This window comes from Aotus nancymaae, unplaced genomic scaffold (genome assembly GCF_030222135.1).
Source record: "Aotus nancymaae isolate 86718 unplaced genomic scaffold, 86718_ANA_hifiasm-v0.15.2.pri h1tg000028l, whole genome shotgun sequence".
Lineage (NCBI taxonomy): Eukaryota > Metazoa > Chordata > Mammalia > Primates > Aotidae > Aotus > Aotus nancymaae.
The window spans coordinates 5,166,509-5,300,191 of NW_026988441.1; the positions used below are offsets into that span (position 1 = coordinate 5,166,509).

The window sequence follows — 133,683 nt, forward strand, 5'->3', positions numbered from 1 at the left end:
GATGGGGGGCGTCACTGAGCACGATTCTCGATGCAACGATTCCTATGCAAGGGGCATTTTGAGTCCCCCCCATCCTTCCCTCGGACCCTAAACCCTGGTGAATCAGGGGTGAGGGGTGGGGCGGGTTTTGGTGGGGGCGGGGCAAAGGGCTAGGGGCTCCAGACACCAGGGTACGGGGTGGGGACTGATTATATTGCCAAAGGGTTCAACTTCTTTAACAAGCCCCCCCCCGTTTCCCCTGACCTTCATGAAAGCCGAAGGGGGCGGGGAAAGGGGGTGAGGGTCTTTTCCAAAGGGTACTGACCTCTTCCCAGCGTCTCCCCCTGCTCGCCAATCCGCCACACGTACCCAGCTTTTTAGTTCAGCTTTTCGAAATAACCACAATCATGATAAACTACAAAACGTGATTCTCCTCCCCTCCCACCCCATCCCCCAAGACAACAGTGTGGGATTCGGGGAGGGAGAGCGAGCGAGCTAAAGGGACTCTTTCCAAGTCCGGCTCCCCCTTTTCCCCCCGGCCGCCAGGGTGCCTGCACCTACACGCATGCGCTGCATGACGCGCCCCCCACACGCATGTCGCACCCCTCCTGCGCTCCGGGAACGCACGGACACGGGCCAGGGGGCGGGGCGATTGGGGAGGAATGAATGGCGGGGGGGTCTTCCTGAGCTCCGAGCTCCGCGGCTCACCCTCCCCAACACACACACACAGCAATAAGTTTCTCTCACTCAAATGTGGGCGGGGCGGGCCTAGCCTGTCGCTGGGTGGGGGGAGTGGCGAGGGGGCGCTCTCAGGGATGGGGGCGGGGTTCGGAGTCAGTGTGGGGAGGGGAGGTCTGCAAAACGTCCAACTTTGGTGCTAATGGCGGGTCTTCTCAGCCCACCTGCAGGGCAGGGAGGGAGGGGTCGGCACGGCCCCTTCCCCAAGCCTCCCCCACGCCCACCCTGGGTGCATGAACCGCCCAATGCAGAAGCTGCCGCATGTCACCCCCCTCTCCCCAAAGAAAAAGTGTCATGCCCCCTTCCCACCCACCCTCATTCCCCACCAAAATAAAAGTTCCTTTTCATTTAAAAATTGCCTCCCGTGTGCCTGCTGGGAAAGTGTCCTGATTGCGGCTGGGGCGCACAGAGGGATTGGGACTTAGAGTGTGGCCCTATTGATGGGCACGGTGGCTCAGGCCAGTAGTCCCAGCATTTTGGGAGGCCAAGGATGCAGGAAGATTGCTTGAGGCCAGGAGTTCAAGACCAGCCTGGGAAACAGAGAGAGACCCTGTCTTTACAAAAAATAAGATAAAATTAGCCAGGTGTGGTGGCATCTGTAGTCCCAGCTGCTCAGGAGGCTGAGGTGAGAGAATCGCTTGAGCCTGGGAGGTTGAGGGGTGAACCATGACTGTGCCACTGCACTACAGTCTGGATGACAGAGTGAGACCCTATCTCAGTTTTTTTAAAAAGGGGAGGATGGGCTTTGGTGGTCCTGATATCCTCTCAATGACTTGCACCTTTTTTAGGGCAAGCACCTGCTTCAGTTTCCCTGATGGTAAAAATGGAGATCAACACCTCTAACTGAAAAGTCACTGAGGGCTGGGCATGGTGGCTCAAGCCTGTAATCCCAGCACTCTGGGAGGCTGAGGAGGGCAGATCACCTGAGGTCAGGAGTTCGAGACCAACCTGGCCAACACGGTGAAACCCTGACTCCACTAAAAATACAGAAATTAGCTGGACGCGGTGGCAGGTGCCTGTAATCCCAGCTATTTGGGAGGCTGAGGCAGGAGAATCACCTGAATCCAGGAAGCAGAGGTTGCAGTGAGCCGAGATGGTGCCACTGCACTCCAGCCTGGGGACAGAGTGAGACTCCGTCTCAAAAAATAAAAGTCACTGAGGACTCAGTCTGAGTAACACAAGCCCCTACACGAGGGTGCCTAGTTCCTAGTGGGGGTGGGGACAGACCTGGGTCTCCACGGTGGGGTCAGGGGCTGAGGGCTCAGGCTCCATATGTGCTAACTCTGAGGCCAGACTGTCCAGGTTCAAACTGTTTCAACTTCTTAGTAGCTGTGTGTCCCTGGGCAAGTCACTCAGCCTCTCTGAGCCTGTTTCCACCACTCTAAAAGAGTGGGAGGGGCGTCACTTAGTCATTCAGCAAATATTGAATGAATGCCTGCTGCGTGCCAGGCACTGTTCTAGGCACCAGAGTGCAATGAAATCTCGACCTGCAGTGCTGTGCTAAGGGTTACGACAAACATTGCGGGCTCAGCACAGCACCCAGCACAAAACGACCATGGTTGTCCTTTCGTTTGGTTTTGCTTTTGAGACGGGATCTCACTGTCACCCATGCTACAGTGCGGTGGTGCAATCACAGCTCACCGCAGCCTCCACCCCTGGGCTCAGGTGATCCTCCCACCTCAGCCTCCCAAAGCACCGGGATCGCAGGTGTGAGCCACTGCAGCAAGCCTGTCACTTATTCTGCAAACACTTGAGAGCTGGCCCAAGTTCAACAGTGCTTCTGGCAGTCCCTGAGGCGTGGCATGTGGGCTGCACTCAGACTGTTCCCTCATCTGTACAGTGGAGGGAATGTTTCCATTGTACATCGGGGTGAGGAGGAAAGGAGTTATGAAGTGCCTGGTCCCCAGGAGGCCCCTGTACACCCACGCACTGTGATTGAAACCAGCAGGCTGCCTGACCTGCTGCCCCAGCAGTCTGAAGCAGCGCGTGCCCATCCTGCCCCATCAGAGGCCCCCTGCAGGAACACACACAGCCACACAGATGGTCCAGTCGGAGGTTGGAGTTTATTTCCGCCAGAGCCTGGAGGCTGGGAGGGTAAAGGACACTCCTTCAGCCCCGGAGGGAAGCTCCAAACCGTCAGAGCAACCAGAAGGGAGGGCAGAGCATGGGCCGCAGCAGAAGTGAGAGGGGTCCCCTCGTCCTGTCCCTTTGCGAGGGTTCAAGGCTGGTGGAGGCCTGGGGCTTCTGACACTCAGGAGTTCAGGGGTGGAGGCAGGAATGGGGGAAGGAGAGTGGCCACACAGAGAGAAAGTGAGAGTGAGACTCCTAGAAAGATGCACAGAGAGACCCTCAGAGAGGCCAAGAAAGATGGTGAGAGAGGAGGGAGGGAGAGGGAGAGGGAGAGGAGCAGAGGGAACGGGGAGCACTGGCCGAGGACGGTGGAGGAGCCGCCTCGCTCCCTCCCTAACACCTATAGATCAATAACGAGGGAAGCAGGGAGGACAGGGAGCTGATGGGAACCAGCCTGCCCACTGCACCCGGTCTCCTCCCAAGCAAGAGAGCTCCAGTCCTTGCCGCCCGCCTGCCCCGCTCCTCTGTGTTTAGGGGTCATCCTTTGATAGAGGTTGCAGGGGGCCCAGGTGGGGGTGACAAATGCCAGAGTGTGGCACTGTTTCCAAAGGACAGGAAGACAGAGGGCAGGGTTCCTGGGACAGGGGCCCGTGGGGGCCGGGGAGGAAGGGGGCTGTGCCCCATCTGTTAGTGCATCTGGGGACAGGGTAGGGTCACTGGGGGTGGGCTGATGGGGACCCCTCAGGCTCCGGGGATGGCCCAGACCCAGGCTCTGCTTCCTCCGCCTCCTCATCGGATGCCACGCCCTCCTCTAGTCGGAACACTTGCCGAACCGTGCGGGTGGTGAAGGTGAGGGGGCCGCGTCTGTGGAGGGGAGAGACCGGACAGGAATTGAAATGAGAGGGGAGAGAGAGGTGAGATCAGGAGAAATGGAGGGAGACAGGCAGAAGCGATGGGGGGCAGAGAGAGGTGAGGGACACAGAGAGAGGAGGAATGGACAGAAAGATGGTGGTGCATGGTGGGAAAGGAGGGCACGGAGGTGAGACAGGGAGAAACGGGTGTGGGAAGAAAGAAGTTCCCTGGATGTGGCTCTCCCCCAACACAGCCCCTGTTCCCGCAGCCCCACACCCCCACGGATCCCATGGCCCCGTCTTGCCGCCCCTGGCAAGGATTGCATCCCTGGGGTTTATGGAGTGCGGGTGCTGCCCACCCGTCAGGCTGCATCTGGGATGGCCGTACCGGAGCCGGTTCCTCAGTGTGGTCACTTCACGGTTCATGGACTCGGCTGACTCTGTGACATCTTCCAGCTCACGCTGCAGCCTCCGGCGGCCGGCCTGAGCCCGGGACGCCTCCTCCTCGGCCTCCTCCAGCTGCCGCTTCAGCTGCTTCACTCGAAGGTTTCCCTTCTCCAGCTTGGCGAGAGCAGGGGACCAGGTTCTATCTCCAGGTCCTGTCATCACTCACTGCCCCCAACAGCCACACTGCCCCATCGCTACTGCCCCGTCCCTACTGCCCCATCGCTACTGCCCCGTCCCTACTGCCCCGTCCCTACTGCCCCGTCGCTACTGCCCCATCCCTACTGCCCCATCGCTACTGCCCTGTCCCTACTGCCCCGTCGCTACTGCCCCGTCCCCACTGCCCCATCCCTACTGCCCCGTCCCTACTGCCCCATCTCTACTGCCCCGTCCCTACTGCCCCATCTCTACTGCCCCGTCCCTACTGCCCCATCTCTACTGCCCCGTCCTTACTGCCCCCTGACTCTCTCTGCCCCATGCCCTGCTCCCTCTGTGTTAGGCCTTATTCTTTTCCCCGAGAGCCCTCACACCAGCCTCCACCTGACCTCCGGGCTCTCCCCTCCAGGTTGTCTTCTACGTGGCCTCAGAGAGGTCTTTCTATACCCAGAGCTGACCCAGCCCCTCCTGCTCACAATCCTTTCATGACTCCCGAGCACCCTGGGACAAAATTCCGGCCCCTCAGCCCGGCGTTCCAGGCCCTGCAGGGTCTGTTTCTAGTCCATTTCTCCCTTCCCATAAACCCACCGACCAGGGATCCTTCACTGGGACCCTCCTCAGACCCCACCACCTCTCTCTTCAGGGAGACAGCATACATGATCTGACTTTATTTCTTATCATTCAGCCCCCTACCCAAATTTTCTGGAGTCGATGAGCTCCCATCACAAGAAGCAACCTGCAGGTGCTGGACTGGAAGTGAGTGCAAACACCATCCTGGCACTTGGCACATCAGCAGAGGGTTGGAATCAATGACTTTGCAATTAATAAATTCTGGCATCTAGGAAGGGCCCTCATAGGGAGCTGAGGCAGCCAAGGTGAGGGAAGAAGTTAAACGCTTTTTTTTTTTTTTAAATGGGGTTTTACCATGATGGCCAGGCTGGTCTTGAACTCCTGACCTCAGGTGATCCACCCACGTCGGCCTCCCAAAGTGCTAGGATTACAGGCGTGAGCCACCGCACCCAGCCAGAAGTTAAACTCTACCCAGAAGCTAGACCAGGACTAAAATAACAGCAGATGTTTATTTAGACCATAGGGGTCTACTTTTTGTTCTGAACTCACCAAGCTCATTTCTGTACTTCGGGCCTTTAGACTTGCTGCTCCCTCTGACTGGCTCTTCTTCACCCTTCAGATATCATTTTTTTTTTTTTTTTTAGATGGAGTCTTGCTCTGTCGCCCAGGCTAGAGTACAGTGGCAGGATCTCAGCTCACTGCAACCTCTGCCTCCCAGGTTCAAGTGATTCTTCTGCCTCAGCCTCCCAAGTAGCTGGGATTACAGGTGCCCGCCACTGTGCCTGTCTAATTTTTGTATTTTTAGTAGAGATGGGATTTCACCATGTTGACCAGGCTGGTCTCAAACTCCTGACCTTGTGATCCACCCACCTCAGCCTCCCAAAGTGCTGGGATTATAGCCATGAGCCACTGTGCCTGGCCCCTTCAGGTAAAAATTTAAATGTCACCTTCTCAGAGTTCTTCCTGATCCCCCGAGCTAAAGAAGATTCCCCATCCTCTGTGTCTTCCTCTCTCTTCACTTTTTTCTTGTCACAATCTGTAATTATCTGCTTGTTTACAGGTTGTTTTTTTTTTTTTTTTTTTTTTTTTTGAGACGGAGTTTCACTCTTGATACCCAGGCTGGAGTGCAATGGCGCGATCTCGGCTCACCGCAATCTCCGCCTCCTGGGTTCAGGCAATTCTCCTGCCTCAGCCTCCTGAGTAGCTGGGATTACAGGCACGCGCCACCGTGCCCAGCTAATTTTTTGTATTAGTAGAGACGGGGTTTCACCATGTTGACCAGGATGGTCTCGATCTCTTGACCTCGTGATCCACCCGCCTCGGCCTCCCAAAGTGCTGGGATTACAGGCTTGAGCCACCGCGCCCGGCCTGTTTACAGGTTTATTATGTCTCTTCCTATGCTGAAAACGTGAGCTCCATGAGGGCAGGGACTTCCTCGGTTTCATTCACATCCGTACCCCTAACAACTACCACAGTATCTGACACATAGCAGTGCTCAATAATTGTTTGTGGAATGAATGGTGAATGAAGCACAGCTGAGCTTTTAAGGGCCCTCTGTCCAGACAGACAGACCTGGGATCTGATCCAGGCTCTATCTCTGTGACTCTGAAGCAAAATATAACCTCTTAAAGTTTCAGTTTCCTCATCTGTGAAATGGGACTGCAAATGTGGGTTTTTTTAAAAGCAGTTGCTTGTGACACAGTAACTGCTTAGTAAGTAATCAAGAGCACTGGGGCTAGAGTGCTGAGCTTTGAATACTGACCCCACCTCTATTACTAGCTAAATAATTTTGAGCAAGTTACTTCACCTTTCTGTGCCTGTTTCCTCATCTAAACAAGATGGTAAGTAACGGTGCCTTCCTCCTATCATTCTGATAGAAATTAAACATACTAAACCTTATGCCTTTAGCACAGTGCCTGGTACACAGAAAGCACTCCATAAACATTATCTTCTGGAATTTTAGTCCTGCTCTAGCTCTGGGTAGGGTTTAACTTCTTCCATTGCCCTGGCTGCCTCAGCTCCCTACAGGGCCTTTTCTAGATGCCAGCATTTATGAATTGCAGACTCACTGATTCCAACCCTCTGCTGATGTGCCAGATACCAAGATGGTATCCGCACTCAGTTCTGTCCAGCACCTGCGAGTTGCTTCTTGTGATGGGAGCTCATTGCCTCCAGAGATGGCCTGTGCAATTTCTGAGTCAGTGGTCCCGCTCCCCGCTGCTTTCTAACGACGGCAGCTGCTCACCTGGTCCCGGAGCTGGTCAGCCCCCCTCCGCTCCTCCTCCACCTGGAGCACCACTTCTTTAAGCCGCTTCTCAGCTCTGCGCACCAGCTTCCCCGAGAGGATGCGCTCTCTGCAGACAGGGAGAAGGAGGAGTCGTAGTGGAGGGGTTCCACCTAGGATTCTGTCCCCATAGACTCAGCAGTGGCTGTCATCTTCTCGGATTGGCTTCTTCCCTCTTTCCTACCCCCTAACTGGTTCCCATTGTTTACCATGGCCAGACACTGACGCCCAGGATCCCTTCTCCCAGGAGTCCATGTCTTTGGCTTCTACGAGGGTACCTGGCATACCTGGCTCCTGTGATATTGTGACTTATAATAAGTATACGTTTGGTCCCATTCTGTTTCCAAAGAGAATCATTTACAAACTACAGTCTACTCTTTGGGCCCATTCATTTCCCCCTGAAAATCATTTCCTATTTCTCACAATTCAAAACATCCTTGGTGTCCCTCTCCCCTATGAAGAGGATGTTTAAGCCTCAACCATCTGGCCCTGTATAAAAAGTCTTACATTTTTTTTTTTTTTTTTTTTTTTTTGAGACAGAGTTTCGCTCTTGATACCCAGGCTGGAGCGCAATGGCGCGATCTCGGCTCACCGCAATCTCCGCCTCCTGGGTTCAGGCAATTCTCCTGCCTCAGCCTCCTAAGTCTTACATTTTATCTGGCTCCTGTGTTCAGGCACATTAATGCATTTGTATGCCTTTTATTTTGTTAATCTATTTCCTGTCAGTTTATTTCAGCAGGCTCAAATCCTCAGAGCGGGAGGGAACACTCTCTTTGCTCCTACCCCTGTCCTCCCCTGGATGTCCATAATATCTGGGGTGAAGTCCATGTGATAGGATGCCTAGCGATTGGTATTGCGTGACAGCCACACTGGATACAACAGCCCCAGATGTGCTCAGCACATGAGATAATGTACAGATGATGAATAGCAAGTCAGGCATCCTACATTAAATCCAATCCAATCTCAGCCTCGGTTTTTCTACATGTAAAACAGGATAACAATAGTTCTTCTCTCACAAGGATTATGTGACGTCATGCAGGTATACACAGGTAGTCCAGCACCTGACATACAGTAATCCTCAGTAAGTGGGAACTAGTAGTATTGTTGTAATTATTGTTGCTGAATAGTATTGAACAACAGGAAAATCTATCGTATTAGAAAAGTAAAAGGTATTAGGCTTAGTAATAAATATTGTCTTAGTTTTATTAGCACAGCAGTTCTCAACTAGGAACGTTATGGGGTGTTCTTGGTTGTTCCAGCAACTGGAGATGGAAACTCTTTCAGCTCCATACTACTGCTGCTTCCTGTCTCTGAACATGGATGTCTGTGGGTGTGGCACTTGGTGCAACTGCAGCCATTTTGTGACCATGAGGAAAGACTAAAAAAGCAACACAGATGTTGATCCAGAGCCCTACCATCTTTTGGCTGCCTAGCTCTAGACTTCTTATCACGTGAAGAAAAGACATTCCTTTTTGTGCTAGACTGATACAACAGATGGTACTAGTTCTCACCCCTTCCTGTATCAATATCCTTGGGAATATGACTTTGCAACTACTCCTATCAAACAGTCATATCTAGTTCCCCATTCTTTTGAATCTGAGCTGGCCGAGTGACCTGCTTTGGTTAATAGGATGTGGCAGAAGTCACATAGTACCAGCTCCAAGTGCAGGCCTCGAGGAGTCTTTAGCACTTTTCCTCGCTCTTAGAACCTTGACTCTGCCATATGAACAATCCTGGGCTAGCCTCCCGGAGGATGAGAGGCCACGTACGGCGGAGACACGTTAGCTTAGTTGTCCTAGGCAAGGTCTTAGACTTATGCAAGCCCAGCCATCACCATTCATGCTGTTCTTGACAATAAAAAAGTAAAAAAAAAAAAATGAAAGCCCAGTCAAGATTAGGAAATCCATCTAGCTGACCCTCAACTGAGCAAAGATGCATGAGTGAAGCCCACCAAGCCCAGGTCAGCAGAACTTACTTGCCAAAGACTCACAGGCAACAAGAAGTGGTTGTTGTTTTAAGCCACTAAGTTTTAGTGGTTTGTTATTTAGCTACAGCTAACTGACACATTATTATGTAAATCATCCTCTTACTGAGACTGCAGCTACTCGCAGCCCAAAGCACCCTAAAAGATATAGAAAATCGACAATCATTTAAATATTCACATACATTTACACACATTTTTGTTTTTGCTTTTTCTTTTTGTCTTATTTAGATGGAGTCTCACACTGTCACCTAGGATGGAGTGCAATGGTGTGATCTCAGCTCACTGCAACCTCCATCTCCCGAGTTCAAGCAATCCTCCCACCTCAGCCTCCCCAGTACCTGGGACTACAGGCACAAGCCACCACACCTGGCTAATTTTGGTATTTTTTGGTAGAGACAGGATTTCACCATGTTGGCCAGGCTGGTCTCAAACTCCTGCCTTCAAGTGATCTGCCTGTCTCAGCCTCCCAAAGTGTTGGGGTTATAGGTGTGAGCCACTGTGCCTGGCTGTTTTTTTTTTTTTCTTTTTTGAGACAAGGTCTTGCACTGCCACTCAGGCTGGAGTGCGGTGGTGTGATCACAGCTCACTATAGCCTTGAACTACTGGGCTTAAGCCATCCTCTCACCTCAGACTCTTGAGCAGCTGGGACTATGGGCACATGCTAAAACACCTAGATTTTGTGTGTGTGTGTGTGTGTGTGTGTGTATGTGTGTGTATGTGTGTGTTTTGAGATGAGGTCTTGTTATGTTGCCCAGACTAGATTTTTTTTCGTTTTTTGAGACAGAGTCTCACTCTGTCACCAGGCTGGAGTGCAGTGGTGCGATCTCGGCTCATGGCAACCTCCAAATCCCTGGTTCAAGCAATTCTCCTGCCTCAGCCTCTGGAGTAGCTGAGATTACAGGCACACAACACCATGCCGAGCTAATTTTTGTATTTTTAGAAGAGACAGGGTTTCACCATGTTGGCCAGGATGGTCTCGATCCCCTGACCTCATGATCCGCTCGCCTCGGCCTCCCAAAGTGCTGGGATTACAGGCATAAGCCACCGCGCCCGGCCAGCAGTCATTAATATTATGATGTCTTTTCAATGTTTCCAAAACAGGTGTTTGTAACACAGCCTCCTTCCTCTCACTGACCAGGATGTGGAGGTCGCCTTGCTCCTGTGGCCTCCGCTCCCACCTACCTGCTCTCTTGCTCTAGCTGCTCCTCAGCCTGGGCCAACTTAGACTCAAGGGCAGCAATGGTCATCTTCTGGCGGGCCCGGGCCCCAGCATCCTCCTCACCCAGGCGTCCCCGGAGCTCCTGGATCTGCCGTTCCAGCTGCTGCCGCCCGCTCTCTGCCTTGGCTGAGAAACTGCGCTCGGCTGACAGCTCTGAGGTCAGTGACTCTACCTGTAGCAGGTGGGGAAGGAAGGATGACATGGTGGAGTCTCAGAGGGAAGGTGGTAGGTAAATCCAGGCACCTCCACGAATTAAGCATGCTGACGATTGTCACACACACAGCACAGAGCCTGAGACATACTAAATACTCAACAAACGTTAGCTAGTATTTTTATTACTAGTTTATTGACTTATCACCGACAGCACTGCCAGCCCTGGGTTTTAACATTTTTGATAGCTTTCTGCTTATTTTAATAAGTTGATCGCAAACTTCTTTAAAGGTTATAAATTCTACTTCTGACTGTGAATGAGTCTATTCCAAGGGTTATCACACTTTTGTTTGCACCAGGATCATCTGGGGGAGCTTGTGAAAAAAATGCAGATGTCTGGGTCTCACCCTTCAGAGATTCTGACTCAGCAGGACCAAAGCGGAGTCTGGGAATCTGCATTTATAACAAGCGTCTCATGTGATTCAGATGGGAGTGATTAGCAGGAGCGTTTGGAGAAACACGGCCTCAATAAACAGTAGCTGCCACGTGGAAACTGTGTGAACACACCGCTAATAATAGTTCCCGTTTATTTATTCAGCTCGTACTCCGAGCGAGGCCTTCTTCTGGGGACATGGAAATGAGTCAGACCCAGTGTGATTCATACGTTATGTGACCCTCACAGGGACACAATGACTGGGTAATTTGAATATTCTCCTTTATGTGTTTAACTTAAAAAACATTTTTTTGAGACAGAGTTTTGCTCTGTTGCCCAGGCTGGAGCACAGCTGTTGCCCAGCTGGTGAAATCTGAGCTCACTGCAGCCTCAGCCTCCCAAGCGTAAGTGATCCTTCCACCTCAGCCTCCTGAGTCGCTGAGGTCACAGGCATGCACCATCACCCCTGCTAATTTTATTTTTATTTTACTTTATTTATTTATTTTGAGACCATGTCTTGCTCTGCCACCCAGGCTGGAGTGTAGTGGCATGATCTTGGCTCACTGCAACCTCCGCTTCCTGGGTTCAAGCGATTCTCTTGCCTCAGTCTCTCGAGTAGCTGGGATTATAGGCACCTGCCACCACACCTGGCTAATTTTTGTATTTTTTGTAGAGACTGCGTTTCACCATGTTGGCCAAGCTGCTCTCAAACTCCTGACCTCAGGTGATCTGCCTGCCTCAGCCTCCCAAAGTGCTGGGATTACAGGTGTGAGCCACCACACCTGGCCTCAGACTTTTTATTGTGAAATAAAATGGTGATAGAGAGAGCCAAACATTCATCAAATAAAGTCAGTAATAAATATTCTGCTAGTTTTATTAGCACAGTAATTATCAACGAAGAACATTATGGGGGTGTTCCTGATTATTCCAGCAGCTGGAGATGGGAACCCTTCCAGTCCCATGCTCCTGCGGCTTCTGTCTCTGAACGTGGATGTGTGTGGCTGTCATACCGCACAGGCATCATGAGTTAACAAAAGGCAAACATCACTGTCAGTAGCACCTTGGTCAAGAAATAGAACTCTGCCCTTCCAGAAGCCCTTTCACGTGCTCATCCTAATGCCAGCCCCTTCCTTCTCCCCAAATATAGCACGTTATCCTGACTTCTCAGGTTCTCACTTTATTTTTTTTTTTTTTGAGACGGAGTTTCGCTCTTGTTACCCAGGCTGGAGTGCAATGGCGCGATCTCGGCTCACCGCAACCTCCGCCTCCTGGGTTCAGGCAATTCTCCTGCCTCAGCCTCCCGAGTAGCTGGGACTACAGGCACGCACCACCGTGCCCAGCTAATTTTTGTATTTTTAGTAGAGACGGGGTTTCACCTTGTTGACCAGGATGGTCTCGATCTCTTGACCTCGTGATCCACCCACCTCGGCCTCCCAAAGTGCTGGGATTATAGGCGTGAGCCACCGCGTCCGGCGGAATCCTGCCCGTTTAAAAATGTAGATGCAAGTTTGTTTGTTTGTTTTCGAGACAGTGTCCCACTCTGTCACCCAGGGTGGAGTGCAGCCGTGCAATCTCAGCTCACTGCAAGTTCCGCCTCCTGGGTTTAAGCGATTCCCCTGCCTCAGCCTTCCAAGCAGCTGGGATTACAGGTGTCCACTATCACGCCCAACTATTTTTTTGTATTTTTAGTAGAGACGGGTTTCACCATGTTGGCTTGGCTGGTCTCGAACTCCTGACCTCAAGTGATCTACCTGCCTCGGTCTTCCAAATTGCTAGCATTCCAGGCATGAGCCACCACACCTGGCCAGATACATGTCTTTTAAGTCTCTCTATCTCTTTTTTTTCTTCATATGAGCTGTGGCTTTGTTGTAAGGTCTCTTCTAACCTATAGTTTCCTCCTCCATCCCTTTTATTTCTTTACAATACTTTTTTTTTTTTTTAGATGGAGTCTCGCTCTGACACGAGGCTGGAGTGCAGTGGCTCAATCTTGGCTCACTGTACCCTCTGCCTCCCGGTTGAAGTGATTCTTCCGCTTCAGTCTCCCGAGTAGCTGGGGCTACAAGCGCACACCGCTACTCCCGGCTAATGTTTTTTGTATTGTTAGTAGAGACGGGGTTTCACCATGTTGACCAGGATGGTCTCGATCTCTTGACCTCATGATCTGCCGGCCTCGGCCTCCCAAATGCTGGGATTACAGGTGTGAGCCACTGCGCCCGGCCCTTTTGTATTTTCTTGTAGAGATGGAGTTTCATGATGTGGCCAGAATGGTCTCAAACTCCTGACCTCAGGAGATCCACCCATCTCAGCCTCCCAAAGTGCTAGAATCACAGATGTGAGTCACTGCACCCAGCCTGTTTCTTACAATTTATCTGTTGAAGAATCTAGGCTGTTAGACTCGTAGAGTTCTGATCACACACTTATGGTCTAATTCAGCATTCATTTCTCTCTCCTCTATGTTTCCTGGAAACTGGCAGCTGGGTCCAGGGGTTTATTCTTTCTTTTTTGTTTGTTTTTTGTTTTCTTGAGACAGAGTCTTCTTGTCCAAACTGGAGTGCAGTGGCACAGTCACAGCTCACTGCAGCATCAGACTCCCAGGCTCAAGCGATTCTCCTGCCTCAGCCTCCTGGAACTACAGGTGCACACCATCATGCCCTGATAATTTTGTTGTTATTGTTTTCGGTGGGGACAGGGTCTCACTTTGTTGTCCTGGCTGGTCTTGAACTCTCGGTCTCAAGCAATCTACCTGCCTCAGCTTCCCGAAGTGCTGGGATTACAGGCATGAGCCACTGCACCTGATCTTTCTCTCTTACTTGTGAATTTTCAAGGGAATCTGTACCTGTGATATTGCTCTGTGTGTGTGTGTGTATGTGTGTGTAGGTGTGTGTATGTGTGTATAGGTGTGTATGTGTGTTTGTGTGTACGTGTGTATGTGTGTGTCTGTGTATGTGTGTGTATGTGTCTGTGTATGTGTGTGTATGTGTGTGTGATGTATGTGTATGAGTGTGTATGTGTATGTATATGTGTATGTGTGTGTATGTGTGTGTCTGTGTGTGTCTGTGTGTGTATATGTATATGTTGTGTGTTGGGTTTTGTCCATGGTTCCTTGCTCATGATTTTCATAGCCTTTGTTAGTGTAAACAGAACCTCTCTGTCTAATCTCCTCCTGCCCCCTCTTTCACCTGGGCAAGGCAGAAACTCTGATCTGACTGTGGATCACAGAACCCTCATTTCAGAGGGGAAGGAATACTGCATAGAGGAGCCAGGAAGAATCTGAACAGACAGGCCTTGCTGGGTTTAGACCATACCCTTTTTGTCCAATCACAATTCTACACAGTCGTTAATCATGCCCATCCAGTGACGCCTCCATAAAAGGCCCAAGAGGACAGGGTTTAAGAGCTTCTGGAAGGCTGAACACGTGTGGTGCCTGAAGGGCGGAACCCCCAGGAGGCACGGAAGATGCACGACCCCGCCCCCGTACCTTGCCCCAAGCATCTTTTCATCTGTATCCTCTGTAATATCCTTTATAATAAACCAGAAAAGTAAGTATTTTCCCTGAGTTCTGTGAGCTGCAAATTAATCCAAAGAGGGGGTTGTGGGAACTCCAACTTGAAGCTGGTTGGTCAGCAGTTCTGGTGGCCTGGGCCAAGTGCAGGGGTTTACACCTGTAATCCCAGCACTCTGGGAGGCCAAGGCAGACGGATGGCTTGAGGTCGGAAGTTCGAGACCAGCCTGACCAATATGGTGAAACCTTGTCCCTACTAAAAATCCAAAAAAAATTATCCGAGTATGGTGGCACACCCTGCAACCCCAGCTACTTGGGAGGCTGAAGCAGGAGAATCACTTGAACCTGGGAGGCAGAGGTTGCAGTGAGCTGAGATCGTGCCACTGCACTCCAGCCTGGGCTGTCACAGAGCAAGACTTCATCTCAAAAAAGGAAAAGACAAGACAAGACGTTCTGGTGGCCTGGACTTCGGACTGGTGCCCGGGGGCCGGCGGGGAGACGGTCCGCAGTCTGTGAGGTCTGACACTGCCTCCAGGTACACGCTGCTGGAGGTGAACTGGAGGACACCCTGCCGGCGTCGGCGGCAGATCCAACTGCCCACCTGGTGATGGGGAGAACCCCACTCCCTACATTTGGTCACCAGCGTCTTCTTCTGTGTTGATGAGTGTTGTGGCGTGAGAGCAGAAGAAAAATGGTTCAAGTATTTTCCAAATGGCGCCCTAAGCATCGTCCAAGGGTGTCTGCACTAGAGTGAACAGACTCCCATGCAAAATCCACGTCCACCCAGAACCTCGGAACGTGACCTTCATTGGAAATACGATCTTTGCAGTTGTAATTGATTAACATGAGGTCACACTGGATCAGGGTGGATCCCACCTCTGATATGGCTGGTGTCCTTTCAAGAGGAGATGAGGGCCAAGCACGGTCGCTCACGCCTGTAATCTCAGCACTTTGGGAGGCCGAGGCGTGCAGATTACCTGAGGTCACGAGTTTGAGACCACCCTGGTGAACATGGTGAAACCTTGTCTTTACTAAAAATACAAAAAAAATTAGCCAGATGTGGTGGCAGGCACCTGTAATCCCAGCTACTCAGGAGGTTGAGGCAGGAGAATCACTTGAACCCAGAGGTGGAGGCTGCAGTGAGCTGAGATCTGGCCATTGCACTCCAGCCTGCTCAGTCTCAAAAAAAAAAAAGAGGAGATGAGACAGAGATGCAAAGATGGGAAAATGCCTTGTAAAGTTGAAGGCAGAGATTGCAATGATGCACCTACAGGTGAAGAAACACCAGGGACTGCCAGCACCCACCGGAAGCTGGGGAGAGGCACGAACAAGAGGAATCAACCCGCCCACACCCTGATTTCAGACCTCTGGCCTCCAGGACCGCGAGAGAATACATTCCTGGCCGGGTGTGGTGACTCACACGTCATCTCAGCACTCTGGGAGGCCGAGGCGGCAAATCACCTGAGGTCAGGAGTTCGAGACCTACCTGGCCAACATGGTGAAACCCCGACTCTCTGAAAATACAAAAATTAGCCAGGCATGGTGGCGCATGCTTGTATTGGTGGCTGGTGCCTGTAGTCCCAGCTACTTGGGAGGTTGAGGCAGGAGAACCGCTTAAACCCGGGAGGCAGAGGTTACAGTCAGCCAAGATCGCGCCACTGCATTCCAGTCTGGGCAACAAAGAGAGACTCCATCTCAAAACAAAAAAAAGAGGAAAAGAAAAAGACAAAAAAAAAAGAGAGAGAGAGAGAGAGAGAGAATACATTCCTGTTGTTTTAGGTCACTGTTTGTGGGAACTCGTTATGGTGGCCCTAGGGAACTAACACAGCAACTAATTAATATTATTTAAAACGTCACTGTGAACTCATGAATTTAAACAGATTTCATGGGATTAAATCAGTTGCAATTTTCCTCGTTGAGGCTCAAGCTGTCCCACTCTGGGTCAGCAGGAGGCTCCTACACTGACTCCTAAGTGCTCTTGCCATGACTGCACCAGCTTTCCCGCTAATGGAGATCGCGAAATGCTCCGGGTTACTCTAGTTCACTGCCTGCTCCAGATCTGGAATCAGCGGTTTTGGAAGAAGCCCCAGTTTCTTTTCTTTTCTTTTTTTTTTTTTTGAGACAGGGTCTCACTCTGTTGCCCAGGCTGGAGTGGAGTGGTGCAATCTCAGCTCACTGCAGCCTCTGCCTCCTGGGCCCAGGCAATCCTCCTGCCTCAACCCTCAGAGTAGCTGGGGCCGCAGGCATGCGCCATCACACCCGGCTTATTTTATTTTCTGTAGAGACAAGTTCTTACTATGTTGCTCAGGCTGGTCTCAAACTCCTGGGCTCAAGCAATCCTCCCACCTCAGCCTCCCGAAGAGCTGGGATTACAGGTGTGAGCCACTGTGCCTGGCCAGCCCCAGTTTCTTTTAGAGGGAAACAGCATTTCCAAATCATAACGTGGACATAGGGATACTCATTGCTACTGGGTTGGCTGTTTCTAGGCCTTTTGGGTGGTCAGAGAGACTAGATCCTGTATAAACTACTCCCTCCTCTAGAGCATGTATTGGCCCATTCATTTGATTTATAATGAACACCAGCACTACTGTGTACCCAGCACCGTTTTAAGCACTGGGGATACAGCAGGGAACAAAACTAAGACACAACCATCTTGTTCTCAAGGCGCTCACAGTCTGTTCGGGAGACAGACGACAGACGAACAAGCAAATGCATGATATAATCTCTGATAACGGTCAGTGATGCAAAGGCAGTTAACGCGGAGAGAGTGGAAGGGATCTACGGGAGGGAGGCGGCTGCTTTACGCTGGTCGCCAGAGCTTTCCAGGAAGAGACAGCAAGTGCAAAGGCGATAAGGTGGGAGTACGCTCGGCATAGTCCAGCAAAGGTGAGGGAGCTGCTGTGGCGAGAGCAGCGAGCTAGGGTGGAGGGACTGGGGAGGTCTGAGTCAGCCGGGGACCAGGCTGTGTGGGACCTTGAGTAAGATTTTATTCTGAGTGAGATGGGAGCTGCCGCATCCTAGAATATGACTGTCTCTCCACTGGCCTGGGGTTTCCCCAAGGGCTAGGGTCTTAACTCTTCTCTGAGTCTCCAGCAATGCCAGGGTATGACCCAGGAGAGGCCTCAAGACATGACTTTAAACATTAATGAAGTAAACATCTCACATACCCCGTAAATATATACATCTATGTACCCACAGAAACTAAAAATAAAAAACTCCTGGCCAGGTGTGGTGGCTCACGCCTGTAATCACAGCACTTTGGGAGGCCTAGGTGGGCAGATCACTTGAGGTTGGGAGTTCGAGACCATCCTGACCAACATGGTGAAACCCCGTCTCTACTAAAAATACAAAAATTAGCCGGGGGTGGTGGCACACGCCTGTAGTCTCAGCTACTCGGGGGGCTGAGGCAGGAGAGTCACTTGAACCTGGGAGGCAGAGGTTGCAGTGAGCCGAGATCACGCCATTGCACTCCGGCCTGGGCAACAGTGAGACTGCCTCAAAAATAAAAAAATTACAAAAAAATTAATGAAAAACGCAGACATTGGCCTGTCCTTGGAAGCCCCATCCCTCTGTTGTCTTCTTGGCAAACTCCTATACTTCCCTTAAGATCTCTCAAGGCATCACCTCCACCAGGAAGCCTTCTCTGATGGCCTCTATCCTCCAGGCTAGGTGGGTGGTCCCTTCTAGCTTCCCACAGTGTCTGGGCTTCTCCATTTTCACTTGTATCTCTGTAGTGGGATGCCCTGTTTCCTCCATTAGACTAGGAGGTGTTAGAGGGCAGACTTAGCACTGTCCAGCTCCAGATCTCCAGCATAACCCAGAATACGATCTGGACCTCCAGAATCCTCAGAAAATATTTGTAAATAAATATGCAAATGAAAGCATGCTTTTCTCCCTCTGCTGAACTCTATGCTTCAAAACCCCAGCCAAAATGTCTCTTTTTCCAAATGTTTTCTTATGGCTCCTACAGAAAATCATTTCTCTCTCTCTACTGGGCTTAGGAGACTTCCATGATCACACCTGCTGCCCTATAATGTGACAGCAAAGTCCTGTGTCTGTTTCCTCCAGGGAACTTCATAGGACAGAGACCCCACATAATTCATCTTTGGATCCAGCCCTGGAGAAACTCCTCAGAAATACAAGTGAATCAATGCATCAGGCCTTTCCACCCTTTTAACAACTGCTGTTCAACCTTCAAAACCCAACTCAAACATCCCTTTCTATATTTGTTGAATAAGAGGACTGAAGGTTATGGTCCCAGTGAGTGGGGACTGAGGCTGGTGGGGGTGGTCAAGCCGTGCTCACCTGCAGGAGCAGCTTGCGGTAGCGGTCATTGAGCAGCTCGGAGTTACTCTGCTCCTCCTCCAGCTCTTCCTCCAACTGCCCGAGGCGCCCCTCCAGCTGACGCTTCTCCTCCAGAATGGCTGCCCTAGGGAGACAGGAAGGGGTGGGGATGAGAGGACCAGATGCCAGAGGAGGGTGCCTTGCCTCACACTACAAGGCCCTGTGGTTAGCCCCGCCCACCTCCCCAGCCTCACACCCTAGGGGCCCCCAAGTCGGCCCCGCCCACCAACCTGTCCCACAGCCCAGCCAGCTCCACCTCTTGCAGGCACAGCGCCTCCACCTCCAAACCCTTGGGCCACTTACTTGCTAAGGTTGCCATTGGCCACCTCATCCGCCATCTCATCCCGGTCCTGCTGGGCCTGCCGCCGAGCACGGTCAGAGGCGGCCAGTTCCTGGGATGGCAGAGAGAGAGGGGCGGCCGGTGGGGGTGAGGAGAAGCAATCTGGGCACGGGTCTCACCTGTTCTCTGTCCATCACACCCCAAGTCTCTTGGCTTTTTTCTCATGCTGTCCCTGGGTAACCCTGGAATGAGCTTCAATCTACAGATGTCTCCTAAATCTGTCTCCTGAGCCCCTGACATATGCCCACCTCCTGCAGCCCAAACCCCAGGACCCTCACCCTCTCCACCTTTTACTGCACACAGGTTCTCCACTCAAACCTGCCTCTCCTCCAGGGTCCTCCGGTCACTGGGCCAGACCCCAGTGTTCTCCTCCCCTCCTCTGCCCCCCTCACCACGGTCTCCTCCCTCCTGCCCTCTGACTGCTTTCTCCATCCTCTGCATCCCCTTGGCCCTGGCTCAGGGCTCTCTCTCTCCCCCACCCCACCAGGCTTTGTGCCTCCAGTCTCCCCACTCCAGTTCAACTGCTACAGAGCTGACCCTTCCCATCCTCTGTTCTGGATCTTTCCATGGCTCCCTAGTGCCCCAGGACATAATCTCTGCCCTTAGTCCAGGATTGGAGGCCACATAGTAAGCCCCACCCACCTCCCAGGGGCCCTCTGGTTAGCCCCACCCACCTCTCCAGCCTCACATCCAGGGGTCCTGTGGTTAGCCCCACCCACCTCTCCAGCCTCACACCCAGGGGTCCTGTGGTTAGCCCCACCCACTTCCCAGCCTCACACCCAGGGGCTCTGTGGTTAGCCCCGCCCACTTCCCAGCCTCACACCCAGGGGTTCTGTGGTTAGCCCCACCCACCTCCCCAGCCTCACACCCAGGGGTCCTGTGGTTAGCCCCGCCCACTTCCCAGCCTCACACCCAGGGGCTCTGTGGTTAGCCCCGCCCACCTCCCCAGCCTCACATTCAGGGACCTTGTAGTTAGACCTCCCCAGCCTCATACCCCAGGGGCCCTGAGGTTAGCCCTGCCCACCACCCAGCTTCCTGTCCCAGGACCCAGCCCACCCCAGTCCACCCCAGCGTACTCCAGCCTCACCTCCTGCAGCCGCAGCACCTCAGCCTCCAGCCCCTTGAGGCGCTTGTCACTTTCCCGATTCTGGGCGAAGATCTCCTCCCGGGAGCTGCGTGACTCCTCCACCTCCCGCCATAGTTCCTTCATCTGGGCCTGGATGGAATGGAAAAGGTAGACGGGCTTAGCCTGGCCACACAGCACAGGGAACCCTTCCAACCCCTTGCCAAAGCAGTGGGGGCTCCTCAGCTCCATCAGCAAGCAGGGAGTTCTCCCAACCCTGCAGACCTGGGCTCCTGTGTATAAAGCCACTTGCTGTGTGACCTTGGGCCAGCCTCCCCTCTCTGGTCCTCAAGGGAGGAGGTTGACCTGGCTGAGCCTAGGAGGCAGCTTGAAGCCTGGTGGAGCCTGGCTTCAAGTTAGATAGACCTGGGTTTGAATTACAACTTGGCCATATTCTTGCTGTGTGACGGTGAGCCAGCCACTGCTCCTCTCTGAACCTCAGTTTGCCTCCTGTTTATTTTATTTCTATTTTTATTTTTTTTTTGAGACAGAGTCTTGCTCTGTCACCCAGGCTGGAGTGCAGTGGTGGGACCTCAGCTCACTGCAACCTCTGCCTCCTAGGTTCAAGTGATTCTCCTACCTCAGCCTCCCGAGTAGCTGGGATTACACATGCCCGCCACCACGCCTGGCTAATTTTTGTATTTTTAGTACAGACGGGGTTTCACCATGTTGGCCAGGCTGGTCTTGAACTCCTGACCTCAGGTGAGATCTGCCCTCCCCGGCCTCTCAAAGTGCTGGGATTACAGGCGGGAGCCACTGTGCCTGGCCAAAACAGCATATGGTATTTTCACTTCAAAAACAAAACCACAGAGGCAGGTGGATCACTTGAGGCCAGGGCTTTGAGACCAGCCTGGCCAGCATGGCGAAACCCCATCTCTACTAAAAATACAAAAATTGGAGGGGCACGGTGGCTCACGCCTGTAATCCCAGCACTTTGGGAGGTCGAGATGGGCAGAGCACGAGGTCAGGAGATTGAGACCATCCTGGGCAACATGGTGAAACCCCATCTCTACTAAAAATGCAAAAATTAGCTGGGCATGGTGGCGCGTGCCTGTAATCCCAGCTACTCTGGAGGCTGAGGCAGGAGAATTGCTTGAACCAGGGAGTCGGAGGTTGCAGTGAGCCGAGATCATGCCATTACACTCCAGCCTGGCGACAGAGTGAGACTCTGTCTCAAAAACATAAAAATAAAAAACAAAACTTAGCTGGGTGTGGTGATGTGCACCTGTAATACCAGCTACTAGGGAGGCTGAGGCGGGAGAATGGCTTGAACCCGAGGGGCGGAGGTTGCAGCAAGCTGAGATCTTGTCACTGCACTCCAGCTTGGTTGACAGAGTGAGACTCGGTCTCAAAAAAAAAACAACTGAACAAAACAAAGAAAAAAAGGAAATTTGACTTAAAAATGCAGCATTTTAAATACAAGAAATATAAAATAAAAGAAGAAGGAAACCAGCCTCTGGGGCATGGATGTTCATACAGGCGCTGACCCACATGGATGCCGCCTGTGGGTTGAGAGGGAGGGGTCCGAGCTGGCTTCAGCCCCTGGAGTGATGGCTGCGGCTTGAAGACGCCAAGGCCTCCCCTCCCTGGCACGGCTCACGCCCTGCCCTTACCTGCATCTTTCGAAGCTGCTTCACCGCCTCCTCCTTGCCCTGCCCGGAGGAGACCAACTGAGCCTTCAGCTCCTCCAGCTCTCCCTCCAGCTTCTTCCGGGCAGCCACGGCCAGAGTGCGCTGCTTCCGCTCCTCATCCCGCTCCACCTCTGCGTCTCTCAGCTGGAGAGGAAGTCAGGAGGGACTGGGTCAGGGACAGGAAACCCGGGCTCCCTCTGTGTGCGAGGGACGTGGATGTCTACCCCGGAGCCCCTACCCAGGCCGCAAGCCACGTTCATCTCACCCCTGACTCTCCTGACATGGTCCCCTCTCTATTCCCCTACCCCAGCTCAGTCCTCCTGCCCCCATCTCACCTAGGCCTCCTTTCTAGCTTCTCATCTCTCCCTGCCAGCGCATTCCAACACATCTCCGGAGCTGACCCTGCTCATACACCTCCCATGGTTCCCCAGTGCCCCCAGGGAACGTCTTGGACACTCACCATGTCTAAGTCAAAGGGGCTAGTTGAGGCAGAAACCCGCAGAGACCCCTGGCCTTAGGTCACCTGTTCAGCCCTCTTCCCTGCCTCCCCAGCTTCTAGCACCCCCACCCCAAGTCTGTTGTCCACATGCTCTAGAGGGGTCTTTCTGACACCCAGAGCTGCCCCTGCGCCTCACCACCTAGTAGAGGGAAGACATGAGAAGTTCCTGGATTGAACGAGTAATGAATGAACAGTGCAGGGAGGGAGGGTGATGAAACAGACAAGGAAGCGAGGAGCAATGACTGACCGGACTGGGGAAGGATGTGGATGGAGGAAGGGTGGATGAACAGTCAGCGAGGCAGCGACGGAGTGCAGGAGTCCGCAGGGGGTGCTGAGGGGCGGGGTTGGATAAATGGGGGAGGGGTTGGGTTGGGGAGAGGAGATGGGTCAGAAGAGGGTAACTGGGTGGATGGAGCAGTAGTTGGACACAGCGTTGGTTGAGTATCAGTGTTGGTTGGGGGAGCAGCTGTATGTGGGTGATTGGTGTGGTTGAATAGATGGGGTGGCAGAGGGATGGATGAACAGTTTGGTGGTCGGAGGATGTATGATTGGGTAAAACAGCAGGCCGATGGGATATGTGTGTGGGTTAATGGGTCATGGCAGGCTAACGGGTTGGATAGGAAGATGGTTTTGTGGGAGGAAGATGGTTGGCTGCCAGGAGAGACTGGTAGAAATATTGAGTGGCAGGTGGATGGGGGAGATGCTGAGTGGAGGGTGGGGGGGACACTGAGTGGAGGGACGGTGGGGAGACGCTGAGTGGCAGGACGGTGGGGAGATGCTGAGTGGAGGGTGGGGGGGATGCTGAGTGGCGGGAGGGTGGGGGGGATGCTGAGTGGAGGGAGGGTGGGGGGACGCTGAGTGGTGGGAGGGTGGGGGGACGCTGAGTGGAGGGAGGGTGGGGGGACACTGTGTGGAGGGATGGTGGGGGGACGCTGAGTGGCGGGAGGGTGGAGGAGACAGAGAGGTGGGTGGGCCAGGGAGACCCCTTGCTGCCTGAACACACCATGGCATACCCCAGCTGGACCAGCACCCTGTGGCCTTCTGCGTGACAATACCTGCTTGGCCAGCTGCCTCCGCCTCTCTTCACCAGCCTCATCACGGCCCTGCAGGTCACGCTCGTGCTGAGTCTTGAGAGCCTGCACAGTCACCTCCAGACGCAGCTTGGCATCCTCGGCTGCCGTCAGCTCATCCTCCAATTCCGTCACCTGTGCTCGCAGATCGTTGGCTGCCTGTTCTGCTACCCGGCAGGCGCGCTCCAGCTCATGCACCTGGTGGGAAGGGAGAGTGGGTGCTGCACACCTGGGTCACTGAGGTGGGGGAGGTTAGGAGCCTAGGTAGGGTAGGGAAGCTCTGATGGCAGACGGGGAGGCAGCAAGTCCGTGTGCCCATCCTAGTTTGTTCATTCATCCATTCGAAATCTACTGAGTGCCTCCCTCTTGGGTGTCTCACTCAGCATCATCCCCAAATGTATTTCATGCATAACCAAGGCTTCATAATTCTATTATCTTAAGCTCTTGAGAGTCCAATACAAGCATCCGTTAAGTCAGCTGACTCTTACTCATGGTGGATTATTCCCTCTGAGTTTTGTGATTTTGCATTGTGAGCTCACTCACTGGGAATTCATCTTCGGGAATTCTGTGTGAAGGCAGGTAGCTCCAGGGTCATCAGTGCTGGCGTCTGCCAGACTCCACAGGGTGCCACCAACCCACTACCTACTTCTATACTTCTATTGGTTTTTCTGTTTGGGAGGGTCCCAGATCTTTCAGGGAGGTGTGAATTAAAACCCCAAACGCTGTGAAAATAGAGCTGGGCTTATGAATTTTCAGAGACTTCCCCTTCGCTCCTCTCCTTACTTAACCGTCTCCTCCTCAGGGAAGCCTCTCTGGACCCATCAGAGCCTCTCCGCTACCCATGCTCCTGGCACTGTGCCCCCTCTTCTACCCAGCCCTAGTCACAGTGGTCATCTGACATTTGCTTAGATGGCTTTTTGTGCAACACCCGCCTCCCTCACTGGACTGTGAGTTCCATAGAGCAGGGCCTATGTCTGTGGATCACCACTGCCCACATGATGGCCATTAAAATTCTGACCACTGACAGTATCTACTTTCAGTACTTGGAATGGGCCCTCTAGCCTCCCTTTCTATTTGGCACCTGCCAATTTATTTTGTTTACTTGAAGGGATCAAACTTTCTCCCATCAACATCCTGTTTCCCACAAGGGCCTTCGAAGTCACTACAAACAACTTGACATTTTCCCAAGGGACAGACTTTATTGGCTCAAGTATGAGCCAGCTTTTAGCTCCAGTATCCCTAGGGCTGCAGGCCAGGTCTGTGTCGGGGGAGGGGGGATTCTCTCCAAGACTGGCTAAAAGCAAAATCAGTAAGTGTGTGGAGAAGATAAAGCCCTCATCCATTGCACTCCTAGAAGCATATTGCTGGGAAAATAAAGAAATAAGGATGTCGAGAGGGCATCTATTCAGGAGCTCAACAAATTCTGCCAGTGCCTCCCATCATCAGTGAGGGTGGCCTGTGTCCCTGGGCATGATACATAAATGTATTTGGAGGATGAATGAAGGAAGGATGAAATGGAGGGTGTGGGGAGCATTCTGATCATTCAGAAGGCTGGGACACTTGCTGGGTGAGGGGATCCTGAGAGCAGCCTTGGGGTGCCACCCTACAGGCCCGGGAGGGATATATGAGTTGGGGGACGACAGAGGCTTGGTGGGAGAGTCTGTGTGTTCTCAGTGGGGTTGCTGGCAGGCAAAGTGGGAGTCCTCACACTGTGTGTGTGTGTGCATGTATGTGTGTGTGTGTGTGTGTATTATGTATGTAGGTGCGCACATACTCATGTCTGGCGAGTGGTTCTCAGGATGTATTTTATAGTAAATTCTCTTCATGTTCTCTCTCTGAGCATTCACACATAACATGTAGTGAGTAGTTTTCTCATGCACTATGTGTACATACGCACGTGAATATGTGTTTTTAATGAAAAATTCTCGGCGAGGTGCAATGGCTCATGGCTGTAATCCTGACGCTTTGGGAAGCTGAGGTGGGAGGACTGTTTGAGCCTAGGAGTTCAAGACCAGCCTGGGCAACATAGCAAGACCCCATCTCCACAAAAAATTAAAAAAACAGCCAGTTGTGGTGGCATGCACCTGCAGTCACTGCTACTCAGGAGGCTGAGGCAGGAGGATTGCTTGAGCCCAGGAGATGGAGGTTGCAATGTGCCATGATTGCAACACTGCCCTCGAGCCTGGGCAACAGAAAAAGACCCTATCTCAAAAACAAAACAAAAACAAATAATAGAAGATTCTTCTCACATCCCATATACAGAAATGTGAGCATGTGTGCTTTGTGAGTAGCTCGTGTTCTGTGTGTGAGCACACATGCTGAATGGAAGATTCTCCTCACATTCTGTGAATGTCTACATGAAGACCTACCTCTGATAGATGGCTTTCCTTACTTTCTATGCACGTGCATGAGCACATGTACTTGGTAGGAGATTCTCCTCACTCTATGTGTGTGTATATGAATGCAAATGTTTGGTGAGCAGTCCTCCTCTCGTTCTCTTTTTAAATTTGAGACAGAGTCTCACTCTGTCATCCAAGCTGGAATGCAGTGGAATGATCTCGGCTCACTGCAACCTTTGCCTCCTAGATTCAAGCAATTCTCCTGTCTCAGCCTCCCAAGTAGCTGGGATTACAGCCACATGCCACCACGCCTGGATAAGTTTTGTATTTTTAGTAAAGATGGGGTTTCACCATGTTGGCCAGGCTGGTCTTGAACTACTGACCTCAAGTGATCCACCCACCATGGCCTCCCAAAGTGCTGGGATTACAGGTGTGAGTCACCATGGCCGGCCCTCTTGTACTCTTTGTGCATGAATATATGACTTTGATGGCTGGTTGTTTTCCTGTTCTATGTGTGAAAGCATATGTGCATGTAGGTGTCTCCCTCACCCAGCGTGTCTCAGGGAGTGGGGCCCCTGCTCACACTCTTGCCGACGTCATCCTTGCTGCTCAGCAGTGCCTCCAGCTCAGCCCGCAGGGCCCGGTTCTGCCGCTCCAGCTCCTCACGTGCCTCCTGCTCCTCCTCCAGTGCCCGTGTCAGTGACAGGGCCCGAGCCTCACGCTCCCGGCCCTCTGCCTCGGCCCGCTCACGTTCCTCCACTGCTCGAAGTACAGCTGCCTTCTCCTCTGCCAGAAGCTTCCAGTTTGAGGGAGACGGGATGGGGGGAAATAGATTAGCTGAAAGGAGTGTACAAGGGAACGGGGAAGAGGGAGCAGCCAGGAACAGAGTAAGAGAGAGAGAAAGAGAGACAGACAAAGGCAGAGACACAAGAGGGAGGTAGAGGGATTAAAGTTGCAACCATGTCCCAAACCAGCTCAACTCTTGAATGGATCAAACTGATCAGTCCCTAACTCTACATTCTCAACAGAAGAAAGGGTATTTCTTCCTCTTAAGAGTGGCAGCAGAAAAACATATATATATATATATATATATATATATATATATATTTAAATGAACTTCAACCTTTACTGTTTTTTAAGACACGGTAATTGGCAAATTTATAAGACACGCAAAGAAGAAAAGAGAACAGGACTCGTAGTTAACAGAAAAATCAGTCCATACAAACAGACCCACAGATGACCTACATATTATAATGCACACACAAGGACTTCGTGATAAGTTTCAGAACAAGATGGATATAATGGATGAAGGAGCAGAGTTATTTCAGGAGGGATTTGAAACTGTAAAACAGAACCATATAGAAATGCCAGAACTGAAAAATGAAATATCTGAAATAAAAAAGTCAATGGATAAAATTAGTAGCAGACTGGACATATCAGAAGAATCAGTAAACTTGAAAACAGGTCAACAGAAATTATCCAAACAGAGCAAAGAAAGAAAGAAGATTGTACCAAAATTAATGGAAATTTAACAACCTGAAAAAAGTACCAAGCACTCATATATAAATGCATTTGGAGTCCTAGAAGGGTAAAGAAAGAGTAAAGAAAGAAGTAAAACTGCCTTTGTTCATAGAAAAAAATGATCTATGTAGAAAATCCAACAAAATATATAAAAACTCTATTAGCACTAATAAGTTTAGCCAAGATTGTAGGATATAAGATCAATATACAAAAATCTATTGTGTTTCTACATACTAGCAATCAAAAATGGAAATGAAAGCAACATCACTTAAAATAGCTGTAAAACCACAAAATACTTAGAAATACATCTGGCAAGAGATGTGAAAGATGTACATTGATAGTTAAAAAACGTTTCTGAGGTATTTCAATGGACATATATACCACATTCCTCAGTGAGAAAACTCAAAATTGTTAGGATGTCAGTTCTTCCCAAACGGATGTATAGATTCAACACAGTTCCAAATCAGAAGGCTTTTTGTTTTGGGGTAGAAATTCACAGCTGATTCTAAAATACATACGGAAATGCAAAGGAACTAGAAGAGGCAAAACAACTTCAAATAAGAAAAAAAGGCCAGTGAGTGGCTCATGCTTGTAATCCCAGCACTCTGGGAGGCTAAGGCAGGCAAATCACCTGAGGTCAGGAGTTTGAGACCAGCCTGGCCAACATGGTGAAACCTCATCTAAAACACAAAAATTAGCCAGGCACGATGATGCACGTCTGTAATCCCAGTTACTCAGAAGGCTGAGGCACAAGAATCCCTTGAACTCAGGAGGTGGAGGTTGCAGTGAGCTGAGATCATGCCATTGCACTCCAGCCTTGGTGACAGTGTGGTTCTATCTCAAAAAAAAAAATAAAGTATTTTGAGTAAAATAAGCCCATACCAAAAGAGATTTATGTGAAAATAATTTATATAAAATTCTAGAAGATGCAAAAATTAATAAAGCCTCAATGACCTGGGGAACAGTATTATAATCAAATTTTATGTACTTGGAGTCCAAGAAGAAGGGGAAAGAGAGAGAGTGGGAGATAAAACAATTTGAAGAAATAATGGCTGAAATTTTCCACATTTGATTAAAAAAAAAAAAAACACACATCAACCCATAGCTACAGGAAGCACAAAGAATCTGAAGCAGGATAAATACAAAACACCACAGCTGGGCATATCACAGTCACACTGCTAAAAACCAATCATAAAGAGAGAAATCGTGAGTCAGCTAGAAAGACATATCTCACCACCTACAAGGAAACGACAATTTAAATGACGGCTGACTTTCCATCTGAAACAATGGAGGCCAGAGATAATGGAATGACATCTTTAAAGTGCTGAAGAAATGAAACTGTTGACCTCGAATTCTATATCCAGTGAAAATATCCTCCAAAACTGAAGGCAAAATGACACCCCCACCTGCATTTTTCCTTTTTTTTTTTCTGAGATAGGGTCTTTCTCTGTCACCAGGCTAGCATGCAGTGGTGCAATCTCGGCTCACTGCAACCTCTGCCTCTTGGGTTGAAGTGACTCTCAGGCCTCTGCCTCCCAAGTAGCTGGGATTATAGGCATGCACCACAACACACAGCTAATTTCTGTATTTTTCAGTATAAAAGGGGTTCCACCATGTTGGCCAGGCTACTCTCAAATTCCTGACCTCGAGTGATCCTCCTGCCTCAGCCTCCCAAAATTCTGGGATTATAGGCACGAGTCACCGTGCCCAGGCTCACACTGTGTTTTCTAAATGAATAAAATGAGGCACAGAGAGATTGAGCAATTTGCCTAAGCCACACAGCCAGAAAGAGGCCGAGTTGGAATTTGAACCCTCAGGATTGCCCTGATCTTAACTCTCTAAGGTTTTGTGATTTTTATTTCATCCACAGGCTGCCAGATGCTTGGCATTATTCCGTTTTCTAGATGGGTGAACTGAAGCTGAGATGGAAAAAGCAACTTGCCTGAGTTACCCAGTGAATCAGCAGGGGAAGTGAGATGAGTTATTTCATTTAATTCTCATAAGCAATCTCTGGGGTACTGAAGGTATTTGTATATTTTATCATCAAAAAACTAGAGCAGCTTTGAAAGTAAAAGTGTCAGCCGGGCACGGTGGCTCATGCCTGTAATCCCAGCCCTTTGGGAGGCCAAGACAGGTGGATCACGAGGTCAAGAGTTCGAGACCAGCCTGACCAACATGGTCAAACCCCGTAGCTAGTAAAACTACAAAAATTAGCTGGGCGTGGTGGCGCACACCTGTAATTCCAGCTACTTGGGAGGCTGAGGCAGGAGAATCACTTGAACCTGGGAGGCAGAGGTTGCAGTGAGCCGAGATCACATTATAGTACTCCAGCCTGGGTGACAGAGCAAGACTCCATCTAAAAAAAAAAAAAAAGGGCCGAGCGCTGTGGCTCACATCTGTAATCCTAGCACTTTGGGAGGCCGAGGTGAGTGGATCACCTGAGGTCAGGAGTTCAAGACCAGCCTGGCCATCATGGTGAAACTCCATCTTAAAAAAAAAAAAAATGTAAAAGTGGGTGCTACAAGGAATTATGCTGTGACAAAGGCATGAATCAGGACAGATGGATGTCCTATTTTACAGAGGCCCAGATTGAAGAAGGGTCCTGCTTCCCAGTCCACTACAACTGCCTAGTTGAGCCGTGACAGCACGGATTACGTTCCTCACAACGACCACGGGAAGCACAGACGGACTTGCTGGTTCCGCAGCTGGGTGAACCGAGGGGCCCACCTGGTCAAACTTGCGCTGCTTCTTCTCCAGGGTGCTCACGAGTTGCCGCTGCTGCTCCAGGTCCACGGTGGCGTCATCCAGCTCCTGCTGCAGCCGGCGGCGGCCCCGCTCCAGCCGATCCACTGTCTCTGTCTTTTCTGCCAGGCGCTGGGTCAGGGCCTCGGCCTCGCGGGCTGCCCGGCGCCGTGCCTCCTCCCCCGCCTCCAGTGCTCCTGCCTCCTCCTCCTGGCGCCGCCGCCACTCTGAGAGCTGAGGGGAGGAGAGAGAGGGTGGTTGGTGGTCAGGGCTGTGAATGACCCCGGTGTGAGCTGGTGGCGCTCCATTTCCAGGATGAAGAGACTGAGGCCTGAAGAGGAAAAGGGGTCACTCTGCTGAGCTCTTCTGCCTCTGAGTGGTGTGAGGTTGTGAGTACCATGAGCCCTAGTTCTTCCAAGGGATTCAAATTACTCCCTCCAAGGACGCAGAGATAAATGAGACCTGGAATCTTTCCTGGAGACCCCCTTGTCTGCTGGCGGTGACACAGTGTCACAGCCAGGGTGACAGAGGTTAAGACAGAAGTATGGGAGCTATGCAAGCCCACAGGAAGAGCTCAGAATCTGTTTAGAACATTCAGGAGAGACTCCCTGAAGGAGGAGCATTTGAGGTGGGTCTTGAAGTATGCATAGGAGTTTGCGTTGAAGGATATCTGCAGGCATGTACCATCACTCATTCATTCAACAGGCATTTCTGAAAGCCTACAATATATCAGGCTCTATATTGGGCTGTGCTACAGACTTGAATCTAACTCTTACGGGATTCTAGTTTGAAGGGGCTCTTAGTCTGGTGGGGAAACTCCTGGGCAGAGAGAGTCCCAGCCCAAGGTGACTGGAGTTGGGACAGAGGAGAAAGAGAAGAGACGTCAGGAAACTTCCCACAGGGGAGCCTAATGCTAAGTCTGGGAAAATAACAGAGTTTTTTCAAATGAAATAGGAAAGTAGAGACAGAGATGAATACAGCTAAAGACAGAGGAGGGATCAGAGACGGCAGGGCCTCAAGCGCCCAACTGAGAGGCATGGCCTTCATCCAGGGGTCTGGGGAGGCACGGGAGAGCTGTGAGCAGGCGAGGGCAGGGTCAGCTCTGGTTGTAGAAAGAAGCTTCTGGAGCTGTGTAGGGGATGAGCTATTAGGGAGAGGCTGGAGGCCAAGAGCAGGATCGAGGTGGGGCAGGACAGCACCTGAGCCGGGGCTGAGCTGGAGCTGGGGCAAGGGATGAGGCTGAGAGGCAGGGGCAGGAGGGCCAGGGCTGGGCACAGGCTGTGGGGGGGTGAGGGGGAGTCAGAGATGAGAAAGGCACCCACGGTCTGGCCCGTGAGAAGGTGGGCAGTGTGGCCGTCCCTGAGCTGGGGAACCCAGGAGGAGCAGCGTGGGGGGCTATGCCGCGCTGAGGGTCTTGCGTAGGGCTGCTCACCTGGGCCTGGGCGGTCTGCAGCTCACGGCCCGCCCGCTCCCTGGCCGCTGCCTCCTCCTCCAGCTGCTCCCGAAGCCCGGCTGCCTCAGCCTCCATGGCTCGCACCCGGGACCCCAAGGCCAATTTCGCCCTGGTCTCCTCCTGCAGCAGCTCCTGTAAATGGAGGAGGCGGCGATGTCAGGTGTGGTCCAGAGGACAGGGAGGGGAGGGTGACAGTGGAGCTGGACGGCAGGCGGGGTCACCTGGGCGTCGTGCAGCTGGGCGTCCATGCTGCTCAGCTCCTTGCTAAGCCGGATGGCTTTGGACTCAGCCTCGTTCAGCGCCCCAGACACATTCTCCAGTTCAGCCTGCAGGGTAGGGAGAGGAGAATGAAGTCCTCCGATCTCAGCTTCCACCCAGTGACCCCATCTGCCTCAAACCCTACCACACTGGCAGGAATGCAAAATGGTGCAGCTGCCGTGGAAAACAGTCCGGCAGCTCCTCGGATGCTTAAACACAGGGTTTCCATGTGACTTAACAATTCCACTCCTAGGTGTAGACCCAAGAGAAATGAAGGCTAGGTCTATGCAGAAACTCATACGGGAATGTTCACAGCGGCATGACTTATAATTTCCAAGAGGCGGGAACAGCCCCAATGTTCATCAATAAATGAATGGATAAACAAACGTGGAATATCCATACAACGGACATTATTCAGCAATAGAAAGGTATGTGGATCTATTGCATGGTGGGTTTTTGTTTGTTTTTTTTTTTTTGAGACAAAGTTTCACTCTTGTTGTCTGGGCTGGAGTGCAATGGAGCGATCTTGGCTCACTGTTTAACTTCTGCCTCCTGGGTTCAAACCATTCTCCTGCCTCAGCCTCCCGAGTAGCTGGGATTACAGATGCGCGCCACCACACCTAGGTAATTTTATATTTTTAGTAAAGACGGATCATGTTGGTCAGGCTGGTCTTGAACTCCTGACCTCAGTTGATCCACCCACCTCAGCCTCCGAAAGTGCTGGGATTACAGGTGTGAGCCACTGCGCCCAGCAGTGTTTTAAACATTAAAAAATGAAAAGGAATGATGCCACAAGCTGTAACATAGATGAACTGGAAACCATACGTTAAGTGACAGAAGGCAGCCACAAAGGGCAGCCACATACAGTAGGATTCTGTTTACACAAGATCTCCAGAGTGGGAAATCCGTAGAGACAGAAAGATCAGTGGTTCCCTGGGTGGGGTGGGGAGAAGTGGGGGATGGCAGCTAAAGGGCACAGGGTTTCTTTCTGGGATAATGAAAATGGTCCAGACTTAGATTATGGTGATGGCTGTGCAGCGTTGTGCATATACTAAAATCCATCCAATTGTACACCTTAAATGAATGAACCATTATTATTATTTGAGGCTGAATTTCGCTCTTGTTGCCCAGGCTGGAGTGCAGTGGCGCGATCTCTGCTCACTGCAACCTCCACCTCTTGGGTTCAAGTGATTCTCCTGCCTCAGCCTCCCAACTAGCTGGGATTACAGGCGTGCACCACCACTCCCAGCTAATTTTGTATTTCTTTTCTTTTTTTAGTGGAAACAGGGTTTCTCCATGTTGGCCAGGCTGGTCTCGAACTCCCGACCTCAAACGATCCAACCGCCTTGGCCTCCCAAAGTGCTGGGTATTATTATTATTATTTTGAGATAGGATCTCACTTTGCTGCCCAGGCTGGAGTGCAGTGGCACAATCATAGCTCGTTGTAGGCTTGACCTCCTCGCAGGTTCAAGGGATCCTCCTGCGTCAGTGCCCTGAGGAGCTGGGACTACACAGCAACGTACCTGGCTAATTTTGACATTTTTTCTAAAGATGGGGGTCTCACTATGTTGCCCTGGCTGGTCTCGAACTCCTGGAGTCAAGCAATCCTCCTACCTTGGCCTCCCAAAGTGCTAGAATTACAGACATGAGCCACCGTGCCGTCTTGCGCATGATTATGTTGGAAGACCCAAACAAGATAACAGGCTTGATATGGACCAATCAGAAGCCCAGAGAGGGCAGGCATGTCGCCAAGGTCACACAGCAGAAACCCCCACCCTGGCCATCCCACTCACCTGGGCTCGCTGCAGCTTCTCAGCAGTCTCCGCTCGTGCCCTCTCCCCGTCACCAGCCCGGCCCTGCACCTCCTGCAGCTGTGACTCCAGGCGGCGCCTCCGCTGCTCACCCTCCTGACGCGCAGTCTGCAGGCTGCTCAGTTCCGCCCGCAGCTCGGACACCTCGGCCTCCAGGGCCAGCCGGGTCTTCTCCCATGCACCTTTGCCCTGGTGTGGGAAGGAGGTGAGCACAGGTCTACGAGCCTTTCCTGGACCAGGCCAGGCGTATTCCTCGCACAGGGCCTTTGCACGGGCTGTTCCCTCTGCCTGGAACACACTTCTCCCAATGCCCAGATAGCTCACCCCTCACTCCCTCTTTTTTTTTTTTTGAGATGGTGTCTCGCTCTTGTTGCCTAGGCTGGAGTGCAATGGTGCAATGTCAGCTCACTGCAACCTCCACTTCCTGGGTTCAAGTGATTCTCCTGCCTCAGCCTCCCAAGAAGCCGGAATTACAGGCACCTGTAACATGCCCGGCTAATTTTTTTCTATTTTTAGGAGAAACGGGGTTTTGCCATGTTGGCCAGGCTGGTCTCTAACTCTCGACCTTTGGGCGCCTCCTTGGCCTCCCAAAGCGCTGGGATTATACGCGTGAGCCACTGTGTCTAGCCCAGGTGGGTTGCTTTGTTTTGTTTTTTGAGACAGAGTCTCGCTCTGTTGCCCAGGCTGGAGTGCAGTGGTACAGTCTCAGCTCACTGCAATCTCTGCTTCTTGGATTCAAGTGATTATCCTGCCTCAGCCTCCTGAGTAGCTGGGACTATAGGAGTGTGCCACCACACCCGGTTAATTTTTGTATTTTTTTTTTCAGACGGAGTTTCACTCTTGTCGCCCAGGCTGGAGTGCAGTGGCGTGATCTCGGCTCACCACAACCTCCACCTCCTGGGTTTAAGCGATTCTCCTGCCTCAGCCTCCCCAGTAGCTGGGATTACAGGCAGGTGCCACCATGCCCAGCTAATTTTGTATTTTTAGTAGAGACGGGGTTTCGCCATGTTGGTCAGGCTGGTCTCGAACTCCCGACCTCAGGTGATCCATCTGCCTCAGCCTCCCAAAGTGCTGGGATTCCAGGCGTGAGCCGCCGCACCCAGCTTCCCCCTCAGGTTTTTACCCTGACGTCACCTTCTCATAGAATACCTCCGTGGCCTCTCTGCTGAAAATCTCACCTGCCTTAGAATTCTGATCCCCCATTTCCTGTTCATGCGGCCCCATAGCACTTGTCAACCCAACATAGACTGAAGGTGTGTATACTGTTTACTCTCTGGCTCTCCCACCTGAAGGAAAGCACCACAGGGGAAGGCAGTGCTGGGTGCTGGGTTCGTGGCTGGGTCCCAGCACAGCTCCTGGAAGGGAGTCCACCCTGTGTTAAGGCTTGCTGAATGAAGGATGGACGTGAATGCGTGAGCAAAGATGAGCCGGCCTAGAACAGCCAGCAGTACCTCTGCCAACCCCACGTCCTGCCCTGCCCTCCCCGGGGCCCCCCTGCCCGGTCCCCTTGCCCCAACCCACCCTCCGGGCCTGCTCCAGCTGCTCCGCCAGCTCCCCCAGGGCCTGGCCGTGGCGCTGCCTCAGCTCCTGCACTGCCGCCTCGTGGATGCGAGTCTCCTCCTCCAGAGCCTTCTTCAGCTCTGTCACCTCCTGTTCCCTCTTGGACCTTTATTGGGGGAAGGGAGAGGGGAAGAGAATTTTAGAACACAGGAAGGCAGGGGCTTTGGGAGAGCCGGTTGTGCCTTCTTTTCGTGTTTCCTTAAAAAATGAGGGCCTCACACTACACTCCCCAAGAGATTTGGGTGGTGATGCTGTGGAAGGAGTGTGGCTTTAAGGGTAAACTCCTATTCACCCTTCAAAACCCTTATCCAAAAGCCCCTTCCTCAGGAAAGTCTTCCTGGACCTCCCATAGACTTGGTTTAGGGGTCTTCACTTATCACCCACAATGCCCCGTGTTACTCCACGAAAGCACCCCTTGTTCTGGATGGAGAGTGTCTTTGCTTGAATCTGCCTCCCCTGAGACTGAAGTTCCCAAGAATAACACTTGGGTCTGACCCATCTCTGTCCCCAGCTTGACCCAGGCCAGACCTAGAGCTGGTGGTTCATGAACAACTGTTCGATGATTAAGCCTCTGTATAGAAAGAGAGGTTCCACCTAACTCCTGCCCCTCGCCCTGCACATCCTAGGCTGCGGTAGCAGCCCGCCACCAGGCCTCACCGGAGCTCCTGCTGTGCATTGGTGGAGTCCAGCGTGTCCTCCAGCTCGCCCCGCAGCGCCTCCAGCTCCTCGCCCAGGTCCCGGCGCTGCTTCTCTGCCTTGGTCCTGGCCACGCGCTCAGCCTCCAGGTCCTCCTGGGCCTCGGCCAGGGCTGCCTGCACCTCACGCAGGGATTTTAGCAGCTGGGTCCGGGCCCCACCCTCGTCTTCTGCCCTGGGGGTGACAAGAACCATGGAGTCGGTACAGGGGCAGGTAAGGGCGAGGCGATGATTTCTGGGGACAGAGGGGCTGGATGTGGGCTTTAGGGGTGGCCAGTCCCAGGTTTGAATCCTATCCTGCCATGGGCACTTGACTCCAGTATTAACTTAATTTTTTTTGAGGCAAGGTGTCACTCTGTTGCCCAGGCTGGAGTGCAGTGGTGCAGTCACGGCACTGCAGCCTCAAATTCCTGGGCTCAAGTGATCCTCCCGCCGCAGCTTCCCCCGTAGCCGGGATCACAGGTGCAGGCCACAATGCCTCGCTAAACTTTTTTTTTTTTTTTTTTTTTGAGATGGAGTCTCACTCTGTCACCCAGGCTGGAGTGCAGTGGCATGATCTCAGCTCACTGCAACCTCCACCTCCCAGGTTCAAGCGATTCTCCTGCCTCAGCCTCCTGAGTAGCTGGGATTGCAGGCATGCGCCACCACGCCTGGTTAATTTTCGTATTTTTAGTACAGACAGGGTTTCACCATGTTGGTCGGGCTGGTCTTGAACTCCTGACCTCAGGTGATCCGCCTGCCTCGGCCTCCCAAAGTGCTGGGATTGCAGGAGTGAGCCACTTCGCCCAGCCTGACTCATTTCGAGCCTCAGTTTTCTTAGCTGTAAAGTGGGAACGACACCCACAGGAGTTGTCGGAGACAGTAAATTGCTGCCACACGCCAGTCCTTTACGTGTATCACCTCATTTAATACTCCTGCTAAATGAGGAAACTGAGGCCCAGCACAGAGAAAGCACTTGCCGAGGTCACCCGGCCCGTGAGTGGCTGGGTTGGCCCGGAGTCCCTCCTTATAACCCTGACAGGGATGTGGCTTCCTGTCCCTTCATGTGGTGTCATTGCAAAGAGAAGCTGGATCCAGGGGCAGCGGCTGGGACCTGGGGGCTGATGGCTCAGGGAGCCACACAGGCCTGGCTTCGTGTCCTCTCCTGGCCCCCCACAAGGGACTTAACCTCTCCGAAGGGCAGGGTCCTGGTCTGTGGGAGGACAAGGCAATGAACACTCCCCTTCACCAGGGTTGCTGGGGAGATGGTGATAAAAATAACTGAAGCACGAAAGGCCACATGTTGTATGAAATGTCTAGAATAGGCAAATTCTATTTAGGCAGAAAGTGGATCAGAGGCTGCAGGGTCGGGGAGAAGGAGGGATGGGGAGTGGCTGCCTTTTTTTTTTTTGAGACAGGATCTCGTTCTGTCACCTAGACCAGAGTGCAGTGGCACGATCACAGCTCACTGCAGCCTCGGCTTCTCAGCTTCAAATGATCCTCCAACCTCAGCCCTCTAAGTAGCAGGGACTACAGGCACATGCCACCATGCCTGGCTAAGGTTTTAAATTTTTTGTAGAGACAGGGTCTCACTATATTGCCCAGGCTGGTCTTGAATTCCTGGGTTCAGGCAACCCTCCTGCCTCTTCCTCTCAGAATGCTGGATTACGGGATGAGTCCCTGCACCTGGCCATGATTGCTTAATACATACAGGGTTTCCTTCTGGGGTGATAAAAATGTTCTAGAGGCTGGCGCAGTGGCTCATGCCAGTAATCCCAGCACTTTGGGAGGCTGAGGCGGGCAGGTTACTTGAGGTCAGGAGTTCGAGACCAGCCTGGCCAAAAAAGCAAAACCCCATCTCTACTAAAAATAAAAAATTAACCACGTGTGGTGGTGGGCACCTGTAGTCCCAGCTACTCAGGAGGCTGAGGAAGGAGAATCGCTTGAACCCAGAGGTGGAGGATGCAGTGAGCCAAGATCACGCCACTGCACTCCACCGCACTCCACCCTGGGAGACAGAGCAAGACTCCATCTAAAAAAACAAGAAAATGTTCTAGAATAGAGGTGATGGTTACCCAGCATTGTGAGTGTGCAACATCCACTGAATTGTATGTTTAAAAAATGATTACTTTTATGAACTTCACCTCAGTAAAAAAGAAAAAAATTAACAAGAGTAATAAAAGTAGTAACAGAAACATCCAGCATTTACTGAGGGCTGAGCGTGCCAAGCGCCTGAGGAGCACTTTCTTCTTTAACCCTCATACTCACCCTAGGAGTAGCATCTGTAATTCCCCCATTGTGTAGATTAAAACACTGAGGCTAGGGAGCTGTGTCACCTGGGGGAGGTCACATGACTAGAAAGAGGGGAAGCCAGGATTTGAACCCAGAAGTCAGACTCGAAGATGTGTGTTCATGGCCAGGCGCGGTGGCTCATGCCTATAATCCAAGTACTTTGGGAGGCCGAGGTGAGTGGATCACTTGAGGTCAGGAGTTTGAGACCAGCCAGGGTGAAACCGCGTCTCTACTAAAAATACAAAAATTAGCTGGGCATGCTGGCGGGTGCCTGTAATCCCAGGTACTTGGGAGGCCGAGGCACGAGAATTGCTTGAACCTGGGAGGTAGAGGTTGTAGTCGCACCATTGTACTCCAGCCTGGACAACAAAGCAAGACTCTGTTTCAAAAAAAAAAAACAATGTGTGTTCTTAAACACACACACACCACGTTCCATCAACTCAAAGATGCACAGCTTTTCACATGTTAACATCTCTGAAAGGGAGCTATAGTTGTAATCAGGGGCGCCTGAGATTGCACGAAGCACAGTGCATAAAAAGCATGTGGGATACTAAGCACCACATCCAGCCCAGCACAGTGCATAAAAAGCATGTGGGATACTAAGCACCACATCCAGCGAAGCCCAGTGCATAAAAAGCACATGGGATACTAAGCACCACATCCAGCCCAGCACAGTGCATGAAAAGCATGTGGGATACTAAGCACCACATCCGGCCTAGCACAGTGCATAAAAAGCACATGGGATACTAAGCACCACATCCAGCGAAGCCCAGTGCATAAAAAGCACATGGGATACTAAGCACCACATCCAGCGAAGACCAGTGCATAAAAAGCACATGGGATACTAAGCACCACATCCGGCCTAGGCAGGAGCTCAGTGACTGTGAACGAGTGTATGTATAACTATCAAGCCTCCTAACATAGCCGGGCCACTTGTCGAATCTCGGCTGATTCTGGGCTGTTTGGTGTGGGGAGGCCAAGCAGGGGGAGAGGGAGAAATAGCAGTTTTTTTTAGACACAGTCTTGCTCTGTTGCCCAGGCTGGAGTGCAGTGGTGTGATCCTGGCTCACTGCAACCTCTGCCTCCTGGGTTCAAGCGATTCTCCTGCCTCAGCCCCCCGAGTAGCTTGGATTACCACGCACGCCACCACATCCAGCTAATTTTTTTATTTTTAGTAGAGGCAGGGTTTCACCACGTTGGCCAGGCTGGTCTCGAACTCCTGACCTTAAAGGATCTGCCCGCCGTGGCCCCCTAAAGTGATGGGATTACAGGTGTGAGCCATCTCCCCTGGCCTAGAAATAGCATTTTCTTTTTTTTTTTTTTTTTTGAGACGGAGTTTCGCTCTTGTTACCCAGGCTGGAGTGCAACGGCACGATCTTGGCTCACCGCAACCTCCGCCTCCTGGGTTCAGGCAATTCTCCTGCCTCAGCCTCCTGAGTAGCTGGGATTACAGGCACGCGCCACCACGCCCAGCTAATTTTTTGTATTTTTAGTAGAGACGGGGTTTCACCATGTTGACCAGGATGGTCTCGATCTCTTGACCTCATGATCCACCCGCCTCAGCCTCCCGAAGTGCTGGGATTACAGGCGTGAGCCACCGCGCCCGGCCCGAAATAGCATTTTCTTGTTCTCATTGTGCACTGAGTGTTATGCAAGTTGCCAGACACATAGAGTCTTGTTTCACTTTTCCCTTAACTTAGTGGGCCTGGAACTCTTGCTGTCTTCATTTGACAGAAGGGGACACTAGGGCTCGGAGGGGATGCAGCTTGTCTGTGGCTGGTGAGTGGCTCCACCGGGGTTCAGGAGCATCCGACTTGGGCACCCCACGCTGGCCAGCCGTGCACCCGTGCTGCTTACCCCACCAAGCCCACCCCACCCTGCACCTGGCCAGGGCAGCCTGCAGCTCCTCCTCCTTGCGGCCCAGCTGCGACCGCAGATCCTCTGCCCGCTGTTGCTGCTCCACCATCTGCTCCTGCAGCTCCGAGCTCTCCCCGTCCAGCCTCCGCTTCAGCTTCTCCAGCTCCTGGCGGCTCTTCTCCTCCTTCCGTAGGCGGTCTAGAGGCAGGGGCGGGGCCGTGCATGAGGGCTCCAGGCCTGCGCACCCTGCCACTCCCACAGAGACCACCGACCCCCAGCCGCATATAAGGCTAAGCTCAGCATCTCTCTTAACACCTTCTCCTCCTCCCACCTTCTCCGTCCCTCTCAGGGACTCTCCCACAACGTTGTCCTAGACCCTCGGCCAGACACTGACCTCTCCTCCTCATCCCCACTGACAGCCCATGCCTCCTCCCTCTGACTCTCTCTGCCCTGTGTCCACAGCCCTACCTCCTCCCTGTGCCCCCTCCTTTCTGTTTCTGATTCTAAGTCAACAGCGAGGGACAGGGAGACAAAAAGGTGTCCGAGACAGACAGACAGTGGGGCGGTCAGAGGGAAAGAAAGCAGAGCAACTCAGGACACCGAGCAGAGAAAGCGAGTTGGATTTAGAGACGCGTAAAGAACTCAAGGGGCTGGAGGACACGCGATCCGCCCTGAGCCTTCTTTCCTATCCCATTTAGCAGACACAGCCACGGAGGCCCGTGGCACATGGGGCTTGTGTGGCGCCTCCCATCGGAGCACACACGGACACCTACAGCTCCCCACTGGCTGGGCGGGCGCTCACCCTCCATGTCTGCGATCGTGGCCTCATATTTGAGCCGTAGCTTATTGAGGCTCTTGACCTTCTCCTCCTCCTCCGCCGCCTGGGATGAGAACTCGGCCAGGCGATCTTCCAGCAGCTTCCGCTCCTGAGGGGTGGGGGGCAGTCAGGAGCTGGGCCGGGAGCAGCCCCCACCCGACCTGCAGCTTCTGATGTTGCTCTCCTGTTTCTGCTCCTCTTCCCCCTTCTCTGACCTTCCTCTCCCACCGTCTCCCTCTTCTTCCCATTCCCTGGGGTCTATAGACCCATCCCACCCCCACCAGTGCACACCTGTGAACTGCAACGTGGTAACACCACGGCTTGAAGTTCGCCGTTCATTAAGCCACCAGTGCATCCCCTCCCCGCTTTCCCAGCTGCCCTCAGGCCCCCAACCTTGCTCAGCTTCGAGTTCTGGTCTTCCAGGAGCAGTAGGTCCTCTTCAAATTTCTTCATCTTTGCCTCTGTCGTCACCTTCTCCAGCTGCAGCTTCTGCCGCGCCCCCTCCTCCGCCTCAAGGTGGGCCTCCAGCTCCTGGAGCGGGGAGGCAGGAGGGGTGAGGATACACCAGCCAAGCGACGGAGTGCCAAGGGGAAGGATGGGGGCGGGGAAGTTCCATGGATCCCCAGGGCTTGTGGTTCAGAGCGTCCGCCCTGGGTGAGGCTGGGAAGGATCAAACCCTTACTGGCTGATGGCTCACGCCTGTAATCCAAGCACTCTGGAGGCCAAGGCGGGCGGATCACCTGAGGTCGGGAGTTCAAGATCAGCCTGACCAACATGGTGAAACCCCGTCTTTAAAAAGAAAAAAAAAAAAACCCTTACTGGCTTTGCCATTTCAATCATTAGTTCAACAAGCATTTATTGAGTGCCTAGTATAGGCCAGGCACTGTTCTAGGCGCTGAGGATAGGTAAAAGTGCCTGTGCTTCTGCAGTGAGAGATGACCGTGCCACTGCGCTAAAGTCTGGGTGACAGAGTGAGGTCTCACCTACGAAAAAAAAAAAAAAAAAGGAACACCTATCCTTGTGCACATTACATTCTTGTGTGCGGGGTTGGGGGTACAGATGATAAACACTAAACATAATAAACAAATTATAGAAATGGGTACTGCCAATGTGACAGTCATCAGGCACGTGGGAAATCGATAATTTTATTTTTTGAATTTATTTTATTTTATTCTGTTTAAAAGAAACTTATTTTTAAGACGGAGTTTTGCTCTTGTCGCCCAGGCTGGAGTGCAATGGCTCAATCTTGGCTAGCTGCAGTCACCATCTCCTGGGGTTCAACTGACTCTCCTGCCTCAGCCTCCCAAGTAGCTGGGATTACAGGCACCTGCCACCACACCTGGCTAATTTTTTGTATTTTTAGTAGAGACAGGGTTTCACCATGTTGGCCAGGCTGGTCTCAATCTCCTGACTTCAGGTGATCACCGGCCTTGGCCTCCCAAAGTGTTGGGATTACAGGTGTGAGCTGCTGTGCTCGGCCTATTTTATTGTTTTGAGATGGGCTCTCACTGTTACCCAGGCTGGACTGCGGTGGTGCCATCACGGCTCCCTGCAGCCTTGACCTCCTGGGCTCAGGTGATCCTCCCACGTCACCCTCCTGGGTAGCTGTGACTACACTATAGGTGTGTGACACCATGCCTGGCTAATTTTTGTTTTTGTTTTTGTAGAGAAAGGGTTTCACCACATTGCCTAGGCTGGTCTTGAACCCCTGGGCTTAAGAGATCCTCCCAAAGTCCTGGGAATATAGATTGAACCACTGCGCCCAGCTAAGACTCAATTTTGTGTGCTGCTTTGACATTTGGTAAAAGTGGGAGGGCCTCAAATGGCCTAACCACAGTCCTCCTGCTCCCTCTGCTCCCACAGATAGGGTCCTCCAGCCAATTAACCCTCCTCATCCTGGGGACCAGGCACAGTGCCTGCTTATCCCTGAGAAGCACATTCCAGTTCCCTGCCAGCCCATGGAATTGCTGAAACAAACCAATCCCATTTCCCAAGGCACCCAGGGGTCATCTCCACCTGTTGTTGCTACAAAGCCTGTTTCCCACAGCCCCTGCGTGTTCACTCTGCTCTAGAGGGCACCGCCCATGTGCCCATCTATGGTGTGGTGTTGGCCCCCCTCAGGCTATGAGCATCGTATATTCAAGAAACTGCTGTCAATCAGTCTCACCTGTCTGGTGTCTGGTGCTGTGTGCTCGGCCATCCCCATAAACCTAGGGCAGGGTCCCTCCCTCACCAATGGGGTCAACAGGAGTTAATTAAAACACTACTGGGCCAAGTGTGGTGGCTCACGCCTGTAATCTCAGCAGTGTGGATGGCTGAGGTGAGCAGATCACCAGTCAGGAGTTCGAGATCAGCCTGGCCAACATACTGAAATCCCATCTCTACTAAAAATACAAAAATTAGCTGGGCGTGGTGGCACACACCTGTAGTCTCAGCTACTTGGGAGGCTGAAGCAGGAGAATCGCTTGAACCCAGGCAGCAGAGGTTGCAGTGAGCCGAGATCGTGCCACTGCACTCCAGCTGGGTGACAGAGGGAGACTCTGTCACACACACACGAAAAAATTAGCTGGGCATGGTGGCACATGCCTGTAATCCCAGATACTACTGGAGAGGATGAGGGAGGAGAATTGCTTGAGCCTGGGAGACGGAGGCTGCAGTGAGTCAAGATGGCACTGCCACACTCCAGCCTGGGCAACAGAGCGAGACTTCATCTCAAAAAAACAAAAAAACACAACTGAGCTCTTGAAATGAGGCTGATGTGGACTGATGAACTGAATTTTCTGTTTTATTTACTTTCCTTACTTTAAATTTAAAACAAGACACCCAATCACCGAAAAGCTTTTAAGCATGTTTAGAACAACTTGGGCATGTGAATCTAGTTTTTATAAATTGTAGAAATTATAAAATAGAAATACAGATCAAGTATTTCCGATGAAAATTTAGCAACTGAATTGAGATGTGCTGTAGTGTAAAATACACACTGGATTTTGAAGGGGAACCATGAGGGCAGCCTGCCCATGAATGAAACCAGGAGATGCAGAGAGGGGGAGTACTGAGGACATTGCCTGAATGCCTGGATCCAGCCATGCCTGAAGCTGAGGCTATCACTTGAACGCCTGGAACCAGCCATGCCTGAAGCTGAGAAAATCGCTCGGACACCTGGATCCAGCCATGCCTGAATCCAGCCATACATGAATTTCACACATTCTAGGGTCTCCTGTTATCTGAATAAAAAAATGTATTCTTTTTGTAAATTCACCTAGAACTGAGTTTTCTACAAATTCATGGCCCAAAGACACATGGTTTGGAGAAGCAAAGGTGGGTGGGGGTGGACAGAGGGGTCCGGAGGGTGGCCTGCTGGGCACGCAGGGGGCCAGACCTGAATGTGCTGCTGCAGCCTCCTCTTCTCGGTTTGCAGCTGGCGGCTGCACTCCTCCTCCTCGCCCACGCGTGCCTCCAGCTCTGACACCACCAGCTCCAGCTCCTGCTTCCGGGCCGCCAGCCTCCCCCGCGTCTCCTCGGCCTCTGCACACAGTTCTGCCTCTGCTCGCAATTGCTCTGCCAGGCGGGTGCGCTCCTCTTCCAGCTGGAGAGTGGGTGGGAGGCTAGTGGTCACCAGGCAGTGCTCCCAGGGCGACCCGCATTGGAGCAGCAAACTAAACAGCCCCAAACCCCGCCGTACACCTTAGTTTGCTCCCATCCTCCAGTTAGCCAGCCAGAAGCCCCGCCCCTCACACCTGGCTCCACCCACGGGACACAGCCCCACCCCAAGACACGCCCCCACGCTCTAGCCCCGCCCCCTCACCTCTGCCATGCGGCACCGGAGCTCCCCAACTTCGCGGAGGCTCTGCTGCTGCAGCTCCTGCACTTTCTGCAGCTCCTGGGCCCGGGCCTGCAGCACCTCATCCTGCCGCGTCACCTGCAGCAGTGGCTTCACCTAGGTGGAGGTGAAATGGGGTGGCATGGCTGACTTCCAAGGTGGGAGGCCATCTGACCCAGGGGCTAAGACCTCACACTCTTAGTGGAGTCCGAGTTCGTGGGTTCAAATCCCAACTCCTCCACCTACTAGCTGTGTGTCCCCGCCTTGGCAACAGTCCCTGGTCACAGGCCTAGAACACCACTAAATATACTATTGGTATATACTGGTACAGGCAAGCACCACTAAATATACTATTGATCTATCTAACCTATCTGGCTAAAGGATCCCTGCACACCCAGGAGACACTGTGGACCGCGGCTGCTGCTATATTCTGTGGAACGGTGTTTCCTTCCTTCCTTTCTTTCTTTTTTTTTTTTTTTTGATGGAGTTGCACTCTGTTGCCCAGGCTGGAGTGCTGCAGGGGTGCGAGTGTGCTCACCGCAACCTCTGCCTCCTGGATTCAAGTGATTCTTGTGCCTCAGTCTCCTGAGTAGCTGGGATTACATGCATGTGCCACCATGCCCAGCTAATTTTTGTGTTTTCAGGAGAGAGCGTTTCGCTGTGTTGGCCGGGCTGGTCTCGAACTCCCAGCCTCAAGTAATCTGGCCACGTCAGCCTCCCAAAGCATTGGGATATCAGCATGAGCCACCATGCCTGGTCAAGGGCCAGTGTTTCTTAAGCCTGTTAGTCCCAGGTCCTTAGTGAGAGATGTGCTTTACATGGCATGATTCAGGCTGCAGTGACACCTGTACACACAGAACTAAAACAAAAGGTTTACAACACCTCATCCCCTTGCTAAGTGAGACTCGCTCTGATAACTTCTGTTCTATCCTTTTCTACTTCGTTCTACATAACTCTATTGACTCTTTTCCACTCCACCCAATTTTTTTTTTATTTGTTTGAGATGGAGTTTCGCTCTGTCGCCCAGGCTGGAGTGCAGTGGCACAATCTCGGCTCACCGCAATCTTCACCTCCCCAGTTCAAGCGATTCTTCTGCCTCAGCTTCCCGAGTAGCTCGGATTACAGGCGCTTGCCACCATGCCCAGCTAATTTTCCCGTTTTTTTGAGACAGAGTCTCACTTTATTGCCCAGGCTGGAATGTAGTGGTGTGATCTCAGCTCACTGCAAGCTCCACCTCCAGTGTTCAAGTGATTCTTCTGCCTCAGCCTCCCAAGTAGCTAGGATTACAGATACGTGCCACCACACCCATCTAATTTTTGTGTTTTTAGTAGAGGCAGGGCTTCACCATGGCCAGGCTGACCTCGAACTCCTGCTCTTGTGATCCACCTGCCTCAGCCTCCCAAAGTGCTGGGATTACAGGTGTGAGCCGCCACCCTCAGCTTCTGGCTGTTTATGTACTCCACTCAGTTGCTGTAGCTCAGATGCAGCTGCAGACACCACGCTCTGCTGAAAGGGCTTTTGCAAAAACAGCCATCTGACCCACAGGCCACAGGGCAGCAACTCCTGTCCCAGACTGTGGGCTCCACGGTGGCAGGACCTTGTCTCTTTATTCACCATTTATCCCCAGACCCTTTAAAAGTTCTAGGCACATAGTAGGTGCTCAGTTAACACTGGCCAAGAGAACGCAGGCTGATCTCTCAGACATGGAGTTCAGAATTACATTACTGCCCCCAAACCTCCATCCTCCTCTGTCCTCTCCAATTTTGCACTGGGGGAACACCCAGTCCGCGAGCACCACCGTGCCCGGCGACCTGGCTTTGCGCCCTCTGCTTTGGGTAGGCATGAGATGCCAGCCTCGCTCATGTGATTGGTTCTAACTGGCTCCAGGATGGTCACATGACTCCAGCTGGGCCAATGAGCACGAAACCTGGGAATCTGGCTGGATCTCTGTGATAGGAGAGACCAAGCTGGCCCAGGGGTTTGGGGGCAAGTCTCCATCTGCTGGCGGCCCCTGAGTGGGAAGCCTCAGTTGATGATCACCATGGAGGAGAGCCACGTGAGAGGTGCAGAACGCCGGATACTGACGTCACTGTTGGGACCCTTGTGCAGTAAAGGGTTAACTCAGCACGCCTGGGCTGCCCAAACCCCGCACATTCCTAAGGGAGGTCTGGCCCTTGATGGGCTCCTGGGAGGTCACCTCTGAGTCCTTGGAATGTCCCCTCCGATAAGACTGTGTTTACCTGGGGCCCAGTGGGGTCTGTGGGGGCCCTGGATCCAGGTGCAGACCTCATTGTCTTGTATCTTTGATCCGTGTTGGTTCAAGTCAGATTTTCCTTGTCACTTGCTAACTAAAGAATCCCAGCTAGCAAAGGCTGGGCCGACGGGCCCCATTTTACTGATGCAGACAACTGAGGCCCACATGGAGGAAGTCACGTGTCGAGCAGACCAAGCCCCGAGGGCCCTGTCCTCTGCCTGCTGGGACCACCTCCCCCGGCCACCCTCACCTTGGTAAAGAGCCGCCACCACTGCCAGTGTCTCAGCTTGAGGTAGGCCGCGCAGTTCCGCTGCATCACCCTCAGGGCACTCTGCTGCTGCTGGCGCTTCTGGAAGGCCCTGGGTGGGGAAACGGGTGAGGGGCACAGTGGGGGCTCGGCTCCTCCAGGCGCCGTCCCCTTAGCAAGAGAGCCAAGCTCCTTTTTTTTCATTTCTTCTTTTTGAGACAGAGTCTCGCTCTGTTGCCCAGGCTGGAGTGCAGTAGCAAGATCTCAGCTCACTGCAACCTCCGCCTCCCCGGTTCAAGCCATTCTCCTGCCTCAGCCTCCCGAGTAGCTGGGATTACAGGTGTGTGCCATAACAATCTCGGCTAATTTTTGTATTTTTAGTAGAGATGGGGTTTCGCCATGTTGGCCAGGCTGCTCTCGAACGCCTGACCTCAAGTGATCCACTCGCCTCGGCCTCCCAAAGTGCTGGGATTACAGGCGTGAGCCACTGCGCCTAACCAAGCCAAGCTCCTTTCACTTAGTCAGCCATCATAAAATGCCTACTGTGTGCAGGCGCTGTTATTATTTTTAGATCTCACTGTGTTCTGGTTGTTCGCCCCCCCTTCCCCCAGCTCTCTCTTTGCTGTTCCACAGCCCCAGCCTCCCTTGCCTGGACCCTCTGTCCAGCCTCCTTCTCCAGCCTCTCCTATCAGAGGGTCTTTTTACACCGAGAGCTGACCCACCTCTCCCTGCTCCCAGCCCTCCGTGGCTCCCTAGCTCCTCTGGATGAGGCCCCACTCAGTGTGGTGTTTGCGTGCACCATCTTTTCCTGCCATGCTATTCTTTGAGCCAATTTTTTTTTTTTTTTTTTGAGACAGAGTCTCACTCTGTCGCCCAGGCTGGAATGCAGTGGCACGATCTTGGCTCAGTGCAAACTCTGCCTCCCGGGTTAAGGCATTCCCCTGCCTCAGCCTCCTAAGTAGCTGAGATTAAGGCTAAGTTTTGTATCTTTAGTAGAGACAGGGTTTCACCATGTTGACCAGGCTGGTCTCGAACTCCTGACCTCAAGTGATCTGCCTGCCTCGGCTTCCCAATGTGCTGTGATTACAGGTGTGAGCCCCCATGCCTGGCCTCTCTGGGCCATTTCTAAGGAGGAAGGAGACTCTCCCGCAAACTCCCTCATTCCCGAAGTGTGCCAGGTTGAAGTGTGCCAGGCTGAAGTGTGCCAGGCTGAAGTGTGCCAGGCTCCTGCACTGTTGTGCCTTTGCATACGCTCCCTCCCGCCCTCAGCACCTTTCCCGCTTTCCTTCATCCACCCGGTTGTCCGGTGTGGCCTGGGGAGCCATGGCCTGCAGCAGGGCCTCCTGGCTGCACCTCTATGGACCCTATCAAAGCAGGTCTCGGCTGGGCACGGTGGTTCATGCCTGTCGTCCCAGCACTTTGGGAGGCCAAGGCGAGTGGATCGCCCAAGGTTAGGAGTTCAAGACCAGCCTGACACAACATGGTGAATCCTCGTCTCTGCTAAAAACACAAAAATTAGCCGGGCACGGTGGCGAGTGCCTGTAATCCCAGGTACCCAGGAGGCTGAGGCAGGAGAATGGCTTGAACCCAGGAGGCAGAGGTTGCAGTGAGCTGAGATTGCACCACTGAACTCTAGCCTGAGCAACAGAGCAAGACTCTGTCTCAAAAAAAAAAAAAAAAAAGGCAGGAGAGCAGACAGCTTGACCTGGATTGCCCTGGGCTGTCTCTGGAAGTCCTGCACCCTGGGAAACCCAGTCCCAGGCCCACTAGGACAGCTGGTCACCCGATGGCTGAGTCTAGCCTCTGTGTTGCAATCTTACTCTCTACAGAGCCTGCCCAACCAAGAAGCCTGGGCACCCGGCAGCTCCACCCACCTGCTCTTCAGTCCCGCACCCATCCCAGAGGCCCTGATGCCTGGAGCCATGTGGTCACCCCTCCCTGACCCAGCCTCGGCCAAAGGGATCCCGGGAGAAACGTGGCCCCCACCCCACCTGCGAGCCAGGTAGCCCCGGGCAGCCGCCTGGAAGGACACGATGATGTCGGTGACCTTCAGGTCTCGCTCCTCTTCCAGCTGGGCCAGGACCCCAGCCCGGAAGAAGATCTTGCTCTGTCCCACGCGATAGAGGTTGGGGTCCAGTTCCAGTGCCTGGATCTGTGAGGGGTGGGAGAGGGGTGATGATGGAGAGGGGATTAATGGGGGGTTGATGGGGAAGGGAGAGTGATGGGGGGTGACTGGGGAGGGGGTGGTGATGAGGGAGAGCGGTGGGAAGGGGTGGTGATTGCAGAGAGGGGGTGATGGGGGAAGGGGGTGATGTGAAGGGGTGATGGGGGAGGGGAGTGATAGGGAAGGGAGTGATAGGGAGGGGGTGATGTGGAGGGGGTAATGGGGGAGGGGAGTGATGGGGAGGGAGTGATAGGGAAGGGAGTGATGGGGAGGGGGTGATGTGGAGGGAGTGATAGGGGATTGATAGGGAGGGGAGGGGAGTGATGCGGAAGGTGGTGATGGGGAGTAATGGGGGAGGGGAGTGATGGGGAGGGAGTGATGGGGGAGGGGAGTGATGGAGAGGGAGTGATGGGGGAGGGGAGTGATGGGGAGGGAATGATGGGGAGGGGAGTGATGGGGAGGGAGTGATGGAGGAGGGGAGTGATGGGGAGGGAGTGATGGGGGAGGGGAATGATGGAGAGGGAGTGATGGGGGAGGGGAATGATGGAGAGGGAGTGATGGGGGAGGGGAGTGATGGAGAGGGAGTGATGGGGGAGGGGAGTGATGGGGAGGGAGTGATGGAGGAGGGGAGTGATGGGGAGGGAGTGATGGAGGAGGGGAGTGATGGGGAGGGAGTGATGGGGGAGGGGAATGATGGAGAGGGAGTGATGGGGGAGGGGAGTGATGGAGAGGGAGTGATGGGGGAGGGGAGTGATGGGGAGGGAGTGATGGGGGAGGGGAATGATGGAGAGGGAGTGATGGGGGAGGGGAGTGATGGAGAGGGAGTGATGGGGGAGGGGAGTGATGGAGAGGGAGTGATGGGGGAGGGGAGTGATGGGGAGGGAGTGATGGAGGAGGGGAGTGATGGGGAGGGAGTGATGGAGGAGGGGAGTGATGGGGAGGGAGTGATGGGGGAGGGGAATGATGGAGAGGGAGTGATGGGGGAGGGGAGTGATGGAGAGGGAGTGATGGGGGAGGGGAATGATGGAGAGGGAGTGATGGGGGAGGGGAGTGATGGGGAGGGGAGTGGTGGGGAGGGAGTGATGGAGGAGGGGAGTGATGGGGAGGGAGTGATGGGGGAGGGGAATGATGGAGAGGGAGTGATGGGGGAGGGGAGTGATGGAGAGGGAGTGATGGGGGAGGGGAGTGATGGAGAGGGAGTGATGGAGGAGGGGAGTGATGGGGAGGGGAGTGGTGGGGAGGGAGTGATGGGGGAGGGGAATGATGGAGAGGGAGTGATGGGGGAGGGGAGTGATGGGGAGGGGAGTGGTGGGGAGGGAGTGATGGAGGAGGGGAGTGATGGGGAGGGAGTGATGGAGAGGGAGTGATGGAGGAGGGGAGTGATGGGGAGGGAGTGATGGGGGAGGGGAATGATGGAGAGGGAGTGATGGGGGAGGGGAGTGATGGGGAGGGAGTGATGGGGGAGGGGAATGATGGAGAGGGAGTGATGGGGGAGGGGAGTGATGGAGAGGGAGTGATGGGGAGGGGAATGATGGAGAGGGAGTGATGGGGGAGGGGAGTGATGGGGAGGGGAGTGGTGGGGAGGGAGTGATGGAGGAGGGGAGTGATGGGGAGGGAGTGATGGGGGAGGGGAATGATGGAGAGGGAGTGATGGGGGAGGGGAGTGATGGAGAGGGAGTGATGGGGGAGGGGAGTGATGGAGAGGGAGTGATGGGGGAGGGGAGTGATGGAGAGGGAGTGATGGGGAGGGGAATGATGGAGAGGGAGTGATGGGGGAGGGGAGTGATGGGGAGGGAGTGATGGGGGAGGGGAATGATGGAGAGGGAGTGATGGGGGAGGGGAGTGATGGAGAGGGAGTGATGGGGAGGGGAATGATGGAGAGGGAGTGATGGGGGAGGGGAGTGATGGGGAGGGGAGTGGTGGGGAGGGAGTGATGGAGGAGGGGAGTGATGGGGAGGGAGTGATGGGGGAGGGGAATGATGGAGAGGGAGTGATGGGGGAGGGGAGTGATGGAGAGGGAGTGATGGGGGAGGGGAATGATGGAGAGGGAGTGATGGGGGAGGGGAGTGATGGAGAGGGAGTGATGGGGGAGGGGAGTGATGGGGAGGGAGTGATGGAGGAGGGGAGTGATGGGGAGGGAGTGATGGGGGAGGGGAATGATGGAGAGGGAGTGATGGGGGAGGGGAGTGATGGGGAGGGGAGTGGTGGGGGAGGGGAATGATGGAGAGGGAGTGATGGGGGAGGGGAGTGATGGGGTGGGGGAGTGGTGGGGGAGGGGAATGATGGAGAGGGAGTGATGGGGGAGGGGAGTGATGGGGAGGGGAGTGGTGGGGAGGGAGTGATGGAGGAGGGGAGTGATGGGGAGGGAGTGATGGGGGAGGGGAATGATGGAGAGGGAGTGATGGGGGAGGGGAGTGATGGAGAGGGAGTGATGGAGGAGGGGAGTGATGGGGAGGGGAGTGATGGGGGAGGGGAATGATGGAGAGGGAGTGATGGGGGAGGGGAGTGATGGAGAGGGCGTGATGGGGGAGGGGAGTGATGGGGAGGGTTGATGGGGGAGGTGAGTAATGGGGAGGGTTGATGGGGAAGCGGGGGTAGGGAGTGGGGGTTATAGGGAGAGGTAATGAGGAGGGGCAATGAAGTGGAGATCCCAGCCCCACTCCCCCACCACCTGGGCCCCTGCACACACACACCAGGCTCTGCCCACCCACCATCTTTTCGCAGGCCTGCTTCCCATCCATGAAGCCCTTGGGGATGGCGTTGGGCGTCAGGATCTCATACCTGCAACGAGCAGGGAGGGTGGGGAGGAGAGAGTCACGGGAAACTCCCACCTAGTGCCAGAGTCCCACTCTGAGTCCAGGCTCGGGGCTCAGAGTGACACACAGCAGGAACAGCGGTGACAATGACAAGGACAGTCACAAAACTCACATCTGAGCATTCATGCCACCAACAAGGACAGCAACGTCGCAGACGATCCACTGCTTCCGTGTTTGGTTTTGTTTTGTTCTGAGTGACATGACTTTGCCTCACGGCAACCTCTGCCTCCCGGGTTCAAGCAATCCTTCTGCCTCCCGGGTTCAAGCAATCCTCCTGCCTCATCTTCCCGAGTAGCTGGGATTATAGGAGTGTGCACCACCCAGGCCCGGCTAATTGTTGTATTTTTAGTAGAGACAGGGTTTCACCGTGTTGGCCAGGCTGGTCTCAAGCTCCTGACCTCAGGTGATCCACCTGCCTCGGCCTCCCAAAGTGCTGGGATTACAGGTGTGAGCCACCGCGCCCGGCCAATATTTTGGATGTATTGGCTTTAGTAAAATACCTTGTAAAATTAATTTCACCTTTTTTTCACTTTTAAAAGTGTAGCTATTAGAACGTTTTCAATCGTGTACGAGGCTTCCGTTCTACTTCTAAGGGACAGTGCTGCTCTACACAGCTTGTGCGAAGCCCGTTTTTTACTTGCTGCATTACTTGCTCATTAGGCGCTGGTATCTTCTGCTCTGTCCTATTCTACTTCTACTTTTTTATTTTTATTTTTTGAGACGGAGTCTCACTCTGTTGCCCAGGCTGGAGTGCCATGACTCAGTCTTGGCTCACTGCAACCTCTGCCTCCGGAGTTCAAGTGATTCTTCTGCCTCAGCCTCCCAAGTAGCTGGGATTACAGAAGCCCACCACCACACCCGGCTAATTTTTTATATTTTTAGTAAAGATGAGGGTTCACCATGTTGGTCAGGCTGGTCTCGAACTCGTGACCTCAGGTGATCCACCCGCCTCGGCCTCCCAAAGTGCTGGGATTACAGGCCTGAGCCACCGCGCTGGACTTCTACTTCACGTTTAAAGACGTGCAGATGTGCGACACCATGCAGAGATTTCACATTCACAGTCTGGGGACCACTGCCCTAAATGGCAGCAGCAATGCACCCCAGATACCCATAGAGCTCTGTGTGCTTTGTCTCAGAAATGCATCAAATGGGGTATTGTTCTCCCATACCACAAATGAGTAAACTGAGGCTCAGCAAAGTTAGTAATCTGTCTCAACCTTCCCGGCTCAGAAGGAGCAAGAGAGGTTGCAGACCTGAATGCAGGTGTGTGTTGGCTTCCAAACCCGCTTCCCACCCAGCCCCCCGCTCTGGCTCACCGCTGCCGGAATTCCTGGAAGAGGATGCGGTTGGGGAAGCCCTGGCGACAGATGCGGATGCCCTCCAGGACGCCGTTGCAGCGAAGCTGGTCCAGCACCAGCCGCGGCTCCAGCTTCCCGGCCTGTGGGGAGCGGACGGACACGCAGGGGTCAGCGGCAGCCACACGGGGGCGCCAAACGGCCAAGCTTGGCAATTTCCTATGTTTCTACCTGCAATTTACTGAGCACCTACTGGGTGCCAGACACTGTTCTGGGCCCTGGGAAGACAGCAATGCTCAACCCCTGGGCAACCGGGAGTCCAGTGGGAGAAACTGACAGTGCCGTGGGGGAAGCAGTCTCTAATGAAGAAGAACCACTCAGTGCTAAGGAGAAAAGACCCGCAGGGAGGGAGGTGGGTGGGATCTGCACACTGGAGAGCCGCCAAAAGGCCTCCTGGGAAGCTATGTGCCCAAGGCTGCTAAATCATCACTTTTTTTTTTTCTTTTTCCCTTTGTTTTTTGAGACGGAGTCTCGCTCTTGCCCAGGCTGGAGTGCAGTGGCACAATTTCAGCTTACGGCAACCTCCGCCTCCCGGGTTCAAGCGATTCTCCTGCCTCAGTCTCCTGAGTAGCTGGGATTACAGGCGCCTGCCACCACGCCCGGCTAATTTTTGTATTTTGAGTAGAGACGGGGTTTCGCCATGTTGGCAAAGCTGGTCTCAAGCTCCTGACCTCAGGAGTCCGAGATCTGCCTTGGCCTCCCAAAGTGCTAGAATTACAGGCGTGAGCCACCACGCCCGGCCCATTTTTAGGCTCAGGTGATCCTCCCACCTCAGCTCCCATTTCATTTGGACTACAGGCACACACCACCACGCCCAACTGATTTTTCGTATTTTTTTTTTTTTTTTTGGAGATGGGGTTTCACCATTGCCCAGGCTGGTCTTGAACTCCTGGGCTTGAGCAGTCCTCCCACCTCAGCTTTTCAAAGTGCTGGGATTAGAGGCATGAGCCACCGTGCCAGACCACCTTTTCCCTTTCCCTATTTCCCTGTTTCCCTGTTTCCTTCCCTCCCTCTCTCTTTCTCTTTCTCTCACTTTCTTTCTATCTTTCTTTCTCTTTTATTTTTGATGGAGTTTCACTCTTTGTTGCCCAGGCTGGAGTGCAGTGGCACAATCTCGGCTCACTGCAACCTCTACCTCCTGGGTTCAAGCGATTCTCCTGTCTTAGCCTCCCGAGTAGCTGGGATTACAGGTGCACGCCACCACGTGTGGCCAATTTTTGTATTTTTAGTAGAGATGGGGTTTCACCATCTTGGCCAGGCTGGTCTCAAACTCCTGACTTCAGGTGATCCACCTGCCTTGGCATCCCAAAGTGCTGGGATTACAGGCGTGAGCCACTGTGCCCGGCCTTTCTTTTCAACCGTAATGCCTAAATGGCAAAAATCTGAACAGTACAAAAATTCAAATGGCACACGCTATCATTAAATATGCCAGCAGGAAAGGAAAAAGCTTGTCACTTAAACCCCGACAGGCCACTGACTGTAAGCTGCATCTTGACTTCAGAGACGCTAGTCGGGGAACACATGCCTTAGATTTGATAAAATACGGGCTCTCAGGCCAGGCATGCTGGCTCACACCTGTAATCCCAGCACTTTGGAAAGGTAAGGAGGGTGGATCGCTTGAGCTCAGGAGTTCAAGACCAGCCTGGGCAACATGGCAAACGCGGTGTCGTTTTCCATTCGCATCAGCCCTTCTCTGTAGGGCCCATTCTCTGATTTTCTCAACATGAAAATCTGGCCACTGAGGCCGGCCATGGTCTCGTCACACCTATGCCACAGCCCCAGCCCTGATGGCCTTCGTCTATCCCTTGTACCTCGCATGCTCCAACCTCCCACTGGGCCTTTGTACAAACTCTTCTCTGCCTGGAATACGACTTATCCTTCAGGGCTCAGTCATCACCTCCTCCAGGGAGCCTTCCTGGACTTCACTGACCAGATCAAGCCCTATGTGACACTTTCCGCCCCTACAAATTCAACTGGACACTCATTTTAGGTGGTCAGATGAGTGTCTGTGGCTCCCCATCAGACTATGAGCTCCCTGAGAACAGGAGTTGGCTGTGCGTTTCTCTCCAATGCCCCTTGTTCCCAGCTCGGTAGGTGCTGAATACATTTAAGTCATATAAATGGAGAATTTTTCCAACAGGGCCCTGAGCCTGGGAAGAGAGCAATTTGCTCAAAGCCACACAGCCAGTCTGAGAGGGTTCTCGAATCAGATGTGGCTCCAGCCAAGTCCAGCAGCCAAGCTTTAACCCACGGCCACAGCCACCCCTCTGTACCCAGGCTGAGTCACTCACCCTCTTCTCGTGGTTGGGCACAATGCAGCGGACAAAACTGGGATTGGTGTTGCTGAGTGTGGCCATGAGGCGGCTCAGGGACTCCTTGTAGAGCTGTCCCACTGTCCGGAACATACCCCGACGGGGGCGGCCACCTGGGGGACCATCGCCCAGGCTGCTCACCTGTTCCAGCCCCACGATGCCCTCCACTGTCAGATGGAGATGCAGAGAGAGAGAGAGAGAGAAGGTCAGGGGTCAGTTTTAGGGACCTGGGCTGAAGGTCAAGGGTCCTATCATTGATCAGAACTGCACTTTACATATGAAGGACCTCACACAGCCTGTATGGTAGACATTATCAGCTCCATTGGACAGATGGACATACTTAGGCTCTAAAGGGTGGGAGAATGTGCTTAAGGTCACACAGCTGAGAAACTGAACACCCAAGATTAGAACTCAGACAGTAAGACTCCTCTCAAACCCTGGTCTTTGACTTCTTTTCAAGGACATGATCTTTGTTTTCCTTAACAATAAATGATGACAGTAACAGCAAATGCTTATCTAGCATAGATATTCTGCCAGGCATTGCTCAAAGCAATTTACATCAATGGTTTTATGAGCCTGTAAAAATCATTCCCATTTTATAGATTTGGAAACTGAGGCACACAGAGAGAAAACAGTGATAACCACTGAGGTTGCATTTTAGGAACCTGAAACACATTAAAAGACGTAATAAATTCTTGCATTACATGCAATATTTGAAACGGGGCAAACTGTCTCTATGTTAACCATTTTTCCAGAAGCGCCTGATTTCATAGAGATTCTATTTTCTTGACTGAGTGTGGTGACTCCCAGCACTTTGGGAGGCTGAGGTGGGTGGATCACCTGAGGTCAGGAGTTTGAGACCAGCCTGGACAACATGGTAAAATCCCGTCTCTACTAAAAATACAAAAAAATTAACCAGGTGTGGTGGCGCGTGCCTGTAGTCCCAACTACCTGGGAGGCTGAGGCAGGAGAATCACTTGAACCTGGGAGGTGGATTGCGCCACTGCACTCCAGTCTGGGCTACAGAAAAAAAAAAGCCTCTGTCTCAAAAAAAAAAAAAAAGAGAGAGAGATTCTGTTTTCTACATTGGCACTTTGTGGCGTGACTTCAGGTAGTGAAAAACATCCACTCCTTCCAGCCGTACTGTCTCGAATTCTGTTTTGTTTGTTTTCTGAGACACGGTCTTACTGTCACCCAAGCTGGAGTACAGTGATCACTGCAGCCTCAACCTCCTCGGTTCAAGTGATCCTCCTACCTCAGCCTCCCAAGCAGTTGGGACTACAGGCACACACCACCATGCCCACTAATTTTTAATTTATTTTGTAGAGATGGGGTCTTCCTGTGTTGCTCAGGCTGGTCTCAAACTCTTGGCCTCAAGCGATCCTCTCACCTCGGCCTCCCAAAGTGCTGGGATTATTAGGGCGACCCAATGCACCTGGCCCCAAATTCTATGTACTGAATCATGCCAGGCTCCTCAGGAACCCACAGCTAGGGCAGAATCTGATGTCCTGCAAAACTCATCCCATTCAAGGGCCATCAGCCATCAACTAGATGATCTGTGCTTGGGACAGGGTGAGAGGCATGGCAGGGGCTCAAATGTGATCTTTTCCTACCCAGGTTCAACTGTCCCCCTACCCCATACTCCCTGTCATTTTCAAAATGACAATTATCATTTATGAAGTCCTCATAGCACAGATAAGAGCTAAAGTTCTGGAATCTGGTGTCCTGGGTTCAAATCCCAGCTCTGCCACTTACTGGCTGTGTGACCTAAGCAAGTTACTTAACCTCTCTGTGCTTTAGTTTCCTTATTGGCATAATGGGGTAATAGCATTAACATCTGCCTCATGAGGCATTAGTACTATTACCCCATTATACAAAAGAGGTGTCGATAAATCTAAAGGGGCTTCACATGGTGAATGGCACATCGTAAGTGCTCAAGAAACGCCAGCTGGTACCATCACACTTGTTAGTACTTTAACATGCAGTTTAGTTAGAAGAAAGGGTTCTGCTGCTATAGTCTGGAAACTTCTGAGGGAGCCAACAAGGAGGGAGAGGAAGAATGAGAGTCCTCCACAGTGAGAGGAGAGGGGACAGATGTTCAAAACCAGGTCCCCAGCCCAACAGGTCCACCCTCCTCCTCCAGCAAGCCTCACCATCGACGCACAGAGACACCCACCCCCTGGCGGAGAAACAGCAGAGCTGCACTTCCCTGCAGATCCTGGGGGCGACGGTGGGAAGGAGCCCAGGAAAGAGAACTGCTGGAAGCCCCCGTGTTCTGGGGAGTGAGGACAGGTGTGTGGGTGGATGGAGGGGAGATGGCAAAGAGATGGCGGGGAGAGATGCATGGAAAGACGGGAAGGAGAGGAGGCGGCAGGAAGAAAAAGAGGAGAGGGTTATTAGTCAACAGCACAGAGCAAAGCAAGAGGGAAAACCTGAATGTTGGCCACGAACTTCCAAACTCCTGTTCATCTCTGTATCCACACACTGTTGGCCAAAAGGACGAGTGTCCTCTGTAAGAATTCAGTGCAAGGAATAGAAAATCCCTCCCTCTAGAGGTTTGTTTCTGTTTTAATAGGTAGCCCTTTTTGCTCTGGCTGCCGGGAAGCTCAAGAACAAACTTGATGCTCCCAAGCCATTTGTTGTTTTTATCTCTCGGAGGAGAGCTAATCTCATTTACCTTTTTCCCTGGGCTGTCAGGATACTGGGCATCCAACTCTGGGCTCAAGGGAGTTGTGGTAGAGAAGGGGCAAAAATGGCCCCGATTCCCCACTCTTCCCTGTATTCACACCATATGCCTGTGACTTGCAGCTCCTTGAATCTGGGAAGAGCTTGTGACTAGCTTTATTTAGGAGGATTATGGAGGAAGCGACATAATGGCAGCTCCGAGTCTAGGATTCAGGAGGTTTTGCAGCTTCCACTTTTTCTCTTGGAACCCTCTAAGAGTCAGGCACACAGAGTGGGACAAATGGGGGCTCACTGTGGATAGTCATGTGTTTATAAAGATGGCACAAAAAAATTTTTTTTTTTGAGGTGGAGTTTCACTCTTGTTGCCCAGGCTGGAGCACAGTAGTGTGATCTTGGCTCACTGCAACCTCCGCCTCCCGGGTTCAAGCAATTCTCCTGCCTCAGCCTCCCAAGTAGCTGGGATTACAGGCACCCACCACGCCTGGCTAATTTTCATATTTTTAGGAGAGACGGGGTTTCACCATGTTGGTCAGGCTGGTCTCAAACTCCTGACCTCAGGTGATCCACCCGCCTTGGCCTCCCAAAGTGTAGGGATTACAAGCGTGAGCCACTGCATCCGGCAACAGCACAAGTTTTTTAAAAGGGCAGCAGATTTTCAGCCTGGAGATGATTCTCATAGCACAATCTGGTTCCGTTCCTGAACATCAAACGCTGCTTTCCAATCCCTCTTGTGTAAATACTACGTGAGACGCAAAAATCAAATCTATCTTTCTAGCATCAGCTCACGAGACCAAGGCCCTCCATGCCCTTTTGCTTGTGAGTTTGTCTTGGGGACCACTCATCTTCTCATTTTGTTTTCTTGCCAAACTGCATGGGCTGGTATTTCTACAGCTACCGTTTCACATCAATAAAAGATTAAGGCAAACTGACAAATGCCAGAAACTTGGGATCTGGAAAAAAAAACAAGATGCTAGTTCTGCAGCTTTCTAAAACCATTTCTCAAACCTCCTCCAAGGATAGGGGTGGTGGTGGCAGAAAAAGCTTGGAAAAGGCCAGAGTCCTACCACAGAGTGTCTGGCATCTCTGCCTATGCCCCCGAGAAGTGTCAATCCCAAAAGACAGTCAAACTCATGGGGGCCTTTTGGGGGCAGGAAAGTCCTCCAAAACTGTATCTCAGTCTGTTTTTCCTTTCCTCTTCCTGGGGCCTTGAAGGGAACTTTGTAAGAAAACAAAGAGGCCGGGCGTGGTGGCTCACGCCTGTAATACCAGCACTTTGGGAGGCCGAGGCAGGTGGATCATGAGGTCAAGAGATCGAGACCATCCTGGTCAACATGGTGAAACCCCGTCTCTACTAAAAATACAAAAAATTAGCAGGGCATGGTGGCGCGTGCCTGTAATCCCAGCTACTCAGGAGGCCAAGGTAGGAGAATTGCCTAAACCCAGGAGGCGGAGGTTGCGGTGAGCCAAGATTGCGCCATTGCACTCCAGCCTGGGTAACAAGAGCGAAACTCCATCTCAAAAAAAAAAAAAAAAAGAAAAGAAAGCAAAGCCTAAAAGTTGGCTAACCTGCAAAACATCACCATCTCTGTTCTCTTGTTGTTATAAGTTATTTTTCAGTAGAAACTTTTTTTTTTTTTTTTTTTTGAGATGAAGTCTTGCTTTGTCACCCAGTCTGGAGTGCAGTGGCACAATCTTGGCTCACTGTAACCTCCACCTCCCAGGTTCAAGCGATTCTCCTGCCTCAGCCTCCCGAGTAGCTGAGACTACAGGCATGTACCACCATACCCAGCTAATGTTTGTATTTTTAGTAGAGATGGGGTTTCACCAAGTTGGCCAGGTTGGTCTTGAACTCCTGACCTCAAATGATCTACCCACCTTGGCCTCCCAAAGTGCTGGGATTATAGGCATGAGCTACCATGCCTGGCTGAATCTCTTAATTATTTTTTTTCCTTTTTTTTTTTCCATCTGACATCCAGGAAGAATCTCTTAATTTTTTAGGGAACACATGCCATCTACAAATAACAAGTTTGCCTCTTCCTTTTCAGTATTTATATATGTATATATATTTTTTCTGGTCTGATTGCATAGGCTAGTATTGCTAAAAAACAATGTTTAACAGCAGTGTTAGTGGGCATCTTTGTCTTCTTTCTGATGAAGGGGGAGTGTTCTATCCTTGAGAAGGATGCTGTCTTGTCAATCAAATCAATCAGTCAATCAATTAATCTATGGATCCATCCATCACTGATTTGAAATATGATTTGTGACACTGGCTGTTCTGGGTCTGAGCAGAAAACTCAGTTCAGACCTCAGCCTCTGAAACAAAGGTGCTCACACCATGGGTTGGGAAAATGGCTGCACAGGCCCCCAGGGCCGAGGCCGGGGAGACGGGTCCTCACCGTCTTTCCAGATCTCCGCGGTCAGCCGGTCTGTGCTCTGGTGAAGCAGGGCTGCGACGTTGTCATTCAGAGGGTCCATGTTTTTCATCAGCCACTCATTGGCCTTGTAGTCGACCTGAATGAAGTCAGGTAGAGGAGGGCGATGACTTGCAGGCTCAGACATTCTCTGGATTTCCTAAGGAGCCTTCCAGAAGCTCCGAGACTCCCAACTCTGAAGCTCACCATGGACGAGAGCACTGGTGCCACCTCGTGTCCGTATTCTGAACTGCGCCCCTCTCTCTCCTTCCCCTCTATGCCCCCTGCACCTCTGTGACCTTGCTGCCACCACTTGCTTCCTCCTCATTCCGCTCCAGCCACCGGGGCCTCCTCACTATTCCTCAAACACACGAGCTTACTCCCACATTGGTGTTTTTCCCCTGTGGTTCCTGCCACCTGGGGTTCTGTCACTGTGGATTTCACACAACTGGCTCCTTCTGGGTACTCAGGGCTTTGCTTTGGGGCTCCACAGAGTCACGATCTTGGCCACTACAATTCTCTGCATATGTGTCCCCACCAGACAGGGGCCCCTTGAGGGCAGGGCCTAGGTCTGACTCACAGCCCAGCAGAGGGCTGGGTGCAGGGGAAGTTCTGAAGTATGTCTGTGGAAGAAACACGGCTACACACACAACACGTGGAATCTCGGCCGGGCGAGGTGGCTCACGCCTGTAATCCCAGCACTTTGGAGGCTGTGGCGGGTGGATCACCTGAGGTCAGGGGTTTGAGACCAGCCTGACCAACATGGAGAAACCCCACCTCTACTAAAAATACAAAATTATCCAGGTGTGGTGGTGCATGCCTGTAATCCCAGCTAGTTGGGAGGCTGAGGCAGGACAATCGCTTGAACCCAGGAGGCAGAGATTGTGGTGAGCTGAGATGACGCCATTGCATTCCAGTCTGGGCAACAAGAGTGAAACTCCAGGCCGGGCGTGGTGGCTCACGCCTGTAATCCAAGCACTTTGGAGGCCAAGGTGGGCGGATCACCTGAGGTTGGGAGTTCAAAACCAGCCTGACCAACATGGTGAAACCCCATCTTTAAAAAAAAAAAAAAAAAAAAGAGTGAAACGCCACCTCAAAAAAAAAAAAAAAAAAGAACAAGTGGACTCTCCTGCCTGCCAGCCATTGTGTATGTTGTTCCTTCTGCCTGGAGAGCCCTTCCCACCCTTCCCCCATCCCTCTGGGGCTGCCTGGTCCACGTCATCAAAACCAGGGATCAGCAAACTATGGCTCATGGGCAAAATCCAGGCTGCCACCTTTTTTTGCAAACACTTTTATTGGAATACGGCCGGGCATGGTGGCTCACGCCTGTAATCCCAGCACTTTAGGGGGCCAAGGTGGGTAGATACTTGAGGTCAGGAGTTCGAGACCAGCCTGGCCAACACGGTGAAACCCCGTCTCTACTAAAAATACAAAATTAAAATTAGCTGGGTATGGTGGCGGATGCCTGTAATCCCAGCTACTTGGGAGGTTGAGGCAGGAGAATTGCGTGAACCTCACTGCGGAGGTTGCAGTGAGCCGAGCTCATGCCACTGCACTCCAGCCTGGGCAACAGAGGGAGACTCTGTCTCAAAAAAAAAAAAAGTTTTGTTGGAATAGAACCTTCATTTATATCTCATAGTCTATCTCGTGGGGGCCTTGCTGGGGCAGGAAAGCCCTCCAAAACTGTATCTCAGTCTGTTTTTCCTTTCTTCTTCCCTGGGGGCTTGAAGATACTTATGTATTATCTGTGGCTTTTTTTGTGCGACCGTGACAGAATTGCACAGCTGTGGCACAGACGTGTGGCCCACAAAGCTGAAACTATTTACTGTCTGATCCTTAACAGAAAATGCTTGCTGACTCTTGATGTGGATTTGAGATTGAGCATATTCTCTTCTGTGAAGGCTTCCCTGCCGTTTCCCTTCTGGGCTCTGACGTTACCCTTTAGCGGCTTCCACTCAAACACCTATTGACCTTATACCCTCATGGTCTGCGCTCTCCTCCCTCCCAGATAGGCATCTTTGTGAGGACAGAAACCACGTCTGATCTTCGTATCCAGCTTTGCTCAGCATGGAGCTGGGCACACAAATGGCCCCCACACGTGTCTGCTGAATAAGTGAAAAAAATGCACACAGATCACCTCTTGATGAACTCCTACTCATCCCTCAAAGCCCACTGCAAAGATCGCCTCTTTGAGGAAGTTTTTGCTGACCCCATTGGACAGAGTCCTTGCTGCTCCCTGGGTGCTCCTGGCCCCTGCTCTGTCTGTTTGGACCTCAGGAGGCCCGTTTTCCCTTTGCACCCTCCCCCCATCTGTAGCCAGTGGAGACCCCTTGATCCGCACTCCCACCCACATGCCCCAAGGCTGGCCCCTGCCCCTACCTTGCCCGCATAGTGCAGAACGCTGAAGTCGGCCTGATCCCGCAGGTGTCTCGGCCGCTGGAACTTGGGGTGGCCGCCTTGCTCCTGGGCTACCTTCTCTACAAACGACTTATCTGTGGCCTTTGGGAACCAGCACTCCTCGTCCAGCAGGGCCAGGAGTCCAGGGGGGTTGGCCTGGCCATCAACAGCAGGGGGAGAGGAAGTCAGATCCCCTAATACTGACACTCAGGTGGCTGCCGATTTTTAGCTCGTCTAAGTCACACTCGGACATAAAAACAAACGTGAGAACAATAGTTACAGCGACAGCCACATCATCAGCTGTTCATTCTAGAACGGCTCTCACGATCTGTGCATCTAAACTGATATGGTCTGGCTGTGTCCCCACCCGAATCTCATCTTGAACTGTAGTTCCCGTAATTCCCACGTGAGGTGGGGGGACCTGGTGGGAGGTAATTGAATCATGGGGGCGGTTTCCCCATACTGTTCTCACGGTAGTGAGTAAATCTCACGAGCTCTGACGTTTTCATAAGGGGAAACCCCTCTCGCTTGGTTCTCACTCTCTCTTGCCTGCTGCCATGTAAGATGTGCCTTCAGCCTTCCGCCACGATCGTGAGGCCGCCCCAGCCACACGGAACTGTGAGTCCGTTAAACCTCTTTTTCAAACGTGAGAACAATAGTTACAGCGAGAGCCCTGATTAACCGACTGATTCGAGCCAGGCCCTGTAGCAGGCGTGTTCTGGCTCCTCATCATCTAGGGTCACAAATGATCTAGGAAGCAGGTACTGTCACCTTCCCCACGGAACCCACGGGGCATCCTGAGGCCCAGCAGAGGAGGAGCTGGACCGTGGCCGTGCAGATGCGGGGGAGACGGCTCTGAGCCCGGAGCATGGGCTGGGAGGGGCCTGGGGCTCACCGGCCGCTCGATGAGGTCGATGCAGGGCTGCAGGTCGAGGCCGAAGTCGAGGAAGGTCCAGGGGATGCCCTCGCGCTGGTACTCCTCCTGCTCCAGCACGAACATGGTGTGGTTGAAGAGCTGCTGCAGCTTCTCATTGGTGTAGTTGATGCAGAGCTGCTCGAAGGAGTTCAGCTGCAGGGACACAGGACACATGAGCCAGCAGGATGGAGGGGGACAGACACCCAGAGATGGGGACAGAGACACTGAGACAGGGGACAGAGACCCAAGACAGAGGGCAGAGACCCAGAGATGGAAGGAGACAGAGACCCAGAGAGAGGGGGACAGAGACCCAGAGAGAGAGAGGGACAGAGACCCAGAGAGAGAGAGGGACAGAGACCCAGAGAGAGAGAGGGACAGAGACCCAGAGAGAGAGGGGGACAGAGACCCAGAGAGAGAGGGGGACAGAGACCCAGAGGGAGGGGGACAGAGACCCAGAGAGAGTGAGGGACAGAGATCCAGAGAGAGAGAAGGACAGAGACCAGAGAGAGAGAGAGGGACAGAGACCAGAGAGTAGGGGACAGAGACCAGCGAGCGGGGGAAAGACCCAGAGCCCCAGCAAGGACCAGGCCTGGCGTGAGGAGCTCCGCCCCCTCCCGGCACACAGACCTGGAAGATCTCAAAACCCGCGATGTCCAGGATGCCCAGGAAGGAGGCGCCTTGGCGGGGGCTGCGGTCCAAGGCCCGGTTGAGGCGTAGAACCAGCCAGCGGAAGAGGCGCTCATAGGTGGCCTTGGCCAGGGCCTCCAGCGCGAAGTCAGCCTGCGGGGCAGGGCTCGTGGTGAGGGCAAGCCTGCACATCAGCAGACTGAAAGACGTCGGGGGTGGACGGGGAAGGCCCCAGCTCGTCCCCCTTAAGGTCACCTCCCGCTTCTTGACTATAAATATCATCAAGAACAACCATGAACAACAGGCAGACATGACTGAAGTCCTACTGTGCGCCAGGTTCTATGTGAAGGGCTCGGGTGTGTTAGCCCTGGAATCCTCCCCTCACCCCTCAAACCAGTTTCTACCCACACAGTGGTTAAGAGCATGGACTCTGGAGCTGGACAAGTGAATCCTAGCTCTGCCACTTAGGGGCTGTGTGACCTCAGGCATGTGAATGGAGGCATGTGCCTCCATTTTCTCCTCTGTAAAATGGGAACAACAGTGCCCCAGCTGAGATTGAACCTGGGTCAGTGTGGGCTCCCAGACTCATCTCCCCCACAGCGTCTACGTCATCCAGGCACCTCACTGCCCAGCCTGGGGCCAGCAGACGCCTCTGCCCAGAAGCTGGATTCCAAAACCCTCCCTGGCCTGTGTTCCCCGACTCCACCCTCCCTGCTACCACCCTGGTGTGAGCCCCCGTGAGGCCAGGACTCTGGCTGCAGCCTCCTTAGGCATCCCCGCCTCTCCCTGCATCCCTGAGCCCAGTTCTCCGTACAGCAGCCAAGGGGATCTTTCTACGAAAGACAAACTGAATCAAGTCACTCCCTGGCTTAAAACCTCACTGGCCTCCTATGTTCTTTGAATAAAGCTCACCTCCTTACTGTGGCCCCTAAGACCTTGCATGATCTGTCCCTTACTGACATTTCTGACTGTGGATTCAACCACCCTCTCTCCCTTGCTCTTCAGCCTCACTGACCTGACCTCCTTCAATTTTTATTTTATTTTTCTTGAGACAGAGTCTTGCTCTGTCACCCAGGCTGGAGTACAGTGACGCCATCTCAGCTCACTGCAACCTCTGCCTCCTAGGTTCAAGTGATTCTCATGTCTCAGCCTCCCGAGTAGCCAGGATTACAGGCATGTACCACATACCCAGCTAATTTTTTGTATTTTAGTAGAGACAGGGTTTCACCATGTTGCCCAGGCTGGTCTTGAACTCCTAAGTTCAATCTGCCCGCCTTGGCCTCCCAAAGTGCTGGGATTCCAGGTGTGAGCCAAGGTACCCAGCCCTCTTTTTTTTTTTTTTTTTTTGAGACAGTGCCTCACTCTGTCACCCAGGCTGGAGTGCAGTGGCGCCATCACGGTTCACTGCAGCCTCACACTCCTGGGCTCAGGCAATCCTCCCACCTTGACCTCCCAGAGTGCTGAGATTCCAGGCCTGAGCCACCACTCCTGGCCACGTCCTGTTTAACTTGAGGTCCCTGAGGGACGACTGCTTTTATTCTTGGCACCTAGACCAGGACGGGTAACAGAGCGGGCACTCGGCAAAAGTCTGTCAAGTGGTGGGAAAAACAGCATCCGCTGTTGAAAGACCCAGGGCGGGGGTGCCCGGCTCTTCCTGCGCCTGCCCACTGCCAGCCCGCCTACCTGTTCCTTAGTCTGGGCTTTCTGCACGTAGTCTCGGCCAACTTTGATGCGAGGCGTGAGCAAGGCTCGGGAGAAATCCGTCACCCCCAGTCCCAAGAGGCGGCAGAGCTTCTGTGCAGCTGAGGGCAAGAGGCACCAAGATCCCATCAGCACTGGGAAGAGGCGCTTGCTGCCTAGCAAGGGAGAGGACACCGCTTCCCCCACGGTCAGGGGAGCAGAAGGCGGGCCCCGCCTTCCCAGCAGAGGCATTACAAGTCCCAAAATGTGTACATTCTCTGCCCAACTATTTTCTTTCCAGGAACCAGCACTGGCAAAACGACCCTGGATGTGGGCAGAGACTGCACCACGAGGATGTTCTTCGCAGTGTTGTTTACAATCAGAGAGAGCCCGGAAACAACCTGAGTGCCCAGCAAGCAGGGACTGGTTAGACGGGTCGGGCTTCATCCAAAGGGAAGAAAGTTCTGAATGTTCTGTTTTGTTTTTTTGTTTTTTGTTTTTTTACAAACAGAGTTTCGCTCTTGTCGCCCAGGCTGGAGTGCAGTGGCACTATCTCAGCTCACTGCAACCTCTGCCTCCCAGGTTCAAGCAATTCTCCTGCCTCAGTCTCCTTAGTAGCTGGGATTACAGGTGCCTGCCACAATTCCCAGTTAATTTTTGTATTTTTAGTAGGGAAGGAGTTTTGCCATGTTGGCCAGGCTGGTCTCGAACTCATGGCCTCAAGTGATCTGCCCTCCTTGGCCTCCCAAAGTGCTGGGATTACAGGTGATTATGGGTAATTTTCTCTCTTCCTTTCTACTTTTCTGTCATGCCAGATTTTTCCCCCTTACAGCTTGTATTATTTTATAATAATAAAGAAACATAGCTGTTTCTATTTTGGTTTAAAGTAAGGAATACAGACTATAATTCTGTTCTTTCTTTCTTTGAGACGGAGCCTAGCTCTGTCGCCAGGCTGGAGTGCAGTGGCACGATCTTGGCTCACCGCAACCTCCGCCTCCTGGGTTCGAGCAATTCTCCTGCCTAAGCCTCCTGATTAGCTGGGATTACAGGCAAATGCCACCACACCCGCTAATTTTTGTATTTTTAGTAGAGATGAGGTTTAACCCTGTTGGCCAGGCTAGTCTTGAACTCCTGACCTCAGGTGATCCACCTGTCTTGGCCTCCCAAAGTAATGGGATTACAGGCATGAGCCACCTCGCCTGGCCAATTCTGTTCTTGAAAAGCAAAAAGAAGTGTATCTCTGCAGGGCGCAAAGGCCGGAGGAGCTATGCCAAACGCTAACGGTGTCTCCCTCAGTGAGCGGGTCGGGGGGTGCTGGGAGGGTGGGGGTTCTGGGAGGGTGGGGGGTGCGGGGAGGGTGGAGGGATGCTGGGAGGGTGGAGGGGGCATGGGGAGGTGGAGGGGGCATGGGGAGGGTGGGTGCTGGGAGGGTGGCGGGGGCATGGGGATGGTGGGGGGGTGTTGGGAGGGCAGAGGGGGTGAGGGGAGGGTGGCGGGGTGCTGGGAGGGTGAGGGGGCATGGGGATGGTGGGGGGTGAGGGGATGGTGGGGGGTGAGGGGAGGGTGGGGGGTGCTGGGAGGGTAGGGGGGGTGAGGGGATGGTGGAGGGGTGCCGGGAGGGTGGGGGGTGAGGGGAGGGTGGGGGGTGCCGGGAGGGTGGGCTCCTGCCACTCCCCTCTGTCATGCTGGTGTGGTTCACTTTCAGCAGAGCTCACACTTTTAGAATCAGGAAGAGTGGTTGATGTTATTTTGGCAGAGACTCAGCAAAGAGCAGGAAATCAGAGTGATCCTGGGTGGGAGACAGGTGTGGCTGGAAGGGGGACGCTCTCGACGTGGGACAAGGGTGCAGGAGGGCTGGGCATCGCCTGGGCGGGGGCTGGGGGTCTCAGGTGGGCAGGCAGGGGCAGCACCTGTGTTGTCGGGCATGGTGGCCTGATCGGTGTTCCGTTCTCTCTTCAGAACGATGTTGCCGAACTGGAGAACCGCTGAGACCATCCGCAGCATGGCTGGGGACGCAAGGACAGAGGTCTCATGAAAATGTTCTAAAAGCGATCGTGATGACAGATGCACCACTCTGTGAATGTACAAAATGCTATCGAATCGCACAGTTTAAACAGGTGAATTGTGTGACGTGAATTACGTCTCAAAGTTGTTCGATTTATTTTTTATGCTAAACACAAACAAGAATCACAAATCTCCTTAGACCTGGCATTTCATTTCATTTCTTTCTTTTTTTTTTTTTTTTGAGACAGAATCTCACTCTGTCACCCAGCCTGGCGTGCAGTGGTGCAATCTCGGCTCACCACAATCTCCACCTCCTGGGTTCAAGCGATTCTTCTGCCTCAGCCTCCCAAGTAGCTGGGACTACAGGCACGCACCAGCATGCCTGGCTAATTTCTGTATTCTCAGTAGAGACGGGTTTCATCATATTGACCAGGCTGGTCTCAAACTCCTGACTCGTGATCTGCCCACCTCAGCCTCCCAAAGTGCTGGGATTACAGGCCTGAGCCACCACATCCAGCCATGAGCATTTTATTTCTGAGAACTGAACCTACAGGTCTGTTCCCACATGAGCACAAGAACCTACTTACAAGGACATTCACAGCAGCTTTTTTCTTTCTTTTTGACCCAGGGTCTCACTTTGTCACCCAGGCTGGAGTGCAGTGTCGTGATCTCGGCTCACTGCAACTTCCGCCTCCCAAGTTGAAGCAATTCTCCTGCCTCAGCCTCCTGAGTAGCTGGGATTACAGGTGCACCACCATGCCCAGCTACTTTTTGTATTTTCAGTAGTGACAGGGTTTCACCATGTTGGCCAGGATGGTCTCGATCTCTTGAGCTCGTCATCTGCCTGCCTTGGCCTCCTAAAGTGCTGGGATTACAGGCGTGAGCCACTGCGCCTGGTACCCAGCTAATTTTTTGTGTTTTTTGTAGAGATGGGGTTTCATCATGTTGCCCAGGCTGGTCTCAAACTCCTGAGCTCAAGCAAGCTGGCTGCTTTGGCCTCTGAAAGTGCTGGGATTACAGGCTGAGCCACCACGCTGGCTTAGCATTTTTTTTAATTGTTCCAATAGTAATGGAATGGACATAACCTAAGGGTCTATTATTTAAACAACAAAGCCTTATGCAGCTGCAAAAAGGACTGCGTTCCATCTGTACATTATGAAACAGAGCTATGGCCAAAATATACCAGTCAGTGGGACAGGGTAGTGGGGCGGGGGGTCCAGAGCACCCTTCCATGGGAGTGATGAGCTGAGTAATTTGTTTGTTCTTGGCTTCTTTGAGATGGGGTCACATTCTATCATCCAGCCTTGAGTACAGTGGTGCAATCATAGCTCACTGTAGCGTCCTACTCCTGGACATAAGTGATCCTCCCACCTCAGCCTCCCACGTAGCTGAACTACAGGTGTGCACCACCACGCCTGGTTAATTTTTTTTTTTTTAATTTTTAGTAGAGACAGGGTCTCACCATATTACCCAGGCTGGTCTCAAACTCCTGGCCTTAAGTGATTCTCCCACCTCGGCCTCCCAAAGTGTTGGGATTACAGGAGTGAGCCAGTGATGAGCTGAGTATTTTTTTTTTTTTTTTTTTGAGTTGGAGTTTCGCTCTTGTTGCCCAGGCTGGAGTGCAATGGTGAGATCTTGGCTCACCACAACCTCTGCCTTCTAGGTTCAAGTGATTCTCCTACTTTGGCCTCCAGAGTAGCTGGAATTACAGGCATACATCATCATGCCTGGCTAATTTTGTATTTTTAGTAGAGATGGGGTTTCTCCATGTTGGTCAGGCTGGTCTCGAACTCCTGACCTCAGGTGATCTGTCTGCCTCAGCCTCTCAAAGTTCTGGGATTGCAGGTGTGAGCCACTGTGCCTGGCCGAGCTGAGTGTTTAACACTAGCATTGCCTGGCTCAGACTAAACGGGGCCAGAGTGCTGGGCCAGGCTCCGGGGGGGTCCCAGTAGAAGGGTAGGGAGCTGGGGGGCTGGCTGGAGCAACTGACAAACCAACATCCAGGAACTTTTTCTTTTTCTTTTCTTTTTTTTGAGACAGAGTTTCACTCTTTTGCTCCGGCTGGAGTGCAATGGCATGATCTCGGCTCACCTCAACCACTGCCTCCCAGGTTCAAGCAATTCTCCAGCCTCAGCCTCCCGAGTAGCTGGAACTACAGGCACATGCCACCACACCTGGCTAATTTTTTTATTTTTAGCAGAGACAGGCCTTCACCTTTTTGGACAGACTGGTCTCGAACTCTTGATCTCAGATGATCTGCCTGCATCGGCCTCTTAAAGTGCTGGGATTACAGGTGTGAGCCACCGCTCCCGGCCAGAAGTTTTGAACCAATGGAGAAATTGATTCACATTTTTTATGACTGCAGTGATGTTGACAGCTGAATATCAGCTCTGGGGCTAGAGAATACCTCCTCTTACAGGAAAATAATATGTGTCTTTTCTTATGTTCCTGAAGTATTTCTAGAAGGAGGCACAAGTAGCTTAACAGTGGGAAACTCAGGCCAGGGAGGAGGGGGAGGCTTGGTTTTCTCAGTACGACCTTTAGCCACATTCAGGCTATATCACTACATGCATAGATTGCTACAGAGTTTTCATTTCTGAATTACAAAAATCAGAGGTGCTGCCTGTGCCCGCCACACAGCAGGGCAGCTTCCAGGAGGGTCATACGAGCTCATGGTGTCAAGAGGCCAGGCGGGACCTATGGGGACAGGCCGGGAGGCCCAGGTCCCGGCTGCAGCCACAATCTGAATGTGTGTGCCAACTGCCCAGCTGCAGGGTCATGCAGGCTGTGGAATTATGCAACCACGGTTGGGAAATCCGGCAGGGTGGGGGTGGTGGGGGCCGAGACCCTGTGTCAATAGGCCCCGAAAGGCACGGCTGTTTGCAGCCTGGGTAGACAGCCAAGCCATGCTCCATTTCCAGCCCTTCCAATCCCGCCCTGGAGCCAACTACAGCTCCTGGGACCTCCCACAGCACCAGAGACCAGAGGAGAGTCAGACCCAGAGGCAGCCCCAGCTCGCCCCGGACACACCTAAAGGTCTTTCTTTGGAGGGCTTGGTTAAAAGAATCATAGTTCATCCAAACGATGAAACATTACGCAGCCTCTGAAAAGACTAAGGTCGGCTAGGCACGGCTCACGCCTGTAATCCCAGCACTTTGGGAGGCCGAGGTGGGCGGATCATCTGAGATCAGGAGTTTGAGACCAGCCTGAGGAACATGGATAAACCCCGTCTCTACTACAAATACAAAATTGGCCAGGTGCGGGGGCTCATGCCTGTAATCCCAGCTACAGGAGGCTGAAGCAGGAGAGTCACTTGAACCCGGGAGGTGGAGGTTGCAGTGAGCCGAGATCACAACATTACCCTCTAGCCTGGGGAACAAGGGGGAAACTCCATCCCCCCACCGCAAAAAAAAGACTGAGGTCCAAGTATGTGCTTGTTATGGGTTGAACTGTGTCTACACTGCCCCCTCCTAAAAATGGATGCTGGGATTCTAAACCCCAGGACCTCAGAATGTGACGTCATTGGAAACAGGGTGATTACAGATGCCTCGAGCGAAGATAAAGTCACACCAGACTAGGGCAAGAGCCCAGGCAAGGTGGCTCACACCTGTAATCCGAGCACTTTGGGAGGCTGAGGTGGGAGGATCACTTGAGGTCAGAAGTTTGAGACCAGCCAGGCAAACATGGTGAAATCCCATGTCTACTAAAAATACAAAAAATTAGCCAGGTGTGGTGGTGGGCACCTGTGATCCCAGCTACTAGGGAGCCTGAGGCAGGAAAATCGATTGAATCTGGGAGGTGGAAGTTGCAGTGAGCTGAGATCGTGCCACTGCACTCCAGACTGGGTGACAGAGGGAGACTCTGTCTCAAAAAAAAAAAGAAGCGTGGGAGGAGTGGGGATTTTGGACACAGATGCACACGGAGCCGCATGTGAACATAAAAGCAGAGATCGGGTGATGTGACTCTGAGCCGAGGAAACCAAAGATTCCCAGAAACCACCAGGCAATGGGAGAGAAGCCTGGAGCCGATTCCCCCGGGGTGATCTGCCCCTGCTAACACCTCGATCCCAGGCGTCCGGCCTCCAGAACCATGAGGCGATCGATATCTGTTGTTTCAGGCACTCAGTCTGTGGTACCTTGTGAGCCTAATCAAAGTAACGCTGCACTGAACAGAGCTGCTGTGAAAACATGGTGTTTGGTGAAAAAAGTGGGGGCACAGGCCGGGCGCAGCAGCTCATGCCAGGAATCCCAGCACTTTGAGAGGCCAAGGTGGGCCAATCACCTGAGGTCAGGAGTTGAGACCAGCCTGGCCAACATGGTGAAACCCCGTCTCTACTAAGAATACGAAAATTAGCTGGGCATGGTGGTGCGCGCCTGTAATCCCAGCTACTTGGGAGGCTGAAGCAGAAGAATCGTTTCAACCTAGGAGGCGGAGGTTGCAGTGAGCTGAGATGGCACCACTGCACTCCAGCCTGGGCGACAGAGCAAGATTCCGTCTCAAAAGAATAAAAAAGGCGGGGCGGACTCCAACATAGAGGTGATGAGCTGAGCATTTAACACCAACTAACCAGAGCTACGCAGCGTGGGCCAACCTGAGCGGCCCTGGGCCAGCGTCGTGAGCCTTCCGTGGACCCTCAGCAGCCTCCTTCTGGTCCCAGCCTCACCCTCTCCAGCACGCCCCTCACATGGCCCCGAGGAGTCTTCTTGCTCCCAGAGCTAACTTTGTCCAGACCCTGCCCCCAGTCCTCCCACAACTCCCCAGCACCCCAGGACAAAGTCCCAACCTCCTAGGTTGGTGTTTGAGACTCCCAGCTCCCCTGCAGCTCCACCACCGCAAGGGTCAATCTCTCAGACGTGCCGCGCCTTCCCTGCCTCAGGGCCTTTGCACAGGCTCTTCCCTCTGCCAGGAAACCTCTCCTTCCACATCTCCAGTGCTCACTCCTCACCTCCCCAGGCCTTTGCTCGAACATCGCCGTCTCAGTCCATCCTCCCCTGAGCCCCTGCTTAAAGCTGTGCCCCCCCTCCCCTGTCCCCTGCCTTATCTTTCTCCATGGCACTCACGATCTTTTTTCTTATTTCTGACATGGAGTCTCACTGTGTTGCCCAGGCTGGAGTGCAGTGGTGCAATCTTGGCTCACTGAAACCTTCACCTCCTGGGTTCAAGCGATTCTCATGCCTCAGCCTCCTGAGTAGCTGGGATTACAGGCATGCACCACCACACCCAGCTATTTTTTTTTTTTTTTTGTAGTTTTAGTAGAAACAATGTTTCACCATGTTGGCCAGGCTGATCTTTAACTCTTTATCTCAAGTGATCCACCCGCCTCGGCCTCCCAAAGTGCTGGGATTACAGGTGGGAACCACGGTGCCCGGCTGCACTCATAGCCTTCTAAGAGGCCACGTGATTCCTGATTGACTTGGTTTGGGGCCCTCATTTTATCAGCTTCCCCCAGGCAGAGATGTCTGTGAGTCTCATTTCCTGCTCTGGCCGAAGTACCTGTAACCTGTACGTGCTCAATAAACACTTGAGCAAAGAGACCAGGGCACGAATGGCTAGGTCCCTGGCTGTCTCTGGCGTGCCCCACCCCTGGCCTCCCGGGGCTCACTTACAGATGATTTCCTCGTGGGTGAATCCCAGGACCCGCAGTGACTCCAGCGTCTCCTGGAAGAGTTCCCGCTCCTGGCCGGGAGAGGATGATGGCCCATTGGTCAGGAAGCGGTAGTGGGAGCAGGGCTCGAGGAGGAGGTCGGCTGCAGGGACAATGAGTGGGGTCAAGGTCATGGGCAGGCCGTGGAGTCAGACTCACATCTGGGATTCATCAGTAGCAATCCCAAGACAAGCCACATCTGTTCTATCAAGGGGGTGGGGGCCTTTACTCACAAGTGTGGTGGGAAGAGTCGGGCGTGGAGTGGGTGTTTAGCGCCCATGAGACCACCACTCACTCTCTCTTTTTTTCTTTTTTTTAAGAGACAGGGTCTTGCTCTGTTGCCCAGGCTGGAGTGCAGTGATGCAGTCATGCCTCACTGCAGCCTCAAATTCCTGGGTTCAAGCAATCCTCCCACCTTGGCCTCCCATGTAGCTGGGACTATGGGTGCATGCCACCACACCCAGCTAATTTTATTATTATTATTTTTTATAGAAATGGGGTCTTGCTGCCCAGGCTGGACTCGAATTCCTGGGCTCAAGCAATCCTCCCACCTCGGCCTCCCAAATACTGGGATTGCAGGCGTGAGCCACCGCCCAGCCTATACCACTCCTCTTTGCTCCCTCCACAGGGACTTTCGAGTCTCTAGAAGTGCCCAGAGTAGGCAGGGGCCACCGGTTGGCAGAAGCAGTGGGGCTACAGGCCTGAATCAGCACAGATCATGGGATGCAGGGGCCTGTGTCCAGGACATGCGGTCTCAAAGGCTGCAGTGAGGGGGAATCTGGGTGAGGAGGGACTACGTGGCCGCAGGAACCAGGAGGCGGCCTAAGCCCCCAGGAGGAAGGAGCCAGGAGAAGAGGGAACCGCAGGGCAGTGCCAGCCACTGCAAACAGGAGCCAAGGGCGCTTAGGCAGCCAGAGGGCAGGAGGAGCAGGGAGCAGGAACAGGAGGACCCGGGCAGGAGTTGTGGCCCAGGAGCCAGAGCAGAGGCGAGCACGAGGCAGCAGGAGCCGAGAAGCAACAGAAACCAGCGTCGTCAGGAACCAGGAGGAGCCTCAGCAAAGCCGGAGTCAGTGCTGAACCCCGCCGGAGTGAGGAGGAGCCGCGCGAGAGAAGCCCCGGAGCTTCGGAAGCGAGTGTGAGCAGGAACCACCAGACAGGAGGGGCTGTGTGGTTGTGACAGCGGGCGCCAGCCAGGCCCGGGACAGAGCTGGAACCAGAGCGCAGCAGAACCCACCATGCGACGGAAGCCACGACACAGTGAGAGCCGGGGCTGCGAAGCCTCAGTGAAGTGGGTGGTTGACGGACATCAGTGCCCGCCCCCCCCAGCTTGCTTCCCCCTCGAGGGGGCCCCCACAAGAGACGTGGTGCCCACCCTCTCCAGCTGCTGGGGGGCACCGACCTTTAAGCTGCTCTCCAGCGCCCCCCAGCAGCTGGTAGAAGATGTGGAAGCTGCACTCGTCCTTGGCCTGGCGGATGGCCCGAGACTTCTCCAGCAGGTCTGCACGCAGGGAGTCAAGGTGCTACAGGGGAAGGGACGGCCCGACGCTGCCCGGCCACGGCAGGAGCCTGCCCTGCCCACGCTGCCCCCTTCTCTCCTGTAGGGCAATAGAGTCGTTCACAGCCCAGGCTGGTGACTTTCCACTAACTGGATGAGCAGCCTTGCTCATGACACTGAAGCACTCGCGCCTTAGTATCCTCATCTGTTCAAGGGGCTGGTAAATAACATCTTCATGAGACCCTCCTCTCTCTCTCTCTCTTTAGAGACAGGGTATTGCTCTGTCTCTAAAAAACTCATTGATTCTGTAGGCACAGTGGCTCACGCCTGTAATCCCAGCACTTTGGGAGGCTGAGGTGGGCGGATCACCTGCGGTCAGGAGTTCAAGACCAGCCTGGCCAACATGATGAAACCTCATCTCTACTAAAAATATTAAAATTAGCCAGGCGTGATAGAGGGTGCCTGTAATCTCAGCTACTCAGGAGGCTGAGGCAGGAGAATCGCTTAAACCTGGGAGGCAGAGGTTGCAGTGAGCCGAGATCACACCACTGCACTCCAGCCTGGGCAACAGAGTGAGACTCAAAAACAATACAAAACAACAACAAGAAAACCCTCGTCAACCCTGGATGAGTTGCTGTGAGGATAAGTGACTTATTGTGCATGAAGCCTCCTGGACAACGCCTGGTTCAAAGCTACCCACAGGCGAGAATGTCTCCTGCTGTTAAGACTCTCCCAGCCTCAGTTTCCCCATGCAGATACATCAGCTCCTACATCCAACTAGACCGTCACTCTGCATGCTCTCACTTCTAAGAAAGTCACATGTCAAACTTACATATTAAAAGGTGGCAAGACTTGTTTTTTGGAGACAGGGTCTGGCTCTGTTGCCCCAGCTGGAGCATGGTGGCACAATTACAGCTCACTGCAAGCTCCGCCTCCCTGGCTCAAGTGATACTCCTGCCTCAGCCTCTCGAGTAGCTGGGACTACAAGTGCATGCCACCAAGCCTGGCTAATTTTTTTTTTTTTTTTTTTAAACTTTTAGACAGAGTCTCACTCTGTCACCCAGGCTGGAGTACAGTGGCACAATCTTGGCTCACTGCAACCTCCACCTCCCGGGATCAAGTGATTCTCCTGTCTCAGCCTCCTGAGGAGCTGGGATTACAGGTGCGCGCCACCACACCCAGCTGATTTTTGTACTTTTAGTAGAGATGGGGTTTCACCGTGTTGGCCTGGCTGGTCTCAAACTCCTGGCCTCAAATGATCCACCTGCCTTGGCCTCCGAAAGTGCTGGGATTACAGGCCACCATGCCCGGCCACTAATTCAATCATTAATTGCTAGTAACAATAGCTTATCCTTGAGTGCCTGCTATGTAGCAGGTGCTTCGGCCAAGCATTTCACTCACAAAATCCTCCAAATCCACTAGGGAAGGTTCTATGTTCCTTCACCTTCTTAGAGGGAGAAACTGAGGCAGGGAAAGGCCAAATCACGTGCCCAGGTCCCCAGAGTCTCAAAGTGGCAGAACTGGGATTTGAACCCAAGTTGGTACAATTTCTTCGCCCATTCTCTTAATTTCCACACTCCGAGTGCCCGCGTTTTATCATTTAGTTTCCTTTCAACGCTCATAGGCTGAGCAGAAAAGGGTGAACATAGCCGGCCTGAGATGCTCCCCTGGAAAAGTCTGCTGTCCAGGTGGGCCCCTGGCTAACATCTGGGCACCTGGATTTTGGGAGGGTCCCGGCATCCTCTAATGGGATGTGAGGGGTTCGCTGGGCTTAAATGGTTTGTGCAAACACTGGGGTTTACACTGATTACCTGCTTCCCTCCTGGGAGTGTGAATTTTGGTTCCTACTAAGGGCGTCAGGGGGGCGGGCGTGCAGGGGAGGATGTGACCAGCCCCCAGTGAAACCCCTGGGTCTAAGTCTCTCTGCGCTTCCCTGGGACAGCATTTCATACGTTTCGTCTTTCCTGGTGTCCTGTGTGCCGCTGCTGGAGAGGGTTCCAGGAGCCTGTGCCTGGGGACTTGGCCCCAGGAGCATTTTCTCTTTGCTGGCACTGCTCTATGTCAATCCACTGTCGTGGGTCACCATGAGTGCCACTGCAGGCTGAGTGCTGGGACTCCCTTCCGCCTGAACCGGGGGGACCCGAACCCGCCATACCATAGCAAGGCTGTGCTGGCCTCGTACACACCGGAAGTCCGAAGACCGGAAGTCCCACCCTCCCCCTCCTCATGCAGATACTGCCTGGGTATCGGGTAACATCTGAGCAGCAGGGTGGGGTCCCTGCGGTGGGAGGGGCTTGCTATACGCAGTGCTGTCTGAAAGGCCGCCCCCTTGGCCGCCACCCCCACGGGCTGTGAGAGGATACAGGTCTCAATGTTGGCGCCCACGATGTACCCGGCAACGTCGAAGTTGATGCGGATGAATTTGCCCTGGGAGAGACCAAGGTGGGTGAGCTTCAGCGGAGGGTCCCCTTCCCTTCCGCACTCAGACCTGAAAAGCAGCCCAGACCCCACACCCACTGCTCCCAGAGCTGGGGCTGCCTCCCCACTTCCTCGCTCCCTCTACCTGAACCCCATGCTATGGTGAGTCCCCAGTGAGGGGCTCCTTGGGAATTCAAGGTCCGGGCTCCTTTGACTTCTTTCCCCAGACCCCCAGTCCCCAGCTGCTCCTCCCTCAAACCCAGGATCAAGGCCCCCAGCCTCTCCTCCCTCAGACTCAAAAGTCCAGGCCCCCGGCCCCTCCTCCATCAGACCCAAGGGTCCAGGCCCCCAGCCCCTCCTCCCTGAGACCTAAGGGTCGGGGCCCCCAGCCCCTCCTCCTTCAGACCCAGGTGTCTGGGCCTCCAGCCCCTCCTCCCTCAGACCTAGGGGTCAGGGCCCCCAGCCCCTCCTCCCTCAGACCCAGGAGTCCAGGCCCCCAACCCCTCCTCCCTCAGACCCAGGAGTCCAGGCCCCTAACCCCTCCTTCCTCAGACCCAGGGATCCGGGGCCCCAGCCCCTCCTCACTCAGGCTCAAGAGTCCAGGTACCCCGCCCCTCCTCTCTCAACAGACTCACATGTCTTTCCCCTGCAGCCCATCCCCCAGGTTCCCAGCTCCTGTATCCCTGACAGTTGCACTGCCCGCCCCTGGCACTCACAAATCGGGAGGAGTTGTCATTCTTCACTGTCTTGGCATTGCCGAAGGCCTCTAGGATGGGGTTGGCCTGAAGCAGCTGCCGCTCCAGCTCACCCTGCCGGGCACAGGAGATGATGCGTGAGGTCAGTGAGAACAGGGCAGGCCAGGGCAGCCCAGCTGGGACTGTGTCTCAGCTGGCTGACTATCTGTGTGTGAGGGGCCTTTGTGTATCTGGGTGTGTGCCCACTTCCTGTATCCAGGTCTTGCCCATCTGTCTATTGTGAGGGGAACAGGGAAGTATCTCCAAGACATATTGTTAAGTCGAAACCAAAGCAAGCCAAACAAAAAACCAAGTTGCAGAACAACATCTACAATGTTATCCCCATTCATCAAAAATGAATTAAGGAAGAAACGCCACAAAACAGACTTAAATCTACAGATAGATACATGTTTGTAAACATATGGAGAAAGGTCTGCAAGGATGCACACCAAACTGTCAGCAGTGTAAGTCCCTCCAGGGAAGGGGAGTGAGGGGAGGAAAGAGGAATTTCATCTCATCTGATTTGTTGCTGTTACAATGAACATGTACTCATGTGTTGCTTGTAGAATTTCTGGAGTGCAGTTTCACAGTCATAACTCATGGCAGTCTCAAATTCCTGGGCTCAAGAAATCCTCCCACCTCAGCCTCCTGAGTAGCTGGGACAACAGGAGTGTGCCACCATGCCCAGCTAATTTTTAGTAGAAATGGAGTCTCACTCTGTTACCTAGCCTGGTCTTGAACTCCTGGCCTCAAGCAATCCTCCTACTTCAGCCTTCCAAAGTGCTGGGATTACAGGCTTGAGCCACCAAACCCAGGCTAGAATTTTTAACTAAGGCAAGAATCTGTACCACCTGTGTAAAGTGCTTCAAGCAGTCTGGCACATCATAGGCCTTTAAAAAATAGTGGGTTCGTAGCCCCACCAGGCTACTCCATGGGAGGAACCCTACTCCAAACTTCCTCCAGACCCTCAGTGTCAGAGCCTGGCACATAGTAGGTGCCTCATAAATGGCAGCCTGTGTGTGTCTTCTCTCAGTCCATGTCTTGCTTGTGTTAAGGTGAAATGATCTAGCTAGGTGGATGCTTCGTCAAATGAAAAAAAGATACACAAAGTGAAGGGCACGTGGCTTGGCACACAGAACAACACAGGACACGTGTGTATTTCCCTGGCTGCACTGTCAGCTCTCTGCTTGTGTGCACACAGCATCTGCGGGCCCCGGCTGGACGCGTTTAGTAGATCAGCAGTAAGCGGCAGTTTTGTTCTCCAGATTGTTTCATGTTGGTATCTGTGGCCGTGTGCACGCACTCAGCAGGGCCACCACGAATAGCAGTGGGGGGGTGGTTGGGGAGTCCCTGGCGGGTGGGACCACTGCTGCCTTGGGCCGTGTCTACCAGGAAGACCATGCACTGGGTGTCTGGGAAGGCATTAGTGGTGGCAAGCCTCGAGGTGATTCCCTGCTACTCACATAAGACACGGCGCTGGCGGAGGCCTGAGGAAGTCACGGGACACGAGACACGGACCAGGACACAGCACATGGAACATGGACAGACACACAGGTGAACCGGTGATCTCAGGTGGTGGCGTGGGGGGTGGGGGAAGGGGGACCGGGGAAACTGGGCATGTGGAGTAGGGTAGCCTGGGGGACCACACGCCTGGCTTTGAATTCCACTCTGCCTCCTTTATTAAAAAAAAAATTTGTTGTTGAGATGGCATCTCACTGTGTTGCCCAGGCTGGTCTTGAACTCCGGGGCTCAGGCAATCCTCCAGCCTCGGCCTCCCAAAGTGCTGGGATTACAGGCATGCGCCACTGCACCCGGCCCCACTCCACCTCTTCCTGGGTACGTGACCCACAACGGACTCACCTCCCCCATGCCTGGGCTCTTCATCTTCAACGTGGGAAAGCAGCACCCACCCCACCCGAGGGGTAAGTAAGGGAGCGTGACGGCAGGGCTTGGAACAGGTTGTGGGGGTGGGGACCGCGTAATGTTCACTTAGACGACAAACCCGGGCGTCATGGTCACCTAAAATCAGGCTTGACACGGTAGGTGCTCAGAAAATAAAGCACCTGCTAAGTGCCAGGAGCCATTCTGAGAGCCAGTGAGACCAAGACTGGCCCTTACATCTCTTGTGTTCCCCTGACTCTGCTTCTGGCCCCACCCCAGGCACACAGTAGGTACTCAGATGGCATAGGCGTCCAGGAGAAGGTCCTCCATGAGGGGAAGAGGGAAAGCCCAAGATGGAAGGGGCAATGGTGTGGCCGGGCCCAGGGCGTGTCCCAAGGCTGGGTTGCTTACGGGGACGCCTGGCTCCTTTCTGCCCTTTGGCGACGATGCCACATGGGCGAGGTACTGGATGACCTTCTTGGTGTTTTCTGTCTTCCCAGCTCCAGACTCTCCACTGTGGGGACAACAAGGGGAAGCGAAGAGGGTTGGCAGTGACCTCAGGCAAGCTCCCCACCTGCCCTTCCCACCCCAAACACAGCCACACCCCACCCGGACCCCTCCTCCTCCAGGAAGTCCTTCCAGATTACTCACGTGCAGAGAATGGACTGGTCCTCACGATCTGTAGGGGACAGAGTGGGGAAATATGTCATGTGAGAGAGTCTCAAGCAGGGCCCTCTGGTCCTTTACACTCACCACTGCCTTTTTAAAATTATTCCCAAGGCATAAGAAAAAGCTTGGGTCTTAAGGTGTAACACTCCTGGAGTCCAGTTTCCCACCCAGCTCGGCCCCCTGCTTGCTGTGTGACCCAGGGAAAACAGCTGTCCCTCTCGGAGCCTTGGTTTCCTCACCTGTAAAATGGAGATAGACTCCCTCAATTGAACAGAATGTGATTCACTCAGCAACCCCAAGGTGAGACCTTACTGCGTGTGCCGCCTCGTGCTGGGCATGTGAGATTCAAAGACAGGAACGAGGTCCTGTGATATAAGATGTCTACCCCAGTGCCTGCGCTGGGACTAACAAGTCATTCCACAATTGCATGCTGACCACCAACTGAGCGCCAGGCGTAAAGGGGATGGGGAACTGGCAGGGTGTGTGCCCCTGCAGAGCTTCCATTTACGATGCAGGGGACAAAAAACTACCATCAAATAGCAATTAGCACTGGGAAGAAAACTAAATCAGTAATAGAATAAAGCCATCGTTCTTTTTTTTTTCAAACGGAGTTTCACTCTGTTGCCAGTCTGGAGGGCAGTGGTGTGATCTTGGCTCACTGCAGCCTCTGCCTCCCAGGTGCAAGCCATTCTCCTGCCTCAGCCTCTCGAGTAGCTGGGATTACAGGCACGTGCCACCACGCCTGGCTAATTTTTGTATTTTTAGTAGAGACTGGATTTCACCAGGATGGTCTCGATCTCCTGACCTCTTGATCCGCCCACCTTGGCCTCCCAAAGTGCTGGGATTACGGGCATGAGCCACTGTGCCCGGCTAAAGCAGTGGTTCTTAAACGGGGGCAGTTATGTCCTCCACTCCCAACAGGGGACATCTGGCAGCATCTGGAGACATTTTTGGCTGATACACCAAGAGAGGGGAGTTCCATGGGCACTGAGAGGGCAGAGGCCAGGGGCGCTGTTAAACATCCTAGAATTCCCAGAACAGTCCCTCACGACGAAGAATCATCCGGCCCCAAATGTCAATAGAGCCAGGATTCCGAAACCCTGATGTTAGGTAATAAGAATTGACTTGGGGGAAGAAGCCCAGAAGGCTTCTCAGAGGAGGTGGCATTTCAGGCAGAGGGCACAGCCAAGGGAAAAGCTCTGAGTTAGGGATGTTTGAGAGACAGGCCAATGAGGCTGGGGATGGGGCAGAGATGGCAAGTGGCGCAGATGGGTTTTAAAGCCATGATCAGGCCAGGCTCAGTGGCTCACACCTGTAATCCCAGCATTTTGGGAGGCTGAGGCAGGCAGATCACCTGAGGTCAGGAGTTTGAAACCAGCCTGACCAATATGGTGAAACCCTGTCTCTACTAAAAAATACCAAAATTAACCTGGCATGGTGGCACACGCCTATAATCCCAGCTACTCAGAAGGCAGAGGCAGGAGAATCGCTTGAACCCAGGAGGCAGGGGTTGCAGTAAGCTGAGATGGCGCCACTGCACTCCAGCCTGGGTGACACAGCAAGAGTCTGTCTCAAAAATAAATAAATAAATAAACAAATAAACAAATGAGAGGGTGAGCATAGAGAAAGGTAAAGAGACTCTAGGACCTAGCACCTCCCCAACTCAGGGCTCTACTTGTGTTCCCTCCCGCCCCCTAAGAAGCCCCACAGAGGCTGAAGTCCCCAAGCTGTCATTTGACCTGACTCTGGCTTCCAGCAGCCCCAGGCTAGGCCCCAGTTGAAGAGCGGCCCGGCTGACAGCCCCGACCAGCACTCACCCTGCAGCATGCTCCGATAGGCCCCTTCGGTCACCGCGTACACATGGGGCGGCACCTCGTGGCGCTTCTTGCCCCGGTACATCTCCACAATGGCTTCTGTGTAGATGGGAAGCTGCTTGTATGGGTTGATGACCACACAGAAAAGGCCGGAGTACGTCTGTAGTCGGGGAGAGGGGAGAGGGTCTCAGATGCCTGCCCACAGCCTGGAAGGCATCATGGGGCCGTTGAGCAGGTCGTGCACTGCACAAGGGCATCTGTACGTGGTATGTCTACACCACAGCAATGCATTTTTGAGTGTTTGTTATGAGCATTTTCAGGCTGATGGTCGCAAAGAATCTTTCCATATTGCACGAGGCCTTCGTGGCCAGACAGACTTGGGTCACGGCCTGTGGCTGCCTGGACTCGCACACAGAAAATGGCCGTGTCCGAGGCAGCCCACTGAGGCACTCTTTGTAGCAGCAAAAGACTGGAAGCGACCTGAATGCACCTTCGTACAGTGGATTCCTACAAATCTCTTGTGTATAGACGTGGGACTATCTTCAAATCAATATCGAGTAAAAGGAGGCGAGTTGAGGACTGTCTGTGTGAGGAGCTACCATTTGCATTAGAAAGGGAAGTGGCCATGTTCGTGGCTCACACCTGTAATCCCAGCACTTTGGGAGACTGAGGCGGGTAGATCACCTGAGGTCAGGAGTTCGAGACCAGCCTGGCCAACTAAAAATACAAAAAATAAGGCGGGCGTGGTTGTGTATGCCTGTAATCTCAGCTACTCAGGAGGCCGAGGCTGGAGAATCGCTTGAACCCAGGAAGCGGAGGTTTCAGTTAGCTGAGATCATGCCATTGCACTCCAGCTTGGGCGATAAGAGCAAAACCCTGTCTCAAAAAAAAGAAAGGGTGGAAGAGGACTCTTTTTATATATTCCCTTGAATATGCATGGAATATCTCTGGAAGGATGCTTGTGGCATCTCCAGTAACTGAAATGCAACAGAAACATACCTGTGGTTCCTAGTGACAAATAACAGACACGTAACAGTCCTGCTGACATGACCGTGCCTAGTCTTGTTTCATTTTTTCTGAGACAGGGTCTTACTCTGTTGCCCAGGCTGGAGTGCAGTCATACAATCGTGACTCACTATACCCCAACCTCTTAGACTCAAGCAATCCTCCCACCTCAGCCTCTCAAGTAGCTGGGATCACAAGTATGTGTCAACTCACTAGGCTAATTTTTCTTATTTTCAGTAGAGTCAGGGTCTCACTATGTTGCCCAGGCTGGTCTCTAACTCCTGGGCTCAACTAATTCTCCCACCTCAGGCTCCCAAAGTGCTGGGATTACAGGCATGAGTCACCGCGCCAGGCCAGCAGGATATTCTTCTTGGAGGAAATGCTATATTTCAGGTTTAAGGTGTGTGAAAGTAAAGATGTAGTGGGTTTTTTTTTCTTTAGACAGGGTCTGGCTCTGTCACCCAGGCTGGAGTGCAGTGGCATGATCTCAGCTCACTGCAACATCCGCCTCCTGGACCCAAGCAATTCTCCCACCTCAGCCTCCTGAGTAGCTGGGACCACATGCGCACACCATCACACCCAGCTAATTTTTTTACTTTTTGTAGAAACAGGGTCCCTCTATGTTGCCCAGGCTGGTCTCGAACTCCTGATCTCAAGTGATCTGCCCACCTCGGCCTCCCAAAGTGCTGGGATTACAGGTGTGAATCACTGCACCCAGTCTCAGGAGGCCTCAGGACTCTGTAACAGTTTAAGAACAAGTCCAGCTCACAGGGGTATCACAGCAAGAGGGGTTTGACGGTCACAGAAGCAGTTAGATACAGCTAGAGAGCTAGTTAGCCACTTAGCTAAACCAGCCAGAGCTAACTAGTCAAGCTAGCTAGAGTTAGCTAGCTAAACTAGTCAGAGAATTAGCTGCTTAGTGGCTTAACTAGTTAGCTACTCTGGGCTTGTCACTCCGACTTTGAAGCCATCCAGGATTCCAATTCAGATGTGTTTTGTAACTGTGTGTGATCAAGTTGCGGAACCCACTTTGCTAGTTAGCCAGCTAGCTGGTTTCTAAGCTGGTGAGCAGCAGGACCGTCTTTTTCTTTTATTTTTTTAGAAACAGGATCTCACTCTGTCACCCAGGCTGGAGTGCAGTGGCATGAACACAGCTCACTGCAGCCTCTACCTCCTAGGCTCAAGCAATCCTCCCACCTCAGCCTCCCAAGCAGATGGGACCACAGGTATGCACTACCACACCTCGCCAATTTCTTGAATTTTTACTTTTTGTAGAGATAAGATCTCACCATGTTGCCCAGACTGGTCTTGAACCCCTGGGCTGAAGTGATCCTCCCACCTCGGCATCTTAAACTGCTGGGATTACAGGCATAAGCCACTGCGTCCGGCCAGCAGGACTGTTTTAAGCTCCCAGGGAGCTTGAACTCAAGCAGAGTAGGGTGTGGCCACCACAGGCTGCCCAGTCCCAGGTGCCAACCTTCTAACGGTGGGAGGGTGGGTGGCCGGCCAGGAGCAGAACAACCGGTTTGGTGGGTGTCTGCCCTCCCCGCCTGAAGCTCCCAGCTCTCGGAGGGTGGGGCGGCCGGACCACATTCCCTGGGAGGGTATCTCATGGGGCCCGGCCCCCACTTCTGGCTGGTGGAGGAGCCCACTCCCCACGCCACCCTCCCACCCCAGCCCCTCCTGCCAGCCACACCTTGTTTCCAGGGCGACACCCTGGGAACGGAAACCTGAGCTGATCAACAAGGCTGGGGGCAAAGAACGGAGGCTGGTGCACCCTGAGAGGGTGGGAGACAGCTGGGGAAGCCCTGCTGGAAGGGTCAGGAGTGGCTGCTCCAGCCCTCGGGGCTCTGAAGACAGACCTGCCCCCGCCCCCCTCAGCCTGATGACTTTCCCCATAGTGTCAGTTTCCTCCTTGGGAAACCGAGGCCGACACTCCTTCCCTCATTACAAAGGCTGCGGGCATTAGGGGAGATCACAGATAAAACCAGCCAAGCCAAGGCGGGCCCATGCAACACACGCCAGCTGGGTCTTAAGACTCTTACATTACCCATCCTACCTGGGAGCCCTGGGCTAACTCAGACTTTTTTGGCAGGGGTAGGGGTGGGACAGGGTCTGGCTGTGGCCCAGGCTGGAGTACAGTGGCGCCAAGCCGGCTCGCTGCAGCCTCAAACTCCCAGGCTCATTGCTCAGACTTTGAAGCCATCCAGGGTTCAAATTCAGATGCAGCATTTTCTAGCTATGTGTGAATTTGCAGGAAGGACTTGTCCTCTCTAAAGCTCAGTTTCCAGCCCTGGAGAATGCGGCTTTTACCCCATCACCTAGAAGTGTTGCGAGAGTGCAATCGCATAATGCATCTTACGGTGTTTCTCAGACCAGGGCATTGTACAAAGGGGTTCCCTCCCTGCCCCAAGGGACCCAGGAAAGGGACTGAGACTCTTAGCAACTCGAAGCCAACCAGCCTGTTAGTGGCAGAAACTGGGTTTCTGGAGCCCTGGATGTCTCACTTTCCACTGGCCAACAGCACCTTCCTCACCATCAGTTGGTTAGTCAGCAAACATGTATTATACACAGGTCTTAAACAGGACAGAGTTTGAATCACACCTCTGACATTTTCAGGCCAGGTGCCTTGAGCAAGCAAGCTTTCAGGGTCTCACTGTCTTTAGCTAATGGAGACAGAAACAGTGCTTTATACATGAGGTGGCTGCAAGCCCTCCACAAGTTCATGTGGCATGCAGAGGGTTTAACTTGAACCCCAGCTTTTTCTCCCAGCACTTTGGGAGGCCCAGACAAGAGGATCACTTGAGTCCAGGAGACCAGCCTGGGTAACATAGTGAGACACTGTCTCTAAAATGCATTAAAAAATTAGCCAGGCATGGTGGTATGGGCCTGTAGTCCCAGCTACTCAGGAGGCTGAGGCCACAGGAGGATCACTTGAGCCCAGGAGGTTGAGCTGAAGTGAGTTGTGAGCATGCCACTGCACTCCAGCCTGGGTGACAGAGCAAGGCTATGTCTAAAACAAACAAACAAAATTAAAAACAGAACATGGACCTTGAGACACTGCATGCTCAGTATTTTAGCCACTATCAGCTTCTGTTGGGCCAATGGCTTCCCCTCTCCAAGCTGTAGGAAAAAGAGGGTGATGATCCCTACCTCACAGCCTGATGTGGATGGGGAGGTGGTCAACAAGATCATATTGGAAAGAAATTTAAAACAGCAGCCAGCAGAGAAAGCAGGTACTCACTAAGTGCTAATGATCCTTATTAAGGCCCAATTTGCTCCCTATCTGGAATTCTAGAATCTTCTCTCTCGCTTTCATTTCTTAGGCCCCAAAAGTCTGGCTCCCTGGCCACCACCTTAGCTCAGACCCTACCACTTTTTCTCCTGAACTTTCTGAATAATCTTCCTAGTGCAGTGGCTAGGTCCTGGGGTCTGCAGTCACAATGACCTGGGTTCAAGTCCTAGCTTAGCTGGTTCCCAGTTGTGGGGCTTATGTCCAAATCCTGTCCCCCACTCTGAGGCTCAGAGTGGGGATGACAGCAGATACCTTAAAAGGTTGCTGAGAGGGCTCAGAGTAGTTATTAAAAGGCAAAGAGTGGCTGGGCACAGTGGCTCACCCCTGTAATCCCAGCACTTTGGGAGGCTGAGGTGGGTGGATCACTTGAGCTCAGGAGTTCGAGACCAACCTGGCCAACATGTTGAAACCCATCTCTACTAAAAATACGAAAATTAGCTGGGCATGGTGGTGGGTGCCTGTAATCCCAGCTACTCAGGAAGCTGAGTTAGGAGAATCACTTGAACCCAGGAGGTGGAGGATGTAGTGAGCCAAGATCACACCGCTGTACTCCAGCCTGGTAAAAAGCAATGAGTGGACCCGTGTTTTGGATGTCATCCTGATGTCTGTGGCCTTGGGTGAGATGTGGGGGAGTGGATCAGGTAGGGGCCTCTTTCCCAGGGCTAGTAAAGGTGTGTGAGGATTTGGAAAGGGCCAGTGCATACTGGAGAAGACACCAACCCCACGCAGGGTCCGATAGCCCTCGATTCAAATTCTACACCTGCCATCGCAAGCTGATGGGCCCTGAGCCAGCCACTGCTCATCTCAGAGCCTCAGTCTCCAAGTGGGCGTGAGACTTCATAAAAAGATTCTAATCTAGCCAGGCACAGTGGCTCACGCCTGAAATCCCAGCGCTTTGGGAGGCCGAGGCGGGTGGATCATGAAGTCAGGAGTTCAAGACCAGTCTGCCCAACATGGTGAAACCATGTCTCTACTAAAAACTACAAAAATTAGCTGGGCACAGTGGCAGGCACCTGTAATCCCAGCTACCCAGGAGGCTGAGGCAAGAGAATCACTTGAACCCAGGTGGCAGAGTTTGCAGTGAGCTGAGATTGCGCCACTGCACTCCAGCCTGGGCAACAGAGTAAGACTGCATCTCAAAAAAAAAAAACAATTCTAATCTGCTTTGTGACCCTGAAAAGGGTGGGTGTTGGAGCAAGGCTGTGAGTCCCCCCCACCAGTCTAAGCTGGAGCTTGGAGCATGACTCTGGAACCAGCTGCCTGGGTTCAAATCCTGGCATGATTCCTTCATGGCTGAGGGTCACTTAACATTCCTGAACGTCAGGTGATACAAGCTGATAACTTACACGCTGTACTGAGAACAGTGCTTGGCACATCACGAGTGCTCCATAAACATTTGCTAGCCTCCCGTTATTATTTTTCATTATTATTGTCCACATTCCTCATCAATCTCTCTAATCCTGTTTGCTCTTTTGTTCAATGAAATTAATAACCCCTGGGCTGCCCATTAGAAGCTCCTGGGAAGCCTATTAAAAATACCAATGCTCACGTCACAGCCCGAGAGAGCTTGATTTAAAGTTCTGGGGTGGGGCTCAGGCACTGGTATTTTCTAAGAATTTCCCGGATGATTCTATCATGTGGGTGGGGTTAAGAACCACTTCCCTACGCCATCTGTTTGCTGTAAAGATTTTAAAAAATGCAATGAACATCCAATGCTTAGCACAGACTCGAGAAGACTACTACAGTCAACCTCACTATCATAATCCCTTCTCAACGGGGTTTTGTTTTGTTTTGTTTCAGATGGGGTCTTGATCTGTCACCCAGGCTGGAGTACAGTGGCACCATCACAGCTCACTGAAGTCTCGACCTTCAGGGCTCAGGTAATTCTCCCACCTCAGCCTCCCAGGCAGCTGAGACATGCTCAGCTAATTATTTTTATTTTATTTTATTTTATTTTTTTGCAGAGTTGGGGTTTTGCCTTGCCCAGGATAGTCTTGAACTCCTGGGCTCAAGCGATCCACCCACCTCAGCCTCTCAAAGTGCTGGTGGCATGAGCCACCACTCCCAGCCCCATCTCAGTCTTAAAAGGCACCACAGACTGGGTGCAGTGGCTCACACCTGTAATCCCAGCACTTTGGGAGGCCAAGATGGGTGGATCACCTGGGGTCAGGAGTTCGAGACCAGCCTGGTCAACATGGTAAAGCCCCATCTCTACTAAAAATACAAAAATTAGCCAGGTGTGGTGGCGGGCGCCTGTAATCCCAGCTACTTGGGAGGCTGAGGCAGGAGAATCGCTTGAAGCCAGAAGGCAGAGGTTGCGGTGAGCTGAGCTGAGATTGCACCACTGCACTCCAGCCTGGGAGACAGAGCAAGACTCCATCTCAAAAAAAAAAAAAAGGCACCACAATGAAGTGAGAACGCCTAGGACCAGACTACCTGGATCTGCCAGGTCTAATTGTGTGACCGTGGCCTCTCTGTGCCTCAGTTTCCTTACCTATAAAATGAGGATCAGATACTTTATAATTCTGAAACTGTATGGAGGCAATGTATTTTAGGAAGCTTGGAAGAATGCTTGCTAAACGTTTAATAAGTGTTCGTTTTCATTGTTATGAACTCTCTCTTAGCGTCGCTTGCCTCGTATGTAAAATGGGGACAGTAATAGACTCTACCTTGCCTATGGTGAGAGTGAATGAATTAATAGGTAGGCATTTAGCACAGAGCCTAGCATATAGCATATTGCTTTTTGTCTTTTTTTGAGATGGGGTCTTGCTCTGTCACCCAGGCTGGAGTGCAGTGGTGCCATCATAGCTCACTGCAGACTTGACCTCCTGGGCTCAAGTGATCCTCCTGCCTCAGCCTCCCTAGAAGCTGGAACTATAGGCATAGGCCACCACCAAACCTGGCTAATTTGTTTATTTTTTAGAGACAGGGGCTCGCATTGTTGCCCAGGCTGGTCTTGAACCTCAAGCAACTTACTTTCTCTCTCTCTCTCTCTTTCTCTCTGATGGAGTCTCACTCTGTCACCCATGCTGGAGTGAAATCTCAGCTCACTGCAACCTCTACTTCCCGGGTTCAAGCAATTCTCCCACCTCAGCTTCCCAAGTAGCTGGGATTACAGGCACCTGCCATCATGCCCGGCTAATTTTTGTATTTTTGTAGAAATGGGGTGTCACCATGTTGGCCAGGGTGGTCTTGAACTCCCGACCTCAGCTGATCCATCCGCCTCGGCCTCCCATAGTGCTGGGATTACAGGTGTGAGCCACCACACCCGGCCTCAAGCAACATGTTTCTCTACTCAGTGATCTGCATTAATGAGGCACAGATCTGTTTCTGTTTCTCAAAACTCGGGATCAGTTACAGCTGAGGAATTGGAACTGTGTATATACTTTAGGAAAATAATACCGTTTATCTACGATATGTGCCATGTGATGCCCCCAGCAGGGTCCGAGGCTATCCTGGTAATCCAACAATTCATAATCTGGTAACCAAGTAAGCCTAGGAATAGTCGTGGGACGTGGGATACCGATGATAAACCGTCTCAGGCTCATGCAGGCTGGGGTGTGGGCACGCGGCTCCCCACCCGGCAGCACCCCCGCCCCCAGCAGGAGGCCACTCACGTAGATGAGACCCGAGTAGTACCGCTCTCGGAGGTTGTGCAGGACCGAGGCCTCGTTGAGGCAGGTCAGCTCGGCCATGTCCTCGGCCTTGCTGAACTTGGGCGGGTTCATGCGCTGGATCTGGTCCCGAGGCAGCCGCAGCCGCCTCCCGCTCTCCGCCAGCTCCACCTCCGCCTCCTCCTCGCCTTCGTCCCGCAGCGCCGCAGCCTCGAACCCGTGGAGCTCCGAAGGCACCCACACGAGGCGCCGGGCCGTCCACTCCACCTGCGGAGAGGTGCCCGAGCCAGGCCCGCCACCCGCACTGGGCCCTCGGGGCGTGAACAGGAACGGCTGGGCCGCCTCGGGCACTGGGCCCGGCCTGGGGGTCGCCTTCCGCCCGGGCACCGACATGGTCACCGCTGCCATGGTCTGCAGGGGGCAGAGAAAGAGTGAGGCGGTCAGGTGGGGCTTCGTCCCTGTGCCTCCCTTCCCCACCCCTAATTCCCCAAGCGGCCCCTCTGCCTTCCTGCACCACCTCTCACCACACTTCTGCAAAGTGGCTTAACAGGCCTAGCTTACTCATTTCATTCATTCCCGCTCTACACACCCGTTCATTCTTTTTATTTATTTTTTTAATTGCATTTTAGGTTTTGGGGTACATGTGAAGAACATGCATGATTGTTGCATAGGTACACACATGGCAGTGTGATGGGCTGCCTTCCTCCCCATCTTTCAGAAGCTAGGCTGTGAACCCGGCTCAGAGGCTCAGTTCTTTTTTTTTTTTGAGACTGGCTTATCGCCCAGGCTGGAGTGCAGTGGCATGATCTTAGCTTGCTGCAACCTCCACATCCAGGGTTCAAGTGATTCTCCTGCCTCAGCCTCCCAAGTAGCTGAGATTACAGGTGCCCGCCACCATGCCCAGCTAATTTTTGTATTTTTAGTAGAGATGGGGTTTCAACATGTTAGCTAGGCTGGTCTCGATCTCCTGACCTCAGGTAATCCACCTGTCTTGGCCTCCCAAAATGTTGGGATTATAGGCATGAACCACTGCACCCAACCCCAGCTACTTATATTCAATTTCGTAGAGCTGGGGATCTCACTATGTTGTCCAGGCCGTTCCTGAACTCCCCACCTCAACTGATCTGCCCTCTTCAGCCTCCCAAAGTGCTGGGACTACAGGCGTGAGCCACCACACCCGGCCCGACTCAGTTCTAGGCACTCATAATGGAGCAATAGATGAGCTGGAAGAAGACACCTGTCTCCGAACGTTTACCTTCTAGCCCCGGGCTGCCCAGTTCAGAAGCCCCACCACCACCTGTGCACTGCTGGACACTTGTGTCACTGAGGAAATGCATTTTCAATTTCAGTCATTTAAATTAAATCTATTTTATTTTATTTTGAGATGGGGTCTTGCTCTGTTGCTCAGGCTGGAGTGCATCGGTGCAATCATGGCTTACCACATCCGCAACTTCCCGGCCTCAGGTGATTTTGATCAAAAAATAAATGTAGTTTGAGCATGGTGGCTCACACCTGTAATCCCAGTACTTTGGGAGGCCGAGGCGGGCAGGTCACCTGAGGTCGGGAGTTTGAGACTAGCCTGATCAACATGGAGAAACTCCATCTCTATTAAAAATACAAAAAATTAGCCTGGTGTGGTGGTGCATGCCTGTAATCCCAGCTACTCAGGAGCCTGAGGCAGGAGAATCGCTTGAACCCGGGAGGGAGAGGTTGCAGTGAGCCAAGATGGTGCCATTACACTCCAGCCTGGGCAACAAGAGCAAAACTCCGTCTCAAAAAAAAAAAAAAAAAAAAAGTATTAGGAGGCACATCACCATGCCTACTAATTTTTAAATTTATTTTGTAGAGACGGGGTCTTCTCTATTGCTCAAACTGGTCTCAAACTCCAGGCTCAAGAAATTCTGCTTGGCTCCCCAAAGTACTGGGATTACAGTCATGAGCCACCACGCCCTGTCTTAAAATTTAAATATAAATAGCCCCATGTGGAGTTCTAAATGTAAGATACACACTGGGTTTCCAAGACTTAGTACAACAAAAAGATATTTCGCTGAGACTTTAAATATTTGATGACGTGTTGAAATGATAGTATTTTCAATCTACTGGGTTAAATATATCATTAAGTTAATGTTACCTGTTACTTTTTTTATTTTAATCATTAAATGTAGCTACTAGGAAATGTTACATTACACATCTGGCTTGTATTATATTTCTATTGGACAGAGCTGCTCTAAGCCCAGGAGACAGATTAAAAGATTTAGAAGTAAATTAGATAGTATGGGTTTTGTTTTCATTTTTTAAAAATTCTCTCTCTCTGGGGCCAGGCGCAGTGGCTCATGCCTATAACCCCAGCACTTTGGGAGGCTGAGGCAGGCGGATCACCTGTCAGGAGTTCAAAACCAGCCTGGCCAACATGGTGAAACCCTGTGTCTACTAAAAATGAAAAAAAAAAAAAAAAAAAAATAGCCAGGGGTGGTGGCGAGCGCCTGTAATCCCAGCTACTTGAGAGGCTGAAGCAGGAGAATCGCTTGAACCCGGGAGGTGGAGGTTGGAGTGAACCAAGGTCACGCCATTGCACTCCAGCCTGGGCAACAGAGCGAGACTCCATCTCAAAAAAAAAAAAAAAAAACTCTCTCTCTCTCTTTTCATTTTCTACAAAAACCAAGCATAGTATGTTAATGGTGATGAATGCCAAGGGGAGGAATAAAGCAGGGACCAGGGATGTCAGGGTGGAGGATGAAGTTTTCATTAGGGTGGCCAGGGAGGGCCTCTCTGGCATGGCATTTAAATAAAGACCCAAGAGAGATGACAGGAACAAGCCAGGGAGGTGTTGGGAGAAAATCATTCCAGACAGCCAGTGCAAAGGCCCTGGGGCCGCAATGCACCTGTGTGGCTGTGGCACTGTGAGGTGGGCGATGTGGCTAGAGCCAAATGAGTGAGGGGTGGGGGAGTTGTAGGAGGGGGGCAAAGGGTACAACCTCACTTTTACTCTGAGATGCGGGCCCAGGGAGGGCATTGACCTGATTTTTGTCATTCAGACTCCCTGACCACCTCTGGTCATGCCTGCCTCATGCCTGCAGACTAGATTTGAATCTCACTGCTTCAGTGAACAGTTCCTTCCTTCTCTGGAACCTGGCTCCTTCTCCATAAAATGGGGAGACTGGCCCCATTCATTCAACTCACTGAGGACTTTCAAGTACGAGACTCCGCCCTGAGTGCGTCTGAGGACCCAGAGAGGAGTCACCTGCGAGCCCTGCCTCAAGGAGCTCCTGGCCCAGGGGTGGGTCCAGGCCTAGCTATTATGGAAGCAAGGAAGCGACCCGGTACTGGGGGGGCTAGAACATGCTAGGTCCCTTCCGCCATCCAGGGGGCCATGGACAGTAGTGGCAATTCCAAGGCAGTGCAAGCATCGGGCAGGAAAAATAGTCTCCCTACCCTGCGTTGCCCCCTCCTGCTAAAGAAGTCTGCCCCTACTTTCTCTCTCTCTCTTTTTTTTTTTTTTGTTTTGAGACAGGTCTCACTCTATCGCCCGGGCAGCAGTTGGAATGCAGCGGCACAAACACAGCTCACTGCAGCCTCAACTCCCGTGCTCAAGTGATTCTCCCACGTCAGCCTCCCGAGTAGCTGGGACCACAGGCATGCACAACCAGTCCCAGTTCTTATTATTTTTTTCTAGTACAGACAGGCTCTCACTATGTTACCCCAGACTGGTCTCAAACTTCTGGGCTCAAGTAATCCTCCTGCCTCGGCCTCCACAGTGCTGGGATTACAGGCATGAGCCACCAGGCCCAGCCCCTACTCTCATCCACCGCCTCAAACGTCCCCATCTCTGCCTCACCACATCAGTCACAGAAACAGTGGGAGAATTCTGTCTCCCCGACGGCAGGGCTTCACCTCTGCCCAACAGACCTAGGTGCACCTGCTGTCCCCACCCCACTCCCACATGCCCCTGGAGAAGTCCTTCTGAACTCCCAGCTGCCCTGGAGGCAGCCCTGGATCCGATCCCAACAGACTCCTGTCTTTCCCTCAAGCCTCTCCCATGTGGAATCTCAGTTCTGCTCAGAGAACCCACTTCCTCCCAGACCCTCTTCTCTCCTGAGCCCAGCAGCTCCAGCTTCCAGTGACTCTTGGCCCTGAGGCTCTCAGGCCTCAAACGCTGGACCCCTGCACTCCGAATGCAGCAGGGCCTCTCCACCCTGTGGCCCCCAAATCGTCAAGGCTCACCCCAGGCATCCAGTGTGACCTGGATACACCGGGGCCAAGCTCCATCCCTGGGACTTTACCCCCCCTCACCCCCCCACACCACCCACTTCCTCTCCAGCCCTGTGGCCTTTGACCAGGAAGGGTTTGGGAGTTTTTGCAATCACCCAGCCCTATGCCTCCCCTCCCTGGAGCCAAAAGTCCAGGCCCCCAGCCCTTTCCTCCCCCAGGCCAAGGAGTCCAGGCTCCCAGCCTCCTCCTCTCCCAGGATCCAGGAGCCTGAGCCCCCAGCCCCCTCTTCCTATGGATCAGGAGTTGCAGGCCCCCTCACCTCACTGCAGCCGGGCTAGAGGTGAGGATGCTGAGTTCTGAAGACGGTGAAGACCGACCACAGCGCTGATGGGGCAGGCAGGGCCTGCAGGCCTTAGCTCCAAAGGGCCTAGCCCCTCTGGCTGCCCCACCCTTCCTCAACCAGCAGGAACGCTCTGCCAGGGCTAATTACTGTCACCTGGGCAGGTGAAAGCACCTGCCCTGGGAGGGGCCGAGACTGCTGGGCTTGAAAAAGAAAAGCAGCCAGGGATCCGCCCTGGGGCAGAGGTTGGGGCCCTTGGCATTGAGCCCTCTGGCCTGGCTTCTAATGCTGGGATTCCGGAGTCCCAGGGCTCAATGCGCTCCTGTCTCAGACCCAGGAGTTCAGGACCCCAGTCCCTGCTGCTAGAGACCCAGGAGTCCGGGCTTGTGGTCCCCTCCTCCCCTAAGACCCCAGACCTGCAGTCCTGGCCCCGTTCCTTTCCTCCCCTAAGACCCAGGAGTATAGGCTCTCATCGCAGTCCCTCCTCAGACCTGGGACACCCGGCCCCCAAGGCTCCTCCTCGGATCCAGGAGTCCAAGCGCCCAACACCCATTCCCCTGGACCCAAGCGCCTGTGTCGCCGCCCCCTCAACCAGCAGATCCTCGGGGCTACCTGGGGGCGCCGGCCGGAGCGGGGAGATGGGGAGAGGGCAAGGGAATCCCCGTCCTCTTCAGGTGTGGCCACCTCCGCGGTCCAGCGCGGGGCGGGGCCCTGTCGCGTCACGGGGTGGGAGCTCGGCTCTGATGTCACCCAGCACCTGCCCGGCTGGGGACGGGGCGGGCCTGGCGCTTCAGGGCCTCTGACTGACAGGGGCCAGGGGAAGGCGGGGGTTGAGCCTGTTGCCAGGTGGGCGGCGGCGGCGCCAGGGGCTCCTCCCCCTTATGGCGGGCAAAGGTCGAGGGCCCGCCGCAGAGAAGGCTGAGGATTCCCGGGATTCAAACCCTGCTTGAGCTTCCTGGGCCTCAGCTTTCCCTGCTGTGAATGGCGGCCAGTGAAATTAATAAAACGACGTGCAGAAAGTTCCCAGCCCAGTGCTTCATCATTAATCTCCCTCAACCTCAGCTTCCCAGCCGTGGGCACGGAACCACAAAATCTGTAGACGGTAAGAGTACCAAGAAGAGGACAGTGTTGTTCTGTCCTGAGCTTCAGTCTCAGGAGTGAAATAAGGAATATATGATGAGAGTACCTACTATGTGTCGAGTATTTTCTCCTCTTAGAACAGCTCTTTGAGATCACAATTTTTTTTTTTTTTTTTTTTTTTTTTAGACGGAGTCTCACTCTTATTACCCAGGCTGGAGTGCAATGGCGCGATCTCGGTTCACTGCAACTTCTGCCTCCTGGGTTCAGGCAATTCTCCTGCCTCAGCCTCCGGAGTAGCTGGGATTACAAGGCACGCGCCACTATGTCCAGCTAATTTTTTGTATTTTTAGTAGAGACGGGGTTTCACCATGTTGATCAGGATAGTCTCGATCTCTTGACCTCGTGATCCACCCGCCTTGGCCTCCCAAAGTGCTGGGATTACAGGCTTAAGCCACCGCGCCCGGCCGAGATCACAATTTTTTTTTTTTTTTTTTTTTTAAGAGACAGGGTCTCTCTCTGTTGCCCAGCATGGAGTGCAGTGCCACGATCATGGCTCACTGCAGCCTCCTGGACTCAAGCGATCCTCCCCGCTCAGCCTCCCGAGTAACTGGGATGACAGGGGCTCGCCACCACGCCCGGCTAACTTTTTTTACTTTTTATAGAGACGAGGTCTCGCTATGTTGCCCAAGCTGGTCTCGAACTCCTGGGCTCAAGCGATTCTTTCGCCTCCACCTCCCAAAGTGCTAGAATTACAGGCCTGAGCCACGGCGCCCGGCCTTGAATAATCTCAACAACCAATGACATAGGGACGATCAGCATGTCTGTTTCTCTGATAGGGAAACTGAGGCAGGAAGTCAAAGTAAGGCACTCAAGGTCACACAATATGAGGGAGGTCCGAGATTCAAGCCCAGACTCTCTTCTGCCATTCTAAAGGAGGGGATCTGGAAATAACTTGTAGCAGGCCCTTAAAGACATCAATTTTGCGTCCCAGATGGTGATACTACCAGCCTGCTTCCCCATCTATGCCACAGGGACCACCACCTTCCTTAGGGGATTTCTATAGGATTGAAAAGGTTAAAGGACTCAGCACACAGTTGGTCTCCGGAGTGTTTTTCCCCACCGGGTCCCCCTGCAGTCACCAGTTTGGGCTAGTCTCACCCTTCCCCTCTCTGTATAATGGGTACAATATAATTCACCTCCAGTCAATACGATAAAGGAAATTATTTAGTTATTTTTTTTAAAAAAGCATACAAGTACTTCGTAGGGTCTCAAATACGTCCTTCTCCCACCCCTCCGCCTCTGCCCCTACGGCCCCTCTCTCTGGCCCCGGATTCCGACACGTGAGAACAGAGACATGTCATGCTGGGGGCGGGGGACTGGAGGCGATGACTCAGGTATTAAAGCGTCCGAGGTTCCCAAGACAGCCTCAGTTTCCCCTTCTGCGGAATAGGCCTGGGGCTGCCAGCGAGGACCCCGACCTGGCCTCGCACACAGCGGCAACTGGAGTTGGGGGAGTGTAGACGTCCCGCCCCCCCACCTCGCCCGCCGCCGTCCCGCTGCGCGCCCAAGGTGAGTGTCCGCGTCACCGTCCCGCCTTCCCCCGCCTCCTGCCCGGGCTCCCGGGCCCCGATCGCAGCCCCCAGGCTCCAGCTTCCCCGGGCCCAGACCCGTTCTGCCGCCCCCGGAGGGCTGCCAGCCCCGGGCACTCACCGGCTTCCAGGGCCGTCCCGAGGCTTCGGCCTGGGGAGAAAGAGGGGCGGGTCCGCCGGGACAGCCCCGCCCCCACGAGCGCAGCAGGGACCAATCGGCGACTGCTGCGGCAAGCTATGGCCCCGCCCCCAGGGGACGGGAGCCGCCAATCAAAAAGAGCAGCTGGCGGGTGGGGCCAATCAGAAGTTGTCGAAGGGTGCCAGCCGTGGGAAAAGAACGCGGCCGGAGCGCGGAGCTAGGCGGCGCGGTCGGGGGTGGGAGCCGAGGGCTGACAGGCACCGGGCGCCACCAATGGCGAGGTGCGGGGGGCGGCCGGGGGAGGGAGGCCCAAGGGGCCCGGGTGAATGGCCCGCTTTGTGCGCAAGGCATGAATGGGCGCCTTTGTATGGGCCGGCGTGGGGGGGCTGCCGGAGGCCGGAATGCCTGGGTCCCCCGGGAGCCGGCGGGCAGGAGAGACAGGAGAGAGAATTCACTTTTGTCGAACGTAGACCATGTACCAGGCACCCTCCCAGGCTCTCTCACCCACCGGGTAGGTGTGGGCCGTGATACCATCAGAATAACAATGATCGTTTATCGAGCACCCGAAGTAGGCAGGGAGCTGTGCTAAGCACCTTACCTGCATGATCTCATTTAATCCTTACAACGAACCCCTTGAAATTGGTGCTATTAAGATCTTCATCTTCTAGATGAGGTAAGCCCAAGCTTAGAAAGAGGGTGTTAATTGCAGAAAGTTACAGAGCTGGCTGATGGCAGGGCAAGGACTCAGATCCAACCAGGAGCTGCTTTTAACCTCCGTGCTATGCCCAAACGTGGTAATGATTCCCAATTTACATATGGAAAAACTGAGGCTGGGAGAGGCAAAAGACGCCAAGGTTGGCAGGGCACGGTGGCTCACACCTGTAATCCCAACACTTTGGGAGGCCAGGGCTCGAGGATCACTTGAGCCCAGGAGGTCAAGACCAGCCTGGGCAACATAGACCCCACCTCTATTTAAAAGGAAAATAAAAAGAGACAAGGTCACAAAGGAATGGCTCCACTGAACCCGAGGTGGCCTCCCAGCCTGTCTCAGCTGCTCAGCAGCTGTGTGGACTCAGGCTAGTTGCTGGACTTTTTTGAGATTCCATTTATTTCAGCACTTGTAAAATGGGAGTGATGGACTGTCTGCCATCAACCTTGCCCTACTTACAGTCTGCTCTATTCAGATGAGCCTTTCCTCTGTTCAGAACCTTCCATGGCTCCCATTTCACTCAGTAAAAGTCAAAGAACTCACTATGACCCACAAGGTCCTGCAGGATGTGGCTCTTTTGCTCTCTCTGGTCTCACCTGCAAGCTCCCCACTTCATACTGCTCGTGGCTTCATTTCTCAAACACTCCTGAGGCCTGGTGCTGCCCCAAGGCTTTTGCATTCTCTGTTCCGTCCACCAAGAATGCTCTTCCCCAGGTTATGCGTGACAGCCTCCCTCCCACATCATCCATTCTGCTCCAATATCACCTCTTCCAAGAAGCCTTTCCTGGCCATCCTATAGAAGACAGTTCCACACATCAGTCTCTCCTGCTTAACCCCACTTTGCTTGTTCTCATAGTGCTAGGAGTGTTTGCTAATTTATCTGTTTGTCATCTGTCTCCTCACTAGAATTGAAGTCCCACAAGGACAAAGATCTTTATTTTGTTGAGTGCCTGGCACACAGTAGGTGTTTAATAAGTGTTTGTCGAGTAAATGAGTCCTTGTATTGAGTGGATTAAGTGAATTGGTGCATACAAAGCTTTCTTTTTTGGGGGGGCAGAGGGGAGATGGAGTCTCATTCTGTTGCCCAGGCTGGAGTGCAGTGGTGTGATCTCCGCTTTCACTGCAACCTCCGCCTCCCAGGTTCAAGCTATACTCCTGCTTCAGCCTCCCGAGTAGCTGGAACTATAGTCACCTACCACCATGCCCAGCTAATTTTTGTATTTTTAGTAGAGACAGGGTTTCACCATGTTGGCCAGGATGGTCTCAATCTCTTGACCTCATGGTCCACTCACCTCGGCCTCCCAAAGTGCTGGGATTACAGGAATGAGCCACTGTGCCCGGCCACAAAGCTCTTAGTACAGTCCTGGCACCGGGGAAAAGTCTAAATGAGAAAATACTGGCCGGGCATGGTTGCTTACGCCTCTAATCCCAGCACTTTGGAAGGCCAAGGCCAGTGGATCACTTGAGGTCAGGAGTTCAAGAGCAGCCCGGCCAACATGATGAAACCCCATCTCTACTAAAAATACAAAAATTATTCAGGCATCATGGCACACGCCTGTAATCTCAGCTACTCAGGAGGTTGAGGCAGGAGAATCACTTGAACCCGGGAGGCGGAGGTTGCAGTGAGCTGAGATCACACCACTGCACTCCAGCCTGGGCAACAGAGCAAGACTCCATCTCAAAAAGAAAAAGAAAATACTGATCATCATGACGATTGTCATTTATTGCCCCATAAACAGAGTGCAGGAGAGAAAGTATATACATACGAAGTCTAGCATAGGAGAAAGAAGCCAGAGAAAGATCAAAGGAAAAGTTGGAGATAAGAGATGGTAGACACAGAGACAAGAGAAGAGAAGCTGGAGTTGGGTGCTGAGGGCAGACGCTGATTCCAGCTTCCAACTCCCAATGCATTTGCTCAGCAATGGCAAAGGTGAGTCACAGGACCATCCCTGTGGTCACAGCGTTAAGATTGCCGCGGCTTTGAGATCTACTTCTTGGCAGGTGGGGAAACTGCATCCCGGGGAGGAAAAGGACCTTTCTGAGAGTACCCGCAGTGATAACACAGCTCATGTTTGTGAGATCTCGTTGTGCGCTGCAAACATGACTGTCATTATGTCAATGCATCCTCATGGCAGCCCACGAGGCTGGCAGTGTCATACCCACTTTATAGGCCAGCAACATGTCCAGGGTCTCCTGGCTCCAACTCCTGTGGATCAGACCCCTGAATCTGTCTTAACCAAGACAGAGCTGAGGGCTCCTGTCACTCTGGCTGGAGTGTTCTCCGTAGAAACATCCTGCAGTGAGGGTAATGAAAGCTGCGGTGTATGGAGTGCTGACTGTGTGCTGGACATTGTGCCCTTTTATGTATTAACTCATTGGATTTTCTCCACAACCCTGCGAGGCTGGTGCTATCATGATCCCCATTTGATGGACAGAAAACTGAGGTCCAGGCCAGGCACGGTGGCTCACGCCTGTGATCCCAGTATTTTGGGAGGCCGAGGTGGGAGGATCACCTGAGGCCAGAAGTTTGAGAGCAGCCTGACCAACATACTGAAACCCCATCTCTACTAAAAATACAAAAATTAGCCAGGCATGGTAGCAGGCGCCTGTAGTGCCAGCTACTCAGGAGACTGAGACAGGAGAATTGCTTGAACCGGGAGGCAGAGGTTACAGTGAGCTGAGATGGTGCCATTGCCCTCCAACCTGGGCAACAAAGTGAGACTCCATCTAAAAAAAGAAAAAGAAAAAAAAAGAAAAGAAAGAACCTTGAGGTCTAGAGACATGAAAGTCCTGATCGCAAGGGCTCTAGGAAAGAGTGTGGACTAGGACACAACAGATTTTCAAACAGGAAAGAAGGCACTGGCACCTACATTTTAACTATAATCTGCCTGATAACTGGTGATGTCATCAACATCACCCAGGGCTAAATCTACCTGGCAACTTGTGATATCATCATGCCCACCTAGGTCCTAAACTAAGCTTGTAAGTGGAGATGTCATTAATTCTGCTCAATCAATGGGGTAATTGATGACATTACTGAATGATAGTAATGAGCTTTCTTTTGCTGAGGGCATTCTAGGAGCTGGATGCCCATATCAGCACTTTGAAAGTTGCAGGTATTTACTGAGTGCTTACTGTGTTCCAGGCACAAGTTCTAAGCCCTTTCTGTGAGTTAAATCCCATAATCCTCCTAATAACGCTAAGTGGTAAGTACTAATGTCAAACCCATTTTACAGATGAGGACACTGAGGCACAGCTGCCTCAGGTTGCACAGTTTAAAGGTGGCAGAGCCCGCATTTCAATCGACGTAGTCTGGCTCCAGAGTTTGGGCTACAAAAAGCCAGCAGAGGGAGGCTGAGATCCAGAAAATCAAGTCCAAAGGAGGCACTCCACTGCCTCTGAGCTCTCCATCTGTCCTTTATCCAGGCCTGCCAGAGAAGATCCTCAGGATGAAGCCATTAAATTGTGAGTCCCTGGCTATCCAGGGTTGGGTCTGATCCTTCTGTGGGCACTGAGGGTATCAGCTGCAGCCGAGAGGGAACCCAGACTATGAGGGTGGATGGAATACCAAGAAAGGTGTGTGCTGGGGAAAAGGAAAGGGGAATAGGGGGCATTCTGAGCCTCCGGGGAAGCTGGATTCCTACCAGCTGGCACAGCCCCCAGACAGGACCTCGTTATGCAGAATCTGAGTACCGAGCAGCATAAGTGTGGGGAAAAGCCAGCAAGGAGCTAAGGTGATGAAAATAAAAAGCTGTCAGCACCAACAGACACGGTGAGAAAAAGAAAAAGAAATTAAAAAGTTGGAGCTGAAAGGGGAAAAGACAGGAGAACCAAGGACAGGGCAGCTTTGTGGAAGAGAGTGTGGGGGAAGTTTTTTGAGCAAGAAAAAATTAGGGTGCAGCTTCCACGACTGGTGGAGGGAAAGGGGCCTGAGTCTTAGAGAAAAATAAGGAGGGCATCCAGGCACAGTGGCTCACGCCTATAATCCCAGTACTTTGAGAGGCCAACACAGGTGGATCACCTGAGGTCGGGAGTTCAAGATCAGCCTGACCAACATGGAGAAACCCTGTCTCTACTAAAAATACAAAATTAGCCAGATGTGGTGGCACACGCCTGTGATCCCAGATAATTGGAAGGCCGAGGCAGGAGAATCGCTGGAACCCAGGATGCAGAGGTTGCGGTGAGCTGAGATCACGCCGTTGCACTCCAGCCTGGGCAAGAAGAGCAAGACTCTATCTCAAAAAAAAAAAAAAGGAAGGAGGAAAAGGGTGCTAAGTTTTGCCATGAGTCCTTACTGCAGTCCCGCCTGTGCATTTTCTCTGCAGCGAAGACCTGAACGGTTCCAGGATTTTATTTTTGGTCTCCGGGCTGTTGTTGCCCTGCATGTGACTCGCAGCTGGAATTCGCTCTAAGACAAGAGCAAGCTGGCAGCCCCCTGTGTGTCCCAGATGAGTGACAGGTTCAGTTCTGCAACAAGTATGTTTTGAGTGCCTACTGTGTGCCAGGCATTGTTCTAGATCCGGGGTCAGCACACTTCTTCATGCAGAAGGCCAGACAGTAGATGGTTTCAGCCTTGCGGGATGGTTTCAGCCTTGCGGGACGGAAGTCTTGGCTCTGATTGTTCCTCGCTGTCATAGCATGAAAGCAGCCAGAGACAATATGCAAATGAACAGGTGAGGTACTGTTCTAAGAAAACTTCGTTTATCCCAACGGGGAGAATTTGGCTGGTTGGCTGAGGTCTGACTCCTGTTTTTTGTTATCGGTTGTTTTTTTCTTGTTGCTTTTTTGGGGTTTTTTTCTTTTTTTGAGATGAGGTCTCACTCTGTCACCCAGGCTGGAGTGCAGTGGCACAATCATGGCTCACTGCAGCCTCAACCTCCCGGGCTTGAGCAATCCTTCCAACTAAGCCTCCTGAGTAGCCAGGACTACAGGCACTCAACACCATGTCCAGCTACTTTTTTGAAAAAAATATTTTGTCTTTCTTTCTTTTAAATAGAGATGGGGGCCAGGTGTGGTGGCTCATGCCTATAATCCCAGCACTTTAGGAGGCCAAGGCAGGCGGATCATCTGAAGTCAGGAGTTTGAGACCAGCCTGGCCAATATGGTGAAACCCTGTCTCTAATAAAAACACAAAACTCGCCGGGCGCGGTGGCTCAAGCCTGTAATCCCAGCACTTTGGGAGGCCGAGGCGGGTGGATCACGAGGTCAAGAGATCGAGACCATCCCGGTTAACATGGTGAAACCCCGTCTCTACTAAAAATACAAAAAATTAGCTGGGCACGGTGGCGTGTGCCTTTAATCCCAGCTACTCAGGAGGCTGAGGCAGGAGAATTGCCTGAACCCAGGAGGCGGAGGTTGCAGTGAGCTGAGATCGCGCCATTGCACTCCAGCCTGGGTAACAAGAGTGAAACTCCGTCTCAAAAAAAAAAAAAAAAAACAACACAAAACTTAGCTGGGCGTGGTGGCAGGCACCTGTAATCTCAGTTACTTGGGAGGCTGAGGGAGGAGAATTGCTTGAACCCGGGAGGCGGAGCCAATATCGTGCCACTGCACTCCAGCCCGGGTGACAGAGCAAGACTCTGTCTCAAAAAATATAATAATAATAATAAAATAAACAGACACGGGGTCTCACTATGTTGCCCAGGCTGGTCTCAAACTCCTGCCTCCACCGATTCTCCCTTCTTGGCCTCCCAAAGTGGTGAGATTATAGGTGTGAGCCACTAGGCCCCGCTGCTGCTAACACATTGATCAGAAAGGAGAAGAAGTCACCAAAGCTATTTTTAAAACATTTTTTCTTTTTGATTTAAAACAATTTAAATTACACAAAGTAGAAACAATTTAAACACGAGGGCAATATTTCCTTTGACCAGGCCCTTCCTTTTCACTCCACCTTCCAGATGTACCCCTGATAATATTTTGGTGTAATTTCTTCCAAAAATACTTTTTTTTTGAGGCAGGGTCTCACTCTGTCACTCAGCCTAGAGTGCAGTGGTGCAATCACAGCTCACTGTAGCCTAAACTTACCACCCCAGTCTTAAGCAGTCCGCCCACCTCAGCCTCTAGAGTAGCTGAGACCACAGGCACTCACCACCATGTCTGGCTAATTTTTTTAATTGTCTTGTAAAGATGAGGTGTCACTCTGTTGCCCAGGCTGGTCTTGAACTCCTGGGCTCAAGCGATCCTCCCTCCTTGGCCCCCCAAAGTGCTGGGATTACAGGCATGAGCCACTGAGCTGGATCTAACATTTACTATTTATTTACATTGGGGTCAGCAAATGGCAGCCCGCAGGCCACACTGGCCGGCTGCCTGGGTTTGTAAATTCGCTCTCATTGGGACACGGCCATGCTTGTTGGTTTACTATTGTCTGTGGCTGTGGCTGCTTTCACGCTATCAGGGCACAGTTAAGCAATTATGCCAGAGACCATATGTTCAAAGCTGAAAATATTTACCATCTGAGCCTTTACAGACAAAGCTTGCCAACTCCTGGTTTACATATATAGACACAGAACTAAGAAATATTATGATTTCTTGAGTTTAGGGATATTGGCTGATACTTGATACAGGGAAATTTGACTCGCTTTTTTTTTTTTTTTTTTTTGAGATGGAGTCTTGCTCTGTTGCCCAGGCTAGAGTGCAGTGGCATGATCTCAGCTCACTGCAACCTCTACCTCCTGGGTTCAAGTAATTCTCATGCCTCAGCCTCCCCAGGTGCTAGGATTTAGGCGCCCGCCACCACACCCAGCTAAGTTTTGTATTTTTAGTGGAGACAGGGTTTCACCATGTTGGGCAGGCTGATCTCAAACTCCTGAACTCAAGTGATCTGTGCACCTCAGCCTCCCAAAGTGCTGGGTGGCTTCAGGCGTGAGCCACCGCGTCCAGCTTGACTTTCTTTTCTTACTCGGCAAAATGTCTTAGCCAATGTTTCATGGTCTACATTTTCTTTCTTTCTTTGTTTCTTTTCTTTCCTTTTTCAAAACAGGGCCTTGCTCTGAAGCGCGGGCTGGAGTGCAGTGGCGTGATTATGGCTCACTGCAACCTCGACTCCCCAGGTTCAAGCGATCCTCCCACCTCAGCCTCCTGAGTAGCTGGGACTACAGGCACGCGCCACCACACCTGGCTAATTTTTGGATTTTCTAGAGACGGGGCTTTGCCACGTTGCCCAGGCTGGTCTGTAACTCCTGAACTGACGTGATCCTCTCACCTCGGCCTCCCAAAGCGCTGGGATTACAGACGTGAGCCACCACGCCCGGCCCGTGCTCCGATGTTTGAATTCACCTTCATCTTGTCTACACCACACAGTATCCCATAACCGCAGCCTAGCTATGGTTCCTTTGACTCCTCACCCATTGGTGGGGCTGCTGGTGGTTTTCCACGTTCCACCTTTACAAATGGCGACACAGGGGACAGCCTCCCTCCTGCTTCCTCATGCACGAGGAGTGATATTGCTGGGTCAAAGAGTACATGCAATTAAGATTTTCATAGACGTTGCTAAATGGCCACCCACAACAACACTGTTTTCCTTTTTAGGAAAAAAAAAAAATGAAAAAGAAACCAGTGCAGCCCAAGTATTTATTACACGGCTGTTCCCTGAAGGGTTCCACCCCGCGGTGGCTCACCTATCATTCCCTGAACGCTGGATGTTCTGTGGACTCTCACTCCTTTGGACTCGCTGGTACTTCCTCCACCCTCCTCTGCCTGGTGACACGCTGCTAGAGCTTCCAAACCCGCACTAGATGATGGGGCAGAATTTTGTGACACTCACTGTGCATTTCTCCTGGGATCCAGCAATCCCGCTTCCAAGTAGGTACCATAGAAAAGCACACACAGGTGACACACAAGGACGTACCCCAGGACGCCCCGGGCAGCATTATGGGTGGGAATGGGGAGGTGGAGACCACCATGGCGTCTGTCTCGTGGGGAGCTGATAAGCGAAAGGGAGGGGATTCCTCCATGGTGTCCTGGAAGCAGTAAGTCAGTTTCACTTGATAACATGGAGAGATCATAAAAACATAATGTTGGCCGGGCGCGGTGGCTCATGCCTGGAATCCCAGCACTTTGGGAGGCTGAGGCGAGCGGATCATGAGGGCAAGAGATTGAGACCATCCTGGCCAACATGGGGAAACCCTGTCTCTACTTAAAAAAAAAAAAAAAAAAGCTAGGCATGATGTGGGATGCTCCTGTAATCCCAGCTACTCAGGAGGCTGAGGCAAGAGAATTGCTTGAACCCAGGAGGTGAAGGTTGCAGTGAGCTGAGATGGTGCCACTGTACTCCAGCCTGGTGACAGAGACTCGTTTCAAAAAAAAAAAAAAAAAGCATAATGCTGGGCCAGGCACGGTGGCTCACGCCTGGAACCCCAGTACTTTGGGAGGCTGAGGTGGGGAGATCGCTTGAGGCAGGAGTTTGAGACCAGACTGGGCAACATGGCAAAACCCCATCTCCACTAAAAATGTGAGAATTAGCTGGGTGTGGTGATGTGCACCTGTGATCCCAGCTACTTGGGAGGCTAAGGCATCAGCTCTGATTCAAAAAACAACTAAACAAAAAAAAATAATGTTGAATTGAAAAAGTAGGAAATAAAACAGTCTATAGCACAATTTAAAAGAGCATTTATCCTTTGTGTCAATTTGGAAGATATAATTACACAAAGCAATGCTATTTGATCTGTGTTTCTACATACCCAAGATCGCATGAAGGTTAAAGGTGTCAGGGTTTAGCCGGGCGTGGTGGCTCATGCCTGTAATCCCAGCACTTTGGGAGGCCAAGGCAGGTGGATCATGAGGTCAGGAGTTCAAGACCAGCCTGGCCAAGATAGTGAAACCTCGTCTTTTCTAAAAATACAAAAAATTAACTGGGTGTGGTGGCATATGCCTGTAATCCCAGCTACTCGGGAGGCTGAGGCAGGAGAATTGCTTGAACCCAGGAGGTGGAGGTTGCAGTGAACAGAGATCATGCCACTGCACTCTGGCCTGGGTTACAGAGCAAGACTCTGTCTTAAAAAAAAAAAAAGGTGTTATGGTTTGTTTATGGGGTCCCAGAGGAGGAAACAGGAGTGAGACTGGAGTCTTAAAGGGAAAAATTAAAAAGAAAGCAAAATCGGGATATAGGCAAACGATAGAGAATAGAGAAACAGGAACAGAAAATATGACAGAATTCTATGCACCTAAGTCCACACCCTGTAAGGGGATCTGTCCTGGAGGGCAATGGCTTCTCAGAAGCCTTCTGCAAACGGCATCCCCAACCCTCCATTCCTTCCCCAGCCGGAATCAGTCCCTCTCTCCTCTCGCTTCCATTCAATGCCTTCCACTACTACCATCAAAGCTCAGTTACACCAGACTGACACTGTGCCCATGACCGTCTCCCCAGCCAGGGCAGGAACATTTTGAGAGAAGGAAACCAAATGTGTGCCTCAATGTTTCTGATCTGTAAGAAGAGGGATCGTGATCACGCTATCTGCTGGCCAGGTGCAGTGGCTCACACCTGTAACCCCAGCACTTTGGGAGGTGGAGGTGGGCAGATCACTTGAGCCCAGGAGGTGGAGGCTGTAGTGAGCCGCAGTTGTACCACCACACACTCCAGCCTGGGCAACAGAGCAAGATCCTGTCTCTAAAAAAGAAGAAAGAAAAAGAAAGAGACCGGGCGCAGAGGTTCACGTCTGTAATCTCGGCACTTTGGGAGGCCAAGGCAGGCAGATCACCTGAGGTCGGGAGTTCGAGACCAGCCTGACCAAAATGGAGAAACCCCATCTCTACTAAAAAATACAAAAATTAGCCGGGCATGGTGGCGCATGCCTGTAATCCCAGCTACTTGGGAGGCTGAGGCAGGAGAATCACTTGACCCCAGGAGGCAGAGGTTGCAGTGAGCCAAGATCGCACCGCTGCACTCTAGCCTGGGTGACAAGATCAAAACTCCATCTCAAAAAAAAAAAAAAAAAAAAAAAATAGAAAAAGAAAGAAGGAAGGAAAGAAGGGAGGGAGGAGAAATGTATCTACCATTTACAGCTATTGAAGGGCTAAATTAATTAGTTCATGTCCTTACTTAGCATAGTGATTTCGGCCCATTTCAAGCACTTCACAAATGTTGGTGGCTATTAGTATTATTATTATTTTGAGACAGAGTCTTGCTCTGTTGACCAGGCTGGAGTGCAGTGGTGCACTCTCTCCTCACCACATACTCTGCCTCCCCGGTTCAAGTGATTCTCCTGCCTCAGCCTCCCGAGTAGCTGGGACTACAAGCACACGCCACTGCGCCCGGCTAATTTTTGTATTGTTGGTATAGACAAGGTTTCACCATGTTGGCCAGGCTGGCCTTGAAATCCTGACCTCAGATGATCCTCCCGCCTTGGCCTCCCAAAGAGCTGGCAGGTGCCTGTAATCCCAGCTACTCGGGAGGCTGAGGCAGGAGTATCGCTTGAACCCAGGAGGCAGAGGTTGCAGTGAGCCGAGATCTCACCACTGCACTCCAGCCTGGGCGATAGATGGAGACTCAGTCTCAAAACAAACAAAACCAAAGAACTGGGATTACAGGCGTGAGCCACTGCACCTGGCCAGCGGCTGTTATTATTAATATTGTGATTATTAACAGTCTTGGCCTCATGACACTGGGAAAGGCCTCGTCCCAATGCCCCCTTCTTCAGAGTGTCTTCCCTGACTGCTCCATAGGCAGCCCTGCCAGTGCCTGCGGCGCCTCCCTTCCAGCCTCTTCCCCGGGCGTGGACACTGCCTGCTTACCTGTCGGTCTCCCGCACTGGGCCGGGGAGTCCTCACAGACCGGGGCCAGCGCTGGTTTGCCTCAGGTTCCTCAGGGCCTGGCATAGCAGCTGGTGTCCCTCTGGTCTTCAGGGACATCTGTCCACCCGAATGGAATGCAGGCTGGGAGGGCAGATGAAGCAGGTGTATGATTAACGAATGTATGGAGGGTGTAGATGATAATAGCCCGGTGACAAAGGGAGAACGGTGGCACTGAGTCCCCATCTGGTTTCAACCCACCTCCAGCCTCCTCCCTACCACGCCCCTGCATGCTCCCTGCACCCGGGCTCCCGCTCAGGAACCACCCCTGTCCTGAACCTGAGCCCGGAAGGGCGCTTTCCTTTAATGTCCTTCCTTCCCCTTCCCTCCTCCTCACCGTGGCAGGTGACACAGGTGTGCGCAGGCGACACCCGCAGGATTCTTAGTCTTCGTGCACGAACCATAGGTCCCTTGACAGCCGATAAAACTTGCGGACCCTTCCCTAGAATTGCCTTTTTAAAGTCAGGTTTACTAAATGTGTGTACAAATTTATAATTTTTGTGTATGTTTGCACAATTTTACATGATATATACATACATAATTTATATGTGTTTACCTACGAGGCCAAAGTCACCCTTTTTTTTCTTTTTTTTGAGATGATGTTTCACTCTTGTTGCCCAGGCTGGAGCGCAGTGGTACGATCTCAGCTCACTGCAACCTCCACCTCCCGGAGTCAAGCCATTCTCCCGCCTCAGCCTCCCGAGGAGCTGGGACACCTGCCACCACACCCGGCTAATTTTTGTATTTTTAGTAGAGATGAGGTTTCACTAATGGCTAAACAAACAAGATTCACAACATCAACTGCTGGTGAGGATGTGGAGCAGCTGGTGGGATGTGGAGCAGCTGGTGGGGTGTGGAGCAGCTGGTGGGATGTGGAGCAGCTGCAATTCCCAATAGTGGGAATGTAAAATGGTGCAACCACTGTTGAGGGCTGAATAATGGCCCCCCAAAGACGTCTGCACACTAATACTTGAAGCCTGTGAATATGCTACCTTACATGTCAAAAGGAACTTTGCAGATGTAATTAAGGATCTTTTTTCTTTCTTTCTCTCTTTTTTTTGTGTGTGTATGTGTGAGAGACAGAATCTCATTCTGTCATCTAAGCTGGAGGGGAATGGTGCAATCAGGGCCCACTGCAACCTTGAACTTCTGGCCTCAGGTGATCCTCCTGCCTCAGCCTCCTGAGTAGTTGGGACTACAGGCATGCACCACCATGCCCAGCTAATTTTTAAAAAATTTTTTTGTAGAGATGGAGTCTCTCTGTTTGCCGGGGCTAGTTTCAAACTCGGGGCCTCAAGCAATCCTCTTGCCTCCACCTCCCAAACTGCTGGGATTACAGGCATCAGCCACCATGCCCAGTCCATAGTTCATTTTAAACATTCCACAGTTGATGGGTTGATGGGCATTTAGATGGTTTCAATGTCTTGCTATCACAGACAAGGGAATTTTTTTAAAAAAGATCTTTTCATATGTGCCTCTTTATGAAAACAGGCCAATTCTTTTTCCTTACTAGTAAGCAGTACTGCTGGATCTTAGGGTGTGTGCATTTTCCCCCTAAAACCTCTGGAGCATTTCAAGGATACAGACAATTCGCGGGGGAAAAAGTGCACAATGAACATCCAGGTAGCCACTGGCCAGATTCTACAGCTGTTAATATTCTGCTGTATTAGGCTGGGCATGATGGCTTACACCTGTAATACCAGCACTTTGGGAGGCCGAGGCGGGAGGATCACTTGAGGCCAGGAGTTCAACACCAGCCTGGCCAATATAGTGAGATGTCCTCTCCATAAAAAATTAAAAAATGTGGTGGGAGGATTGCTTGAATCCAGTAGGTCGAGGATGCAATGAGCTGTGATTGTGCCACTGCACTCCTGCCTAGGTAACACAGTGAGACTCTGTCTCTAAAAAAAAAAAAACTTCTGTATTAGCTGTATTGGATAAATATGTATCCATTCATTCTTGAATTTCAGCAATTCTAAATCAAGAACAAATCTGTCCCCTGAGAGACATTGGAAATGTCTGGAAACATTTATTATTGTCAACCTGTGTGTGTGGGAGTGCTGTTGGCATTTAGTGGGTAGAGGCCAGGATGTCAACCACCCCTCACAATGCACGGGACAGTCTCCCATGACAAAGAATTCTCTAGCCCCAAACGTCAGTAGTGCTGGAGTTAAGAAGCTGCCGTGTATCCATTCATTAGAATCATCTGCAGACATCAGTAGGCTTCAGCCATAAATACTTCATCACACACACCATTAATTCGAGCTCAATATTTGTTTAGGGTTCTCTTTTTTTTTAAGGTAAAATTTACAGACAGTTAAATATACAATTCCTAAGTATACCATTCAATGAGTTTTGACAAATGTATACACCCAACTATAAAAAAAAAAAAGAACATTTCTGGCCGGGCGCAGTGGCTCACGCCTATAATCCCAGCACTTTGGGAGGCCGAGGCGGGTGTATCATGAGGTCAAGAGATTGAGACCATCCTGATCAACAAGGTGAAACCCCGTCTCTACTAAAAATACAAAAATTAGCTGGGCATGGTGGTGCGTGCCTGTAATCCCAGCTACTTATGAGGCTGAGGCAGGAGAATTGCTTGAACCCAGGAGGCGGAGGTCGTGGTGAGCCGAGATCACGCCATTGCACTCCAGCCTGGGTAACAAGAGCAAAACTGCGTCTCAAAAAAAAAAAAAGAACATTTCCATATCCTAGAAAGTTACCTGACACTCTCCCCAGCCAACTTGCACCTCCACCCACCCCCAGGCAACTAATGTTCTGATTTTTATCACCATAGATTTGTTTTGTCTGTTCTAGAGCTTTTTATAAATAGAATCCTACAGCAGATGATCTTTTGTGTGTCTGTCACTCCACATAAAGCTTTTGATATTCGTCCATGTTGTTATATGAATCAGTCATTTGTCTCTTTATTTTAATTTTATTTTTTACTTTTATTTTTTTGAGACGAAGGTTCGTTCTTGTTACCCGGGCTGGAGTGCAATGGCACAGTCTCGGCTCACCGCAACCTCCGCCTCCCGAGTTCAAGCGATTCTCCTGCCTCAGTCTCCGGAGCGGCTGGGATTACAGGCACGCGCCACCACGACCAGCTAATTGTTGTATTTTTAGTAGAGACCGGGTTTTGCCATGTTGGCCAGGCTGGTCTTGAATTCCTGAACTCAGGTGACCCAACTGCCTCGTTCCCCCAAAGTGCTGGGATCACAGGCGTGAGTCATCACTCCGGGCAAGTCATTTTTTTTTAATTGCTATCTAATATTCCAACATATGGATGTGCCAGCTTGCTTGTCCATTCTCAGGTTGATGGACAGCTGGGATATTTCCAGTTTGGGGTTATCGTGAATAAAGCTGGATCAATATCTTGGATGAGTCTTTTTGTGGATATATGTTTTCATTTCTCTTGGGTAAATACCTAAGAGTGGAATTTTCGGTCACAGAGGAGGTAGGATTGAGGTAGGAGGCAAGAGGGACTGAAGACTGGCCTAAGCCAGGAAGAGGCTCTGAAAACACCTCTCCGGGAGACACGCCCACCTTTGCCATGACAGTTTACCATTGCCATGGCAACAGCCGGAAGTTACCGCTCATTCTCTAGCTAATTCTGAATAGCCCGCCCCCTTAATTAGCATATCATTAAAAGTGGGTATAAATATGACTGCAGCCCTGCTGCTCCCACTCAGCATGCCGCTTGTTGAACGGCGCGTGGTCCCAGGGCTGTAAGCCTGCTACCACCTCAGTAAAGCTGTTTTCTTCCACCACCGACTCCTTCTTGAATTCCTTCCTGGTAGAAGCCAAGAGCCTGCCCTGCATCAGGTTTACGTTTTTTTTTTCCGAGAGAGTCTCACTCTGTCATCCAGGCTGGAGTGCAGTGGGGCAATGTCGGTTCACTGCAACCTCCTGCTCCCGGGTTCAAGTGATTCTCCCGCCTCAGCCTTCAGAGTAGCTGGGATTACAGGCGTGCACCACCACACCCGGCTAATTTTTTTTGTATTTTGAGTAGAGACGGGGTTTCACTATGTTGGTCAGGCTGGTCTCAAACACCTGACCGCAAATGATCCACCCACCTCAGCCTCCCAAAGTGCTGGAATTCCAGGCGTAAGCCACCATGCCTGGCCCAGGTTTACTTTTTTTAAAGTGCTAGCCTTCTCTCCAAGATGGCTGCTGTAACAAATTACCACGTTTTTTTTTTTAATAAAAAATTTTAAAAATTAATAATTATTATTTTTCTTTTGAGATGGAATCTCACTCTGTCACCCAGGCTGGAGTGCAATGACCCCGATCTCAGCTCACTGAACCTTCCAGGTTCAAGCGGTTCCCTGCCTGAGCCTCCCAAGTAGCTGGGACTACAAGCGCATGCCACCACACATAGCTACTTTTTGTAGTTTTAGTAGAGACGGGGTTTCACCATATTGGCCAGGCTGGTCTTGAACTCCTGAGCTAAAGTGATCCACCCCCACCCCTCAGCCTCCCAAAGTGCTGAGATTACAGGTGCAAACTCCCACACCTGGCCTCATGGCAGTTTCAATTTAGGCATTTATATTTTCTCCTTCATAAAAATGTGTGTTTGAATCTTTGCCTGTGTTTTAATCAGGTTATTTGTCTTTATATGACTGAATTCCAAGGATGTGGGTTTTGTTTTTGTTTTCACTGAGACGGAGCCTTGCTCTGTCACCCAGGCAGGAATGCTGTGGCGCGATCTCGGGCCACTGCAACCTCCGCCTCAGCCTCCCGAGTAGCTGGGATTACAGGCACTCACCCCCAAGCCCTGCTAATTTTTGTGTTTTTGGTAGAGACAGGGTTTCACCATGTTGGCCAGGCTTGTCTCAAACTCCTGACCTTGTGATCTGCCCACCTTGGCCTCCCAAAGTGCTGGGATTACAGGCGTGAGCCACTGCCCCCCACCATTTTTTTTTTTTTTTTTGAGACAGAGTCTCGCTCTGTTGCCCAGTCTGGAGTGCAGTGCTGTGACCTTGGCTCACTGCAACTTCCACCTCCCGGGTTCAAGCAATTCTCCTACCTCAGCCTCCAGAGTAGCTGAGATTACAAGCATGCACCACCACAACCAGCTAATTTTTGTATTTTAGTAGAGACGGGGTTTCACCAGGTTGGCCAGGCTGGTCTTGAACTACTGACTTCAAGTGATCCACCCAGCTCGGCCTCCCAAAGTGCTGGGATTACAGGCGTGAGCCACCATGCCTGGCAATGGGGTAAATTTTTATGCTTCCTAGGGAGCAGGCTCAGCTGTAGAATTGCATTGTCCCACTTGGTAACTGCTAGTTGCGTGAGGTGGTTTAAGGTAAATGAATTAAAATTAAATAAGATGAAAATCTGCAAAGCTGGGAGCTGTGGCTCATGCTTGTAAATCTCAATACTGGAGGAGGCCAAGGCAGGCGGATCACAAGGTCCACTTGATTCCAGGAGTTTGAGACCATCTGGGCAACACAGTGAGATCCCATGTCTACCAAAATTTTAAAATGAGCCAGGAATGGTGGTATGGACCTGTAGCCCCAGTTCTCAGGAAGCTGAGGAGGGAGAATAGCTTGAGCCCAGGAGGTCAAGGCTGCAGTGAGCTATGATTGAGCTGCTGCACTCCAGCCTGGGTGACAGAGCAAGATCTTGTCTCTAAAAAAGAAAAAGAAAAAAAAAAAAAACAGAAAAAAGACCATGCCATGGCTCATGCCTGTAATCCCAGAACTTTGGGAGGCCAAGGCAGGCAGATCACCTGAACTCAGGAGTTTGAGACCAGCCGGACCAACATGGAAGAAACCCCATCTCTATTAAAAATACAAAAAATTAGCTGGGCATGGTGGAGCGTGCCTGTAATCCCAGCTACTCAGGAGGCTGAGGCAGGAGAATTGCCTGAACCCAGGAGGCGGAGGTTGCGATGAGCCGAGATCACGCCATTGCACTCCAGCCTGGGTAACAAGAGCGAAACTCCGTCTCAAAAAAAAAAAAAAAAAAAAAATTAGCCAGGCATGGTGGCACACGCCTGTAATCCCAGCTACTCGTGAGGCTGAGGCAGGAGAATTGCTTGAACCCCGTAGGCGGAGGTTGCGGTGAGCTGAAATCACACAATTGCACTCCAGCCTGGGTAACAAGAGTGAAACTCTGTCTCAAAAAAAAAAAAAAAAAAAAAAAAAATTCAGTTCCTCAGTCCCGCTAGCCTCATCTTCGGTGATCAACAGCCACATAGGTTGGCACAGGTTGGTGTCTACCCCGTTGGCAGCACCACATTCTACATTTCCAGCATCGTCGGAAGTTCTACAAGTCTACAAGGAAATCAACCTGCCTCCCACAGTGACGACCTCTCCCAGGATTGCACAGATGTATCATTGTGCTAGACAACTGCCTTCCCATGGGGGCTGAGAAAAGGAAGAAATAAGAGAGAATGAGAAAAAGACACCCAACCATAAAAATAATAATTGTCTGGCACTTTGTAAGCCCCTCATTACATTTCTTAAAAATACACACAGCTACCATCTAATAAGCATTTACCAAGTGCCAAGTACTTTCTTGACTACATTATCTGACTTACGTTTATTCCCAGAGAAATAGGAGAAGCAGGTGAGAAAGACACTCATGCTAAGCCCCTTCCTTCCCAAACAGCAGAAGGATTAACTCTTTAAGTTCCACACACCTCTCGGGCCAGCCATTTCGGAAGGAAATCTCTCTGAAATGTGTCATCCATTTATGTTGAAATAGGGCGAATTATCTTCCCTGCCAAACCTGCTCCAATACCTGCATTTCCCCTCTTGGTCACTAACAGTTGCTCCGTATCTGCAGCTGTCCAGGTTAGAAACGGCAGGGAGGGACATCATCCCATCACTGCCTCTCTCCTCCTTGCCCAACCCCCACATATTGGCCTCCTGCCCCTGTCTCTGTCCCAAGCAGAGTTATTCTCCATCCTCAGGGTCACAACTTCCATTCAAGCCTCTTTCTCTCCCAGCCTCCTCCCAGGCCTGCAGGTTCTTCCGTCTTCCCCACATATCCCCAGAGGATCTTTCTACACCCATAACTGATCCGACCCGTCCCCTGCTCACAGCCCTCCCATGGCTCCTCAGACTTCTAGGACCATACTCCAGCCCTCCCGTCTGGCATTGGAAATGCTCTTTCATCTCTGTACAAGCACAGCTCCTTTACTCTCCCTTCCTGGTGAACTCCTACTCATCCTTCAACACCCAACTCAAATATCCCTTCTTCCAGTTAGCCTTCCCTGACTCCTTCAGAAAGGCCAATACACAACTCTCCTTCAGTCCCCTGCAGTACTGCATGAGACCTGGGTCACCCACTGGTTTCTCTTGGTTGTGAACTTCTGCCTACCTGTCAGTCTTCCTTGTAAGAGTGTAAGCTCCAGGAGGGGAAATGGTTGCCACATCTTGGACAAGGCCTAGCACATAATAGGTGCTCAGTAAATGTATATTGGGAGAAAACCTAGTTAATAATAGGCAACATCAAATGAACTCTGTGTCAGACGTCAGAAGTTTACAGAGAAGAATGGAGGAAGACAGCACCTTACGCAGGCGATCGAAGGTGAGATCACCAGTGATGCGACCTTCCAACATCAGTTTCTGACATCCAGCATCAACACGGTGATGTCATGAGCCAAGCAGGACTCAGCATCACTCCCACAGTGTCTCCGCCCACAGTGCTCAACCTGAATCCAATTACAAGAAAAAAAATCAGCCGGTCGCGGTGGCTCATGCCTGTAATCCCAACGCTTTGGGAGGCCGAGGTGGGCGGATTACCTGAGGTAGGGGGTTCGAGACCAGCTTGACCAACGTGGAGAAACCCCATCTCTACTAAAAATATGAAATTAGCCAGGTGTGGTGGCGCATGCCTGTAATCCAGCTACTCAGGAGGCTGAGGCAGGAGAATCGCTTGAACCCGGGAGGTGGAGGTTGTGGTGAACCGAGATCACACCACTGCACTCCAGACTGGGCAACAAGAGCAAAACTCTGTCTCAAAAAAAGAAAGAAAGAAAGAGAGAGAGAGAGAGAAAGAAAGAAAAGGAAGGGAGGGAGGGAGGGAGGGAGGGAGGGAGGGAGGGAGGAAGGAAGGAAAGAAAAGAAAAAAAAAAGAAAAAAAGTCAGACAAACCCTAACCAAGAGATATTCCACAAACTGAATGACCAGGACCTTTCTCCTGAAGACTTCAGTAGAAGTCTCGCGGTCATGACAGTCAATGAAAGATGGGGCAGCTGTCACAGATTGGAGGGGACTGAGGACACATGACAAGTAAATGCTGTGTGTGACCCCAGAGGGGATCCCAGACCAGGAAAAGGACATGAGCGGGAACACGGTGAAATGTGAGAAAGGTTTGGCTGGGCACAGTGTCTCATGCTCATAATCCCGGCACTTTGGGAAGCTCAGGCAGGAGGATTGCTTGACCCTAGGGGTTCGAGATGAGCTTGGGCAACATACGGAGACCCTCAGTTGCTTTTCTTTTCTTTTTTTTTTTTTTGAGATGGAGTCTCACTCTGTTACTTAGGCTGGAGTGCAGTGGTGCAATCTCGGCTCACTGCAACCTCCGCCTCCCAGGTTCAAGCAATTCTCCTGCCTCAACTTCCTGAGTAGCTGAGATTACAAGTGCCCGCCACCATGCCCAGTTAGTTTTTGTATTATTAGTAGAAACAGGGTTTCACCATGTTGGCCAGCCTGGTCTCAAACTCTCGACCTCAGGCAATCCACCTGCCTCGGCCTCCCAAAGTGCTGGGATTACAGGTGCGAGCCACCGCGCCCAACCAGGAGAACCCTATCTCTACAAAATGTTTTTTAAAATTAGCCAGACATGATGGCACACACCTGTAACAAAAGGAAATCCGTGGGTGACCCAGGTCTTGGTTCGAGGATTGCTTGAGCCCAGGAGGTCAAGCCTGCAGTGAGCTGTGATTGTGCCACCACACTCCAGTCTGGGTACCAGAGCGAGACTGTCAAAAAAAGGAAGGAAGGAAGGAAGGAGAGAAGGAGGGAGGAAGGGAAAGAAAGGAAGAAAGAAGGGAGGGAGGGGAGGAAAGAGAGAAAGAGAGAAAAGAAAGGGAAAGAAAAGAAAAAGATTTGTAGATTAGCCCATAGAAATATGACCATGTTTATTTCTTTCTTTTTTTTTCTTTTTTTTTGAGACAGAGTTTCGCTCTTATTACCCAGGCTGGAGTGCAATGGCGCGGTCTCTGCTCACCGCAACCTCCGCCTCCTGGGTTCAGGCAATTCTCCTGCCTCAGCCTCCTGAGTACCTGAGATTACAGGCACGCGCCACCACGCCCAGCTAATTTTTGTATTTTTAGTAGAGACAGGGTTTCACCATGTTGACCAGGATGGTCTCGATCTCTTGACCTCGTGATCCACCCGCTTCGGCCTCCCAAAGTGCTGGGATTACAGGCGTGAGCCACTGCACCCGGCTACCATGTTTATTTCATAGTATTTTACTGTAGGGTTATGAAAAGTTTTAACCTTTGGAGAAGTTAGGGTGAAGGATACATGAGAATTCTTTACACTATTTTTGCAACTTTTTTGTTAAGTCTGAAATTATTTCACAATAAGAAGTTTTTTAAAAGGCAGATATGGCAAAAACTTCATACGCATCCTATTCTTTAATCCTTTCAACACCATTATCTCAATTTCTCCGACACAGAAAGAGACTTAGAGACAGATAAGTAAGGGGCAGAGCTGGGATTTGAACTCATGTGGGTCTGATTCCAGCGCTCGCATTTTTTTTAAATTCTACACAATTTTTTAAGCACCTACCGTGTTCCAGGCACTGTGCTGTGAACTGCAAATACCCTCAGGGACAAGCCAGCGTGTTTGTCCTCCTGGATCTCAACTTCTCATGGGAGAGACGATCGACAAGTAGACATAATGTCAGGTGGTGAAGCTTTTAAAAATGCTGAACAGCCGGGCACGGGGGCTCACGCCTGTAATCCCCACACTTCTAGAGGCTAAGGTGGGCAGATCACCTGAGGTTGAGGCCAGCCTGACCAACATGGAGAAACCCCATCTCTACTAAAAAATTAAAAATTTAGCTGTGCGTGGTGGCAGGTGTCTGTAATCCCAGCTACTTGGGAGGCTGAATCAGAAGAATCGTTTGAATCTGGGAGGTGGAGGTTGCGGTGAGCCAAGATCACCCCATTGCACTCCAGCCTGGGCAACAAGAGCAAAACTCCATCTCAAAAATAAAATAAAATACAAAATTAGCCAGGCATGGTGGTGCATGCCTGTAATCTCAGCTACTCGGGAGGCTGAGGCAAGAGAATCCCTTGAACCCAGGAGGCCAAGGTTGCAGTGAGCCGAGATTGCGTCATTGCACTCCAGCCTGGGCAACAAGAGCAAAACTCTGTCTTAAAAATAAATAAATAAAAATAAAAACACTGAACAAGGCTGGGCGTGGTGGCTCACGCCTGTAATCCCAACACTTGGTGTGGCTGAGGCGGGAGGATCATTTGAGGTCAGGAGTTCGAGACCAGCCTGGGCAACACAGCGAGACTCCTAAAAGTTAGCAGGGTATGGTAGCACATGCCTGTAGTCTCAGCTACTCTGGAGGCTGTGGCAGGAGGATCGCTTGAGCGATCAAGGCTACAGTGTTTGTACTACTGCACTCCAGCCTGGGCAACAGAGAGAGACTCTGTCTCAAAGACATACAACAAAACAAGACGACAATGGGATAGAGAGAACATAGTAAGGCGCTGAACACAGAATAGGAAACAGAAGTGCAGTGAGGGTAGAAGGTTTTGTTTGTTTGTTTTGAGATGGAGTCTTGCTTGTTGCCCAGGCTGGAATGCAATGATGCACTCTCGGCTCACCGTAACCTCCGCCTCCCAGGTTCATGCAATTCTCTTGCCTCAGCCTCCTGAGTAGCCGGGATTACAGGTACGTAACACCATGCCTGGCTATTTTTTTGTATTTTGAGTAGAGACGGGATTTCACCATGTTGGCCAGGCTGGTCTTGAACTCCTGACCTCGTGATTCGCCTGCCTCAGGCTTCCAAAATGCTGGGATTACAGGCGTGAGCCACCGCAGCCAGCAAAGGTTGAAGTTTTAAACCTCTGCACTTCGGCTACCTGCCTCCCTAACTTGGTGCCTCCAAGTCTGTACTCTTCCCCATTAAGCTAAATTACCTCCCACAGGTGCCATAATTAATCAGCTCTTTCCTTGACTCAGGGCTGTTATTACAAACATCAGTCACGAAACCTGTGGTTATGAAGCAACACCTCTAGACCAGGGATTCTCACAGTTTCATGTGCTCTAAAGACGTGCGTCGGTAAAAACCATCACATGAGCTCTGTGTGAAAAACAGAGGGGAAACTGGGTAGCCAGCATCTTAAGCATGTGATCAAAGTTAGTATCAGCAGTCGTGGGACCTGCTGACATCAGAGACTTCTTGATGTTATGCATCAAGGACACAGCATCCCTTCCGCAGTTAATGTGAGGGATCTTAAGACTCTGATCCGGCAGGTCCAGGGTGGGGCTGAGGTTCTGTATTTCTAATAAGCTCCAGGTGATGCTGATGCTGCTACTTCACAGGCCACATTTTAAGCAGAAGCAAAGCTGGGGCTACTTAAACTTGAGCAGAGCTGAAAACCACCTCTAGGACTTGGTAACATCCAGATTGTATGATTGCATGGTGGCTCATGCCTGTAATCCTGGCACTTTGGGAGGCCAAGGCAGGAGAATCGCTTAAGGCCAGGAATTCAAGACCAGCCTGGGCCACATAGCAAGACCCCAGCTCTGAAAAAAAAAAAAAATTAAAATTAACTAACCAGGCGTGGTGAAATGCACCTGTGGGGTGATGTGCACCTGTAGTTCAGCTACTCAGAAGGCTGAAGTGGGAGAATCACTTGGGCCCAGGAGTTTAAGGCTGCAGTGAACTGTGATCAAGCCACTGCACTTCAGCCTGGGTGACAGAGTGAGACCTTGTCTCTGGAAAGGTAGGTAGGTAGGTAGGCAGATAGATAGGCTGGGCATGGTGGTTCACGCCTGCAATCCCAGCACTTTGGCTAAGGTGGGTGGATCACCTAAGGTCAGGAGTTCAAGACCAGCCTGGCCAACATGGCAAACTGCATCTCTACTAAAAATACAAAAAGTAGCCTGTCGTCGTGGTTGGTGCCTGTAATCTCAGTGACTCAGGAGGCTGAGGCAGGAGACTCACTTGAACCCAAGAGGTGGAGGTTGCAGTGAGCTGAGATCATGCCACTGCACTCCAGCCTGGACAAGAGTGAAACTCTGTCTCAAAAAAAAAATTTCTTTAAGATAGAGAGATAGATAGATGATAGGTAGATAGATGATATAGATAGATAATAGATGATAGAGAGATGATAGACAGACAGACAGACGGATAGATAGCTGTGCTCTCCCTACAGACTCTCTAGAAAGCCTCCCTGTGCACATTTTGCTCCTCAGTTCTTCCACCCTCTGTGTGACTAATCCCCTGTATTAAATTACCTCCTGTTGAAAGACCTAAGGTGATTTTTGTTTGCCTGGCCAGACCCTGTCAGAGACACACGTCTGGAACTGAGAAGGGGACAGTGGGCATGTGTTGAGCGTCCTTGAGATGCAGAACCCTATAATAATGCACACCACAACCCCGTGACTCCAAACTGTGCATCCTTCTCTGTGGAAGCCTAGTAGTGTCCTGGCTCCTTCCCTTTGCCCAGGCTGCTCCTTTCATCTTGAATGCCCATCCTCCCCTTCCCACATATCTGCATTTTATTCATCTGTATTAGCCATAACCAAGTGCCTCAAACCGTGTGCCTTCAATGGCAGAAATTTATCGTCTCCCAATTCCAGAGGCCAGAAATTTGCAGTGTTGCCTGAGCTGGCTCCTGCTGAAGTCCACGAGGGAGAATCTATTCCAGCCCTCTGTCCTTCCTTCCCATATAGATGATATTCTGCATTTTATTCATCTGTATTAGCCATAACCAAGTGCCTCAAACCGTGTGCCTTCAATGGCAGAAATTTATCATCTCCCAATTCCAGAGGCCAGAAATTTGCAGTGTTGCCTGAGCTGGCTCCTGCTGAAGTCCACGAGGGAGAATCTGTTCCAGCCCTCAGCCATTCCTTCCCATATAGATGATATTCTCCCTGAGTCATCCTGCAGTCTTCCCTGTGTACATATCTGTCTGTGCCCAATTCCCGCCTTTTAGAAGACTGGGGCCTACTGTAATGACTTTATCTTAACTCCGTCATCTGCAAAGACCCTCTTTCCAAATGAGGTCACAGTCTCAGGTACTGGGGATTAGGACTTTGTCTTTTCGGAGAATATCATTCAACCCACAACTCACACCCCATTTTCCAATGGCCCAGCTCAAATCTTGATTCCTCCATAATGTTCCCTGGGGGCCCAATGCTCTCTAATGTGTCTGTTGAATCTCCCTCACCTGCTCCTCCAGACCAGATCACATGCAGATTTGTCTGGTCCTTCTTTTTTTTTTTTTTTTTTTGAGATGGAGTCTTGATCTATCACCCAGGCTGGAGTGCAGTGGTGCGATCTTAGCTCACTGCAACCTCTGCCTCCCAGGTTCAAGCCATTCTCCTGCCTCAGCCTCCTGAGTAGATGGGACTACAGGTGTGTGCCACCGCATCCGGTTAATTTTTGTGTTTTTAGTAGAGACAGGGTTTCGCCGTGTTGGCTGGGCAGGTCTCGAACTCCTGACCTCAAGTGATCTGCCCGCCTCGGCCTCCCAAAGTGCTGGGATTAGAGGCGTGTGCCACTGTGCCGGCCAGCATTATTTTTATAAGGACACCAGTCATGTTGGTTTAGATGACCTGAACTTGACTAATTCCATCTGCAATCACCTTGTTTCCAAATGTGGTCACATTCGAGGTACTGGGGGTTAGGATGTCAACACATCTTTTCTAGGGGGAGACACAATTCAACTTCTCACACTCATGAATGCAAAACAGAAAGCAGAGAAGACTGCCGGGAATTGCTGGGGTGAGAGGCTGCTCCCTCGGATCAGGCGGTCTGGGAAGGCTTCTCTTCACTGGAGACGCATGAGTCACAGCATGAAGCAGATGAGTTAGCGACGCTTTCCCAGGAGCAAGGAACATGGACTTCATCGCCTAGCGTTTAGGACATTTCCCTTGGTGTCTCAGAGATATTTAAGTTTTTTTCCCTGCTCATTTCCTGGTTTGAAAGTGGTGAGGTTAAGAAAGAGGAGAGTCACTGAGGCGTGGTTCTTGCAAGAACCTGAGAATTTTTCCGCTGTGTCAAATTCACTAAATCAGTGGATCTGAGAAGCCGCAACGTCTGTGAGGCTGAGAAGCTGTCAGATCCCAATTCCCGTGAGCTGCCGGGGGATTCTGCTGCGCAGCTGCTGTGCCAGGTATCAGATTGTCACAGGCAACACCCTTGCCCGGTTTTATTTAGAGTAACACGCACACAAAAAAGGTGCAAACATCGTGAATATACAGCTCAACAAACTATCACAAAGTGAACACGCCCATGAAGCCAGCACCCAGATTTAAAAATCAGAACATCCCCAAGCCCTCTTGTCCCTCCTCTTCTCCCAAGGGTCACCACTATTCTGACTTCTTTTTTTTTTTTGAGACAGAGTCTCGCTCTGTCGCCTAGGCTGGAGTACAGTGGCACGATCTTGGCTCACTGCAACCTCTGCGCCTCCTGGGTTCAAGCAATTCTCTTGCCTCAGCTCCCTCGAGTTGCTGGGACTACAGGTGCACGCCATCACGCCTGGCTAATTTTTTGTATTATTTTAGTAGAGACGGGGTTTTACCGTGTTGCCTAGGCTGGTCTCGAACTCCTGAACTCAGGCGATCTGCCTGCCTCCACCTCCCAAAGTGCTGGGATTACAGATTTGAGCCACCACACCTGGCCTACTCTGACTTCTAACACCATAGATTAGCTCTTCCTGTTCTTGAATTTTATATAAATGGAATTGTACAGTCCATACTCCTGTGGGTCTGTCTTCTTCCACTTAACGTAGGTTCTATGTTGATTGCTGACTCTCATTGCTGAATGGCACAGGCTGGAAACCTACAGCCTGGGGTCAGCTCTAGACTGTTGACTGTTTGTGTAAATAAAGTTTTATTGGAACGAAGCCACGCCCATTCATTCCCTGTTGTCTATAGCTGTGTAAGCCCAGCAATGTCTGCAGCAGAGACCACATGGCTCAGAAAACTGAAAATATTTACTGTCTGGTCCTTAACAGAAAACGTTTGTCAACCCCCACTGGATGGCATTCCATTGTACAAATATAACACAATCTATTTATCCATTCAGTGGTGGACGGATGGGTGTTTGTGCAGTTTCCAGTTTGGAGTTATTACAACCGGGTTTCTAAGGACATTCTTGTATGGAGTTGTGAAACTTCTACAAAGAGCCAGAGAGAAAATATTTCATTTCATTTTATTTTATTTAGAGACTGGGTCTCTCTCTGTCACCCTGGTTGGAATGCAGTGGCGCGAACTCAGCTCACTACAGCCTCCACCTCCCGGTGGGCGGATTAGTTGAGGTCAGGAGTTCGAGATCAGCCTGGGTAACATGGTGAAACCCATCTCTACTAAAAATACAAAAACTTAGCCAGATTTGGTGGCACATGCCTGTAATCCTTGCTACTAGGGAGGCTGAAGCATGTGAATCACTTGAACCCAGGAGATGAAGTTTGCAGTGAGCCGAGGTTGCGCCACTGCACTCCAGCCTGGGCGACAGAGTAAGACTCTTGTCTCTAAAAAACAAAAAACAGAAGTGGAGGCCAAGGATGCACTCAACATCCTTCGACACACAGGACAGCCCCCACAGCAAAGAATCGCATGGCCCCAAATGTCAGCAGTGCCAAGGCTGAGAACCAGCCCTAGAGACTTACTCCTGAGATGTGATCCATGGACCAGCAGCATTAGGGAAACAGGAGCCCAGGAGAGCGAGAGTAATACCATTTTCACTTCTGCTCCATCTGGGGACTAACAAGGCACATTTCATGCCAGTCATGCACGTTCCTTGCACACAGGCATGGCTTAGTCTTTTTTTTTTTTTCTTTTTGAGACAGAGTCTCACTCTGCCACCCAGACTGGAATGCAATGGCACAATCTTGGCTCACTGCAACCTCTGCCTCCTGGGTTCAAGCGATTCTCCTGCCTCAGCCTCCCGAGTAGCTGGGATTGCAGGCATGCACCACCACACCTGGCTAATTTTTTTTCTTCTATTTTTAGTAGAAATGGGGTTTTGCCATGTTGGCCAGGATGGTCTCGAACTCTTGACCTCAGGTGATCCAACCCCTCTGCCTCCCAAAGTGCTGGGATTGCAGACGTGAGCCACCACACCCGGCCTAGTTTAGTCTTTACATAGACAAGACTCCTATATAAAAAAAACCTTAAAGATGATGCATTCTTCTGCTTGCTTTCAGAGGATATCCTACTCTGCAATAAAGCAGCTTTCAACAAAATCTTTCTTGTCACTGCACTCTGTGACTGTCCTTGAATTCCTTCCTGCAAGAAATTTAACGACCCTCTCTTGGGGCCTGAATCAAGATCCCTTTTTCTGGTAACAGAAGCATCATCAACTCCTGGAAGCTTGGAAAAAATGTAGAATTTTAGGCCCCCCTGTAAACCTCATATAGGGAAGCGAAGAGAAGGGAATCCACATCTCCAGGAGATCCGTGTGCGCATTTGAGAAGTTTCAGAAATGTTGACCTGGATGACACAACGAAGTAGCCAGGGCTTGCACAGGTAATATCACCCTGAACAGCTACAAACCCAGCGTGACATTAGGAGGCCAAGGTGGGAGGATAGCTTGAGGCCAGGAGTTTGAGACCAGCCTGGACAACACAGCAAGACCCCACCTCTACAAAAAAATTTAAAAATTAGCCAGGCATGGTGATACACCCCTGTATTTCCAGCCATTCTGGTGACTTAGGCAAGAGGATCCCCTGAGCCTGGGAATTTGGGCTGCAGTGAGCTGAGATCATGCCACTGCGCTCCAGCCTGGGCCACAGAGTGAGACCCCGTCTCAAAAAATAAAACTAAAAACACGAAAACCATAACATGCAGTTTTATTGACAAACATCAAATGAAACCCTGTCCCACAAAGTGAAACAGAAACTCACGGCCCCTCAGAAGGTGCCCCCGTCCAAGCCCCGTCGTCCCTGAAGAGAAAACCTCTCCCCCTGTCCCCGCAGAGGCCGCAGGTCAGGCGAGCGCACAGCCGCAGTTCCAGCCCCTGCCTTTGCCCGCTCTGAGCTTTCCGTCGATGGAGCCGATCACATCGTCCTTTGTTTCTTCCTCTGCTCAACATCATGTTTGAACAATGCCCCAGAGACGTTTGTGGGCGGCTAGATCATCATCCCACTGCCGTGCTGAATTGCATCAGAGTAACACGCCACTGTGGGTTCATCTAGCGAGTCTCCTGTTGATGGACATGTGAGCTGCCTCCAGCCTGAGCTCCATACAGAGCACGCTGCCAAGGGCGTTTGTGTCTGCGTGCCTGGCGGATGCGTGCACCCATTTCCCGTGTGTGCATGTGGAGGAAGGGATGTGCACACGGCCAGCCTGCATAGATTCTGACAGTTCTCCAGCGTGGCTGTCCCTGCCTGCCCTCCCACAGCTGTGCATGAGAACAGGTCATTGTAGCCACACACTGTGGACTAGGCTGGGGGCTGGACGTGGGAAGTGGATGGTGGGAAGACACCCCTCACCCCAGCCCGCAACGCTGGAGCCACCTCCTCTAATTCCCTCCCCCTCCGCTGGGCTCGAAGCCAAATCCCTCTAACCATTTCCCAGACATTCTTTTCCGCCTGCTGCACACCAAAGCCAAATCAGGCCGTTAGTGTCACTCAGCAGGGCTTTGCAGCCTGGGGACCTCTGGCTGCCTCCCCGGCCCCGCATCTGTCTCTGTCTCTACCTGCGTGACCTCACACGAGTGGATGGCCTCTGCACTACCTTCGTTTCCACAGCTGCCAAACGGGGTGTGGGCGAAATGAGATAAGGCGTGCCTGCATTCTGGCACACACACACATGTGCATGTACATTACTTCATGAGGTTCACGAAGCCCCAAACCCTCTGGAAATATTAGAGCAGCAAGCACAATTTTTTACAGTCACAAACTCAGATGCGCATAAAACATATAGTCCTTTTCAGCTGGGGTTGGTAATCCCAGCACTTTGGGAGGCTGAAGTAGGCAGATCACTTGAGGTCAGGAGTTTGAGACCAGACTGGCCAACATGGTGAAACTCCATCTCCACTGCAAATAAAAAAAAATTAGCCAGGCAGCATGGTGGCACACACCTGTAGTTCCAGCTACTTGGGAGGCTGAGGCAGGAGAATTGCTTAACTCGGGAGACAGAGGTTGCAGTGAGTTGAGATCTGCCACCACACTCCAGCCTGAGCAACAGCAAGACTTTGTCTCAAAACAAACACATGTATCATTCTTTTTTTTTCTTCTTTTTCTTTTTTGAGACAGGGTCTTGCTCTGTCCCCCAGGCTGGAGTGCAGTGGCGAGATTGTGGCTCACTTCAGCCTCGATTTCCAGCTAGGACTACAGGCACGTGCCACTACCCTCAGCTAATTTTTTCTATTTTTTGTAGAGATTGGGTCTTGCTATGTTGTCTAGGCTGGTCTTGAACTCCTGGGCTCAAGTGATCCTCCCACCTTAGCCTCCCAAAGCACCAGGATTGCAGGCGTGAGCACTGCACCCAGCTATTTTGGTTTTGTATAGATTTATTCAAATTTAACACCTGTAATCAATCCCAGAACTTTGGGAGGCCAAGGCGGGCCAGTCACTTGAGCTCAGGAGTTTGATACCAGCCTGGGCAACATGGCCAAAAAAAAATTATCATCGTGGTGTGGTACGATGTAGTCTCAGCTATTTGAGAGGCTGAGGCAGGATGATCGCTTGAGCCCAGGAGGTTGAGGCTACAGTGAGCTGAGATCATGCCACTGCGCTCCAGCCCGAGTGACAGAGGGAGACCTTGTCTCCAAAAAAAAAAAAAAAATTAATTTATGTCAATGGTATTGAGTGGTAGGTTTCACTGTGTTGAGGGGGGGAACCCCACAAGTGCCCTGGTAAGGGTCTGAAGCCTCAGCCTGCTCTCATATAAATATTGATTTAGAAAAGAATTAGAAATGTAGGCACATAGTTATTCCTTTATATAATCACATGTAATCTTATAGTTACTTATAATCATAAAGATATATACTCAATATAACCTTTAATTTTACTAATGACTATTGGGTAATGAAGCATGGAACTGAGGTGACATCGTGAACAAAGTGACCCTAAGGCAAGATGCTCTAAGCCCTCTGTCACGCCCACATAAGGGCTGCTGGAGGGCGCCTCGGCTGTGCGGCAGCCCCAGCGCTGGGAAAGCGCCCGCTGTTTCGCCAGCTATGGAAGGAGATGTTCAAAATGGCTGAGACGTCTCCTTCCTGGGGAAGTTAGGAGGAAACTCCACTCCCCCAAGCTCTTGTGGCAAGGCCTGATGGCTGTCAGGGAGACCCGCAGACATCCGGGGGCTTAACTGTCTCTATGTGATGCTGTGCTTCGGCGGTCATGTTCCATGTCTGCTGTCACGCTCTGCTTCTGCACCTGGTTTCTTTTTCTTAGAAGATAAGAATTAATAATAGTAACATAATCTTAATGTCCTTGATATATCTGACAAATATGCAAAAAGTGCTGACACATTAGGTTTTCTCCTCGTCTCAGCTTCTTGAAAGTCCTGGGCCCCCTATCTTCAAGACACGTGATTTACCTGACCTACCACTGACCACCATTACCTCACCCTACCTTCCCTGCCCCCTGCTTTGTACTCAGTAAAAGAGCGTCCGGGCACTCGGGGCCACTGCAGGTCTCCACGCTTCGGTTGGCAGTGGACCCCCGAGCCCACACTCTCTTTTCTCTGTCTCTGTGTCTGCGTCTTTTATTTCTACAGCTTCTCGCCTCCACACCAGCAGAGAGGGGCTCACGGGACCCTGTAGGGCTGGACCCTACAACTGTGGGTTTTTTTGTTTGTTTGCTTTGTTTTGCTTTTTGCTGTTTTCACTTGGATCCATTCATATTACGGTGTGGACAGGCTCGTCCGTTCTTCCAGTTGCTGCAGGGTCCTGTCACCGGCGACCCGCCCCCCTGGTGAGAACACCCAGCTTGCCTTTGCCTCCCACAACACTGTGATGGACATCTGTGCGCCTGGAGGATGAGCGTGGGAACTTCCTCAGCCACTTTTGCTGGGGTGTGAAATCTGATGATAGTTCACTTAACTTACCAAATTCACTTACCAAATTAGGATGGCTGCACCCGAGAAACAAAACCGGTTCTGCATCCTAAACCTTCCTGCCTCACACCTGGGCCTGGGGGTTTGGGGCTTGGAATGAGCAGCCTCCCCATCCCATTCCGCCCGCCCCTTCTTAGGGCAAACGGCAGCCCTTTGACTCCCTGCCTGAAAGGCAGATGGTAATAGGGATGAGGAAAAGGACGCACAAGTTAATATCTCAGGTTCGTTTCTCAAATTATGGCCCCCACAGCATCAGGTAGACAACTGGATGATCCTAAGGAATGTAGGCGTGAGTGGCAAGGCCCTGACTCTCAGTCGGGGTGCAGAGAGAATTTCGCTTGGATGTGAGCACCTCCTTGTGGTCTAATCCCACACTTTTTTTTTTTTTTTGAGATGGAATCTAGCTCTGTCTCCCAGGCTGGAGTGCAATGGCACGATCTTGGCTCACTGCAACCTCCACCTCCTGGGTTCAAGCAATTCTCCTGCCTCAGCCTCCCAAGTAGCTGGAATTACAGGCACACACCACCATGCTCAGCTAATTTTTGTATTTTTAGTAGAGACGGGATTTCACCACATTGGCCATGCTGGTTTCAAACTTCTGACCTTGTGATCCACCCACCTCAGCCTCCCAAAGTACTGGGATTACAGGTGTGAGCCACTGCGCCTGGCCCTAATCCCACACTTTGTAATCCCAGCACTTTGAGAGGCTGAGGCGAGAGGATCGCTTGAGGTCAGTGAAGAAGGAAATTAAATAATAGCAATAATAGCAAAACAAAACCTTAAAATTTGTAGTTGCTATAGAATAAAGTAAATCTTGCTGTGTTGTGTGCTGTGTAATATAATACCTCCCCAGCTCTGTTTAAGGCAGAATTATTAAACTGCCTTCCTGCAAAACATTTAACTCTTCTCTATCCTCCCCACATTTTTAGCAAAGTTCCCGGGCATCTAAAAATTCCTGTTTTTCTTACTGACCAGCTGCAAGGTCACAGAGCAGATAGAAACTGCCAAACGTGTTTCTCAAGTACATCACAAGACATGTTACAGGTTAATTAACTGCTCTTTGTTCTGGCTTCTGTAAACTGGCTTCCTGCTTCATCATCCTGTACCTCCCAGGTGCATAAAAGGCACCCCATTTTCTTTGTCCTATGCTCAGAATTAGGGAGCAATTCCGCTGAGCCAGTAATCACATTAAATAAAATCCTCCTGCAACCCCATCATTCTCTCCAGATCCGTAATTTCCCGCTACAGTCAGGAGATCGAGACCAGCCTGGCCAACATAGTGAAACCCTACCTTTACTAAAAACACAAAAATTAGCCAGGCATGGTGGTGCACACCTGTAATCTCAGCTACTCAGGAGGCAGAGGCAGGAGAATCGCTTGAACTAGGGAAGTGGAGGCTGCAGTGAGCCAAGATCATGCCACTGCACTGCAGCCTGGGTGACAAGAGCAAGAGTCCACCTCAAAAATTAAAAAGGAAAAACGGGAACCCAGAGAGTTCTCTCACCCTCTTTCTGCCACGTGAGGATACAAGAAGAGAGATCCACCAGAACCCGACTTTGCTGGTGCTCTGTCTGGAATTTCCAGCCTCCAGAAATGCAAGAAATAAATTCTGTTGTTTATAATCCACCCAGTCTATGGTGTTTTGTTACAGCACCTAAACCATTAATAAGACAACTCCCTGTTAACACACGGGCTCTGAATTAAGAGCCCCCACCGCCCCCACCGGACAGGCTTCGTGTGAGCAACATGGCTGTTTATTCACCCAGGTGCAGGCGGGCTGAGTCCGAAAAGAGAGTCAGCGGAAGGCGGTGGGATAGGAGTTGGTTTTGTTGGTTTGCAGTAGGCAGTGGAAAGTTACAGAAGTCATGGTTGAGGGCAGTTTTTTGCAAGCTGGGAGGGGTCGTAGGGTCTGGAGTCACGAGGTTGACAAAGGTCTGTTCCAAGTCCAATGGCCTTATCAACTGGGGTGGGAATCAGGAACAATAGAGTATGTCTGAAAGTTCAGTAGGCCCCGCAGGGGTGGATCACTTCTTCCTCTTTTCATGGTCTTTCAGTTACTTCAGATTTTCCAGAAACTTATCTGGAGTGTCTGCGCAGGTCACAGAGGTTAACAGGTGTCCATGGCACCGTCAGTCAGCCTGAAAGACCTTAGACTCCCCTCTCCTTCTCTGTCTCTCTCTCTCATCCTCTCTCCCTCCATGTACTAATATTTAGTCTTAATTAATTTAATCTCTATGAATTAATATTTAACTACTCTTTATATTAATATATCATATATTAATTTAACATTTGCTATAACTCTATATGCTCTTATAATCTCTCTTAATTGAATCTCTATGATTAAATTGATATTTAATTCACCTACATAGAGAGAGAGTTACAGGGAATGCAAAATGTTAAGTCATATCTGAGTGTTTATTGTGTCATTCTTGCAAGTGTTCTCTAGATTTTAAAACTTTCAAGATGAAAATTTCAGGGAAAAGCAAAGTGTCCTTCCCTCAGCAGCCCCCTCCCTTGTGGATTCATTGATTTGCTAAATATCTATTGAGTACCTGGTACTAAAGCAGGAACGGTGGCAAGAAACAGACCTCTCGAACACCAAACTGGGAAGGAAGGGGTGATTTATTCGGCCGGGATCAAGGCGGCATAGTTGTTTAACAGCCAAGCTCGAGCTCACAAAGAAAGTCCCTGCCCTTTTAAAGGCTTACAACTCTCGAAATTACATGTGAAAGGGTCTTGACCCATGAAGTAGGCATGGGGTGGGGGTTTGATCCTCTTTAAATAAAAACAATGCCTTCCAGAAAGAGTCCTTCATACGGTGTCTGCTATCTACAGGAGGGTGGTTAAGGTGGTGCTGGATCAGCCAGCCTTTCCTTCTCCTATTGAAATGCAATGTGAAAGTCAAGGGGGAGGTGGTCTTAGATGCTTACGTCTCCTTCCTCACTACATGCTAGGCACCAGAGAACCAGACCACACCTCCTGGCGTCAAGGAACTCTCTTCACCATAACCGTATCACACTGTGTATTTGCTTCCCAGCAGGTAATGCAGTTTGTCACTATTTTATTTACTCATCTGTGTACCAGGTTTCACATTTCTCTTCCTTCCACTCCCTCCTGCTCCTGCTAGCCTGAACTCCATGAACAGAGAACCTGTTCATCTTATCTCAATCTATCTCTGGCGCCTGACACATAGTAGGTGCTCAATAAATATTTGTTGAGTTAATGAATTTAAGTACCACAAGGGCAGAGACCTCCTGTTTCTCTCAGCTCTACCTCTGGGGGTGTTAAACAGCACCTGGCACATAGTAGGTGTTCAATAAATATGTGTTGAATGTAGGCTGGGCACAGAGGCTGTAATCCCAGCACTTTGGGAGGCTGAGGTGGGTGAATCAGTTGAGGTTAAGAGTTCCAGACCAGCCTGATCAATATAACAAAACCCTGTTTCTACAAAAAATACAAAAATTAGCTGGTTGTGGTGGTCGGGAGGCTGAGGTAGAAGAATTGCTTAAACCCAGGAGGCGGAGGTTGCAGGGAGCCAAGATCCCACCACTGCGCTCCAGCCTGTGAGACATAGCGAGACTCCATCTCAAAAAAAAAAAAAATTATCCAGATGTGGTGGCACACACCTGTAATCCCAGCTACTCA

General features: G+C 51.8%; 1 protein-coding gene across 1 annotated transcript; it reads right to left on the bottom strand.

Moving 5' to 3' along the window:
- Nucleotides 1–2,761: 2,761 nt before the first annotated feature.
- Nucleotides 2,762–109,879, bottom strand: MYH14 (myosin heavy chain 14). The gene is made up of 43 exons (XM_064381017.1): nucleotides 109,763–109,879; nucleotides 90,972–91,379; nucleotides 83,058–83,214; nucleotides 81,223–81,250; nucleotides 80,983–81,085; nucleotides 80,154–80,177; nucleotides 78,673–78,765; nucleotides 77,902–77,965; nucleotides 75,443–75,541; nucleotides 74,006–74,146; nucleotides 68,306–68,401; nucleotides 66,399–66,517; nucleotides 64,716–64,868; nucleotides 64,068–64,241; nucleotides 63,155–63,328; nucleotides 60,761–60,875; nucleotides 57,856–57,954; nucleotides 55,659–55,846; nucleotides 53,329–53,450; nucleotides 51,908–51,977; nucleotides 49,024–49,184; nucleotides 47,036–47,144; nucleotides 44,517–44,648; nucleotides 44,091–44,297; nucleotides 41,105–41,242; nucleotides 40,697–40,820; nucleotides 39,921–40,092; nucleotides 35,729–35,941; nucleotides 35,033–35,177; nucleotides 33,494–33,700; nucleotides 31,664–31,768; nucleotides 31,422–31,574; nucleotides 29,975–30,223; nucleotides 26,310–26,522; nucleotides 23,373–23,585; nucleotides 21,801–21,962; nucleotides 20,152–20,280; nucleotides 19,028–19,116; nucleotides 18,686–18,809; nucleotides 10,259–10,467; nucleotides 7,054–7,162; nucleotides 4,027–4,199; nucleotides 2,762–3,651 (listed from the first exon to the last, which is right to left on the bottom strand). The coding sequence occupies exons 1-43, from the start codon at nucleotides 109,877–109,879 to the stop codon at nucleotides 3,501–3,503; spliced, it is 6,231 nt and encodes a 2,076-aa protein (XP_064237087.1). The 3' UTR covers nucleotides 2,762–3,500.
- Between the last annotated feature and the right edge of the window lie 23,804 nt (nucleotides 109,880–133,683).

Excerpts from the sequence above, each read along its gene's own strand:
- MYH14 (XM_064381017.1), bottom strand. The coding sequence starts at position 109,879 with ATGTCCCTGAAGACCAGAGGGACACCAGCTGCTATGCCAGGCCCTGAG. Across the intron at positions 83,215-90,971 it reads ACTACTCGGGTCTCATCTAC|ACGTACTCCGGCCTTTTCTG; the intron begins GTGAGTGGCCTC and ends CCCCGACTACAG. Across the intron at positions 35,178-35,728 it reads AATGCACAGCAGGAGCTCCG|GTCCAAGAGGGAACAGGAGG; the intron begins GTGAGGCCTGGT and ends CCCCCAATAAAG.